The sequence below is a fragment of the Zingiber officinale genome, chromosome 6B, assembly GCF_018446385.1.
Source record: "Zingiber officinale cultivar Zhangliang chromosome 6B, Zo_v1.1, whole genome shotgun sequence".
In the NCBI taxonomy this organism is placed as follows: domain Eukaryota; kingdom Viridiplantae; phylum Streptophyta; class Magnoliopsida; order Zingiberales; family Zingiberaceae; genus Zingiber; species Zingiber officinale.
Genome location: NC_055996.1, coordinates 45779704 through 45923882, shown reverse-complemented (window position 1 = coordinate 45923882; position 144179 = coordinate 45779704). Strand labels below are relative to the sequence as shown.

General features: G+C 38.3%; 1 protein-coding gene across 4 annotated transcripts; it reads left to right on the top strand.

Annotated features, from left to right (window-relative positions):
- The first annotated feature begins 52425 nt into the window (after positions 1 to 52425).
- Positions 52426 to 98369, top strand: LOC121992391 (probable polygalacturonase). Of its 4 annotated transcripts, none has more exons than XM_042546723.1 (7): positions 52426 to 52600; positions 52786 to 52833; positions 52964 to 53335; positions 53537 to 53657; positions 60819 to 60993; positions 97421 to 97491; positions 97592 to 98369. In XM_042546723.1, exons 3-7 carry the CDS (start codon positions 52991 to 52993, stop codon positions 98227 to 98229), a joined length of 1350 nt encoding a protein of 449 aa, XP_042402657.1. In that variant the 5' UTR covers positions 52426 to 52600; positions 52786 to 52833; positions 52964 to 52990; the 3' UTR covers positions 98230 to 98369. The 4 variants fall into 4 exon arrangements, with proteins under 4 accessions (XP_042402657.1, XP_042402654.1, XP_042402658.1 ...); XM_042546720.1 differs by having other exon boundaries at positions 52774 to 52833; XM_042546724.1 differs by lacking the exon at positions 52786 to 52833 and having other exon boundaries at positions 52426 to 52603.
- The last annotated feature ends 45810 nt before the right edge of the window (positions 98370 to 144179 follow it).

Here is a 144179-nt window from a genome sequence, read left to right as displayed (position 1 = left end):
TCGGCCAAAACATTGGTCTGCCCATCTTGACTTTGACTTCCATGTGTCGTTGACCACTGTACGGCCAGACCCCCTCTTTCACCACCGAATCACGTGCCTCCCCCTCAAGTCTAGTTGAAGGAGGCTAAAAGTCCGACTGATTGGACTACTAGTCTAGCGGTGTAGCGGACGCTCAGCCCCTGAGGTGGGTGCTTCTCTGTTCGGGCACCGTGGTGGCGCCATGCAACCGCTCGGCAGCCTACCTGCTGGGCCTTGGAAAGTTTTGCTTGCCGCTGATTACCTTGTCGACCCGAGGGCGATTAATGCTGACGTCTTCCGGATCTCCTCAGAATTCATGTAAATCCCCGCTATTAAGGTCGAGCACGCACCCACGCCCGTGTAATGGCATTCATTAAATGCCGCCCTTTAACCTGCCGCCACGTGGCGCCACCGCCGTCATCGTACGGCGAGGGCATCAGCTCCGATGGGACAGGCGGTGATTTGAATTCGACGGTCGGATGTCGACTTTGATCCTGATGACCTGAATCGGACGGCTAAGGTTGGTCGAGCCCTATGTTTATAAAGCACAGGCGCCGATAACTATTCCATTGTTGCTGCTTCTGCGTGTTTCATCGGCTTCCTCCACCTCCAGTGCTCCGACGATCTTTCCCCGCTCTCTCCTAGGTCTACTTTTGTAAGCTCCCTGATCCTTTCTTGTTTCCGCATTTTGCTTCCCCTTGCTTTCCTTGGCGTCGCCTCTCTCGTTGTTTTTTCCGTCGATCTTTCCGACGAAGCCTCTGCGTTTTCACTTTCCGATCATGGCCAATTCGTCCGCCCCCTCTCTCGGCCTTTGGTATCAATCCATGGAGAGTCGGTTTGACTCAGGAGATGCCTTTAAACTGATCAACGCATATGATATCCCTGCTGACCATAAACTCACCCTGGTTGAGTCGTCCGACAAACCTCATGACCCGCCGGCCGGCACTGTTACCTTCTTCCGCGACCAATTCGTAGGTGGCCTTAGGTTTCCAATCCACCCATTCATCATAGAAGTGTGCAACTACTTTCGCATTCCGCTCGGCCAGCTCGTGCCTAACTCCTTCAAGCTGCTGTGCGGCGTAGTTGTGCTCTTCTGAGTGCACAACATCCCCCTTAAGCCTCAGATTTTTTATTATTTTTACTATCCCAAGCAGTCCGAGCTAGTCACCTTCTTGTTTCAAGCTCAGATCGGCTTAGTTTTCTTTGATAAAATGCCTACCTCCAACAAGCATTGGAAGGATCATTTCTTCTTTTTGAGTTTTCCCGAGCCACCACCTTTCCGAACCCAATGGCAAACTTCACTGCCGCCTCCCCCCGACCTGAAAAGGTATAGGACCGAGCCCGCTTTTCTACACGCGGCTAGCCTGCTGGCCGGGCTGAAACTAGACATCCATAAGCTGCTGCCTGAAGGGATGCTGTATCTGTTTGGCTTAAGCCCGATCTGAATGCGGCTTCTGAACGACCCTGGTAAGACATAACTTTCTCTCCTTTTCTTTGAGTCTAACTGATTTCTTTTCTCTTTCTTGTAGCTGAGACCATGATGAAATTGGTGGTGTTCGGCATGCTGAAACACAAGGCCGCCGAGATAGAGGCTGCTACAGCGCAGGAGGCGGAGAGACTTGGCATCACCCTGATCGGCTCTCATGAAGGCGAGAGCGAAGAGGTGCAGATGGCGGGCGATGCGTCTACCGCTCGGACGGTCACTACTAATTCAGCTGGAGAGACCGCTCCATCAACTACACAACCGACCACTCGGCCTGAGGAAGCCGAGTCTTCTGATGATGAACTCCCTTTGGTTGGACGCAAACGCCGCCGAACGGGCACACCAACTCGCTCGACCACCTCAGTCGTTCACGTGTCCGAGCAGATGGACGATCCTCCTCCACTGGCTCCAGTGACTGTGGAAGCGTTGTCTTATGACCGGACCCTATCTCAAGGAGATTGGCTTTCCGACCCCGTCGTTGCTCGGCCCCTCAGCTCGCTCCCTCCGGCTCCACGGGTAATCAAGCGATTTCTTATTCACTCTTAGCCAATCGTACAATCTTCTGCCCCTTCCGCGTCCGCTCAGTCTACTCTGGACCGACACAGGACTATCAAGGCCTTACTCCATCTACCGACAGAGGAATATATGCAGGCGGCCGAATAGCCGACAAGCCCCGAACACTTAATAACCGTCCGGGGACCCCTCGCGAAAGTCTGGGAGGACGCCCGAGCGCGTGTGGGTCTGATGCCCCTTGGGCTACTCGGCAACAGCTATCTACAACAAACCACCAGGGTAATTTTTATCACAAACCTTCATTTCTTCTCCTCCGTTCGGTATTGGCTATTTTTCTTTTAACCGGGTTGCAGCATTGGGTGGAAAGTATAGCGGTATGCCACCGCTTAGCTTTCCTTAAAGAGGAGTTCAAAAAGCTCAAGGTCTCTGGTGGGGCTCCCCTTCAAGGCCCTTCTTATGCCGAGCTGAAGGCCGACCTGGATAAGACCAACAAACTGCTAGAGGCTGAGCGGCACAAATCTTCAGGCTTGTAAACTATGGTGGACCGGCTTGAGGCCCAGGTCAAAACATACGACAAGAAGATCACTTTGGCCATCAACAGGAAGAATCAGGCCATCACCGACCTGGAGACAAAGAATGTCAAGGCCCAGGCGCTTGAGCTGAAAGTCAACAAGTTGACCGACCTACTCACTGCAAAGAAGCATGGCCGTTCGGCGGAGGTGGCCGCTCTTCAGAGTGATATGAAGACCTTTCAAGACGCACTGTAGGCCTCCCGAGACGCCTTCAAAGAATATCAGGAGGCCGAATCTGGCCGAGTCACTATTATGCAGCAGAACTACATCCGCTCGGAGAAATTCGTAGAGAAAACCTGTGCTCGGCTCGTCCATGCGTTCGAGCTGGCCATCACCGCCACGGCTGACTATCTAAAGACAAAGGGCCGGCTTCCTGAGGATTTCACTATTCCCAACCGCGATCATGCTGATCTTATAACAATGATTCTGGATGAGATTTTTAATTATTTAGAGTGAAGTCGTGGATGTATATTGGCCGTTCGGCCTATTTCACTATGTGTACTTGCCGTTCGACTTATTTTAATCAATGAACCTTTTTCGGCCTTTCCTTGTCCGCTCGTCCAATTTCCATATGTATTCGAGCGAGCTGTCTGATTCATGCGAGCCTTCGCCTCTTGATCTTCGAGCTACCGCCCGGCAGTCGAGTACAAGACCATCACTCTTCCGTAAGTCCCATTAGGTTTACGCGGTGCCAAGGCTAAACCTTATGGTTGCCGCTCGACGGTCTACGAGCCGGTGGTTTACAGTCGCCGGTTCGACTCTAGAGTTTAACGTCGCCGCTCGACGGTCTTCGAGTCGGGGGGTTTATAGTCGCCGGTCAGACTCTAGAGTTTAATGTCATCGCTCGACGGTTTTCGGGCCGGGGGGTTTATAGTCACCGGTCCGACTCTAGAGTTTAACGTCGCCGCTCGACGGTTTTCGGGCCGGGGGATTTATAGTGGCTGGTCCGACTCTAGAGTTTAACGTTGTCGCTCGACAGTCTTCAGACCGGGGGGGGTTTATAGTCGCCGGTTTGACTCTAGAGTTTAACGTCGCCGTCGACGGTCTTCGGGCCGGGGGGTTTATAGTCGCCAGCCTGACTCTAGAGTTTAATGCCACCGCTCGACGGTCTTCGGGCCGGGAGGTTTATAGTCGCCGGTCCGACTATAGAGTTTAACATCGCCGCTCGACGGTCTTCGGGCCGGGGGTTTATAGTCGCCGGTCCGACTCTAGAGTTTAACATCACCGCTTGACGGTATTCGGGCCGGGGGGTTTATAGTCGCCGGTCCAACTCTAAAGTTTAACGTCATCCCTCGACGGTCCTCGGGCCGGGGGGTTTATAGTCGCCGGTTCGACTCTAGAGTTTAACATCGTCGCTCGACGGTTTTCAAGCCGGGGTTTTAATAGTCGTCGGTTCGACTCTAGAGTTTAACGTTGCCACTCGACGGTCTTCAAGCCGGGGTTTTTATAGCCGCCGGTTCGACTCTAGAGTTTAACGTCGCCGCTCGACGGTCTTCAAGCCGGGGGGTTTATAGTCGCCGGTTCGACTCTAGAGTTTAACGTCGCCGCTCAATGGTCTTTAAGCCGGGGTTTTTATAGTCGCCGGTTCGACTCTAGAGTTTAACGTCGCCACTCGACGGTCTTCAAGCCGGGGGGCTTATAGCCGCCGGTTTGACTCTAGAGTTTAACGTCGTCGCTCGACGGTCTTCAAGCCGGGGTTTTTATAGTCTTCAGTTCAACTCTAGAATTTAACATTGCCGCTCGACAGTCTTCAAGCCGAGGGGTTTATAGTCGCCAGTTCGACTCTAGAGTTTAATGTCGCCGCTCGACGGTCTTCAAGCCTGGATTTTATAGTCGCCGGTTCGACTCTAGAGTTTAACGTTGTCGCTTGACGGTCTTCAAGTCGGGGGGTTTATAGTCGCCGGTTCGACTCTAGAATTTAACGTCGCTGCTCAACGGTCTTCAAGCCGAGATTTTTATAGTCGTCAGTTCGAATCTAGAGTTTAACGTCGCCGCTCGACGGTCTTCAAGCCGGGGGGTTTATAGTCTCCGGTTCGACTCTAGAGTTTAACCTCACTGCTCGACGGTCTTCAAGCCAGGGGGTTTATAGTCGCCAGTTCAACTATAGAGTTTAACGACGCTACTCGACGGTCTTCAACAATGAGCTCGCAGCTCGGATAATATACGTCCGGCCAATCGGCACGAGGTCTTCAACATCGAGCCTGTGGCTCGGTTAATATACGCCCGACCGATCGTCACGGGGTCTTCGACATCGAGCCTGTGGCTCGGATAATATACGCCCGGTCGATCGGCACGAGGTCTTCGACATCGAGCCGGCTCAGATAATATACACGCCCGGTCGATCGGCACAGGGTCTTGGGCATCAAGCCGGTGGCTCGAATAATATACACGCCCGGCCGATCGGCTCAGGGGCCTTTGGTATCGAGCTGGTGGCTCGGATATGATGGAAACTCGGCCGATCGGCACGGGAGTCCTTGCTCGAGAAACTATGATAAATTCTATGACCGAAAGAGAATATAGCTGAAAAACTAACCTGCCGACCAGTAGAAGATTTGACTCAATTTCTCGACTCCCAAATACCCGTGGAGTGAGGAGGATACGATATACTCATCGAAACCCCTCAAGGCCATGAGGATGTCTGAAGTTTCCGAGTCGTCCGTCTTCACGTTCCAGACCAAGTGTGTTCCCATAGATGGCGCCAAATTGATCCTGTCCAAGAGTCGAGTAGACGGACGCTGGGGACGTGGCGCTCTCTACTGATTCCGTGTAGACTCTGGGCTGACGTGGACTCCGGTGAACCTGCAGCAAAACCGAGCCAGGGAGGGGATCCCGGTGACGGCCCTTTGACGCTCAAGTCAGGCGAGAATAAATTGAAACAGAATAACGAGGCAAAGAGCTACAGTAGATGATCATGCATACCTCCGTCGAAGTCTGGGGGTCCTTATATAGGATCCTGGGGGGTGCGTACACGCTTCCCGAGGTATGCACGCTCCTCAAAGCATACCTCAAAATGGACGTGTTAGAAAAGTGTGCATGACGCCATACCGCAACCGTCCGAGCATATCTCCGACATGACAGTGGAAACTTCCATCGTACAATCTTATGTCCGGTTTGGTCACCTACCATGCTGTCTGTCGGCGGCGCATGTCTCGAGAAGGATATTGTCAGCTGTCTATTTTATCCTCTTCTCTTGTCTGTTACTAGGCCGAGCGAGTGAGTCGCTCGGTCGCATACTCGGACGGGCATGCAGCCTTAGTCAGTCGGTAGATCAGCTCGAGCGGACTTGCCGTGATGCATCGCCTCTTTTATAAGAAACCCCCTGAGCGTCGGAAACCCGACCTGTGATCGAGTTGTCTTCACGCTGGCCTGGGCGCTATTAGGGTCGATCGGCGAGGTGACCTCCCCGCTCAGCCAAAACATTGGTCTGCCCATCTTGACTTTGACTTCCATGTGTCGTTGACCACTGTACAGTCGGGCCCCCTCTTTCACCACCGGATCAATGAGCATTTTCACAATCGTTGCTCAAATTCTTCAAACTAGACTAGTTCGATTACATCTTGCAAAAAATCGCCAAAACTATTACGGTAACCATGCAGGGGAAGGACGCTAGCAGTAAGGTAATACTAGCTGGCTATTTTTACCCTACTCTATAGGAAGATGGCAACTGGTCAGTAGCTACTTGTGTGTCTTCCCAAAGGCATCAAAATATATCTCATCGACCGACCAAGTCGTTGAAAACTTCAACAGTCTCTTGTCCTTTCGACCAGTGGGGGTAGATATTGTTGGTGCAATTTGTACTAATAGTTAAATCTAAGTTTTGATAAATGACAAATAGGTTAAAGTTTGATGTGTTACGATCTAACCTTGTTACCGAGTGTGTAAGGGTTGACTAACTCCAGTAAGGATATTTGATACCTAATTGGTTAAAGATCGAATGTGTGATTCTAATAAGTCAGGATGTTCGATTCCAGACAGGTTGAAGTCCAGATGTGGGATTTTGGCAAGGGTCAGGATGTGTGATTCCTAATTAGAAAAGACCGGATGTGCAATTCTATTAGGCCAGGATGTTTGATTCTCGATTAGAGAAGACCGGATGTGTGATTCTGATAGGTCAGGATGTTTGATTCTCAAAATCTGGATATGTGATTTCGGAGGTAACTCTACACCTGGTAAGTAGAGTTAAGTCACTGGAGAAGAGTGAATAAGTGAGAACACGTCCCCATTCAAAGGGACAATAGGCATCAGTCCAATTTAGGTCCATTTCGAAAAACTAAATTGAGACATTGACTAGATCATGGTCTCAGGGAGATAGGGTTTAATTACTACTCCTTATTATTACTGTACTAACATTGTCTTGTAAGTTATTGGACTAGCACTTTTTTTCAGGATAAAAGGAGTACAAAAGGTCTCGGGTGAACAGTGCTCGAGGCGCCTTTCATTCTATGGAAGACGCCTTTGTACTATTTATAGAAGGCACCTTCGATGCTATGGAAGGCACTTTCGGTGCTATGGAAGGCACCTTCGGTGCTTTGGAAGGCTCCTTTCGTAGGATAAAATTTAAACTTCATCGCAGATAAGGAGCAACAAGTTCAGGATCAGACTTTACAAGTTGGAGGCACCTTCAAGGTTATATAAGGTGCCTTACACGCCACGCCCTTTATAAGGATGTCTCGACCAAGCTTCAAGAATCATCACTTCTATGATCCTCTACGTATTCGTTTGAAGTTCTGATTACTCTGATTTCTTGCCGCTGCTTCATAGAAGTCTGTCTACCACCAAGCTACCTTTCCGAGTTATCCGATCATCTCCAACATATTGACAGCAACATACGAGTGCTCTCAAAATTGTTAGTAATATTTTATCAAGTGTTGCAATTTTTACTACTGCTCTAAAGGGAAGTGTAGTCTGTTACACTATCTCTATCCCTTCTATTCCATCACCTCTTTCGACGATTCCTAAAGAGGTATTTAGTGGATTACCTATCGATAGGTTTACGGGACCTAGGTCTTAGAGTAGGAGTCGTCGAAAGCTCTGAACTAAGTAAAACTGAACGCGTGTTCTTTTACTTATTTTTCTACTTTGCTTTCTTACTTAGTTTTCTGCCACACACTTTGATTTCAAAACCAAAAAATAAGTTCATTTTAAAACCATGTGATTCACCCCTCTCATGTCATCTCGATCCAACAGATATTGTGAGTCCATTCACCATTACCCCCTCTCAGAAAAAATTTCTCCTTGTAACAGTAGATTATTTTTCCAAGTAGATAGGAGCGGAAGCTTTAGCCAAAATTACTGAGTGAGCTATGATCAAGTTCTTATGGGTTAATATCTTGTGTCGATTTAGAGTTCCTCATAAGCTAGTTTCAGACAATGACCGACAATTCTAGAGGCGTAAAATTCAAGAGTGGTGCTGAGGATTTGGCATCACTCAGGCCTTCATATCTATGGTCTACCCTCAAGGAAATGATCAGTCCAAAGTCATCAATCGGGAGATCGTTAGGGAGTTCAAGGTCAAACTCGATCATGTAGGAGGCGATTGGGTCAAAGAGCTCCCTAATATCTTGTGAGATTACCGAACGACTCCTCGAGAAAGCACCATGCTCACCCCTTTTCACCTCATCTACGATAGTGACGCAGTAGTTCCTATGAAGGTTGACGAAGAGTCCACCTAGTGACTACTATATGACTAGGATAACTCTGACCGACATCTCCTCAAACTAGACTTTATTAGTAAGACTAGGAAAAGAACTGTCACCCAGCTAACAACTTATTGACAACAAATAAGGATGAATTATAATCGGCAAGTGATCCCCCATTTCTTCCAAGAGGGTGACCTAGTATGGAAGAGGATAAAGCTGATTGGAGACGTGACTAAAGTGACACCCCAATGGGAGGGGTCATAAAAATCATCAAAAAGCTCGTGTCCAACACTTACTATCTTCAAGACGTCGATGGTAAGAGGTTGGATGGCCCATGGAGCACGAATTACCTCCAACCTTACCACACTTAAGGAAGAATACTACTTGTGTATCAATCTTTATCTAATGAAAAGTGTTAGAATATATACTAAAAGCCTAGTTTTTTGTATAAACATTTTTATTTTGAAATAAGAATCACATTGGTCAAATGTCTGTGTTTATATAATAAATACAGTTGTCCATTTAATTTATATTGTAGATAACATGGTGTGTGGTGTCACACAGAAGATCATATTATCAGTTTCTTATAAATAATAAATAGTAGCTCACAACTAAGATGGAATGAGACAAACTATTGGAATGGTTGTAGTGTAATTTGGTATTAGTTTATCTTGACTATAAAATTACACTAGTACACTATGTGTGTATTGAGCAGGACCATTTGAGGTTGTTTCTTTTTATACTGACTACATAAAAGGATAAGGCCTCAGTTATTGTGCATGTGCATACTCTTAATCATGATATAATAACAAGCATGTATACTTAATATTTATTTCTTTAATTTATCAATGGGTGAGATTTAGTTTGTTAAATCAATAGGCCCGATAAGTTGGGAAATGATATTATTTATATGGTGTGTTGTTGATTATAGAATGAAACTGTGTCCTAGTGATCTAGGTTGATGATGTCCCCTTGAGGTGCTCATAAGGATTGTCATGTAAACCCTGTAGGTGGACTTAGTCTAACATGACAATAAGGTTAAGTGGTACTACTGTTGAAGCTAAATATTAATTAAGTGAGTTGTCAGTAACTCATTTAATTAGTGGGAATTCGATATCTTAAACACAGGGAGACTAATTCACTCATGATAAGAAGGAGCCCATATTATAATATGGGATTGGTGCAGTAGTGCAATAATAACTCTTTAGTGGTATGAGTTATTATTAATGAACTTGAGTTAGGTGTTCGGGGCGAACATGGGAAGCTCAAGCTCATCGGGAGACTAAAACCAATTCCTCCTCTCGGTCTCTGTTGTAGCCTCTTATTTATAAAGCTTTATATCTACCCAAAGCCCAGCTTCTTAACCAACCTTAAGGGCCGGCCACATTCTTACTTGGAGCCCAAGCAAGGGGCCGACTAAGCCAAGCTTGGAGCCCAAGCTAGGGCCGACCAAGCCTTACTTGGTGCCCAAGCAAGGGGTCGACCACACATGGAAAAGGAAGTTTTATTTTTTGTAAAATCTTTCCTTTTATAGATATTCATTAAAGGATTTAAAAGGATGATTTTAATTATAAAACTTTCCTTTTTTAGATCAGTCACAAAAGGAAATAAAAGGAAGTTTTTATTTTGTTAAAAACTTTCCTTTTATGATGCTTTCCACATGGTTTTAAAAGAGAGTTTTAAGTTTTAAAATCTTTTCTTTTATAGCTATCTACAAAGGATTAAAAGAGAGATTTGAAATCTTTCCTTATTTGTAGTTATCTATAATGTTTAAAAGAAAGATTATAATTTTAGATAAAACTTTCCCTTTTTGTAACCATGATTTAAAAAGAGTTTTATTTTAAAACTTTTCTTTTATAGATATCTACAAAAGGATTTAAAAGAGAAGATTTTAATATTATAAAACATGCCTTTTATAGCTAGTCACAAAAGGGATTTTAAAAGAGAGATTTTAATTTTTTATTTAAAATCTTTCCTTGTTTACAAGTGGTGGCCGACCATGTAAAGGAATAAAAGGAAGTTTTAATTTTTTGTTTTAAAACTTTCCTTTTTTGGATTCACCAAGGATTATAAAAGAGAGGGAGAGGGTGCCTCATTGAGAACAACCTAAGCCTTGCATCCTCTCTATTGTGGCCGAAACTCCTCTCCTCTATTCCCTTGGTGGTCGGTCCTCTTCTTTCTCTCTTCTCCTTTTGTTTTCTCTCTTGGAGGTCGGTGGCATCAAGTTTGGTTTTCTCTTGGTGGCCAGTTGCTTGAAGGAGAAGAAGAAGAGAAGGAAGCTCTCTTGTCTAGCATCCCTTGAAGGTTAGTTGGTGGCCGAAACTTGGAAGCAAAGGAAGAAGCTTGGGTGGATTTCATCTTGGTAGATCGTCGCCCACACGACGTCCAAGAGGAGGAGAGGAATACAACAGAAGATCAAGAGGTCTATAAGCTACTAAGAAAGGTATAACTAGTTATTTGTTTCTGCATCATAACTAGTTCATCTTCTTTGTATAGATCTTGAAAAACCAAACACAAGAAGCTATCAGTTTTAGGTTATCATTTTGTTATCGATTTTATTTTTTGATTTCATGTTTCGATATTGTGCTTCTATTAAGGTCTCTGTAATTAAACCTAGTTTACTATAAGAAGTTAAATATCTGATTTCTTAGAAAGACTTTGTCTAGGAAGTGGTGGATGATCCCATACCCAAGAAGGCCTAGTGCCTCGCCATGTTTAACCTAGAAGATGATCTTTGAAATAAATATTTAATCAACTTCTGTAATATGATTTAACTTAGGAAGATCACATCGGTCAAACTTGGAGTAAAAATGTTAAGTATCGTTTCCAATCCAAGTTTAACTTCTGAAGGACAATTTGGATTAATAATGTTAAACATCATTTGCAATCCAAATTTAACTTCAGTAGAGCACATGGGTAGCTAGGATAGTTCTATACTTGTACAAATTTTTGTACAGGGGAACTAGAATTGTATTCCGAGTAGCAACCAACAATTGGTATCAGAGCAAGGTTTATGCCTCTGTGTGTTTGATTTTTAGTTTAATTATGCACATGTCATACATATTTTAGGCATAAAAATAGTAGGATGTGCAAATAAATTAATTCTGTGGTTGTAGGCTTCAACTATTATGGCCTATTATGATTATGTGTGATTGGACCCTCGGACATATCGAGGGCATTTTATGTGTGTACATGATTGTATTTATTAAATACAGTAGGAGATATATTAGTTTTAGGATTTTACATTTTGTTCAATCTAGATTTTATGTACATTCCTTTGTGGAATATAGGATCGATATATGTAAAAAAAAAAAATTTATCGCGGATCGTATCCTTGCGAGGTGTGGTGCTATTTGAGGACCAGAGGCATAGCGGAAAAGGAAGCTCGATGGACGAGACGATATGAGCCCTAGGGCTGGCGGCTAGGTTTGATGACTGCTAGGGTTGGTGGCACACGGAGGACAGCTATGGATGAGGCCATAATAGTTGGAAAATTAGTTTTCATATTTATTTTTCTTTTATGTTGTGATGTGCTATCTTTGTGTGCTTGTGTGCATGTTAAAATTTCTGGTTTCTAAATAACTAAGTGGGAGAGGAATTAATTAAATTCCACGGTCTCCATTACTGGTTTATAAGTGATGCATTCAAACTTGCGCGTTGATTCTGAGTGCCTTCCTCCACATCGGATGAGTTTGTTTACGGATCACTAGACCAAACTTCCTTAATGGATGATTATAGGAAATTATTTAGGAGCGTGGGATCTTCTTCATCTGAAGGGGCACAATCCTATTTAATGGACTTAGTATCAAGTAATGATATACACTTAGGCGCATTTAATAGTATCCTCCCCATCGGAGTCACTGCTATTATTTGTGTGATCGAAGAAAAACCAACTATTAATTTGTTATAAAGGTAGGTAAAACCTCCTCTTACAAATGATTGAATTTGTATACGTCCACACTATCGTGACATACAAAATTCATTGTGTTTGAGGTAATTTTATTTGTCATAAAGTTAGGTTTGTTAGAGTGTATACTAAAAGCCTAGCTTTTTGTAAACATTTATATTTGAAATAAAAAGAATCACATTGGTCAATATCTACATTTATATGCTAAGTGTAGTTGTTCAATTTATTTATATTGTAGATAACATGGTGTGTGGTGTCACACACAGAAGATCGTGTTATCAGTTCTTTATAAATTATAAACAGTTGCTCACGACTAAGATGAAAGGAACAAACCATTGGAATAGTCATAGTGTAATTAGGTATTAGTTTATCTCGACTGATAAATTACACTAATACACTCTAAGTGTATTGAGTAGGACCATTTAAGGTAAGTTCTTTTATATTGACTTAATAAAAGAACAAGACCTTAGTTATTATGGAAATGTGTGCTCTTAATCCTAATATAATAACAAGCACATATATTTAGTATTTATTTCTTTGACTTATCAAAGGGTGGGATTTAGCTCGATAAATCAATAGGCCCAATAAGTTGGGAAATAATATTACTTATAGTGTGTGTTGTTGATTATAGAAGGAAACTGTGTCCTAGTCATCTAGGTTGAGAATGCCCCTAAGAGAAGCTCATAAGGATTGTCATGTTAAACCCTACAGGTGGACTTAGTCCGATATGACAATGAAGTTGAGTGGTACTACTCTTGGACTAAGACATTAATTAAAATGAGTTGTCAGTAACTCAATTAATTAGTGGACATTCGATATCTTAAACACAGGGAGACTAACACACTCATGATAAGAATGAGCCCATAATGTAATTTGGAATTGGTGCAGTAGTGCAATAATAACTCTCTAGTGGAATGAGTTATTATTGATGAACTTGAGTTGTGTGTTCGGGGCGAACACGAGATACTTAAGCTCGTCGGAAGGCCAAAACCAATTTCTCCTCTAGGTCCCTGTCGTAGCCTCATTAAAGCCTCAAGTCCATCCATATAAAAGCCCATCTTGGTGTCCAAGAAAGGGACTGGCCCAAGGCTTGGTGACCAAGCCAAGGGCCGACCACCATCTCCTCAAGAGGGTCGGCCCTATGCTTGGTGCCCAAGCAAAGGAGGGGTCTGCCACTATATTTCAAATTAAGAGGGGTGTTTTGAATTTTTAAAATCTTCTCTTTGTAGATAACTACAAGTTTAAAAGAAGGATTTTAAATTTACAAAACTTTCCTTATTTGAATTAGGCCACATGGTTTAAAAGAAAGTTTAAAAGTTTTAAAACTTTCCTTTTTTAACCATCCTCATGGTTGTTGGAAAAAAAGGAAGGGAGTTTTAAATTTGAAACTTTCTATTTTTGTAACCATGTTAAAAAAAGGAAATTTTAGAAGAGGAGTTTTAAATTTTAAAACTTGGTTTTAATTTTTAAAACTTTCCTTTTTTAACATCCACATTAAAAAATTAAAAGAGAGCTTGTAAAATTTTATAAGAGCTTTCCTTCTTTGCTTATAAAATTTTTACAAAGTTTTTATTCCTCTTTAAGTGGTCGGCCACCCTTGCTTGGTGCCCAAGCACGGGGCCGACCAATCAATTAATCAATCAAAGATTGATGATTGAATCAATCAAGAGGAAAGAAAAGGGAAAATAAAAGGGGAAAAAGAAAAATAAGAGGAAGATTTTAATTTTTTGTAAAAAGTCTTTCCTTATTTACCTTGGGCAAGTAATATAAAAGAAGGGGAGGAGAGGCCTCATGAATTAATTCTATTATTTTCTCTCTTCTCTTTAGTCTTCTCCTAAGGGCCGACCCTTGCTTCTCTTCATGCTATGGTCGGCCACATTTTGTGGATACTTTGTGTGGTCGGATACTAAGAGAAGGAGAAGAAGAAGAGAAGTAGGGATAGCATCTATTCTTATTCTATTTCTTGTGTGGCTGGATCTCTCCCCTTTCCTTTCCCCTTGCTCTCTTTAGTTCCTTGGTGGTGGTGGTGGCCGAATACTAGAGAAGGAGGAGAAGCTTTTTGGGTGGTGTTCATCTTGGAGGATCGTCGCCTACACGACGTTCAAGAGGAGGCGAGGAATACGACAAAAGATCTCGAGGTTATTAGCATACAAAGAAAAGGTATAACTAGTAATTATTTTCCGCATCATGCTAGTTATTTTTCTTTGTAAGAATTCCAAACACAAGAGGTATATGATTCTAGAGTTTCGGATTTGTTTCGAAGTTGTGTTTCTTTTGTTTTGTTTTTTGGATTTGTGATTCGATTGTTCTTTTCGGTTAAACCTAATGTTATTTTAGGAAATTAAATATTGAATTTCTATTAAAGGCTTTGTCGAGGCAGTGGTGGATGATCCCATACCTAAGAAGGCCTAGTGCCTCGCCATGTTTGACCTGGGAGCCGATTTTAGAAATAAATATTTAATCAACTTTATAACATAGGTGGATTTGGATCAATAGTGTTAAGTTCCGCTTGCGATCCAAATCTAAACCATTAAGAACAGATAAGTTAAATTTGGAATCAATAATATTAAGTTCCGTTTGTGATTCCTAATTTAATTTCTAAAGAACACAATAGGTTGTTTAGGAAAGGTTCGACACTTGTACAAAATTTTTGTACAGTGGAACCGGTACGATCTTCCTAGGACCAACCAACAAGGTTAACAAAATAAAATTAATGGGCAAAACCTCCTCTTACAAATGATTGAATTTGTATATGTCCACACTATCATGGCTGTTAGAGTGTATACTAAAAGTCTAGCTTTTATATAAACATTTATTTTGAAATAAGAATCACATTGGTCAAATATCTACATTTATGCTAAGTGTAGTTGTCGATTTAATTTATATTATAGATAACATGGTGTGAGGAGACACACAGAAGTTCATGTTATCAGTTCTTATAAATTATAAATAGTAGCTCACAACCAAGATAGAATGGGCAACCCATTGGAGTGGTTGTAGTGTAATTTGGTATTAATTTATCTTGACTATAAAATTACACTAGTACACTATGTATGTATTGAGCAGAACCATTTGAGGTTGTTTCTTTTTATACTGACTATATAAAAGAACAAAACCTCTGTTATTATGAAAGTCCGTACTCGTACTCTTAATCATGATATAATAACAAGCACGTATACTTAATATTTATTTCTTTAATTTATCAAAGGGTGTGATTTAGTTCGTTAATTCAATAGGCCCGATAAGTTGGGAAATGATATTATTTATATGGTGTGTTGTTGATTATAAAATGAAATTGTGTCCTAGTGATCTAGGTTGATGATGTCCCCTTGAGGAGTTCATAAGGATTGTTATGTAAACCCTGCAGGTGGACTTACTTCGACATGACAATGAGGTTGAGTGGTACTACTCTTAGAGCTAGATATTAATTAAGTGAGTTGTCAGTAACTCATTTAATTAGTGGGCATTCAATATCTTAAACAGAGAGAGACTAACGCACTCATGATAAAAAGGAGCCTATATTGTAATATGGGATTGGTGCGATAGTGCAATAATAACTCTTTAGTGGTATGAGTTATTATTGATGAACTTGAGTTGGGTGTTCAGGGCGAACACAGGAAGCTCAAGCTCATCGGGAGACCAAAACCAATTCCTCCTCTCGGTCCCTATTGTAGCCTCTTATTTATAAAGCCTTATATCCACTTAGAGCCAAACTTCTTACCCATCTCATTGTGGCCGACCAAGCCAAGCTTGGAGCCCAAGCTAGGGTCGGCCAAGCCAAAAGATGGAGCCAAGTGTATGGCCGACCAAGCTTGGAGCCCAAGCAAGGTGGCCGACCACATTAAAATAAAAGGGTGTTTTAATTTTTTAAATCTTTCCTTTTGTGGAAGTCATGGTTTTAAAAGGGAGTTTTAAAATTTTAAAATCTTTCCTTTTATAGCTTTCTACAAAGGATTAAGAGAAAAACTTGATATCTTTCCTTATTTGTAGTTAAAAGGAAGATTTTAATTTTTTATAAAACCTTCCTTTTTTGTAACCATCCATATGTTTTAAAAGAGAGATTTTAATTTATAAAATTTTTCTTTTATAACCAACAAGGGATTTAAAAGAGAACTTTTTTATTAAAAATTTATTACCGAAAATAAATAAGGAAGTTTTAATTTTATATTTAAAACTTTCCTTGTTTAGAGCACAAGTAGGTGGCCGACCATGACAAGTATAAAAGGAAGTTTAAATTTTATTTTTTTTGTTTTAAAACTTTCCTTTTTAGTCATTGGTAAGGAATATAAGGAAGTTTTAATTATGTTTAAAACTTTCCTTTTTTGCCAAGACCAAGGATTATAAAAGAGATGGAGGGGTGCCTCATGAGATACCACATCTTCTATTCCTCTCTTCCAATCCCTGGTGGTCGGCCCTTGTCCTTCTCTTTTCCCCTTTTATTTTCTCTCTTGGTGGCCGACGGCATCTTGTGTGGAGATCTCTTGGTGGCCGGTTGCTTGAAGGAGAAGAAGAAGAGAAGGAAGCTCTCTTGTCTAGCATCCCTTGAAGGATAGTTGGTGGCCGGATCATGGAAGCCTTCGAAGAAGCTTGAGTGGATTTCGTCTTGGAAGATCGTTGCCCACACGACATCCAACAGAAGGAGGGGAATACGATAGAAGATCAAGGGGTCTATAAGCTACAAGAGGTATAACTAGTTATTAGTTTCCGTATCATAACTAGTTCATCTTTTGTATAGATCTTGAAAAACCAAACACAAGAGGTTATCGGTTTTAAGTTATCGTTTTTGTTATCGATTTTATTTTTCGATTTCATGTTTCGATAATGTGTTTCTATTGAGGTCTCTATAGTTAAACCTAGTCTACTTTAAGAAGTTAAATATCTGATTTCTTTGAGAGGCTTTGTCTAGGAAGTGGTGGATGATCCCATACCCAAGAAGGCCTAGTGTCTCGCCATGTTTAACTTGGAAGCCAATCTTTGAAATAGATATTTGATAACTTCTGTAATATGGTTTAACTTAGGAAGATCACATCGGTTAAACTTGGAGTAAAAATGTTAAGTATCGTTTCCAATCCAAGTTTAACTTCTGAAGGACAATTTGGATTAATAATGTTAAGCATCATTTGTAATCCAAATTTAACTTCAGTAGAGCACATGGGTAGCTAGGATAGTTCTATGCTTATACAAATTTTTGTACATGGGAACTAGGACAGTATTCCGAGTAGCAACCAATAGTGGCATACAAAATTCATGGTGCTTGAGATAATAAAGTTAGGTTGACAAGATAATTAATGGGTAAATTCCTCCTCTTATAAATATTTGAATTTGTATACGTCCACACTATCGTGACATACAAAATTTACAGTGTTTGAGGTGTTGGTGAATTTAAATGATATTGTTTGAGGAATCAATATTATTTTAGATTATAAGGTTTTGACTAAATATTTGATCGAAGACAGACCAACTATTAATTTTATTTGTCATAAAAATAGGTGGACAAGATAATAAAATTAATGAGTAAAACCTCCTCTTACAAATGTTTGAATTTGTATACGTCCACACTATTGTGGCATACAAAATTCACGATGTTTTGAGGAGTTGGTGAATTTAAATGATATTGAGGAATCAATATTATTTTAAGGTCTTGACCAAATATTTTATGATTCTTAGGATTTCAAATGACTGTCAATCCCCTAGCTATTATATTAGAAGAAAACAAACTTACTATTACAATTATATTGATTAGAAACAAAAGGTAGACTGTCCTTGCAAAATTGAGAACAATAAATGTGTATCCTATTTATTAGTTGTTGAAACATGTTTAGTGGTGTTATCTACCGGTACCTAGTGTGTAGATACAAAGCCACTGATCATGTCTGTAATTCATTACAGGGGTTCCAGGAAACCCGACGACTACATGAAGGGGAAATCACCGTCTACATGGGAAATGCTACGAAAGTGATGACTATTGCAGTGGGAGATGTTTATTTATCTTTTGATAAGAATAAAACATTGATTTTGAGAAATTATCTTTACGTACCAAGTTTTAGAAAGAACTTGATTTCAGTTTCTAAACTATTTAAGGATGGATATACTGTCTCTTTTGATGACAAAGTTGTTATCTGTTCTGGTACGTTGGTTGGTAATTTATACTCTAAATCCAATAACTCCCACGATGCAACAAATGGAAATTAATAACACATCTTCTAATAAGAGAAAGCAACCTTCGGATATGAACCAAACATATCTTTGGCATCTAAGGCTAAGTCATATTAACTTAAGTATGATTCAAAGGTTAATAGCCGATGGACTTTTGGGTTCATTGGTGGTGGAAAACTTTCCAACCTGCGAATCTTGCTTGGAAGGTAAAATGACCAAGAGACCTTTTAAGGCCAAGGGGTATAAAGCAAAAGATGTGTTGGAATTGGTTCATTCTGATTTGTGTGGACCTATGACTATCCAGGCGAGAGGTGGTTTTGAATATTTTGTCTCTTTTATAGACGATTATTCGAGATACGGGTACATTTACTTGATGCGCTGCAAGTCTGAGTGCTTTGATAAGTTCAAAGAGTACAAGCTGATGTGGAGAAATGTCATGGTAAAAGTATCAAGACACTATGGTCTGATCGTGGTGGCGAGTACCTCTCAGGAGAGTTTAGGAATTACTTATCAGAGCCCGGGATTCAATCTCAATTGTCTGCACCTGGTACATCCCAACAGAATGGTGTGGCGGAGCGAAGGAATATGACTCTTATAGAAATGGTTAGATCGATGATGAGTTATTCTGAATTACCAAATTTGTTTTGGGGATATGCTCTGGAAATGACAGCGTACATTCTGAACTTAGTATCTTCTAAATCAGTATCCTTTACTCCCACAGAACTGTGGAATGGGTGTAAGCTTAGTCTAAGACATGTTCGGATTTGGGGAAGTCCAGCACATGTGCTGAAGGGAGACGCTGATAAGTTAGAATCACGTACAGAAGTCCGCTTATTTGTGGGATATCCTAAAGGAACGAAAGGTGTTTTGTTTTATAGTCCTAAAGATCAGAAGGTCTTTGTTAGTACCAATGCCCGTTTTTTAGAAAAGGACTATGTAATGAATCACAAACCATGAGTAAAATTGTTCTTGAAGAAGTAAGAGAGGACACGTCTAATCTAGTACAAACAGTACAAGATGAGATACCACAAGAAACTGCAACACGTATCACATATGCACAATTACAAGTAGTGTCACGTTGTAGTGGGAGGGTTGTTCGACAACCTGATATATTCATGTTTTTGGGAGAGTCTTCAGACTTAATCCTTGGTGAACATGAACCTGATCCCTGCACATATGATGAAGCACTCCAAGATAAAGATGCAACATCTTGGCAAAGAACAATGAACTCTAAAATAGAATCTATGTATTCTGATCAGGTCTGGGAGCTTGTAGAACCACCAAATGGTGTAAAATCTATTAGGTGTAAATGGGTCTATAAAAGAAGAAGAGGGATAGACAGGAAGGTGGAAAATTTCAAAGCAAGGCTTGTTGCAAAAAGGGTATACTCAGAAAGAGGGAACCAATTATGAGGAAACATTTTCACCGGTAGTCATACTTAAATCTATCTGGATTCTTTTATCTATTGCTGCTCATATGGATTATGAGATTTGGCAAATGGATGTCAAGACAGTTTTCCTTATTGGAAGTCTTGAAGAAAATATCCATATGAAGCAACCAGAGGGATTCATTGCGAAGGGCAAAGAGAATCTTGTATGTAAGCTCAATTTGTCTATGGACTAAAGCAAGTTTCGAGATCTTGAAACAATCGGTTTAATGAAGTTATCCAGTCTTTTGGATTCATTCAGTGTCCAGATGAGTCTTGTGTATATAAGAAGTGTGACGGAAATATGATGGTATTTCTTGTACTATACGTAGATGATACTTTGTTCATTGGCAACAATGTCAAAATGTTGTCAGAAGTAAGGGTATGGTTGTCCAAGTGTTTTGATATGAAGGACTTGGGAGAATGTGGACATATTCTTGAGATCAAAGTAATAAGGGATCGCAAGAAAAGGATATTCTCCTTATCCCAAGTTTCATACATCAATACTATCCTAGCTCGTTTTAGTATGCAAAACTCCAAGAAAGGTTTTCTACCTTTTTGGCAAGGAGTACCTTTATCTAAAGATATGTGTCCTAAGACATCTAAGGAGATAGAAGGCATGAAGGTAGTTCCTTATGCTTCAGTCGTAGAAAGCCTAATGTATGCAATGTTATGCACAAGATCGGATATCTGTTTTATTGAGGGCATGATTAGCAGATATCAAAGTAACCCAGGACAAGGACATTGGATTACCGTAAAGCATATATTGAAGTACCTGAGAAGGACTAGAGATTATATGCTGGTTTACCAGGCAGATGATTTGCTCCCTGTGGGTTACACGGATTCTAACTTCCAATCAAATAGGGGCAATAGTAAGTCTACCTCGAGGTATGTGTTTACTTTGGGAGATGAAGCCATAACATGGAAGAGTGTTAAGCAAAAATGCGTTTCGGACTCCACCATAGAAGCTGAGTATGTGGCAGCCTCTGAGGCAGCCAAAGAAGTTGTATGGCTCAGAAACTTCTTGATGGACTTAGATGTGATTCCTGGTTTATCCAAAATTATCATAATTTATTGTGATAATAATGGTGCAGTAGCAAACTCGAAAGAACCACGAGCCCATAAGGCAAGTAAACACATTGAGCGCAAGTACCACCCGATATAAGACATCGTAAAACAAAGATAAGTTGTTGTCGCTAAGATTCCATCAGATGATAACCTGGCAGGTCCTTTCACTAAGGTCATTCTGATGAGAGCTTTTGATGGGCATGTTGAGGGGATGTGAATCAGATATATGACAGTATATATGACAACATAGTCTTTTAGTATAAGTGGGAGATTGTTAGGATGTATACTAAAAGCTTAATTTTTTGTATAAATATTTTTATTTTGAAATAAGAATCACATTGGTCAAATGTCTGTGTTTATATAACAAATACAGTTGTCCATTTAATTTATATTGTAGATAACATAGTGTGTGGTGTCACACAGAAGATCATGTTATTAGTTTCTTATAAATAATAAATAGTAGCTCACAACTAAGATGGAATGGGGCAAACCATTGGAATGGTTGTAGTGTAATTTGGTATTAGTTTATCTTGACTATAAAATTACACTAGTACACTATGTGTGTATTGAGCAGGATCATTTGAGGTTGTTTCTTTTTATACTGACTACATAAAAGGATAAGGCCTCAGTTATTATGCATGTGCATACTCTTAATCATGATATAATAACAAGCATGTATACTTAATATTTATTTCTTTAATTTATCAATGGGTGATATTTAGTTTGTTAAATCAATAGGCCCGATAAGTTGGGAAATGATATTATTTATATGGTGTGTTGTTGATTATAGAATGAAACTGTGTCCTAGTGATCTAGGTTGATGATGTCCCCTTGAGGTGCTCATAAGGATTGTCATGTAAACCCTGTAGGTGGACTTAGTCTGACATGACAATAAGGTTAAGTGGTACTACTGTTGGAGCTAAATATTAATTAAGTGAGTTGTCAGTAACTCATTTAATTAGTGGGAATTCGATATCTTAAACACAGGGAGACTAATTCACTCATGATAAGAAGGAGCCCATATTATAATATGGGATTGGTGCAGTAGTGCAATAATAACTCTTTAGTGGTATGAGTTATTATTAATGAACTTGAGTTAGGTGTTCGGGGCGAACATGGGAAGCTCAAGCTCATCGAGAGACCAAAACCAATTCCTCTTCTCGGTCTCTGTTGTAGCCTCTTATTTATAAAGCTTTATATCTACCCAAAGCCCAGCTTCTTAACCAACCTTAAGGCCCGGCCACATTCTTGCATGGAGCCCAAGCAAGGGCTCGACCAAGCCAAGCTTGGAGCCCAAGCTAGGGCCGACCAAGCCTTGCTTGGTGGCCAAGCAAGGGGCCGACCACACATGGAAAAGGAAGTTTTATTTTTTGTAAAATCTTTCCTTTTATAGATATCCATTAAAAGGATTTAAAAAGATGATTTTAATTATAAAACTTTCCTTTTTTTAGATCGGTCACAAAAGGAAATAAAAGGGAATTTTTTATTTTGTTAAAAACTTTCCTTTTATGATGCTTTCCACATGGTTTTAAAAGAGAGTTTTAAGTTTTTAAATCTTTCCTTTTATAGCTATCTACAAAGGATTAAAAGAGATATTTGAAATCTTTCCTTATTTGTAGTTATCTATAATGTTTAAAAGAAAGATTTTAATTTTTGATAAAACTTTCCTTTTTTGTAACCATGATTTAAAGGGAGTTTTATTTTAAAACTTTTCTTTTATAGATATCCACAAAAGGATTTAAAAGAGAAGATTTTAATTTTATAAAACATGTCTTTTATAGCTAACCACAAAAGGGATTTTAAAAGATTTAAAAGAGAAGATTTTAATTTTATAAAACATGTCTTTTATAGCTAACTACAAAAGGGATTTTAAAAGAGAGATTTTAATTTTTTTTTGTTTAAAATCTTTCCTTGTTTGATACACAAGTGGTGGCCTGCCATGTGAAGGAATAAAAGGAAGTTTTAATTTTTTTTTATTTTAAAACTTTCCTTTTTTCGATTCACTAAGGATTATAAAAGAGAGAGAGAGGGTGCCTCATTGAGAACAACCTAAGCCTTGCATCCTCTCTATTGTGGCCGAAACTCCTCTCCTCTATTCCCTTGGTGATCGATCCTTTTCTTTCTCTCTTCTCCTTTTGTTTTCTCTCTTGGAGGCCGGCGACATCAAGTTTGGTTTTCTCTTGGTGGCTGGTTGCTTGAAGGAGAAGAAGAAGAGAAGGAAGCTCTCTTGTCTAGCATCCCTTGGAGGTTAGTTGGTGGCCGAAACTTGGAAGCAAAGGAAGAGGCTTGGGTGGATTTCATCTTGGTAGATTGTTGTCCACAAGGCGTCCAAGAGGAGGAGAGGAATATAACAGAAGATCAAAAGGTCTATAAGCTACTAAGAAAGGTATAACTAGTTATTTGTTTCCGTATCATAACTAGTTCATCTTCTTTATATAGATCTTGAAAAACCAAACACAAGAGGCTATCGGTTTTAGGTTATCATTTTGTTATCGATTTTATTTTTCGATTTCATATTTCGATATTGTGCTTCTATTGAGGTCTCTGTAATTAAACCTAGTTTACTTTAAGAAGTTAAATATCGGATTTCTTTGAAAGGCTTTGTCTAGGAAGTGGTGGATGATCTCATACCCAAGAAGGCCTAGTGTCTTGCCATGTTTAACCTGGATGCCGATCTTTGAAATAGATATTTAATCAACTTCTGTAATATGATTTAACTTATAAAGAACACATCGGTTAAACTTAGAGTAAAAATGTTAAGTATCATTTCCAATCCAAGTGTAACTTTTGAAGGACAATTTGGATTAATAATGTTAAGCGTCATTTGCAATCCAAATTTAACTTCAGTAGAGCATATGAGTAGTTAGGATAGTTCTATGCTTGTACAAATTTTTGTATAGGGAAACTAGAATGGTATTTCGAGTAGCAACCAACTCACTCTCCCCATAATCACCTGACAAGGGAGACCTGGTCGGGTCCCAGACTCTCATCTCCACGATGAGTTATAAGGGCGCATATCTCACACGCCCCATGATCACTCGTTTAGAGAAACCTGGTCAGGTCCTAGACTTTCATCTCTGCGATGAGTTATAAGCATTCACTACCCACGAGCCCAGTGATTAACCATCTAGGGAGATCTGGTCGGGTCTCAGACTCTCATCTTCGTAATAAGTTATAAGTGTACACAACTCATGCACCTTGTGATCACCCGGCTAGAGAGACCTGGTCAGGTCCTAGACTCTCATATCTGCGATGAGTTATAAGCGTTCACGATTCATGCGCCCAGTGATCACTCGGCCAGAGAAACCTAGTCAGGTCCTAGACTCTCATCTCCGCCATAATGAATTATAAGCATGCACGGCTCACACGCCAGTGATCACAAGACCGAAGACACACGGTCAGGTCTCAGACTCTTATCTCCGCAATGAGTTATAAGCATGCACGATTCACATGCCTAGTGATCACCCGGCCAGGGAGATCTGGTCAAGTCTCAGACTCTAATCTTCGCGATGAGTTATAAGCATGTATGACTCATGCACTCCGTGATCACCTGGCCAAGGAGACCTGGTTGGGTCCCAGACTCTCATCTCAACGATGAGTTATAAGCATACACGGCTCATGCATCCCATGATCACCCGACCAAGGAGACCTGGTCTGGTCTCAAACTCTCCTCCCAGTGTGAGTTATAAGCATGCATGGCTCACATGCCCAATGACCTCCTAGTCAGGTCCTAGACTCTCAACCCAGTGCTAAATATAAACGTACATGCCTCATGCACCTTCTAGATTCTCGCTCTAGTGCAAGTTATAAGTGTGCATGGCTCACACGCCTAACGACCTCCTGGTCGTGTCCCTGACTCTTGCCCCAGTGCAAGTTATAAGCGTGCATAGCTCACACGCCTCCTAGACTCTCGCCCCGATGTGAGTTATAAGAGTGCATGATTCACACGTCCAATGACCTCTTGGTCGGGTCCTAGACTCTCGTCTAGTGCGAGTTAAAGTGTACATGACTCACACACCCAATGACCTCCTGGTTGGATCCTAGACTCTTATCCCAATGTGAGATATAAGTGTGCATGGCTCACGCGCTTCCCAGACTCTCACCCTAGTATGAGTTATAAGTGTGCACGGCTCACATGTCCAATGACCTCTTGGTTAGGTCCCATATTCTCGTCCTACTGTGAGTTACAAGTGTGCATGGCTCACGTGCCTCCAAGATTCTCGTCAGAGTGCGAGTTATAAGTGTACATGGCTCATGCAGGTAACAACCTCCTGGTCAAGTCACAAACTCTCATCTTAGTGTGAGTTATAAGCATACATGGCTCACACGCTCAATGATCACCTGGTCGGGGAAACCCAGTCGGATCCCAGACTCCTGCCCCAAGATAGGTTACAAGCATGCTCGACTTATGAGCCCAGTCGCTAACCGGCCAAGCCTTGTACCCGGGCCGACACTCTTCCTAATTACCTGCTCAGCAGTACTCGTACCTCACCATGCTATCTGAATATAAAACATCCATAAGAATAACAAACAGTAAACACAAAACATAAAAGGGGCTAATATTTCACGGTCAAAAGGTATTAGCAATGTTGGAGTACAAAAGGATAATTACTTGAACTTTGAAAACACATCATCAGGCATTTCCTCTATAATTCTTTGGTGATCCAAGAAGTCCTCGAGGGGTTCAGCTGTCAGATAGCCCTCCTCCCTAAGCTGGTGGGTCACTCCTTGGGCCCCATAAGAGAGTGTCTGGGTGATGTGATTGCCAAACTGCAGCCCGAACTCACTTGAGTGGAGATATTATGGTGGAACCCCAATGTTATTTTGATGTGATCAAATAAGTTAAGTTAGACCCTGTTATGTTTTGATCCCTGTGCCTAAGTGTGCAGGAGCTTAGGAGCACAGGAAGTCGAGAGGAAAACATGGCTAGTGAGAAGGACGGCACGAAAGAGAGATGACGGTCAATGAGTCTGAGGGACGAGATGCTGTAGAAGAGTATGTCGGTGGATGAGAAGGATGTACACGACATTCGAGGGATGAGAAGCCGGAGTGAAAGCCTGCTCGAGGAGAAGGTCGAAAATTGGGTTCGGGTGAGCCCTTTTCGTTGGTCAAAATCATCTAGGCAATCAGAGCAGTGGAAGAGCTAGAGTGGAGCTATGGAGCTGCTAGAGGTGCCTTCGACAGGAGTTGAAGGGGCCTCCACGACCTTCAGGCAGAAGATGCCTTCAATGGCTGAAGGTTCCTTCAACCAGCCATGGAAGGCACCTTCCATAGCCATGGAAGGCGCCTTCGACTATGCAATCTGGCCGTTGGCGGAAAGGATAAAGTTTTATCCTTTGCCTCGCTGGAGGTGCCTTCCAGCTCTATGGAAGGCGCCTTCAACCTGAGAATAAGTTTTTCCAGGGGCTATAAAAAGACCTCTGGACCTAGGAAAGATGTAACAAGTTTTGTATTGATTTTTTAGTAATAGTCTGAGCTGTTAACGAGTGTAAGAGGCTTCTCCGCCTTCACCGAAGGAGATTCTTAAGAGATTTCATTTGGCTTGGATTAACAATCACCTAAGTTGTAACCAAGTAAATTCGGGTGCCTCTTTTCTTTTGTTTCTTATTGGTTCTATTTTATTTGCTATTGTTGCTAACCTGAGTTGAAAGATCGAGAAGGTGTTTAGCTTTTGTGTTTCAGGCAGCTTAACCCTCTCCAGCCGACCGACCTAGACCAACAAGTGGTATCACAGCCTAACACCTTCAGGAGGACTAACCATCAAACGAAGCACACGAGATGGCCGGTTCAGGCATCCACCCACCAAAGTTCGAGGGGGACTTCACCAACTAGAAAAAGAAGATGGAGGTATTTTTCAAGACTGATTTTGATTTATTTTTAATAATGGAGTTTAGTTTTGTAGCACCCAAAAGTAAAGATAAATACCACTGGACCAAAAAGGAGCAAACTGATTTCGTGACAAATGACAAAGCAGAGTTCCATCTGCTAAGCATTCTACCGCCACAAGAAGTCAGTCGGATCAGAGCCTATGAGTCTACGAAGGAGTTCTAGGAGAAGTTCTTGGAACTACACGAAGGAACCTCGGAGGTGAAACTCGCAAGACGGGATCTGCTAAGAAACTAGATCAGCAACATCAAGCTGGAACAAGTTGAAACCGTTGCACACCTTCATTCAAGGATCAAGGAGCTCATCACTGGACTCACAAATCTCGGAGAAAAGGTAAGTAATTGAGATTTTCTAAGGTACGCGCTTAACACATTCCTTAGAAATATTGAATGGGCATCATTAATAGATGCCTATTACATATCTAAGGATTTCCATTCAACTACATTAGAAGAATTATTTTCTACCTTTGAAGTTCACGAAACAAGATGTGCAGATCCGAAGGAGTCGAAGCACAATATTGCCTTTAGGGCAAAGATGAACGAACAAACTTCAGAATCCTCTCTCGACGATAACGAAACAGTAATCATGGTAAGACAATTTAAGAAATTATTTAAAATTCAAAAATCTAACCATTTGTAGGGCAGAAAGAAAAAGATAATCAGATGCTACCACTGCAATAAAGAAGGGCATGTTAAAGACAACTGCCCTAAGTTAAAGATCAACGAGAAGGACAAAGGCAAGAACAAGAAGTCCGTTCAAAAGAATAAATACAAGACCCTAAAAGTGACATGGGATGAAACGTCATCCGAATCGAAGGTCGAAGCCTTTTCCGGACTTGCGTTGATGGCAAGTCATCAAGAAGACGAACACGAAGAAAGCTCTTCCGAAATGAGCATCGAGAGTATCGATGAAGGGGGAACTACATCAGAAGAAATCAGCAGTTCAGGAGGAGCTACGGATGACGGGATCGATAAGATAAGTCAGGTACGATCTCTTCCACCTGATAAGTTATTTAAATTTGTTAAGTTCTTATCAAAAAATTGTTGTAAGTTAGAAAAAAAACATATATTTGAAAATATAATTGTCCAAAGCATGTCCACTAGATTTATATGATAATTTGAAAATAGAAAATGATAAATTGAAAATAGAGATAGAATATCTGAAAAATAGTGCATATAATAAAAATATTAGGAAATATAAAAATCTGAACTGGTATCTTCGATTTCATAGGGGTCAAATCAGAAAAATATCCAAAAATTACCCCCGAAATTTTTAATTAACCCAGTTGGAAGAAACCTATATTGGATTCTAATGATTTATCTAAATTAAAGTTTAATTAGACTTAGGGCTTTCAGAGAGTACATTAAATATTTGATTTCATTATGAGGCTTTGTCTAGAAGTGATTGATGATCCAATAACCAAGAAGGTCTAGTGCATTGCCACAACCTGGAAGTCGATTAATGAAATAAAATATTTAATTGACAAATTAATAAGCATGAAATAGTTAGTTAAAATAATGCTTTCAATGTTTGTCAATTTCATAACTAAGAAAATTTTTCAAAACTTAAAGTTTTCTAAATGATATCAAAATAATTTTCAAAAAAATTTCAAAATTTTCAAAAATTTGATAAGTTTTTTTTAGAAAGTTACCCTTAGCTTTTTTGTGTTATCCCATTTTTTATGTGATCAAAGGGGGAGAAGGGAATATTAAGTCTAGGGAGAGGTAGTTCTATTTGAAATTTGAAAATCTTTTTGCACTTTATTGCATACTTGTGATTTTATTGCTTTAACTTTAGATTTGTTTATCCTAACTTAACTTGGGTTGCTCACATTAAAAAATGGGGAGATTTTTGGAACCCCAAGGTTATTTTGACGTGATCAAACAAGTTAAGTTAGGTCCTGTTATGTTTTGATCCCTATGTCTAAGTGTGCAGCAGCTTAGGAGCACAGGAAGTCGAGCAGAAGATGTGGCTAGAGAGAAGGAGACATGGGAGAGAGCCAACGGGCTCGGTACGTCCGAGGGACGAGACACTGTGGAAGAGTACACGGTGGATGAGAAGGACGTACACGACATTCGAGGGATGAGAAGCCGGAGTGGAAGCCTGCTAGAGGAAAAGGTCAGAAATTGGGTTCGGGTGAGCCCTATTCCATTGGCCGAAATCACCCAGGTGATCGGAGCAGTGGAAGAGCTAGAGTAGAGCTACCGGAACTGCTAGAGGTGCCTTCAACAGGAGTTGAAGGCGCCTTCGCAACCTTCAGGAAGAAGACACCTTCAATGGCTGAAGGCGCCTTCAACCAACCATGGAATGCGTCTTCCATGGTCATGGAAGGCGCCTTCGACCAGGCAATCCGGTCGTTGGCGGAAGGGATAAAGTTTTATCTTTTGCCTCGTTGGAGGCGCCTTCCAGCCCTATGGAAGACGCCTTCAACCTGAGGATAAGTTTTTTCAAGGCCTATAAAAAGACCCCTGGACCTAGGAAAGATGTAACAAGTTTTGTATTGATTTCCTAGCAATAGTTTCAGCTGTTAACGAGTGTAAGAGGCTTCTCTACCTTCACCGAAGGAGATTCTTAAGAGATTTCATTTGGCTTGGATTAAAAATCACCTAGGTTGCAACCAAGTAAATTCTGGTGCCTCTTTTCTTTTGTTTCTTATTGGTTCTATTTTATTTGCTATTGTTGCTAACCTGAGTTGAAAGATTGAGAAGGTGTTTAGCTTTTGTGTTTCAGGCAACTCAGCCCTCTCCAGTCGGTCGACATGGACCAGCATATTATGCCCACCCAACCTCGAAGCTTTTATTTTCTCCCGCTTTGTAAGCCTCCAAGTCAGCCTTTGAGGTTGTCAGCCCAATTGAGTTTGTTCCAGCTCAACTTGTAGAGATTCTAATTCAGTAGACCTATAGTCGAGGAGTCCAAGTCCCTCTGCTGATCTATTATTACCATGTTCTTGGACTCAAGCTCCTTAGTCAGACAGGCTACCTAAGAAGCATGAAACGTTTTTAGGCTTTCTAGTGCAACCGTCTTCTATGCTAAGTTTGCTATAATTTTTTTCCTTTATGTAGGTCTCTTGCTCGATATTTAGACTTGGCATTGTTGGTTAGTCCTAGGAAAACGTACCGGTTCCACTATACAGAAATTTTTGTACAAGTGTCGAATCTTTCCTTAAATAACCTATTGTGTTCTTTAGAAGTTAAATTAGGAATCGCAGACGGAACTTAACATCATTGATTCCAAATTTAACTTATCTGTTCTTAATGGTTTAGATTTGAATCACAAGCGGAACTTAACCCTATTGATTCGAATCTACCTAGGTTATTAATTTCATAAATTTTAATTTCCAAAATTGGCTTCCAGGACTGCATAGCGAGGCACATGACCTTCTTGGATATGGGAGCAATCACCACCGCCTAGGCAAAGCCTTTTAAGGAAAGCAAATATTTATTTCCTTAAATAACTCTAGGTTAACCAAAAAGAACAATCGAATCACAAATTCGAAAAATAAAAGAAAAGAAACACAACCTCGAAACAAATCTGAAAACTCTAGAATCATATGCCTCTTGTGTTTGGTATTTCCAAAAATAACTATACAAAGAAAACTAGTATGATGCGGAAAACAATTACTAGTTATACCTTTCTTTGTAAGCAAAAATAACCTCTTGATCTTCTACCGTATTCCTCTTCTTATCTCGGACGTTGTGTGGGCAACGATCTTCCGAGACGAGAACCACCAAGCTCCTTCTTCTCCAAGCTAGATTCGACCACCATTAATTCTCCATGAGAAGTAAAGGTCCAGCCACCACCACCAAGCTCCAAGGGATGCTAGAAACGAAGCCTTCTTTCTCTCCTTCTTCTCCTAGCTAGAACCGGCCACTATGGACTTCCCTTAAGTTGATGTCGCCGGCTACAAAGGAGGAAGAGAAAAGAAGGAGAAGAGGAGACCCTAGGGCCGGCCACACCAAGGAGGAAAAGAGAGGAAGAAAAGAATAGAGTCGTTAGCTATTAAGACACCTCTACCCCCTCTTTTATAATCCTTAATCTTGGCAAATAAGGAAATTTTAATAAAAACTTCCTTAATTCTTTTGTCATGAAAAAGAAAAATTAATTAATTAAAAATCAATTTTCTTTTTCCAATTTTCTTGGCCGGCCACTTTCTCTCCAAAACAAGGAAAGTTTTAATTAAAACAAGAATTAAAACTTCCTAATTTGTTTTCTGAAATTTATAAAAAATTTCTCCAATAATTTTAATCCCTTCATGATTGGTTAGTAAAAAGGAAATTTTATAAATTAAAATCTTTCTTTTAAACATGTGGATAATTTCCAAAAAGGAAAGTTATCTCTAAAAATTAAAATATCTTTTCAATCTACAAATAAGGAAAGATATCAAATCTTTTCTTAATCTTTGGTAGAAACTAATAAAAGAGAATATTTAATTTTTAAACTTTATTTTAAATCATGAACATGGTTAAAAAAGGAAAGTTTTCTCAAAATTAAAATCTCCTTTCAATCTACAAATAAGGAAAGATTTCAAATCTTTTCTTAATCTTTTGTAGAAAGCTATAAAAGGAAATATTTAAATTTTAAACTCTCTTTTAAAATCATGATATCCACATAAGAAATAATTTTAATAAAAATTCCTTTTAATTTTCTAGTAGTCGGCCACCTAAGCTTGGGACCCAAGCTTTGGCCGGCCACCAACTTGGCTTATCCACTTGGTCTTGGCCGGCCCTAGCTTGGGTTCCAAGTTAGCTTGGCTGGCCCCATTAGGATGGGTAAGAAGGTGGGTATGTGGTGGGTATAAATCTCTATATACAAGAGGCTACGATAGGGACCGAGAGGAGGAATTGGTTTTGGTCTCCCGATGAAATTAAGCTTCCCGTGTTCGCCCTGAACACACAACTTAATTTCATCAATAATAATTCATACCACTAAAGAATTATTATTGAACTACCGCACCAATCCCAAATTACATTTTTGGGCTCCTTCTTATTATGAGTGTGTTAGTCTCCCTGTGTTTAAGATGTCGAATGTCCACTAATTAAGTAAGTTACTGATAACTCATTTAATTAATATCTTAGTCCAAGAGTAATACCACTCAACCTTATTGTCATGTCGGACTAAGTCCACCTGCAGGGTTTAACATGTCAATCTTTATGAGCTCCTCTTGGGGACATTATCAACCTAGATTACTAGGACACAATTTCCTTCTATAATCAACAAGTCACACTATAAGTAACATCATTTCCCAACTTATCGGACATTTTGATTTATCGAGCTAAATCTCACCCTTTGATAAGTCAAAGAAATAAATATTAAATATATGTGCTTGTTATTATATTAGGATTAAGAGCACACACTTCCATAATAACTAAGGTTTAGTTCTTTTATTAAATCAGTATAAAAAGAACTTACCTTAAATGGTCCTGCTCAATACACTTAGAGTGTACTAGTGTAATCTATTAGTCAAGATAAACTAATACCTAATTACACTACGACTATTCCAATGGTTTGTTCCTTTCCATCTTAGTCGTGAGCTACTGTTTATAATTTATAAAGAACCGATAACACGATCTTCTGTGTGTGACACCACACACTATGTTATCTACAATATAAATTAATTGAACATCTACATTTGGTATATATAAATGTAGACACTTGACCAATGTGATTCTTATAAATGTTTATACAAAAGCTAGACTTTAGTATACACTCCAACAATCTCCCACTTATACTAAAAGACTATGCTGCCATAAATGCTACCATATATCTGATTCTCATCCCTTCAATATGTCCATCAAAAGCTCTTGCCTTAAGGACCTTAGTGAAAAGATCTACAGGTTATCACTTGATGCAATATAGGCGGCAACAACTTCTCTTCGTTATATGATGTCTCGTATTGGGTGGTACTTGCGCTCTATTGTGTTCACTTGCCTTATGGACTCATGGTTTCTTCGAGTTTGCTACTGCACCATTATTATTACGATAAATTGTAATAATCTTTGGATAAACCAGAAATCATATCTAAGTCTATCTTGAGGTTACTGAGTCACTCAGCTTCTATGGCTGCCTCTGAGGCTGCCACATACTTAACTTCCATAGTGGAATCTGAAAAACACCTATGCTTAACACTCCTCTATAGTTATGGCTTTACCTCCTAAAGTAAACACAAAACCCCGAGGTTGACTTACTACTGTCCCTATCTAATTAGAAGTCAAAAATCCTTGTTACCCACAGGGATCAAATCATCTGCCTTATAAGCTAGCATATAATCTCTAGTGCCTCTAAGGTACTTCAATATATGCTTTGCCGCAAACCAATGCCCTTGTCCAGGGTTACTTTGATATCTGCTAACCATGCCCACGGTAAAACAGATATCTAGCATTGTATACAGCATTGCATACATTAGGCTTCCCACAGCCGAAGCATAAGGAACTGCTTTCATGTCCTTTATCTCCTTTAATGTTTTCGGAGACATCTCTTTAGATAAAGCTACTCCATGCCTAAAAGGTAAGAAACCTTTCTTGGAGTTCTGCATGCTAAACGAGCAAGGATTGTATGAAGTTTGGGATAAGCACAACATTCTTTTCTTGCGATCTCTTATGTCTTTGATCCCAAGAATGTGTGCATATTCTCCTAAGTTCTTCATATCGAATTGTTTGGACAACCATACCCTTACTTCCGACAACACTTTGATATTGTTTCCAACTACCAAAAATGTCATCTACGTATAGTACAAGAAATACCACCACGCTTCCATCACACTTCTTGTATACACAAGACTTATCTGGACACTGAATAAATCCATAGGTCTGAATTACTTCATTAGACCAGATGTCCAAGACCTTGAAGCTATGCTTCAGTCCATAGACTGATTGAGCTTGCACACAAGATGCTCTTTGCTCTTTGCAATGATCCCTTCTGGTTGCTATATATGGATGTTTTCTTCAAGACTTCCATTAAGGAAAGTTGTCTTGACATCCACTTGCTAAATCTCATAGTCTATATGAGAAGTAATAGATAAAAGAATCCGAATAGACTTGAGCATGACTACCGGTGGAAAAGTTTCCTTTTTCAACAAGTCTTGCTTTGAAAGTTTCTACCTTCCTATCTATCCCTCTTTTCCTATTGTAGACTAATTTTCACCCAATGACTTTTACACCATTTGGTGATTTTATAAGCTCCCAAACTCTATTAGAATACATATATTCTAATTTTATATTTATTGCTCTTTGCAAAGATGTTGTATCTTTATCTTGGAGTGCTTCGTCATATGTCTGGGGATCAGGTTCATGTCCACCAGGGATCGAGTCCAAAAACTCTCCCAAAACATGAATCTTTTAGGTTGTCTAACAACCCTCCCACTACGATGAGCCACTGTCTGTAATTGTGTATCATTTATGATACGTATTACAGTTTCTTGTGATATTTCATCTTGTACAGTTGGTACTAGATTAGACATGTCCTTTATTATTTCTTTAAGAACAAATTTACTTATGGGCTTGTGGTTTATTACATAGTCCTTTTCTAAAAATCGGTCATTGATACTAACAATGACCTTCTGATTTTTAAGACTATAAACTTACTTTCGTTTCTCTAGGATAACCCACAAACAAGTGAATTCCTGTCCAACTTATCATTGTTTCTCTTCAGCATATGTGCTGGACTACCCGAATCCGAATATGCTTCAAAATAGGGTTACGCCTATTCAGCAATTCTATATGAGTAGAGAGTTCTGACTTGGAAGGTACTATGTTCACTTTCGTTTTCAAAGTATATCCTTAAAACGAATTTGGTAATTTTCTGAATAGCTCATCATCAATCTACTCATTTCTATAAGAGTCCTATACCTTCTTTTTTCTACACCATTCTGTTGGGGTGTACCAGGTGCAGTTAGTTGGGATTGAGTCCCGTCTTCTGATAAGTGATTCCTAAACTCTCCTAAGAGGTTCTCGCCACTATGATCTAACTGTAGTGTCTTGATACTTTTACCTTGACATTACTCCACATCAGCCTAGTACTCTTTGAACTAATCAAAGCACTTAGACTTGCGGTGCGTCAAGTAAATGTATCCTTATCTCGAATAGTCGTCTATGAAAGAGACGAAATATTCAAAATAACCTCTTGCCTGGATAGTCAAAAGTCTATACAAATCAGAATGAACCAATTCCAACATATCTTTGGCTCCATACCCCTTAGACTTAAAAGTTTCTTGGTTATTTTTCCTTCTAAATAAGACTCGCAAGTTGGAAAGATTTCCACTACCAATGAACCCAAGAGTTCATTGATTATTATCCTTTGAATCCTACTCAAGTTAATATAACCTAGCCTTAGATGCCAAAAATATGATTGGGGTTTCCCCTAAATAGTACCTTCCAAGTCAGAACTCTTTATCTTAATATAACCTAACCCCGATGGAGATTATTCACTCACCATCGGGGTTTCCCCCAAATAGTAGAAAATGCTATAGATGTCCACTTAGTCCCCGTTTGTCCAGTTGAGTGAATAATCTCATTCGGATTTGCTTGAGGGTTTCTTACGTCGAAGAATTAATGGTGCATTCAAACCAAATGTCTCCGAGGTAGTTGGAGCTTGTGGATGGATGGGCTGAGGAGCTTGGGGAGCTCTCAGAGTGGAATGACAAGTGGGTGATGGAGCCTATGGAGTTCTCAAAAACTAAGTTTTTTACCCAGGGAAAGTGACATTTCTCCTAGGAGAGAACTCAGACCGAACATAACTAGGATTCCCTCTTGAAGCAGCTCAGAAATATCAAACTTCAAGCCTGTTAATCGGTTGGAGGTCTCGGTAAAAGCCGGCTCCATATGGAAGTTCCCTAGAGTAGGCACGGACGGGCAAAGTGATAGGCGTCTAATGTGCCAAGCCACGAGAGAAGGAAAGAGAGCAAAAAAAATACTTAGTTTTCTAATCCCTTCCCTGCATAGGCATCTTGTTAAAAAGAGCTAAGTTTAATCATGATTGTCGAAGGAAGAAGACGTAGAAACGCAGCTGAGACGAGGCGTAGTGTTGGCCCAGGTAGGTCGGAGGGAGGGGAGGTAAATTGGCTGTTAAGAAAAACCTTCCTCGACTTTTAACTCAGATTAGTAAAAAAAATAGAATAAATGAACAACAAAAAAAGACGAGGCCAAAAGAGTTACTTGGTTACAACCGGGAAGGTTATTAATCCAAGGCAAGTAAATGCACTAAAGATCTTATTCTTTGAAGGTGGAGAAGCCTCTTACACTCGTTGGAAGCTCAGAAAATAGCTAGGAAATGAATACAATAGTTGTTACCTATTTCCTGGGTCCAGGGATCTTTTTATATTCCCTGGAAAATCTTATCCGTGGCTGGAAGGGGCATTCCACAAAGTTGGAAGGCGCCTCCAGCGAGGCGCAGTGGATTAAAGTTTTTCCACTGCCAATGACAAAATATGCTTGGTCAAATGTGCCTTCCATGGTTGGTTGAAGGAGCCTTCAGCAGCTCTATAGCTTCATTTTAGCTCTTCCACTGCTCCGATCGCATGGGTGATTTCGGCTAACAGAAAATAGGGCTCACCCGAACCCAATTTTTGGCCTTCTCCTCGAGCAGGCTTTCGCTTCAGCTTCTTGTCCCTCGAACGTCATGCACGTCCTTCTCATCCACCGGTGTACTCTTCCGCAGTACCTCGTCCCTCGGATGCATCGAGCTCATTGGCTCCCTTCCCATGACGTCCTTCTCGCTAGCTGCGTCTTCCGCTCAACTTTTTATGTTCCTAAGCTCCTGTACACTTAGACACAACGGTTAAACACTAACAGGACCTAACCTAATTTGGTTGATCACAACAAAACTGCCACGGGATACCGACAATCTCCCCCTTTTTGATGTGATCAAACCCAAGTTAAGGTAGGGTAAACCATAAATAAAAAACAATTATAAAAATTTTACAAGTACAAAAATTTTACAAGTATAAAAATTAAAATATGTAATTTGTTGTACTACTCTTCCCCTAGACTTAATCTCTTACTACTTTCCCTTTAGATCACATTAAAAATGGGGTACTTTTAAAAGTCTAAGAGTAAAAAAGGGAAAAAAATTCTAACGGTTAAAAAGATAAGAATTAATTAAAAACATATTTAATTAATTTTTTAACAGAAAATTAAGGCATTTTAGATGCTTAACAATTAGTGAATTAAATACTTATTTCAATAATTAGCTTCCAAGCTAGGCGAGATACTAGACCTTCTTGAATATTAGAACAACAACTACTTTCTAGACAAAGTCTCTTAAAGAAATTCAATATTTAATTTTCTCTGAAAGTCTTAAGTCAAAAAGCAATTAATCTAAATATGATTTTGGAATCCAAAATAGATTCCTTCCAACTAGGATAATTAGGAATTTCTTCGATATGTATTTCTTTGGAATTTTTCTAATTTGGCCCTTATGGTATTTAAGGTACCAATTCAATCCACTATATTTTCTAATATGTTAAATTTTTGAGCATGTGTGATTTTTCAAAGTTTCTATCTCTTTTTGCAATTTTTCATTCTCAATTTTAACTTTATCAAAGTCTTCTAAGCGACAAGATTCAACAAGTATTGATTTTAATTCCTTAACTTATTTTTCTAATTTACAATAATTTTTTATTAATAATTTAATAAATTGAAATAGTTTGTCAGGAGGAAGAGATCGTGCCTGACTTACCTTGTCTATCCTGTGATCCGAAGCTCCCCCTGAGATACTACTTTCTTCCGATGTCGCTCCCCCTTCATCAATGCTTTCGATGCTCATTTTAGACGAGCTTGCTTCTTCTTCTTCTTCTTGGTGACTTGCCACTAGCACAAGTCCGGTGATGACTTCAATTTCTGATTCAGACGACGTTTCATCCCATGTCGCCTTCAGATTCTTGTACTTGTTTGGTTGGGTCGACTTCTTGTTCTTGCTCTTGTCCTTGTCTTTCAATTTAGGGCAATTATCTTTCACATGCCCTTCTTCATTCCAGTGGTAGCATCTTATCCTTCTTTTCCTACCCTGCACTTGATTATAACTTTTTAAATTTATACCATCAGTGTTATTTCAGTACTATCATCGAGAGAAGATTCTAAATCTTGTTTGTCCGTCTTTGCTTTTAAGGCAATATTATGCTCCTTCTTCGGACCTACACATCTCATTTTATGGACTTTCAAAGTTGAAAATAATTCTTCTAAAGTAGTTGAATTTAGATCCTTAGATATATAATAAGCATCTACTAATGATGCCCATTCAGTATTTATAGGGAATGCGTTAAGAGCATACCTTAGCGAATCTCGGTTACTTACATTTTCTCCAAGATTTGTGAGACCAGTGATGAGCTCCTTAATCGTTGAGTGAAGGTGTGCAACGGTTTCATCTTCTTCCAGTTTGATGTTGCTGATATGGTTTCTGAGCAAATCTCATCTTGCGAGTTTCACCTCCGAGGTTCATTCGTATAGTTCCAGGAATTTCTCCCAGAGCTCTTTTACAGACTCGTAGGCCCCGATCCGGTTGACTTCTTGTGGTGGTAAAACACTTATCAGATGGAACTCTGCTTTGCCGTTTTCCATGAAATTGGCCTGCTCCTTTTTGGTGCAATGGTATTTTTCTTTACCTTTGGGTGCTACAAAATCAAATTCCATTATTAAAAGCAAATCAAAATCAATTTTGAAAAATACCTCCATCTTCTTCTTTCAACTGACGAAATCCCCTTTGAATTTCGGTGGCTAGATGCTTGATCTGGCCATCTTATGTGCTTCATTCAGCGGTTAGTCCTCCTGAAGCGAACTTGGCTCTGATACCACTTATTGGCCAAGGTAGGCTGGAGGGAGGGGAGGTGAACTGATTGTTAAGAAAAACCTTCCTCGACTTTTAACTCAGATTAGTTAAAAAACAGAATAAATGAACAACAACAAAAGTGAGGCTAAAAGAGTTACTTGGTTAAAACCGAGGAGGTTGTTAATCCAAGACAAGTAAACACACTAAAAATCTCATTCTTTGAAGGTGAAGAAGCCTCTTACACTCGTTGGAAGCTCAGAAAGTAGCTAGGAAATGAATACAACAGTTGTTACCTATTTCCTAGGTCTAGAGGTCTTTTTATAGCCCCTGGAAAATTTTATCCGTAGTTGGAAGGTGCCTTCCATAGAGCTAGAAGGTGCTTCCAGCGAGGTGCAATGGATAAAAGTTTATCCACTATCAATGACAAAATCTGCCTGGTCGAAGGTGCCTTCCATGGGCTGGAAGGCTCCTTCAGCCCAGTTGAAGGCGCCTTTTGCCTGAAGGTCGTGGAGGCGCCTTCAACTCTTGTTGAAGGTGCCTCCAGCAGCTCCATAGTTCCATTTTAGCTCTTCCGCTGCTTCAATTACCTGGGTGATTTCTGTTGGAACCCTAAGGTTGTTTTGGTGTGATCAACAAATTAGGTTAGGTCCTGTGTGTTTCTAACCTTGTGTCTAAGTGTGCAGGAGCATAGGAACACAAGTAGTCGAGCGGAAGATGCAGCTAGAGAGAAGGACGGCAATCCGAGGGACGAGGTGCTGCGGAAGAGTGCCCCGGTGGGCGAGAATGAAGCGTGCGGTGGTTCTGAGGGACGAAAGCCGGAGCAGAAGATTGCTCGGGGAGCAAGAGACGCAGCTAGCGAGAAGGACGGCACGCGATGAGTCCGAGGGACGAAGACTACGGATGAGTACGCCGGCGGATGAGAAGGAAACACGCAACGATTCAGAGGGACGAGAAGCCGGAGGGAAGCCTGCTCGAGAAGACCGGAAGTTGGGTTCGGGTGAGCCCTATTCTTAATGGCAGAGATCACCCAAGCGAGCGGATCCGGAATAGAAGACCTGGACCGAGCCGAACCGAACCAGAGCAGTGGCCCCGAATGAAAAAGTCAACGCGGGTTGACTTTACTGGTCCGGGGCGCTCGGAACAGTCCGGGGCGCTAGGACCAGTCCGGGGCGCCCGGACCAACCCGGAGCGGTTCCGGGAACCCTTCCGGGCGCCCGGACCAGCCTTTTGACCAGGATCAAGTTTTGACTCGATCTGATCGTTGGGGGATAAAGTTTATCCCCCCAGGGAGCCTGGAACCCTTGCCAGGCACCCCGACCAAGGCTATAAATATAGCCTTGGTCCAGAAGCTTTTCAACAAACTCAGAATTGTAAATCTAACGCTTGTGCGCTTTAGAGTTTTAGTTGAACTTCTTTCTTTTTGTACTTCAACTCTGTGAGAGGCTTCTCCGTCTGAAGGAGATTGATATTGGGCTTAATCTTCCTTGGATTAACAACCACATCGGTTGTAACCAAGTAAATATTGTGCCTCATCTTTTTAATGTTTTATTTATCTGCTTTGTTTATTTTACAAGTGTTAGCTTAAAGAGTTCGAGGAAGGGTTGTTCATTTTTGATTTTGTAGGATATCCAACAACCCCCCTTCCAGTCGGCCGCAACGGTCCTACAAGTGGTATCAGAGTCGAGATACCTCAGAAGGACTAACCGTCGTCTGAAGCAACAAAACGATGGTCGGAGCTAGCAACTATCCACCAGCATTCGAGGGGGAGTTTACCGTTTGGAAACAAAAAATGGAGGTATATTTAAATTTATATTTTGGTATTTCTTTAATTTGGTTATGAAGAACCGAAGAACGCTTACGGAGAAGAAATCGATAAACGTCTCTGGACCCACATGCAACGTGAGGAGTTTATGGCAAACGCGCGAGCTAAATTTCACATTCTAACTGTAATACCAAATGAAGATATCAATAAAGTCGAAGAATACAAAAGCGCAAAAGAACTTTGGGAGAAGTTCTTAAAGCTCTATGAAGAGCCTTTGGAAGCCGACAACTCAATGGACATCAAGCCGCCGACAGAACAGTCCGAGAATGAAGAAACTGCCGAGAAAGCCGAACTCCATCCCGAAGCTACAGAAAGTTCATCCCAGATGAGCACCGATAAAGGGGGAGAGACTTTAGAAGAAAGCAATTCGATAGGGGGAGAATCAACTGCTGACAAGGTAAGTCAGGTATGGTCTCCACCTTCTGAACAAGTAATTAACTTATCGAAAGAATTCTTCGAATCGCAAAATGCTTTGACAAAAGATTCTTACGCATCACAAATTATTTTGTCAAAAGAATTTTGCAAATCAGAAATATTGTCGAAAACTTTCTTCGAATATTTTTTCGAATTACAAATTACTTTCTCGAAAAAGTTTTGCGAATTAGAAATTGAGTCATCAAAAAAGTTTTTCGGATTAATAAATCTGTTATTAATAGATTCCTGCAAATTAGAATTTTTGTTAAAAAATTCTTGCAAATTACAAAATATTTCTTCAAATGAATTTTGCACATTACCGAAAGAATTTTTACAAATTATATTGTCGAAAAATTTTATCAAGTTAGAATTTAAGTTATTGAAATATTTGTGTGAAGTAGAAAATAAAAAAATAACAGAAAATGACATGTTAAAAGATCGAATAAAATTTTTAGCATGTTTAATATTTGTTGCCTTAAATCTACAAAATTGTGATTTAAAAAGTTATGATAAATTAAAATGGAAATTTAAAACTTTCTGATAAAATCATGAGAATTAAAAATTAAATAAATGCATAGAATTTTTTTTATTTTTTCTAAATATTCTCAAAAATTGTTTTAAATTTTTCTTGCATAAAGTTTTCAGCTTAGAAAGTTTTTTCTTGAAAACGAATGCTTAGAAATTTTCAAAAGTTATTTTTTGACTTAGAAAATTTTCTTGACTTAGATATTTTCCAGAAAATCATTGAAATAGATTCTTATAAAATTTCTAAGTGTCAACCCTTAGATTTTTCTTACAACCCCAATTTTTTATGTGATCAAAGGGGAGGTAGAAAATTGAAAATTGCAAATTAAGTTAGTTTTATTTTACATCTATTTTGACCCTAGCTTAACTTGGGTTGATCACATCAAAAAGGGGGAGATTATTGGACCCCAAGGTTGTTTTGGTGTGATCAACAAGTTAAGTTAGGTCATGTGTGTTTCTAACCTTGTGTCTAAGTGTGCAGGAGCTTAGGAAGACAGGTAGTCGATTGGAAGACGCAACTAGCGAGAAGGACGGCAGTCCGAGGGACAAGGTGCTGCGGAAGAGTACCCAAGTGGACGAGAAAGAAGCATGCGGTGGTTCCGAGGGACGAAAGCCGGAGCAGAAGATTGCTCGGGGAGCAAGAGACGCAGCTAGCGAAAAGGATGGCACGCGGTGCGTCCGAGGGATGAAGACTGCGGATGAGTACGCTGGCTGACGAGAAGGAAACACGCAGTGATTCCGAGGGACGAAAAGCCGGAGGGAAGCCTACTTGAGAAGACCGGAAGTTGGGTTCGGGTGAGCCCTATTCCGGATGGCAGAGATCACCCAAGCGAGCGGATCGGGAGTAAAAGACCCGGACCGAGCCGAACCGAACCGAACCGAACCAGAGCAGTGGTCCTGGATGAAAAAGTCAACGCGAGTTGACTTTACTGGTCCGGGGCGCCCGGAACAGTCCGGGGTGCCCGGACCAGCCCTGGGCGCCTGGACCATCCTTTTGACCAGGATCGAGTTTTGACTCGATCTGATCGTTGGGGGATAAAGTTTATCCCCCCAAGGCGCCCGGAACCCCTTCCAGGCACCCCGACCAAGGCTATAAATATAGCCTTGGTCCAGAAGCTTTTCAACGAACTCAGAATTGTAAATCCAACGCTTGTGCGCTTTAGAGTTTTAGTTGAGCTTCTTTCTTTTTGTACTTCAACTCTGTAAGAGGCTTCTCCGCCTGAATGAAATTGATATTGGGCTTAATCTTCCTTGGATTAACAACCACATCGGTTGTAACCAAGTAAATCTTGTGCCTCGTCTTTTTAATATTTTATTTATCTGCTTTGTTTATTTTACAAGTGTTAGCTTAAAGAGTTCGAGGAAGGGTTGTTCGTTTTTGATTTTGCAGGATATCCAACAACCCCCCTTCCAGCCGACCGCAACGGTCCTACAATTTCGGCCAACTGAAATAGAGCTCACCTGAACCTAATTTCTGACCTTCTTCTCGAGCAGGTTCCACTTTGGCTTCTCATCCCTCGAACATCGTGCGCATCCTTCTCGTCCATCGGTATACTCTTCCGCAGCACCTCGTCCCTCGGATGCACCGAGCCCGTCGGCTCTCTTCCCGTGCCATCCTTCTCGCTAGCTGCATCTTCTATTCGACTTTTTGTGTTCTTAAGCTCCTGTACACTTAGACACAAGGGTTAAACACTAGCAGAACCTAACATGACTTGGTTGATCACATCAAAACTACCACGGGGTACCAACACGTAGGCGTGTGAGAAAAACCGCTAAGTCTTTTTAAAGGAGGATCTGGTGTGATAAACCATATGATCGCCTCGATAGACAAGCCAATCACTAACATCATCGGATGAACCATACAGACACATCAAAAGATGGGATGATTGCTAAGGCCATCAGATTAGAGGGTAGGTAGACCATCATTTATACAGAATGTCGCACGTCATCTTTCTTGTATGTAAAAAGTAAGCCTTATGGATGCACGACAATACAAGAAAGGAGATATTTATGACATCGATAAAAGACAAAAAATTTAGTGAGGCGCACCAACCCAGGGTCTTGTCTTGCATTTATGACGTTTACAGTTTGACTAATTCAATTGAGTTCAGGGTTCATCAACACTTTACAAGGTCTGTCAAAGCCCGGTATCTGGGGTCGAACAGGTCCTCGTAAGGGTAGAATGCCCCATCTAAGCCTCCAAGCTATAGATGATCATTCCCTCAGCCGAGTAGAAGTTCCTGATTTAAGCTCGAGCTGACCTGCAACCGTTCCACCACCTAGAGTGGGTCAATTAATAACAAGATTTACAGAGTACCCATTAGCCGACCGGCTACTTGCCGACCGACTATTACCCCAATTCAAGGTAAAGATCAACCAACCAAATTTATGTTTATCTGTTCTTGACCCACGCCGAGTAACACAGTGGTAGGCCGTATGATTTACTTCTCAAATGATAGTAATAATCCCGAAGAAATGCCTAAGTAGCACATAACACTACCCTTGAGGAGTAGCTAAAGCATTACTAGATAGACGCATAGGGGGATGGCCTTAACTCCATCCTCCGCGCCCTAGTACTCACATACAAAGGGGAAAAAGTAACACATAGATAGGCAAGGCAAATCAAAAGCACAGTTCACTACAGGCTAAGAAGGGTTTACATTCAATTTGAGGTTGTTAGGCAATACTTGGAAAATTATTCAAAGACAGGGAAGGCTTCCTCTAGGAGTTCATTTAGGATATGCTGGCGGTCTAGAAAATCTTCGGACGATTTCGACGCCAGCAAACCTGCTTTCTATAATTGGGTAAGGACTCCTTTGGCACCATAACAAAGCATCTGATTAATAGTGTTGCCGACTTGGGACCCAAATTCAGAGGGAGCCAAGTAAATCTTCTTCCTCGCTACAAAGCAATCATCCTCCCATGCTTGGTAATTTGCTAGCTCATCCTAGGACTTAAGCAGCTCAGAGTTCACCCTAGCTAGTTCCATCTTAGAGGTTGCAGCTTCAAACTTCACCGCCTCTAACTCAGTGCACACATATGTCAGGGCAGTCCTTTGGACATCCGGTTGTTGTTGGTGGTCAGCTTCCTGGGAGGTCTGGCAGCCAATTTAGTATCTTTTGTCACCAAGCTCACCAAGATTGAAGCATAAGCAACTTCTAGCTCCTTTAGCTTGGCGGAGAGGTCTTGGACTTCAAGGGTTTTTGTGGCAAGCTCAGCCACCACTTGGATCCTTTTCGCACTAGTTCCTTTAGCTTTAACTTGGTGGAGAGGTCTTCTCCTAGTTCCTGCGCTTTCTCTGTCTCAGCACTAGCTAACTCCCTAGATTCTTGCACTTTTTTCTCCAGTTCGCCTAATCGATCAGCTTGCATTGTGGCCTCCTGGGGAGAAGTTAGGTTAAAAACCTGACTCGCAGCTCTGGAAGACTACATCTCCCTAGCTTATTCTGCAGGGATTCATTTTCCACGTGCAAACCCCACAACGGCTTGGGATACACCCATCCTAGTCACACAAGTTTGTCAAAGGGTATAACTAATAGCATTCCATATACAAAGGTAGAGTAATCAAAACTTACTACAAATAGCTATTGGGAAAACCTGTCTTCTAAATCCAACATCGAGCAATCCAACACCTTGTCTGCCTCCTCTCTCCAGACCTCTGCTAGTAGGCCCTTTAGTCGCACATGCCGTAGACTGGTGGAGGATCTAAAACTGGAATGGGGGACAACACTTGGAGGGATGCCACATTGAGGGTAGAAGTAATAAGGAAGCTATTTTTAGCCGGGCAAGATGATGGACAAATAACCTCCGCAAGTGGGACGGCCAATGAGGTAGAAGGCCTGGGAAGCGCCAAAGAAGTGGGAGAGCCGAAGACCCGAGAGTTGTTTCCTTTGGCAACAAGCTAGGAGAAGAGGGGAGTGAAGTGACATGCCCAGGAGGGGCCAAAGTGCTCACCTCAATTGGAGTAGATACCCGAGCAAAAGGGTGGGTTGAAGATGACCGCTCAGGAGAAGATTACACCGAAGGGGTAACTCGACGTCGTTTACGTTGTAATCGGAGGGGTCGTTCAAGGTCCTCTATCGAAATCTTCTCGGGAGTGGTAGAGAGTCGAACAATTGCCCTCTCCTCATTGGTGGCCACCCCACTAACACCCGCCTGAGGACAAGAAGCATCTCCAAAAGAGTCGGTCGGCTGATTCTCTTGGCCGACTAAAATGATTTGCCCTCACCATTTTATTATGTCTTTCTTTAACTTCGAGGAGTTGAGGGTGAAGTTCTTAAACAGGATTTCCTCTGTGTAAAAAGAAAAAAATCTCAGTCGGTGAGGATGTAAGAGCTAAGTTACCTAGGTTTACGAAGAGATTAGGGAGTGATGCACTGACGGGACTCGGTCCAAATATATGAAGAAGGCTTTTACGTAGCAAGGAGGGGTGGAGAAACTACATGTGTATCAACTTCTCTGAAGCAGCAGCACAGGCAGGCTTGTGATGATGGTCCCCTAAAGTATGGGCGCAGGGGATTGAATAAAGAAGAAATGAGATTTTCATCCCTTATTAGAGGAGGACATGTTCTTAAAGAGCACTGATTTAGGTCGGGACTGGACCATGAAAACTCATGGTTCTAATTTTTTGAGATAATAAAAATAATGAAAGAGACGTGGGGATAAAGGGATATCGTATAAATGACATATGATTACTATTTCGCACATAGCGCATAAGGTATTGGGTGCAAACTAAGAGGGGGGAAAGTGGAAATATTGGCTTAGGTCAGAAAAAATGGAGGAATGGGAAATCATAGATCGACGTTAAGTTGACCCTTGAAGAAAGTGATAAAGCTAGGTGGAAGACGATGAAGGTGGTCTTGAGGGTCAGGAATGTGAAGGTAAAAGATTATGGGATCTTTAGGTTCAACCTAGCGGACGTGAGGTCATAACCATAAAAATCAGAACGGAAGATGGCGTACTAGGGGGCCAGCGTTTCTTGAGCCATTATCAAGGAGTAGAGAAGGGAGAAGGTCGAAGAAAAGAGTAGGCGGAGAAGGAGCACTTACAGGGAAGAGGATGCACAAGCAATCGTAGGGGCCGAAGGTTAGAGAAGACAAAGCATAAATGGGTTATTCTCCATAGCACTTAAGGTTTTAAAACTAGGATTCTGAGGATGCCCAGGAATATGAACCGTGCAATCGAAACAATCCTATTACGGGTAGCCATCAGATTAGAGAGGGGGAGTTATCATCAACCGTGCGGAAAGGCATACATCAACCACTACCTCAAAATAGAGTTGGTAGCACACGTGATGATCACCTATAAAACGACATTTATGATGGGAGAGATGAGCAAATTATTACCCTGATATGCTATCGCCAACATCCTACCTTGCATTAAAACAACGGAAGGACGTTTCTGCGAAAAAGGCACCACGTGAAATGGCTTCAAAGAAATGTCATTGGAGTTGATGCCCGGTCACACAATGGGACAACAATAGAACTCGAGTTTAGTTAGTCAACCATAAGCCTCCTTTGACTAGACTTGAAAGGGAGGCTTGTGATATGGTGTATAATGGAGGGGCCAGTACAATGAGAAAGTCAATAGTCAATATGACATAATGGTCAAAAGTAAAAGAGGGGTGGTGGTCAAGGGTGAAAAAATTCTGGCTGGTCCAAAAAAGGAAGTATAGTCAAGACCGAGAAATTCTTCTTGGACTTAGTTCTCTCACCTCATAGACACGACTCTCGATATATACCCGATCAACTTCTTAGTTGGTCAGGCCCCCAGGGCTTAGTCCCCTCATTTCCTCCTGGGCACCGCTCTAGTCTACACCCGGTCGGCTTCTTAGCTAGTCGAGCCCCCAGGGTTCAATCCCCTCATTTTCTCCTAAGCACCGCCCTAGTCTACACTCGGTCGACTTCTTAGTTGGCCGGACCCCAGGGCTTAGTTGCTCATTTTCTCCTGGGCACTGCCCCAATCTACACCTAGTTGACTTCTTACATGGTCGAGCTATTGTTGAGAGACAACATTGTCAGGAAATCATAACTACTTGTCAAAGAATAACTACTATCCATCAGAGAATATTCTGATACTTTGCCCCTGCATATCGTAAAACCTTCCTCTACCCAATGAGAGTTCGTCATACTTCAGCCATCACCCGACATGCCCTAACACCCAACATTCTCTGATGCTTCATCGTCACAGAGGTTATGAGAAATAGTATAAAAGGGGGATTTTCTCCGTTAGTCAGGTACGTGCACACATACACATCTACTATAGTACTACTGTTCATCTTCTTATTTCGACACTTTTCACTTTATGATGCTCTTAACTTGAGCGTCGGAGAGCCTGCGCTAGGGATTTGTACCCTGGTTCTTGCTCTAACCCCCCTGCGATTTCTCTGCATGTGCGCAGGTTCGTGGGTACCATCGGTAACCTTTCCTTCACCCCCACATCGCTCCGCTGTAAGGAGAAAGAGCTTGCAATGTCCCCACATGCCCTATATCTGGTCCTCTTTTCATCAACGTCCTTACCCTCATCACCGGCTCTCTCATCCGATTCAGCTTTCGGACGGGATCACATATCTTTAGGGAAAAATTATTTCTATCTTCTAGTCATTTGACGGTTGGGTATAAGCTGATCTCATGATTTATCTCTCTTTACATAACTGAGGACGGACTATGAGGGACGTCTGGATGAACGTAATCGCCTTTATACTATAATAAAATGAATGTGATGATATACCCCACAGACAAAGTCGAGTTAGTACTTAGATAGTAGAGCAGGAGTCGAATCTTTGGAGAATAATCTTTTGGTGAATAAAATCCCTCTCATTTAGAGATCACTTGGTTAACATGATTTACTCTTTTCATCTCGCAATGGGCTGATGATTTGGAATACTTGGAGTGAGCAAGACGCCCTTTGCCACATAGAATAAATATGATGAATGGTAGAGAAATTAGTGGGGACTGGGGGTGGATACTGGTTGTTCTTTAATTCACAGGTCTTATATATAACTTAGGAAGATTAACTTAATATAAAGTGTGCATCGCTTTTAATATCTCATGTATGACTTATCTTGATTTAATATAAGTTATGCATCGGAAATGAGAGAAGGAATAATACAAACGCTAACATCTTGGTTTAGAAACCTTCCTTCTTACTAAAGGACCATTAGATTCTCGCCTTCATAGTTTTCTTGAATTCAAATGTTTTGCAATATTACAAAAACTAAAGAATTAAGAGGAAGAGTGCGTAAGTGAGCTCAAATGATCAAAATAATATCTTAGGAATGCTAGCCTTCAAATGTTCCCCTTAGTCTAGACTTCAACCCTCTTCAACTTCAATTTACGGTTATATTGTGTCGGCATTGGTTAGTCGGCTTGATTCATTATCAGTCGATTACTTTTTCGATCATAACAACTCCTAATCTGTCACTGACTCTATCAATTGACTAATCCATTATAGCTATAAGGTCATCAAATCATTGATGTTCAAATTAAAGGCTATGACGTTTCTATCATATCATTAGTCGACTTTATATTCATCATCATCAGTCCAATAATATCAAATTAGTTGAATGTGTAGTCAACTCAAGCACGAACAAAAATATTCTATTCAATGTTTGATTCACTTGAGTTGACTATTTGATAACTCAATCACCAGTTGACTAATGATAATTTTTAGTCAATTGAATCGTCGTTCATGACTTAAGTTGAATATTACCCGTCTCGGCTCCTCCACTATAAGTTCACGAACGCCTTAACTTCTGTACCAATACCCGTGCAGATAAGTCCAATGGAAGTGTGGCAGTGGTCCTCTTAGCTCAAACCATGTGTGGCCCTACATGGCTTGTTATAACAGTACATAAAATCATGTATACTATATAGTATGGACCGTTTGCAAGTATTTTGTCATCTTCACTTATATTAGTTGTTACTCTGTATCCATCATTTGACAATAATTAGCTGGTATGTTACTATCAAACAGAGGCATAGTTTATGCTCTTTGGCAATAGTGAAATCAATGTACTAAACTTCAAGTTCCTAAACAACTGGTTGTAAATAATTTCCATATGCAAACAATGGTAAAGATCATTGGATTCTGTTATATATCATCTCTTTGTAGAGTTCATCTCATAAAGAATTGTTTGCCCCCTATACAAACTGTGTAATCTCTATCGTCTTCAAGTTGCTTTGTTATCCATTAAGATTCTTTCTTATCTATCTAGTTGCCCTTATACACAAAAGGGGACCCTAGTTGTCCTCTTGAACACAATGAACAACACAATTTCATTGACATAATTTGGTGGGACTGTCTGTATCTAGAAGCTTACTTAATTTGTCCAATTGAGTGATGAATTGTTGATTTATCTAACGCCATACTTTATCAAACAATTATAGTGAGAATTTCAAATATGTAAAACGTTTCAAATAGATTGAGGTGTAAATTGAGAAATCGTAGAAAATAAAAAATTCTATAAATAGAAATAAGCCGTAACCGTGAAAAATATTTTTAAAAAACTTCATATAAAGAAAAATATCATAAAAAACTTGACTAATAAAAAAAATTAACAACGGACCATTTTCATTTAATAGAGACTGCCCGAGTAGCATCTCATATATAGAAATAGCCCCCGAGCACCGCACCTGCGGTAAAACACATGACATAAATTCAAAAATGATGATTGAAAACTCAACCCAGAAAGTAAATTTCATGTGTGGTAGATTTACAGTAAGGGTGTAATCGAGTCAAGCTAAATTAAACTCTTGAATATTTAAATTTAATTTATTTATAATTGAACCGAGCTCGAATTTTACTTAACGAATATATTCATGGCTCACGAGCTTATTTAAACTTTTATCGAGACTAAACGAGTTTAATAAATATAAATTATAAATTTAAATACTCATTCAAAACTAAATTATATATTTAGAAAAATTATAATATTCTTATTAAAATTTATAATTTTATTTTAATAAATAAATTTAATATATTTTTCTATATGTGGCAAAAAGGCGATTCGCTCGCCCCTAGCGCCCCCCCGCCAACCCGTCCCTAGGCCAACATGGAGGAGGTAAATCACGGGTGGCTACTAGCCATTAGTGCAAATGGCCAAGACATAGAGTGTAAAATATATGAATTCAACATCAAATCTATTATTTTTTTATTTAAAAGTTGATTCATTAGCTTAACGAATATGTTCACGAGCTAACGAGTATGAAACTTGATCTTGGTTTGTTTATCTTAACCAGCCTCATTAAACGAGCTTTTATCGAATAGAGTTTCGAATAGCTCATGAGCGGCTTGGTTCATTTATACCCCTAGTTTTGGGATTGTGAAACTTGGACGCCATGGGCTTGGCACGAGCACTTGTCGAATTTACTTGGGAGGATATATGAATTTAGGGGTGTAATTGAATCGAGCTATATATATATATATATATATATATATATATATAATAACTTTTCTCTTTTTCTTTTTAAATAAATATAAAATTATCTCTTCTCTCTACTCTCTCCTGTAATTACATGTAACAATCACTGTGATGTTGATTTTTAAATTTGGTATAGCTGCTGCTACATGTTGGCTATAATATGTAGTAATTACTGTATAGTAGTTACTACAATATTGTAGCAGCTACTTGTAATTGTAGTATATAATAACTGCTGTCCCCTCGGGACGGTCTAGTGGCTAGCACATGAGGTGTTGCCACCCTGAGATCTAGGGTTCGAATCTTGGCAAAGCCGAGGTAAATGTCTCCCTTATGTGCTAGTTAGTATTCCAAAGGCAAGTAGCCGCCCGTGATTTACCTCTTCTGTGTTGGTCCTGGGACGGGTTGGCGGGGGTGCTGGAGGGAACGTATTCGCCTTTTGCCACCATACAATAACTACTACAATGTTGTAGCAGCTACTACATTGTAGCTTCTACGCGTTGTAGTAATTACATCACTTTTAAAAACTAGCGTCACAGTGATGGGTGCATGTAATCATAGGAGAGAGAAAAGAGATTTTTATTTTAATTTAAGAGGAAAAAGAGAAAAATTGTTACATGCAAATAAGAGAGAGATTTAAAAAATTAGGTTTTGGTCGCATCAGATCGTCTACGTCAGATGTCACTCACGGTCGCGTAGGAGACATCAAACATGATATTATTTATCTCTCTCTTTCTTTCTCTATATATAAAGCTTTGATATTTTAGGCGATGCACATGGGTGCCTCACTGTATGGGAGACACCTCCATTCACTAGAGGCACCTCCCCTATAGTGAGGCGCTCACACACGTTGCCCAGGCTAAAATTACTATATATATATATATATATATATATATACTATGAGGGCATTCAACGTAGACAATCTAACACAGTCAAAACCTAATTTTTATTTCTCTCTTTTACATGCAACAACTCTTCTCTCTCTTTTTATGCAAAAGGTGAAATTCGTTATGCTGGCGACCCCTTACGACTACCCACACTATTGTGAGAGAGTAAATCAAGAAATCGAATTAGCGATCATATAGCAGGGTAGTTCCTCGGTCTTTTACCAAGATTCAACCCTTGCTCAATTCTACAAATTTACCATATGATAACCAACTCGGCTACACCCTAAGCTCTCATTTGATTACATGTAAGGTAGTGCTAATTTCTACAAATCAGTATTAAGGTGGTGCTGTCATCATCGAACCAGTACCATCAAACTTTGGTGTTGGTTTGTAAAAACTAAAGTGATGCCCACGGTACAAACCAACATCATCTTGGTACTAATTTGTAAGATGGATAATGTTGATTTATAGAAATCAATAACATTCAATAAAAGAAAAAAAAAAGAAAATTGTTATATGCAGATGAGAGAGAAAAATACAAATTTGAATTTTTGATCACAGATGTCACTTACAATTACTCATGTAAAATTTATAAGGTATCTTTTTTTAATAACAAAGATGTTCACAAATTATGAAGATGAACTATGAGAGATATTTGAAATAACTAAAATCATCGTTTACTATAACAAACAGATTCACAAATCTCTAAATTAACATATTCTCACGGGTTCAAACTAAATACTATTAAACTCGAATATTTTTGAGCTCGGTTTAAATTTGACTCGTTAACTTATTAGAATTATCTGAATAGCGGGTGGCTTTGGATTAAAAAAAAAAACAGAAAAAACCTTACGAAACAAAACTGCCGCGGTTTCCATGTCCCGCAGAAACAGCCAGCTGCCGTTACAAGCGCACCAGCACTTGACGACAGGGGTCGAAGCCCCATTCCGCTGTCGGTCGTCTTCCTTTACCTTTAATACGACTTCCAGTTCCAATAGAGCTGCAAGAGCCGATTAGGAGCAACTCCGGAGAAAGCGCTGCGAGCTCGAAACACGCGCTCTCCGACAAAGCCCTTCTTTCTGCACTTCTTTAATTCCGGAGGAGGTCAAGGTGGTACATCTTCTGCGATTCTCGCTTTGGAATTTTCTCTCTCTTCTTTTTCTTCTTTGCGTTTGGATTGGTTCTCCACTTTGTGCCTTTTGGATTCTTCTTCCTCGTCCCCAGCCTCCTCGTAAAAGATCCATTAATGAATCTAAAAACAATGGCAAGATGTTTTTTTACAGAGAGTTTCGCAGGTTTGCTGGATCTATATCACTCTTGGATTTTTCCGATGTAGGATCTTGGTAGGTTCTTCCGTTCAGAGCTGGTTTTGTGGTTTCAGAAGCATGTCCGACCTTATTTTGTAATTTCTTTGTGCAAGTCGAACTCGAAGAAAGGGATGAAAACACCTTTTTCTTTTTGCTTTACTCTTAGATTTGAGAATCTCTTCGCTCGCAAAAAATGGCGGGGAGGCTGCTAATGGCGCGCCTGCTGTTGGCTATTCTACTGGCGCTGTTACAAGGCGGCGCCTTTGTGGCGGCGGAAGGGGATGAAACGTGCTCTGGGATCGTGCCGATGAAGAAACGGGGTGAGGTGGTGTCGATTACAGACTTTGGAGGGGTTGGAGATGGGCGCACTCTCAACACAGAGGCTTTCGTGAGCGCGGTCGCCTGGATTGAGCAAAGGAATGCACCAGGTGGAACCCTTCTTTACGTCCCTTCCGGTGTCTGGCTTACTGGGGCCTTCAACCTCACCAGCCACATGACGCTCTTCCTTGCCCAGGGTGCCGTCATCAGTGCCACACAGGTTATATTTCTATCTCCCTTTTTTACGTAACAATTTTATTTGTTCAAAGGACAATTATTTGATTCTGGAGTCGCAATCATGTGGTCTCAGTATTCTTTATTTTTCATTTCTATTAATTTTAGTGTGTGGTTTGGTCGTTGACTCAGTAATGGTTGGGTTGCTTGAATCCCCTTCTGCCATCCTGAATGATCCATTTTGCAGGATACATCAAGTTGGCCACTGATTGATCCTTTACCATCATATGGAAGAGGAAGAGAACTACCAGGTGGGAGATATATGAGTTTCATTCACGGCAATAAGCTTCATGATGTGATAATAACAGGTGTGCTTTTGCAGAAGTGATTTTGATATTTATTACTACTGTGGTGGTTGGCATATATACTTACACAATAGGTTTAGCTTATTCTGTGTCTGCTACTATTGGTTGCTACTTTCATTACACTGCAAACCATTATATCAGGAGATACCAGCAAAGCTACTTTGATTGGTTTGTAGCAATTTTAAAGAACTTTTGTTTGTCATGTTCTGCACCAAAGACTTAAAGCTGGCTAATTTTGTGTTTAGAAAAAAAAAAAAACCCTGTGCAAGATGAAAATGGCTTAGTTCCAGAGAGACACTAAGAAAGCCTTGGAAACACCTTAGGTTCAGGTTTCTCCTTAACTGAAATATTGGGATGCATATTTCCACATATACCCACACAACATATGAGAAATGGGTTCTACCATGTAACCCATGAGGCGAACCAACTTTTGACACAAAAGGCTTATGAAGTCTTTTCGCAATTTTGGATTATCATTCTATGAATTTGATGCATAACGAACAAATTGTGTCGCTAAAACACAAACTCTTGTTGAACGAAGAGGGAAAATTTGGTTAAATTGAAAGATAATTCTGTGCATGGGATTCTAACCCCTTATATTGATCGAGATTATGATCAGATCTTTGAAAAAACATGACTGAGCTATCTGAAACCCTAACAACGCCAAGCAACTCTTTTAAAAATTAAATAATTGAATTGATAAAACTCCTATTGACATTGAAAATCCTAAAAATCTCTAATGATTAATTAAAAAATACTATGTTATTCTTCCCTAGTAAGAAGAACTCAACTTTTTCTAGCAAGGTAGAAGTATGTTTCGTCAACTCTTCCACCCCCCACATAAGGGTGAAGTGTGCCTCTCTAGAAGATGGTTCTAGTTACTTTTGTTGAATCTCAACAAATAAATCCGAGTGCTATGTGTTGTAATTTCTTTTTTATGATTCATTCATCTTCTATGTCTATGAATCATTTTTAGTGGACTAAATATCTTTTAATGCTTCCATGAGGTGCTACTGTTTGAATATGAATCACATTCTTAGTAACATGGGATGACTATAGTGGGTGGGAAGAGTTGGCACCAAAGTAGTTAGAGTACTACTTATAGGCAAATCAACCAACAAAGAAAGGGGCTCGAATGCTCCTCACGATATTAGATCCTCTATACTGAAAAATGGACTAATGTTTACTTTAAGTGGTAAATCGATAATGTAAGCATTAGAAACTATTTTCCTCACAATAGGGAATGGGCCCATGGATTGACCATGAAGTTTTATATGTGTGTTTTCAGGGAATCACTCAGGACAAATGCAATTAACAACATATTCTCCTATATTGTATTCCTTTTGATTATGATGTGAATTTTATAGAGTTCACTATTCTGTGCAAGTTTTCTCCTACCATGAATATGTATCTTTCGGATACACTTAGAAATGCCCTCAGTTGGCTTAGAAAGGTGGTAGGTAGTTAAATGATTATAATGAAATAAAATTAACTAGATGATGAAGTGTAGAGCTATAGATGACCCTTAATGAGCTTTTACCCATAGAAAGATTTATGGATCTATTATAAACAAACTTGACAATGGGCAAGACAAAATCACATATCCTTGAGCTTAAAGTTTCCTACTAGGCATCTAAGTAGGATTTATAAGCAACAGTTAATAATTTGAGTTTGACCATCAATCTAGGGTGTCATACAAATGCGAATTTGAGTTGTGTTCCAAATAATCTTTAAATGATCTTTCAAAATAACTAACAAGCTTAACATCTGTATCTACCACTATTGATGTGGATAACTCATCTTATCTAACAACCTCTTCATAGAACAACGTAACTTAGATATAAGTTGCATCATTTGCTGCAATTTTAGAAGACCTATTTACAACAATTAAGATGCAATCATGACTTCGATTGGTTAGGGGAGCGCTTGTTGGAGTTAAGAAGATGAAAGGGCACCCCTTCCCCTTGATCTTCTAGCTCATTTAATTCTTCTATTAATAGAGGGAGAGGAAGAGTCATCTTCCTCTAATATATATGCGTCCAAGCCAATGAAGAAAAGGGGAGTTTTGCAGGATCTTGCTGTGTGCAAGGTTTGTGTAAAGTCAGGTTCGTCCCATATCTGAAAGGTCTCTGTGCAAGGTTTGTCTGTGTGCGCAAGATTGTAAGAGAAGAACATCCATTAGAGAGGGATTTGGCTTGTGGAATCTTGAAGAGTTTTTCGATTTGTTCGTGATCGTTCTTTCGACAGCAAGTTATTCTTCGATATTTTCTCCAATCTTCTTCTCCGAGCATCACTGTGAGTTTTTCGTTTTGTATGAAAAGCGAAGATTAAGATTTACTACGGGAGATCACTGTGAGTTTTATAGTTTTTGTATTTATGTATTTTTCATGCTTTAGAACTATCAACAATGGTATCAGAGCGTTGCCTTAGTTTTAAGAATGCATGATGGATCTTTTTGCTTGCATGATTTGTTACCGTGATAAGCCAAGATCACAAATATAGATTTGTGCATGTAGGTAGTATACACGTAGATCTGTTATATTAAACGCCTAAAATGATAAGCCAAGAGATCTGTGCAAATATACCTTTGTTCGAATGGTATGCACATGTTCATCGCTGAAGAAATCGCCGACGGAGCTATCATCAAAAGTGAAATCGCGATAGTGTCGCGATCTGCCACCATTGCCGGGTGCTGGGAAATACCAGTCGCCTCGCATGAAAAGAATCAGCGACTGCTGCCGACCACGTGTTTGTCACATAGAAACGGTTGTAAACACCGACGACCAAGTCGAGAGGATAACCATAGGTGTCCGACCGGCTAGCGCTAGAAACGACACTAGAAGATCGGCAATTGATTGTAGTAGTCGGCAACCTCGCCATTGCATGGGGTGACAGAAATGACATCGATGTGCTTGTGGGCATGGCTTCGGTAGAAGAAGCGGGCATGCTTCGGCGTTGGGCAGAAGACATGGTTTCATGAAAAACAAAATAACGTTTGTTATTAATGCATGTTAAATGCATATTAATAAAACGTAATTTGTTTTTTATTGCATTGCATGACATGTCAATTAATTAATTGAGACTAGATTTAATTAATTGGTTGAGTTTGACTTAAAACGAATCTGTTTCACTGAACCAAACTAAATTGGTTTGAACCACTTTAATTCAAATCAGACCCAGGTCTGGTTCAAACTATTAGTAGGTTTAACCAGACCAGATTGGTCTAATTAGACCCAGATTTGATTTAAATCATTGATTGATTTAATTAGACTATGATGGTTCAATTAGACATCGGTTTTGTTCAAACCATTATTTGGTTTAACCGAACTAGTTTGATCCAAACCAGAATCGATTTGGGTTGATTTAATAAGGCTTGGACCAGTCAAATTTGATCAAATAGATTAGATTTGTTCTAATGGGTCAGACTTAATCCAATAGACATTGGGTTGATCAAACGGACTTGAGTTTGATCAATAAGTCTGAGATTGGCTAAAATGGACTTTGATTAAATAATAACAGAACATAGGTACAGAAAATCCCTGTCCAATTAGATTAGTTCTAACGAGGAGATTGGATTGAGCTCAGGACTTGGATTCCTAATCGACCGATCAAATGGGTCAATCAATTTAGACTCCTGAAAATCAAGAAGATTTATTTTTCTTGATTAATAATATTGGTTCTATGTCTGTATAAATTGAATTAAGCCGGTTTTGTACTGGTTAGTTGATTTTGTACTGACTTATTTAATTTTAATTTATAGATGACACAGATAATTACCAGTCCTGGAAACTCGAACAAGAAAAGTTTCCAAGCTTGGATAATTATAGGATCTGGACATTCATTTGTTCACTGTCGGAGAATCCAAAGGTGGTAGCACACCAAATATGGAGGCTCTCCAATGGGAGAATCTTATATGCATAGTTGTGTGTGGAACTACTTCACCATGAGTTCCTAGAGGAAGATCCTGAAGAATTTGAGAAGGATCTAGAGGAGGATCCTGAAGAATCTGAGGAGGATTCTGAAGAAGTTTCGATGATAGATCAAATTGAAAATCTTGAAGTTGGTCTATCTGAAATTACCTCAAATGAATCCAAGTTTAAGGGGATTATGTTGGTCACTGCACTAGTGTCTGTTCTAGTGGAAGTGGTGTTAGCCTATCTAGTTTGTTAGAGTTTTGTTATTATTATTATTACTGTCATTATATATGAACAATATTAGTCTATTTAGTTCACGTCAGTTTGTTATATGTTAACAATATGCAGCATGTTCATGTGAATGATATGTTCGTTTATATACTGATTAATCTACATGATACATGATAAATGATTAGTTTATTTTATTAAATGATTAGTTCATTTAATTAAACAAATCATGATAGAATAATGATTAGTTCATTTGTTGGGATGTATGCAATAGTATTGATGTTGAATTGATTGATCATACGAATGATGAGTGAAAATGTAGTTATTACTTGATTTTGTAAACCAACTCAAATTAACATTGAGTCAATCATAAATTGCAGCATATGAATTACACTGAATACTAAATAATATGTTTATTTATATTAGATCATGACAAATAAAAATATCATAGCTAAACTCAATAACAGAGAGAAATTATATGAGGATAACTACAAAATCTGACAGCTCAAGCTACAATATGTTCGTGAGGAAAAGAAGTTCTTGAGGCTATAAAACAAGTTATGTAAGAACCTGTAGATGATCCCACTACAGAACAGACGAGATCTTGATGCCTATAAGGCATGGAAGGAGAAGGACTCCACTGCTAAGGGAATATTGATTAATTCAATAATTGATGACCTAGTTTTTGAATACGAGTCGTATTTTACGGCTCATGCAGTCTGGGTAGCCCTTAAGGAGAAATATAGTGGAGTAAGTCTGAGCAAGTTTCGACAGCTGACGATTAAGTTTTGACAGCTATAAGAAGCATCCGAATCTTTCAATGTTCAACACCTGAGGGAGATTCGAACACATAAGGGCTCATGCTTGCCTATTTAGTTTAACACATTCTATAGGAATTATGCAGTAGTGTAGAGTACTTGGCAATTGGCAATTGTGTGATCTATGTAAAAGGTAAATTATAACTATATGCCAAGGTGTTAGTTTGTTAGGTAACTCCTTGTGAGTTACTTCCTGATACTCATCTAAGAACCTTCTTGAGGTGGCGGGGCCAACCTCAAGGTGTTGAGCAACTAAGGCTATTATCATTCCTAAGTCCTTTCATTCTTTTCAAATTAACACTATGGGAAGAGGTGAGGGGGCTGTCTTGAAGATTGAGCCGACTTAGATTTTGGTTTGACTGGTTAGATTTTGTCATAACAACTTGATGTTTTGTCATTGTATTTAAAGATATAAGTGTTTTCTCTCCCATGCTGGGTTATAGAGAGATCATAAAGCAAGAGTCTACTAAGAATGATATCGTAATGAATTTTATTAGTGTAAGGGTTCATCTCAGTATAACTTATTGCAAACTTATTGCAATATCTTATCTCTCCCATGCTGGGATAAATTCTATTTATATCCCTTTGCATAACTTATTGCAAACAACTTTATAATTAACCTTGTTACATGTGACATACTAAAACATACAACTCCTTATGTAGGGATGTAGTGACTCCAGGTCAAAAGACTATTTATACTAATAGTCATAATGAGAATATTTATGACACTCATATAATAATCCATGAAACATTCTCATGACGGTCAATTCAGTACATATTCTCTAATATATACCCATGTGTTAACTTGATATTTTATATGCATAACTTGTGAGATTAAGTCATGCTAGTCTCAATGCATTAATATTGCCCTTGTATATTAATACTTGACTAGGAACAATTGAGAGTGGTGTTCTATATATTCTCTCACAATCAATTCAACTAATTGATATGCTAACCTACCATTATAGGACATTATTATATTTATTCAAGCTTGCACAGATTTAAAGCAAATATAATAAACACAAAATGTTGTCTTTTATTTAAAATATGATACAATAATCTCATATCAATTATTTCATGATTGACTCTTAGGGCTGACACTAACACTTTGTTGAAGAGGTGATTTGATGTTAAAGATATTATTGGTAGTTGATCTATACTCAAAGTGATCATGTTCTCTATTAATTTCTTAAGTTTTGTTTTTCTTGCATGAGAGTAGTATGTCTTGTTTCCTTGTTATGTCTAGATTATGTTATGTCTTAATGTATTTTACAAGCTGGACCTATCTTGTGGATGAGTACTAAAGGTATTGCAGTTTATTAAGTATTACATGTAGTCAGTTTAGTTCTGTGTAATGATTATTTCATTGAGAAGCAATACAATAATTTCTTTCCCTAAATTCTACAAGTATAATACCACAGACTCTTTGCCAAACCACAGAGAAAGAGTAGAAAGTAGTTTCTACTCTTTCTTTGCCCAATGATGAAGCTCTAAAGAAACATTAAGAAAGCCTTGCAAACACCTTAGATTTGGGTAGGGCAATTCGGATCACCATCACACCAATTTACATACATATCTCCTCATTTCTGTAATTCTTGATTCATTTTCTATTTAGTTTTTGAAGTGATTACCAAGCAATAACAAGATTTCGCCTACATGATCTACTGTACAGAACGTTGTTGGTTTTGTTTACAGCTTAACAAGCTGCCTGCCTAGGTTAGCAACAAAAATTTTACTAAGATGAATCTTGCATGTTTTTTGGGAAAACATCTTATTTGTGTTACCAAATTGAAGATCTCATAACTATTTCACAAATTCAAGTAATGCAACTCTGGTTCACATGCACAACTTTGTACGGAATACAACTTCCAAGTACTGTGGAAAATATTTGAGGATTTTCATGCTTCAGGAAGACCATTAGGGGATTTGAAGTCAATTCTGTTGTCATTTTCTTGCCATCAATTATATAGTTTCCCTAAGTTTTTTTTTGTTTCATCAAGCCTTCATTCTAGTATTTTGTCTCGTCAATCTCATCACCCATGGCCAAGCCTTCATACCTTTAGTATTTTAGCCTCCTCAACCTCAATAGTCAAATTTATAGTTCTTTCATTGTTGTTTTTTTCTATTCTCATTATGCACTCCTTAACTTTCCATCAATTTACATACACAGCTACTGGTTTTGCACCTAACTGTAATTTCAACAGGTGAGAATGGGACAATTGATGGCCAAGGTGATTTGTGGTGGAATATGTGGAGACGGAGGAACTTGCGTTTTACTAGACCAAACCTTTTGGAGCTTATGCATTCTACAGATATCATCATCTCTAACGTGGTCTTCCTCAACTCACCCTTTTGGAACATTCACCCTGTTTACTGCAGGTGAGAATACTAATTATAATAATTATAATGGAAAAACAAACCTTGCTTGTCTTTTTTCCTTTGAGTATTTGAAACAATCTTGTTCTTTAAATAATGCCCTTCAGGACTATTTGACACTGCTTCTGTGCTATATTTGTTCTTGGTTCAAGCCATTTTGGAAATTGTTGGAGTTGAGACACCACTTGTTGGACTCCACGCTATTGAGAAATGTTTGGTAGAGTCATCCTCAATAAGGTAGATGCCCTAATTTATCACCTCTAGTCAGCCATTCAGGTCCATATGATGCGACTAGAATGTTTGGTAGAGTCATTGATTTTGTAGGATGTGAGTCATATGAAGTCCATGTGACCTCTTTGAGTGTACGTTTTGCAATTATTTCAACATTTTATAAATATTTTTCCTTTATCCTGGGACATTGATATGTCGCCTTCTTGTGCACGAAGGGATGCTTTAGAATGACAAGAGATTCGGTCTGCACTTGCTCAGTGGCTTGGGCAAGTCTGCTGTTCTCGACCATATCACTCAAGTCATTGAACTAGACCTGACATGGCAAAGTGCCTTATTTAGGTAAACACCAAATATGTTGTTTGAGAATGCATTCTCTGCCTTAACAAGTCATGACATAGCAAAGGGACTCATTTTGGGTTATTAGATGAACTCCAGATATGTTGCTCTAGCCATCTTGCCTACTATATTGGGGAGGGATCAGTCATGCATAAGGCATATGATGCGATAGTGCTGTGTGGAGGGATCAGTCTCACATCTGATAGTTTGTCTTTTTTGTTTTTTTTCCATTGTAATCTTGTAGTGAGCTTTTATCTAACGATAGCATATAGGAAGAATCGAATCATAAAGCTTGAGAATCGGGGAAAATTGACTTTCCTTGGCACCAATCATCCTAAAGCAGTCACACGGGCCTCTGGAAATAATATCCACATTACTGGTATCAGAATAGTTTGTGCTCAGGCCACTCTGGTTGCCACAATTCAGGCAACATCACTATGCTGGTGGTTGTTCTATGAGATCACTGTGGTGAGTAGTGACAGCAACACAAGGAAAGAAAGGTGAGTGTGATCACTGATTAGAGATGCGCAGTTGATCCAAGCTTTGGATGAAGTTGCAGCTGAGGGAGTAAGGAGATGTGGACCAACAAGAGCATGGTTTCATCTCGAGGGAAAGATGAACAAGAGGGACAAGAGTGTGGCTGCCAAGGTCGAGAACACACATGATAAGCTATAGGGGCAACAGGAGCAAATAAGCAACAGCGTGAGAATGTTAATTTAGTGTATATATGAACAAAGATTGCTGAGCTAAGTGTTAATTTCTTATCGCTTAGTTTGGAGTTCTTCCTGATTAGAGATGGCAGTGATTGTGCTCTCAACACACCTTAGCAACTTGCTAATGCATATATGTGAAGGATTTGGGGAACTTCTTGACATGAAGATATTTATAGAAGGAAAGGAACTCAAATGATAAAGCATAATCTTTTACTTATCTCTGATTGATTATAATTCAATGCAACCCTTCTCTTGATTGATTATGCAAACACAAGCGAAGGGTCAAGAGTGTCTTGCCTCGTCACAAGAGTAGGAATGCTGGCTGCAACTAGAGTTTGCTGGTTGCGCAAGCTTTTTGGGAAGAGGAAAAGTTGGTTTTATATATATATATATATGGTGGTAAAAGGCGAATATGTTTGCCCCCAGCGCCCCGTCAATCCTCTCAGGGTCAACACGGAGGAGGTAAATCACGGATGACTACTAGCCTTTGGAATAATGACTAACACATAAGGGAGGCATTTATCTCAGCTTTGCCGAGATTTGAACCCCAGACCTCATGGTGGCAACACCTCATGCGCTAGCCACTAGACCGTCCCGAGGGGACTATATATATATATATGGGTGCTCATTGTTGCTGGATAAGGGAAGCATAGTGGTGGTTGATATCTGCTATAAGAGGAGGAAGAGGGCTGCTTGGGCTCCTATAGAAGAGGGAACGAGGCTACTGTAGCCGAATCTTGCAATTGGAAGAGGGGGCATTGAAGCTTACAGCTAGGTGATAGAAGGTAGTGGAAGCCCTGGATTGGAGGGAAGGGATGGTGGAAAGCTTGGACCAAAGGAAAGTGCCAGTGTAGGGCCATCTCAAGACAAAGGTGGTGGGTGGTGGTTGATAGCTGTTACAAGAGGAGGAAGAGGGTTGCTTAGGCTCTTACAGAAGAGGAAACGAGGCTAAGACCTCCACACCAGCTTCCCTATCCAAAATGCATAATTTAGGGTAAAAAAGTTACTTTATTAAATTTAGATATCCACTTTTCAATACATCATATATCAGCTTCCCTATTTCTTCTCTCTCCTCTATAATGTTTAGGGAATGGAATCCATTTCCTAATTTAGAGAAGTACTGTCCATAAATGCATAATTTAGGGAATCGATAGGGTAGTTGATGTAAAGATTTTTTAATTACTCTATCTAAAATTTAAGGTAAAATTTTTGAATAGGGTATCTGATGTGGATGCTCTAATGCAGCCGAATCTTTGCAAGAGGAGGCGTCGAGGATTACAACTAGGTGATAGAAGGTAGTGGAGGCCTTGGATTGAAGGGAAGGGGCGGTGAAAAGCTTGGATTGGAGGAAAATGCCAGTGGAGGGCCATGAGATGCCGTGGCATCTCAAGAAAAAGGTGGTGTAGGGCAACACAACGATGTGGAGGCAATGCAAGGCGACATGGGGGTAGTCGGGTAGGGAACGCGGTGATCCCTCGACTATGTGGAAGGATGGGTGACTCCCCTTTGAGAGGGGCATGGTCACTGTTGCCTTACAAGGCTACAAATGTAAGGTTTTAAACACTATAAAAAAAAAAGAGCCTTTCACCTTTAGATCTTTTTGAATTGTGAAAAAGAATGTTTCTAGTGTATATGTTATTGACTAATTGTTAATTTGAATATTAGTTCGATTTTAACTGTTGTGGATTTATTATCATACCGAGAGAGAGGCAAACATTCAAGTGTTTCTCCCTTTATGTTGGTTTACCTATAGATCATGCTTTCACACAGTTTGGTTCTTGTGCTCTCATCCATGACACAACCCACTTAGATTTAGTGTATTGTGGATACTCAGGTAGTGGTAGCTCCTCATGAAAACATTTAAAGGTACTTAGTTGATTGGAAATTGGAGTTTGATGGTGCTTCGATTATTGAAGTTGAGCTTTGTCACCTTGCTGCTTAAACAAATGGAACAACAACATCTGATCTATTTATAAATGTCATGCAGTACCATGCATTTTGATTTAAAAGTCCCATCTCTCTATTCAACAGAGTTGAGTTCTTCTTGGTGAGGAGAAGGATGCGAAAAATAAAATTTAATTTGATAATATTTGAATTTTGAATTCCAATTTGAATGGTTTAATAATTAGTATATTTTGATTTATTATCTTTCATTCTGGGTAGTACATTAATAAGGATAATTAAATTTCTTGATTTGCTTATATTTCTTTCATGGTTTTTATTAGAATTAAGTCTATGAAAGTCTAGTCTCCATGTAATTCTCAGTTCCAACCAATGAAAATTTTCCACTTTCAATTGTTTGTGTAAGATTTCCTTGTGTGAGCCTTAGTTCCCGTGTTTGACCAAATGATGAAGCTGAGGGAGGGGATGTGAATAGCCTTCCTTAAAATTGCTTGCTTAGATATACAAAGATAAGTAATGCAGCAAAAACAACAAAACAAAAAATTAAAGACTAAGCAATGCTAAAAATTCTTTGACGTGATTCAGAATCTTGATTCCTACTTCACAGTCAATTACTCATCAGTGAGTTACTCTATGAGATCCGCTATCCTTTCTCCTTCATTGGATCCTTTTGGAGATAGAAAAACCTCCTACAATTTTCTTCTTATAAACATAAAAGTTGATTGCAAAGAAGACAATATAAAGTGTGGAGCTTAAATAAAGACTATGAGCACTAAAGAATTGAACTTAGGAGGTTAGGAATAAGGAGTTTCAGTTAATCTTTGCGAGTTCCACTTAGTGCATATTTATAGTCTTCCACTGTAGCCATGCTTTAGCATGAAATCTACTTTCCAATGGAATCTAATCGACTAATGATTTAAGCTAGTCGACTGTATCACTAATTGTGCTAGTATGTTGTTCCGCTATAGATACTGTAGTCATTTGATCAACTTCTAGTCAACTAAATCACTATATCACATAAGTAATCAGCTAATCATAGTCTTCCTTTCCAAATCAACTATGCTTGGTGGATTGAATCTAACCCAGTCAACTACCCAATTGACTTAGTCATGGACAAAAATATTTAGTTTGTTGGCTAATCAACTTTAATTGATTGTTTAGTCAACTTAGGCAACTAAATCACCTTCGGTCGACTAAATCCTCAGCTTAAACTTACTTAAGTTCAACTCTCCGCCTATGTGTAGTCCCACTGTTATGCTACCGTAAGTGCACGGTTACGTTATCAGAAATAAACATATCGATCCAGGGACTATTGATTAAGCACTAGTTGAATTCACATGACGAATTATCTAGACAATCGAAGGGTGGTTTTGTCACTAACGCTTGAGAGAGATTGAGAAAAGAGAGAGAGGAGGAAAGAGAGAGAAGAGAGAGGGAAAGAGTGTGAGCGCAAGTGAATAAAGAGGAGTTGGATGGTGGATGAATGATTTTAGGAGTTTGGTTTCACTATGACGCTAGTTAATGTCCTTGTGCATTGTTCATCTCCTTACCTCCATACCTACACTCTTGTAGAATTTCTAACTAAAGTTCAGCTCAATCCCGCAAAAATTGCATCGGAGAGTTTACCCAAGTTTTAATGCTATTAAGTAAAGAAGCAATTTTAGAAAGTCCGAGTAAAAGATTACCCTAAGACCTCTCGGTCATACAATTCTAGAGTTATCTGATTTACTTTTTAATGGTAGATTAATGCAACTAAGTAGAAGAGGTAACCTAGAAAGTCCGGTTAAAGGGTTACCCTCTTTTACAAACCCTCGGTCATATAAATTTAGATTACATAAGTCACTTCCTAACATTAATCCGGGAGAAACTCTCTACACTCTAATTAGCTTCCCTTGTAGGGAATTGTCCTCCCTTTCAAGGACGATACCCTAGAGAGTAAAGGATACCCTCTGTCACAGGGCCCCGGTTAAACAAACCAAAGTATCCCCTCTGCACGGTGACCAAAACTCTACATCTTAATGTATTGACCTCACACACATTTCGTCAAACACATACAAAGCATAACACATATAGAACATGATATGAACACTTCATTATACAAGGAAATGACATATACATAGTTCATACATCAATCAACCATCACAATTACTCCCTACATCCTAGATCTGGAGATCTACTCCATTGCATAGGAAATACAATCAAGAGACAAGAAATTAACCATCCTACAATCCAAAACATGAGATAGAGATGCGTCATTGGTTTCTTGGATGGAATCCTAGTTCTGGAGATGGACAGATCATTAAAATCAACTGGAGATAGAGGCTCTAGGGTTCCCCAAGTGGGAGAACCCTAGATTAGAACATAAGATGAGTCAAAAGGGGGAGAAGCCCCTTTTATACCATGCCCGGCCCGTGTCACAACCGTGCCCCTAGGCACAGCTAGGGCGTGTCTCCCTTGGATGGGGAGGCATACCCGTGCCTCAAAGCACGACTCCTGTCTGGTTCTTCTCTGGATCTTTGTCATGGCTGTGCCATTTGGTATAGCTTGGCCTTGGTTGGGCTCTGGAAGGAGGCACAACCGTGTGGTTTCACACAGCCACTCCCGGATAGCTACTGGAGGAGGCACGACTTGCCCCGGGTTTATCTCTGGAGAGGAAGTATGACCGTGTTGTTAGTTAGAGCCCTAGAGCCAATCATTTGATGATTGTTGTATGGACTCATTGTATCATATTCTTATATATATAAAGGCATTTGTTTATGGTTATTATGCTTACTTGTATTGGTGTCAAATAACTAAGCATAATAGCGTCCTTGAGTAGAAAGTTCTTACCTATATCAATCGATTGGTTGAATCGATAGTGAGATGATATAGGGAACACTACTCTTAATCATTCCTAGTCGAGTATTAACATTAAGGGACAATGTTAATGCGACGAGACTAGCATGTAGGTCAACTCGATGACTTGATCTCACAAGTCATGGATATAGAGATATCAAGTTGACACATGGGTATGCATTAGAGAATGTATACTAATAACCCGCCATGAGAAAGTATCATGAATCGTTATATGAGTGTCATATACTTTCTCATGTGGCTATTAGTATGACTACTAGTCCTTGGACCTGAAGTCACCATGGTTCCCTACATAAGGAGTTACGTACTTTGGTTTCGTCAAACGTCACCCGTAACTGGATGGACTATAAAGACGATTACGGGGTATGTAACGAATTATGCAGAGGGATGTGAGTGATGTAAATGAGATCTATCCCTCCTATATGACGGGAGTGACATCGATATTCTTGATAGAGTGAGACCACTAAGTGCATGGCCATGCCCAAATGAGTCAATATGAAATATTGAGCTCATTTGATTGAGTGAGTCTACTTGGGATTCAAGATTTAGATTGATTAGAGGATGACATGGTCTATGCCTCATATTGATCAATCTAGATGTCTAGGATAGAAGGACAATGTCATATATTGTGAGGAGTCACAATTAGTAGTCACAAGGTGATGTTGGATCTCAACATTCTTGTAACTTGGGTAGTAATGATGTGTTGCTAGATACCGCTCATTACTTATGCTTCTAAATGAGTTTAGGAGCATTGCCAACGTTACAAGAACCTATAGGGTCACACACAAAGGGCAATTAGATGGAGATTAGGTTTATTAGATGAACCTAAAGGATTAGGTTCATGTGATGAACCAAATTGGATTAAGAGTAATCCAAATTGAGCTAATTGAGTTGGACTCAATTTGGTTAATTAGTTAAGTGAGTCTAATTTGGACTTAGACTCATTTAATTAATTTAATTCAATGAATAGAGATTCATTAAATTAAAATTGACTTGAACCAATGGTTAGATTAGATCAACCAAGGGAGAGAAGTGGTCAAGTTTAACTTGACTTAAGTAGGAAGAATGAAGAGTCAAGTTTTGACTTGACTTTGACTTGACCAATGCCACATCATCAAGGCTTCTTCATTTGGTCAAGTTTGACTTGACCAAATGCCATCTCATGAAGGAGATCAAGAGACTTGACTCTTGATATTCCATGGGGGTTTAGCAAGGTTCTAAAATTCTCTAGGCGCTAGTCGGGCGGTAGACCAGTGCCTAGCGCCTAGGCCGCCTAGGCGGGGACTAGGCGCCGCTAGGCGGATTCCTCGGTATCCCTTGTTTCATGTGGACTGTGGACAATGTTATATGTAAATCTAAATGTTGTCTTAAACAATTTCATAGCAATAAAGATCTAACTATGTATGCTGAAATAAATACATATTTTCCAATACAAAAAAATGAACATGCAGTAAGTTATCATAATCATATAGTAAACAGTAGAACATTGGAAAATAGTAGCAATAGTTCAATTCAAGATTACAATGCATTGTGAACTAGTAACCACTAAGCAAAATATAATTGTTAAATAACATAAATCATGTCTTAACAAAATGAGTTCAAAATTGGGAAAACTAATAATATCTCATAGACTCATATTTATTCTTCTTCTTCTTCTCCATAATTTTCAATAACTTGTTCTTCATCGGACACAAACTCAATATCATTATTGTGATCCTCGTCTTCTTCTTCGGATTCAAAATCATCTTCATGGAGTTCTCTCACTCTGGAGCTTCTTCGGGGTTGTAGATTTTCATCTGCTCCACTTGCTTCATCAATCATTTGCCAAGTGAGCCCGGAACCTAGTTCAACTTCATCATCTTCCCCACCATCCACAATCCAACCTTGTGCATTTGAAGCATCTTTTGCAAGAAGGACATCAACATTTTTTTCTTTTTCTCTTTTTTGTTTGTTCAACAATCTAGCATTAAATTGGACAAATACTAGATTGTTCAACCTGTTGGCATCCAACCTATTTCTTTTCTTTGTGTGAATCTAAAAAAACAGAGAAAGTAAATACTATAGTTAGTACCTGAATATAGAATATAGACGTTAAAAATTATAACTAATTTAATTAAAGAGTAGATTGAAAGTTTAAAATTTACTCCTTCAAATGTACTCCAATTTCTTTCACACCCAGATGAACTTGTAGTTAATGAAAGTATCCTCAATGCCACCCTTAGCAAGTTAAGTGTGTGAGCACCGTATGTACTCCACCATGCACATGGATCAACTGTATCATCATTTTTTTCACATGCTTTTGCTGCCAATGTTTTTCCAAATAACCCAGTCTTATTTCTATATTTTGGAAATTCCTTGTTAATAATTGTATCTTGTAAATCTAACTCATTGGCATGCAAAGTTTCCATGCATTCAAAAATCCCCATCGCGACCTCCTCATAAAGAGCAATCGAACTATCTTTGTAGTAAAAATAAGGATTCAACAAAAATGCAGTGGTATGCAATGATGTATCAAGTCTATCCTTCATTTTTGACTCAATAATGACTATGATAGGCTGATAATTTGATTTCACGTTATTCAAAGCCACCTTGATATCTTCTTTAGCTTGAAGAAGCTTCCCATATAGAAACCCCATCGATGGCTTTCTATCTCCATCTACCAATCGAAGAACTCTTACCAAAGGAGCAAATATTTTCAAACAAAGTGTTACACCATTCCAAAAACTCATGCTCATCACTGTAGAGTAAGCCAATTTTCCTTTGTTTGTTTTTGACCATTTACATTTCTCCCACATATCACTTGTAAACATGACCTTTAAACTAGCTTTTTTTTCAATCAAACTTTGCAATGTGAGGAAATTTGATGCAAACCTGGTAAGTCCTGGTCGGACTATGCCTCTCTTCTTCGTGAAACTTCTCATCAATGATAAACTCTTATGGTGAGCATAGATGAAAATGGTAAAAGCTTTGGACTGCTCAATCACCTTTTTATATCGTGAAAGTTTGCCAATACTTTCAAGCATGAGATTAATAGTGTGAGTTGCACATGAACTCCAAAAGATCCCGGGTCGTTTTTCTCTCATCAATTTAGCTGCAGCCATATTGTTGGTGACATTGTCTGTAACAATCTGAACAATATTCTGAGCTCCTACTTGTTCAACACACTTGTCAACATACTCAAAAATAAGTTCAGCTGTATGTGCCTCCTCTGAAGACTCCTTAGACTCTAAAAATATAGTACCCTCCTTCCAATTAACACACAAATTTAAGATGCTTCTTCTTTTCTATCACTCCATGCATCTGTCATGATCGAGCATCCATTCTTTGCCCATTCTTCTTTATGTTTCTTCAGCAATTGTTTTGTTCTTTCAACTTCGGCTTTCAATAGTGGCTCCCTAAGTTGATATTGAGTTGGAGGCTTGAATCCTGATCCAAATTGACCCACTGCCTCCATTAGTTACTTGAAGCTATCATTATCAACAGCATTGAATGAGATTCCATTTTCATAAACCCATCTCCCAACATATTGTTGAACTTGTTGAGTTCTTTCTTTGAAAAGAGCCTCATTTATATTTTTTTGCCGAAGTACTTTACTTCCACTGGAGCCTGCATTTTCTGGAGCAATTGCCGATGCATATCTATCCATGGGGCCAAGTGGAAGAGGTTTTTTAACTCCATCTATCCCTTCAATTTCAAGACCTTCTTCTTCATCTACGGAAATAGCCACCTCTGCTCTACAACTTTGTTCTTCCATTATTTTGTTCTTCTTTCTGTTCCTCCCTTCTAAAATAGCCTGTTTGCACTTATTTTTGTCTTCTTGAGATGCTTTTCGACAACCCGATACATTTCCAGGTATATTACCAATGTGCTCCTTTATCCTATACACTCCTCCTGACATTGCTTTTCCACATAACTTATATTTAATTTTGTCGAGGTTCTTAGGATCAATCAATATCCCAAACTCCCATCCGATGTCATTTGTTTTCTTCTAAGAATTCCGGATTCGGGTTGAGTGACAGATGCTGTCGAAGATGGATTGCTTGCCATTGATAACAGATAATTTGAAGGAAAAAAAATTTATATATAACAAAATATAATATGATAATAAAATTTAATTATACCATACAAATATACAATACAAAATAATGAAAATATGAAATATAACATTAAGTCATTAATAAGTCTGAGAATATTTTTTTATATATCTTATTCTAATTAATAAAATTTATTAGATATTTGTTTAAATAAATTTAATTTTAAATATATTTTTTATATTATTAAATCTGTTATATACTTATATATAAATTAATAATATTTATTAGAATTTTTAAAATTTTAATTTAATTTTCATATTTTTAAAACTGATTTATATAAATTAATAATATTTATTAGAATTTTAAAAATTTTAATATAATTTTAATAATTAATATTTATAAATCCGATTAATATACATTTATAATATATAAAATTTATAAATATGATTTATATAAATTAATAATATTTATTAAAAATTTTAAAATTTTAATATAATTTTAATATGTATAAATCCGATTAATATAAATTTATAATATATAAAATTTATAATTTATAAATAATTAAATATGATTTATTAATTTATTAATATGTATTATATGTTTTTTAATTTTAAATATTTTTATATTTTTAAATCTGATAAAGTGATAAATGATAATATTTATTATAATTTTTTTAATATGTTAATATATAAATTAATATTTAATATTATTTATTTAAAAAAATTAAATATATTATTTATATATTTAAATATGATTATATAAATTAATAATGGTTATTAGAATTTTATATATTTAAATTTTTTTTATATAAATTAATAATATTTATTATAAAAAAGATAAATTTTAAATATATTTAATTGGGATCTTAATTTTATTAGGGTTTATGAACTCAACCTTATTATTAAAATTATCCCCGTTAGGAGTTAGGAATTGTTTTAATTTATTAAATCTAAAAAAAAAATTAAAAAAGAAAAAAAAAACGCTAAAAACGTGTCTCTGTCGCGAGTCTCGCGACTTGCGCGACGGCGCGGATGGCGGACGCCACGGGCCGCCACCGGCGGCTCGCGGGAGGGCTCCGGCGCTGCCGGAAGCTTCGCCGGATGAGTCCGGCGAAGTCCGACGTTGCTTCCAGCGGCACCGGTAGCGTCGTGCGGAAAGCTTTTGGCACAGCCAGAAGCATCGCGACTCTATCTGTAACGCCCGCCCTCCCTGCTGTCAACAAGGGACGGGGCTACGATACTCTACGTACATATTACAGCGGAAGATTTAAAATTATTTTTCTTAACTTAATTAAAACCGAACTACACTAACATAGTTTTATAACATGATAACAAAATAAATAAAAACTCAACATCAAGTCACCCATATTGTATTACATTTCACAAAACCAAAGCATAGTTCTTAAAAGTTTTAAAGCAGGTTCTTAATTAGTTGCCTAGCCACCGCCACACACATCTTCGTTGCTCCTCCTGCTGCTCCTTTAACTCATCCAACTTTTTCCTTTATCTGTGGCACAAGGAAAGTAAGCTATGAGCACTCATGGCTCAGTAAGTTCCTTTCCTACTCACTAAAACCAACAATCAACACATAATCAAATAATGTCTCAACTTAACATGATCTCAACTAGTCATGGCATAACATATCATACTCTTTAAGCTTATCATGCAACATAACTAACATTGTAACTAGTCATGGCATATCATCTCTTAAAACATAGCATGAAACATAACATAATCATATCATGGCATATCATCTCTTAAAACATAGCATGAAACATAACATAATCATATCATGGCATATCTTAAATCATAGCCTCAACACAACATAATCATAGATCATATGCATCATGATTTTAAAAACATGTATCCGAAAAACATGTGTATGTCTCATGATCTTTTAAAACCATTTTCTTCTTACATATATATACTTGAACATAATATCAACATAATTAGGGCCCCGGCTTGTACCATACATACATAACATAGATGCGCGCGTCCTAAGTATATCCAAGGTAGCAAGTCTTGAATCATACTAGGAACTAGGTCAAGATCACAAAGCATGGCCTAGGGGCGTACTTGAAGAGTCCATCCCTTATTAGCCTAGATCACAAAGCAAGGCTTAGCCTAGATCACAAAGCAAGGCCTAGGGGTGTACTAAGGAGCCCATCCCTTATTAGCCTAGATCACAAAGCAAGGCTTAGCCTAGATCACAAAGCAAGGCTTAGAGACTGATTAGGAGTCCACCCTTGGTACAAGCCTTACAAAGTAAAATAGCATGTATAAAAATGCATCATTTAGTCACATAGCATAGCATAGCATATCATAAAAGCATGCATATTCTAAGCATATAGCATATCATCAAGCATGCATATCTCTAACCACATATATCATAAAAACATGCATATTCTAAACACATATCATATCATAAAAACATGCATATTCTAAACACATATCATATCATAGAAAGTATAAATCACAAGCATACATGTTTAAGCATAAGGGTGTATCATGTGATTATACTATCATAAGAAACATGGTAACATAGTTAACTTGGGTTCTAAGCTTCCTAAACCCTTGGGTTCCTATCATGGCCGAACCCCCTTAGGTCTCAATTTAGGTAAAAACAACCTCCAAGCATGTGAAACCTAAATCATCATCACATAAATTTTATAGGAAGCATTATAAGCATGATTAACTTGGTTTCTAAGTTCTCCAAGTCCTTAAACTCATGTGGCCGAACCCTATCAGTATATAAACAAGGTCCCAAATGTCATGAAAGCATGGAAACCTTAAACCATATTTATAGCATTTTTTCAAATAGCATAGTAAGCATATTGAGCTAGTTCTTAAGTCCTTCAAGCCCTTAACGTATATCTTGGTCAAACTTTTAACAAGTGTTCATTAGGGTTAAAAACAAACATACAAGCATGTGAACTTGAACTAACATCATGTATAAATTCATAACAAGACATCATACAATAGGTATGGCCGAAACTTACCCTAGCCTCATTTAGGTCACTAAACAACATATAGTATGAGAACTTTGGTTTTCTACTTATCATAATTCATGTAGAGTGACATAAGCATATTTAATTCTTGTTCTAGGGTTTCTAGGGCATCTATTCCTTCATGGCCGAAACACACAATGATCCATTTAGGTCATGGAAAAATTATACAAATATGTGACACAATCAACACCTTATCATATTTTCATAAGAAGCACTTTTAACACATTTGGTTTCATTTCTAAGGCCTCTAGGTCTTTTAAACCCTACTTGGCCGAAACTCAGAATATAAACTTGCTTCAAATAGCCTAAAAGCATGAGAAATTATACAAGTTTCATAGCATGTGTAAGGACAAGCATAATAAACATACATGTGAATTGTGTTTTAGGCTTCCTAGGTTTCTTTCCTTTTTTTTTCTTTTATTTCTCCTTATGGCCGAAACCTACCAATCTCTAAACTAAGTTTTAAGTGGCCTAAAGCATGGAAAACCTAAGTAAGTTTCATGGCAAAAAATTACTAAGAACATCATATATAAAGTTGGTTCATAAACAAGCTAGGACCCTTATGATCTTACATGTCATATATCATGTAACTAATTTTCTATACTCAATTTAAACATAAGAGCATTAAACAACTTTCATATCATAATATCACAGAGGTCTTGAGCATATTAGAATTTTGTTTAAGTTTTTCTTAACTATCCATCTTATCATGGTCGAAAATCTAAAATAAGAGTTCATGAATTTCTAGGAATGTACAACATGCAATTCTTTAAGAGAACTCTATATTCTATCATACAAACATGGTTATTTAAATTTAAAGGTCTTCCTAACCCTAAGCCCTTTTCTTGGCCGAAACATATAAATGGATTTCTTTGGTTTCAAGTAACTTTCAAGCAAGAAAACCAATAAAAACCCTTAGTAGTTCATGGGAGAAATTTTGTACTAGTTTAGTTAAACAATATTTTTCCCTAACCTCCTTAACATATTTTTGGCCGAAATTCTAGGGTTAGGTACTCCTCTGATCAAGCATCATTTAAGTATAAAAACATGAAGAAAATTCTTCCTACATAGCATAGAAAGAATATCATGAAATAAGGACTTGTTCAAATCATCCTAGATTTGAAAACCCTTTCTTTAGCCGAATTTTCTTAAATTCTTTCCTAGATTTTCTAATCCTTATAGAATCCGAAAATCACATAAAAGCCTTGTACCACAGGTGAGGGGAAGCTTACATCCTTTTCGCTTGTGGATCTAAGGTATGGTGGAGAAGAAATAGCCTCTTCTTCTAGTTCCTTTTCCCTTGATTCCCTTGCTTAGTCCTCCTTGTATCTTAGGCTTTCTAGGAGAAAACCTTGGCTTTGGGGCCGAAGGTGGAGGAGAGGGGACTGAGGTGTTCTCGATGAGGGAGAGGATGAATGAGAGAAAAATAATTTTCTCTTTTCTTGCTCTCTTTTATGTTAAGGGGGAAGAGGTAGCAAAATTGATTTTGCTTTCCTTCTCCCTTAACCCATTTTCTATTTTTCTTACATTTATTTTATTTTCTATTTATTCTCACCATTCATGATAAAATAAGGGGGAATGAATCCCCTTAATTCCTCTTTAAGTTTTCGGCAAAAATCAAAGAGGAAGAGGGAGAGAAAGGGAGGAAGGCAAGTTGCCCTTCTCTTGCTCTTTTCTTATTTTCTTTTGGCTAGCTTTTACTCTTACCTTTATCATGAGTTTCCCTCCTTTGCTATCAATATCTTCTCTCTATCCCAATTGGTTTCTACTAATTAATTCTATGAAATATAATATAAGAGGTTTATGGTTCAATCCTTGACCTCCTCTTCTTTTTATTTCATTTTATTTCTTTTTGCTTCAACTCACTTCCTATTATTTTTCTAAGGAAAAATCCCACATTCATATATTTATCTTACAAGTTTAGTGGGTATTACACTATCGGCGTTGCTCGAAGCAACGCCGGACTTCGCCGGACGCGTACGACGAGTTCGGCGAAGCTTCCGACAGCGTCTGACACCTGCGATGCGTCCGGTGTTGCCGCGACGAAGATTTGAGAAACAAATAAAGTGCGATGAAACAAAAATGAACAAAAACAAAAACTTACCGGAAGCAAGCGATCAGGGAGCGATCAGGGAGTGATCAGGGAAGACGAACAGTCGGGGCGATGAAACAAACGAATGCCTGGCAAATACCTAAAAATCGGGTTTAACATGCCTTAAAAAGCTTGGCCCGCCAAGCCCGCCGAACCTGCCGAAGCCCGCCGAAACCCGCGGAGGACCGCGGAGGACTGCCTAGGCGGCCCAGCCGCCTAGGGCTTCCGCCTCGCTGGTTTCCGGCGCGGCATCTTGCCGCACAACGCCTAGGCGGCCGCCTAGGGCGCAATTTCGAACACTGGGGTTTAGAAGCCAAAGGTGGCCGACCACTTTTATGATTGAGTGGAGTTTCATTTTTTGTCTTGTAACTCCCATCTTCTTCCTCAAGCTCTCATCTTCTCTCCCTCTCCTCCACCATTGCTGATCCTCTAAGGTTGCTAGCACAACTTTAGAGGTTCTCTCCATCTCTTATTGTTCGTGTGGATACACATAGAGGGTTGTACACTTGACAACCTCGAGATCCGGCATCACTTGGACGAGCGGGATACGCGAAGGGCTTCGCATCAAGGGTAACCTTTTTTCCTTGTAGATCTAGTGTAGATCTAGGTTAGAGAAACTCGTTCATGAAGTTTTACGAAATTTTTACTTCGCACGGATCCGGTGGCATGGGGTTTCGGTGTTTTCGCAACGCAAAAAGCGGTTTTTGCGACCCGAAAATTCCAACACGTGTGTGCTAGTGTAATCTGCTACTGGGAAGACACACGGCCGTGTCTCATGGCCCTAGTGAAAGACATGACCGTGTCTCATGGCCCTAGTAAAAGACATGACCATGTCTCATGGCCTTAGTGAAGTAGACATGACCCTAATAAAGAACATGGCCGTGTCTCATGGCCTTGTGAAGTATACATAACCCTGGCATGACCCTACCTCATGGCCCTAGGAAGTAGATATGACTTGACATGTCCTTGCCTCATGACCCTGGGAAGTAGACATGACCATGCTTTGCTAAATTCTCTCCCAAACTTGCTCCAATTCTCCATCTTTGCTCCGAAATACGTTTTTTTAATGAAAATAAGGAAAGAGCAGATCTCCGAACAAATAGAATGGAAGTATAATATAATAATGAGATAGAGTACAATAAATATAGATTATACTCATGAAATATAAGTAGACGTGCGTCAAAGAATGCCTAAAAACATATATAACCTACGCACATCACACCCCAGACTTAAACCTTTACTTGTCCTCAAGCAAAAATTGCAATATAAATTCATGTGGTTAAATAGTGCATCGTAATCTCCAATGAATCAATCTAATCCTATCAAATGATTTTATTGGTGAGCAAGATACAAAAATAGTTTGAATATGGTTTAAGAAATAGTTCTCCGTGCTCAGTGTAATAAGTGATCTAAATTTTTCAAGTTTCAATCCCTAAACTTAATTAAGTCGTCATAGGACCGTGTTCCTTATGCTTCCGGTGATAGACACTTACTTGTCACACGCATGGTTCATATCTCTTAAACTACACAAGGTCTTAAATGATTACTCGAAATTAAAAGATATCTAACATTTATTTCTCTAGTAACCTAACTCGGTCTCAAAGGGGTAAATTGTTCATTTCCATTCATGATAACTATTTTCTATCCCTTATTCAAATGATTTTTTTATTTATTTTATGTTTTATAGGTGAAGCACTAACACATATGCAAATATACAAATACGAATGTAGAGATTTTGATTTTTCCAAATGAGTTGCCATCATCCAGTAACCAAAATGTAATTAAGAGGTCACCTTAGAAACACAAGTATTAGTACAATTCTATGAATCATGACTATTTTCAGAGTTATCTACCTTCAAAATTAGACAAAGTGTAAAGCGATACTAAAATAAGATCAACACTCAAACTCTTTGTAAAAATTATTGGTGCAATATCCCCTAGGTCAAGGTTGACAAGGTTAACTAAGCTTGAGTTGGCTCAAGCTGAAATCTTGATGTGTGGGTTTCGATGTTTGACAATATATGGAGATTGCAGATGCAATCGTCCGATTGAGAAGATTGTTGGTGCAATTCTCCGCTGATCAAGGGATGACCAGTTTGATGTGAAGAAGAGTCAAGTAGGTCAAGGTTGATCGGATACTTGATTAGGAAAGTCCTAACTGGAAGTTAAGCAGTTGGGAAAATCCTAGTGAGTGAAGTTAGGTGAAAGTCCTGGTGAGTGAAGCCGGGCAGTGTGAAAATCTTGGTGAGCGAAGCCAGGTGAAAATCCTAGTGAGTGAAGCTAGGTGAAAGTCCCGATGAGTGAAGCCGAGCATATGGAAAGTCCTAGTGAGTGAAGTTAGGCAGATGGAAAGTCATGGTGAGTGAAGCCAGGCAGATGGAAAATCCTATTGAGTGAAGCTAGGTGAAAGTCCTGGTGAGTGAAGTCAGACACGTGGAAATCCAGGTGGATCAAGGTTAACCGAACACCTAGTGTTGGGAAGTCCAAGTAGGTCAAAGGAGTGACCGGATACTTGGCATAAGGAAATCCAGATGGGTCAAGGGTGACCGAACATATAGTGGAGAAAAGTCCAAATGGGTCATGGAGGACCGGACACTTGGCACGAGACGGTAAGTCCAAGTAGGTCAAGGCTGACTGGACACTTGACACGAAGAGAAAAAAGTCCAAATGGGTCAAAGGATTGACCGGACACTTGGTGAAGGAGTCCCAACAGGTCAAGGTTGACTGGATGTTGGATTTGGAGTCTTAGACTTGACTCGGGCGAGCTAGGGTTGGTCAATTTGATCAAGTGATTAAATTAGACCAAGCCTAATCGATCAGCTGATCGATTGGGCACAATGCTGCAACAAACAACAACCCAATCGATCGACCGATCAATTGGGAAGCGATACTGCGAGCACAGAGCGGTCCCCAATCGATCGGTCGATCAATTGGGCACCGCTAATCGATCGGTCGATCGATTAGGGGCTGGTTTTCTCGCGAGGACGCGAGGAAGCCTGAATCGATCCGTCGATCGATTCAGGTGGTTTCCAGTAGAGCACAGAGGCGCTCTGAATCGATCATCCGATCGATTCAAGCATCTCCAATCGATTGGTCAATCGATTGGGATATGACCGTTGTGCAGGAAGCGAGAGATGGACGGCTGCGATTACGTGGATGTGACGTGACAATCGATTGGGAGTAAGCCCAATCGATTGGGAGCTCTAGAAGCGCAGAGTATAAAGCCGTAACGAGTTTCTTCTTCGGCTCGCTCTTGACACAACGTTCTTCCAATCTTCACACGACTTCTCCGACTACTCTCCGCCAGTTCTTGGAAGCTCTTGGAGACAAGTGTTGTTGCACTTCCAAGGTTTAAGAAGCATCTACAAGCAACAAGAGAGTAAGAAGAAGGTTTTTCATTTATATTCTTTGTATTTTTCTTCTTGCGTTGAGTTGTATGCTTGTGTGAGTATTGTAAGAGGTTTCTCCACCTCTGGTAGTATGGAGAAGGAGTTTCTTTCTTAGCGGAGAGTGCTTATGTGTGTGGATCCTTAGATTAGTCACCTCTTCTTGAGGTGGATACCAAGTAAATCTTTCGTGTTAGCGTTGTAAGAGTGTTTCGTGTTTCATTCCACTGCATATTATCATCACGAAGCAAGACAACGAGCGCTACGAGCTATTCACCCCGCTCTAGTTACAAATCGATCATATCAAGAGGTATCAGAGCGAGGTCGCTCTTCACCGGAATCATCGTCAGAAAGGGCAACAAGCTAGAGGGAGAAGAAGTTGAAGCAAATTTCAATAAGTCAAAGACTTCATCAAAGGCTCAACTTCAAATGGAATTCCGAGATGGACTCGGATTCGACACGAGGGTGCCTCCACCATTCACATCAATGAGCTTTGATTCTTGGAAATCAAGGATTGAAAATTTTCTTATAATGGACATAAAGCAATGGTTTGTTCTAATGGAAGGTTTCCAAGCTCCAACAAATAGCAAAGGCAAAATTCTGAAGAAGAGCAAGTGGAGCCAAGAGCATATTCAAAGATGTGAGGCCAATGATAAAGTGACCAAGCTATTGGTCAATCTATTGTCTAGCAACATCTTGAAGCAAGTGGGAGAATTTGAAGATGCCAAGGAGCTATGGAGGAAATTGGCTAAAATCCATGAGGTCTCCTCCACTGCACCAAACCAAGAAAAATCCAAAAAGGGCGACTCATTGGATCAAGACCAAGAGGAAGAGGACTCCGAAGTTGAGAGATGCTCAATTTCCGAAGAAGAAGTCCAAGAAGCGTCATCCTCAAAGGAGTGCAACCAAAAGAGCAAAGAAGGAGCATACTTTTGCTTCACATGCAAGAGGATGAAGACAAAGATGTCTCCACCTCTAGGATTGAGGGGGAGCGTCATTCACTGACACTGGATTAAGAAGAGGCTTCCACCTCCGGGTCAAATGAAGAAGAAGAAGATGGTGCCACCTTCACAAATCAAGAAAAATCAAATGGAGGATCATGTGCCACCCCTACAAGCAAAGAAGGTATAACTATTTCAATTTTAAATAATAAAAGTCACATTATATGCTTTGAGTGTAGGGGAAAAGGGCACTACAAGAATAAGTGTCCTAAATTGGCCACCTAAGGGCAAGAAGAAGCTCAAGGAGGCCGTCCCGTGACAAAGAAGAGCAAGGAGTACATAGTGTGTTTCTCTTGCAATCAAAAATGACATTACCGGAGTCAATGTTATAAGGGGAAGAATTTGACCAAGCTAAAGGAGAAAGCTCAAGTCAAGGGGGAGCTCTCAAGAGTAAACCCAAGGTATCATTTATTGAGCATATTCCTTTAAGTAATGATAAAAAGCATGCTAGGAATAGTTTATATCATTTCAATGCTATTTATCATGAAAATATGAAGCATGATAGGGTTAAGGAAAATTATGTAGCTTATCATGCTAAAACCACTCAGTCTAAGGACAGAAAAATAGATAACAAATTAGACAATAATTCTAAGGATTTTAGATATAGGAGTAAAAATAGAAATGCTTAAAGGAATCAAGAAAAATCAAAATCTAAGAATTTAAAGTTGGAAAATCAAGCCTTGAGAGTAAGACTTGAAAAATTAGAAAAGATCCTAAAAAGAATGGAAAATTTCTTTAAGGGGTAAAATGAGCATAACCAAGACTTAGGAACACAAAAGTTATCAAATGATCGTAGAGGTTTGGGATATAAACCTAAGGCTAAGAAGGATGTGGCTTCGTACCATAGGATTCCATATAGTTATGGAACCAACCCTAGGTATAGGGGTCAAGTCAAAGATATAAGGAAAACTATCCCTAGAAGTATTTTTGCCGAGATCGACTAAGACTTTTAAGAAGTCAAAGAAAGTCACCAAGAATGTCACAAGCTAGAGTTGACCTAGAGAAAGTGATCAAGGCTTCTAAGAAGCCTAGAAAGGTCATTAGGAAGGTAGCTAGGGAAGTTATCCCTAGTGAGTGCCTAGAACATCCAAGGAGCACCAATAGATTTTGGGTTCCAAGGAGCATATTCTCTGCACCCTAGATGAGTTTAGAAAGTGTCAATTCTAAATGGGTAGGGTGGTTAACCCAACCTTGATAAAGTTGACACTTGGAGGCATTTTCAAGGTTTTTGTTAATCTTTGAAAATGAAAAGGATTAATTGATTACTCTTTGGAAGAGTAAAATGTGCCAAACTTTGAGGAAGTTGACTTAATTTTAATTGGCACAAGTAGGAAGAGCAAAAGAAATGCCAAGTTAGATTTTGACATTTTCTTGAGAAAATGAGGGCAATCTAGGATCAATTTTAGTTTAGCTAAGGATTTAAGATACTTAGATAGATTATCTAGGTATATTATATATATACTAATTGCCATGATTGTTTGCCATCATATTCATGACATCATATTTTGCATTCATGCTTATTATGAAAAACAAACAAAAATATCATGTCATACATACATCAAGTAGCTATAGTATGTTTTCTTTTGAAAATTGCTTATTTTGATGTTTGCCATAAATCATCATGCATTATTTTAATTTCCTTGTAATTAAAGACAACGACATTTACTAACAAGTGACATCCCAGGTGGATGTTTATAATTCCTAAAATGCCTAGATAGGTATGCATGATTCCTAGTTTAGGGCAAAACCAAAATCTATATCTCACAAAGATTATAAGACATTTAGTTAGTGCACATCAGATACAAGTGAGATGTTAGGATAATGAACAAAACTCAAGGTGTTAATTTAGTACATTTATTTGAGTTTTGATTTCATCAAAACATATATTTATGTATACTTCAATCATTGGGAAAGCTAATGTACAAATCATGTGCATTGAGCCCAAAGAACATGCTTGGAAATTGGTTTTGGAAAACATTTTAAATATACTTTGGAAAACCTTGGTGAAGGCTATTTTTTGATAGTAATCATCATTGAAAAGTTAGACACAAACTAGAAGAAAATATTGAAGTTTTTAAATTTGTGTCAATCTTTGAAATTAGGAAGATTTTCTTAGAAAATTATTTTTTCATGATAGTATATACCCTAAATAATGTCTACAGGAATTTTCACGATTTTTAGAATTTTGTAGAATTTTTAGGGCATTTTTGAATTTAAGCTGAAATTCATTTTCAGGAAATTAGAAATCCAATCAATTAACCAATCGATTGGGCAGTTTTAATCGATCAGTCGATCGATTGAAATTGAGTTTCTCATGAGCAGAGGCTCGCGGAATCGATTAGCAGATCGATTCAACTTTGCTGAATCGATCAGTCGATTGATTCAAGCGATTTCTCTGTGAATAGAAGCTCGCGGAATCGATTGAAATGGTGCCAATCGATTGAGTCCCAACCCTAATCGATTGAGAAGGCTGATTTTGGCTGGGAAAGTTTGATTTCAACACTTTAAGTCATTTTTAGTCTCTTTAACCACTTCTAATCCCTTGGAATATATTTATATACATTTAAGGGTAGTTGTCATGATGAAAACAAGGAGAAATGGTTAAGGAACACTAGGTTGATGTTTAGGATGAGGTTGGTTTCAATATTAAATCTTTTAAACATCAAAACTTCAAGTTTTGGGTTTCCTAAAGGTTTAGGGATTCCAAGTCATTGTTGGTGCAATGACAGAAGTCTGGAGGATGTCTTTAGGGGGAGCCACTCTTTAAGGACAAGAAAATTATTTTTCAAAACACTATGGAAGGTGGTTAACTTTCGTTAGAGTAAATGCTCAAGGTTAAGCATTTAAAAATAATGGAGAGTGGATATCTTCATTATTGAGTTGTAAATACTCTTGGATGAGCATTGTGAGGTGGTTTAATGTTCAAGGGTGAGCATTGGATACAATGAAAGGTACGAGACCTTCATTGTAGTGTTGTGAACAACGAGTAAAGTTGTGAATAACGTATGAGTAACTCTTCAGGGGGAGAGTTTTTGATGTGTGCCAGAGGGGGATAATGTAGGGTTTAAGTTAGACCTTCATTATCTAAAGACATAGTTTGCCCTCTAGGAAAGGGGGAGAATGAAGGAAACCCTCATTCATGCTTTGGCATGAAGAGAAGTTAAGGCTATAGGATTAGCCTAACTTAAAGATATTGTCAAACATCAAAAGGGGGAAATTGTTGGTACAATATCCCCTAAGTCAAGGTTGACCAGGTTGACTAAGTTTGAGTTGGCTCAAGCTAGAGTCTTGATGTTTCGGTTTCGATGTTTGACAATATATGGAGATTGCAGATACAATCGTTCGATTGGGGAGATTGTTGGTGCAATTCTCCTATGGTCAAGGGATGACCAGTTTGATGTGAAGAAGAGTCAAGTAGGTCAAAGTTGATCGGATATTTGACTGGGAAAGTCCTAACTGAAGGTTAGACAGTTGGGAAAATCCTAGTGAGTGAAACTAGGTGAAAGTCTCAATGAGTGAAGCCGGGCAGTGTGAAAATTTTGGTGAGTGAAGCCAGGTGAAAATCCTAGTGAGTGAAGCTAGATGAAAGTCCTAGTGCAGGTGAAAGTCCCGGTGAGTGAAGCCAGGCAGATGGAAAGTCCTAGTGAGTGAAGTTAGGCAGATAGAAAGTCCTTGTGAGTGAAACTAGGCAGATGAAAAATTCTAGTGAGTGAGTGAAGCCAGCACATGGAAATCCAGGTGGGTCAAGGTTAACCGGACACCCGGTGTTGGGAAGTCCAAGTAGGTCAAAGGAGTGACCGGATATTTGGCACAAGGAAATCCAGATGGGTCAAGGGTGACCAGACATATGATGGAGAAAAGTCCAAGTGGGTCATGGAGGACTGGACACTTGGCACGAGACGGTAAGTCCAAGTGGGTTAAGGCTGACTGAACACTTGGCACGAGGAGAAAAGTCCAAGTGGGTCAAAGGATTGACCGGACACTTGGTGAAGGAGCCCCAACAGGTCAAGGTTGACCGGATGTTGGGTTTGGGAGCTCTAGACTTCACTCAGGCGAGCTACGAGCACAGAACGGTCCCCAATCAATCAGCCGATCGATTGGGCACCGCCAATCGATTGGTCGATCGATTGGGGGCTGGTTTTCTCGTGAGGACACGAGGAAGCCTGAATCTATCTGTCGATCGGTTCAAGTCGTTTCTAGCAGAGTACAGAGGTTCTCTGAATCGATCATCCAATCGATTCAAGCCTCCCTAATCGATTGGGATATGATCGTTGTGCAGGAAGCGAGTGATGGATGGTTGCGATTGCGTAGATGTGATGTGGCAATCGATTGGGAGTAAGCCCAATTGATTGGGAGCCTTAGAAGCGCAGAGTATAAAGCCGTGGCGAGTTTCTTCTTAGTCTCGCTCTTGACACAACGTTCTTCCAATCTTCACACAACTTCTCCGACTACTCTCCGCCAGTTCTTGGAAGCTCTTGGAGACAAGTGCTGTTGCACTTCCAAGGTTCAAGGGGCATCTACAAGCAACAAGAGAGCAAGAAGAAGGTTTTTCATTTATATTCTTTGTGTTTTTCTTCTTGCGTTGAGTTGTATGCTTGTGTGAGTGTTGTAAGAGGTTTCTTCACTTCTGGTAGTACGGAGGAGTTTCTTTCTTAGCGGAAAGTGCTCGTGTGTGTAGATCCTTGGATTAGTCACCTCTTCTTGAGGTGGATACCAAGTAAATCTTTCGCGTTAGCATTGTAAGAGTATTTCGTGTTTCATTCTACTGCATATCATCATCACGAAGCAGGACAACGAGAGCGACGAGCTATTCACCCCCCCTCTATCTACAAATCGACCCTATAAAAAATATTGCTCACTTTATGCTAAAATGGATAGGAAAAGATAGATTACTAAATATGCTAGCACCATAAGTCAACAATAAACCACATGAAATCTAGAATAAACATGCTAGTATTTTTATATTAAGGGCAAACAATCATGATATGATGTATGATGCAACTAGGTAAATTTTATTATACAAAAAGAAATATGATGAAAACTAATCTAAATCCAATATATTTCCAGACTTAAACTTTTCATTGTCTCAATAAAAACTAGAAATATAATATGGAGGAGGTTTTAAAGTATGAGAATTTACCAAGTGATGAGTTTACAATTGTTGAGACATTCATATGCTTAAAAATACTCCTTTATCTGATATCCACACACCTCCACAACATTGAATCTTACAAAATGGAGACAGACAAGAAAAACTAAGTAGAGAATCTGGGTTATTACGAAGAAAGAAAAGTAACTAAAAAGAAACTTAAAACTTAAATAAAAACAAGAAAGAAGAACTTGGGTTACCTCCCAAGAAGTACTTATTTTAGGCCATTAGCTCAATCCCTTATTTGGTTCACTTAAATCGTGATCTTTCTAGAGTGAGATACCTCTGGACTTTTCGGCTCATGGTCCAAAATGCAGAGGGAGCTTTCATCGTGGGAAACATATCGTGAGAAATTGCTCTCTCTTCTTCTCCTTAAAAAATCTCTCTAGAGTTTGGAGAAGGTGAAGTTAAAATGTCTAAGACAAGAGCGCGGTTATTACTGTTGATGTTGAGGCCTTGTTTAGAAGAAAGTGAGATATAGGAAAAACTGAGAGTGTCCAACCTTGGGGTCTCCGGCTATCCACCACTTCCCACTCGGAGGGTTGCATACTAATATCAACATCTGCCTCAATTATGATCCCATCATTAATCAAGCATGTATTAACAGGAGTTGTAACAAGAACAAGGCTGGTTGAATATGCAGCACAAGTCCTTTCATTGTCTGGAGTATCGTTGAATATGCTATCTTTATGAAAAATAATAGAGTTCTGTAGGGTTGTAAAATCATGAACACAATCACCATCAGCTTTACAATCCGTCCCCTCCAAAACGTCATTTAGCTGAGACTCCAAAGTTGGACTTAACACATCAACTTGTTGTAGGAATCGGAGAAACAAGATCCCTTATTGCACTAGGAGCTCTTTTAAATCTTGAAATGTGGTCTTCGTCTGATTGGGAGCAGGATCATCTGAGTCTTCAGTCAGTTTGCTCATCCAGTTGCAACTAATGTGGTCTACCTAATAGTGAATGATCTTGAAATTTTGATTGACTCTGATTTGCTTGAGAAGATTGCTTAATACTTTATATGCAGTTATAATCAAAATTTTGATGATACATCCAATCTTAATTGTAGTATTGAGGTGAGTCAAGGATATGCTGCTGCGGTAGTAATTGCTCATTCTCCTTAGAAATGTGCTGAAGTTGAAAGTTCTGAGTTTGATGATCTTCCCAGTCATAGCTAGAAATATTAGGAACTGAATTACATATATCTTGATGTTCAGGTTAGAATAGATGCTAAAGTTTCGTGAGAGATATAACAACCTTTTGGAAGAAGTGACATAAAGCAGCTGGATATGATGAGTTGTAACAAATCTTGCAGATGCTATCAATTGGTCCAGTGGAAGGGCTAGCTTCATTTTGGAAGAGGTGGCATATGGTAGTTGGGTGGGTTAAGCTACCACATAGTCTGCAGATATTCAACATTTGCTCGTCAATTAAATTATACTTTGCATTTAAGCCTCGAGGTTGCTAAGAATACCAATCTATGACTAAAGAAAATTTCTAGTCTCACCTGAAACAATAACAATAAAATCACAAAACACATGGAGTAGTCATAAAATTACATATGGATATAGAAGATCTAAAGTAATCATGACACTCAATCAATGTTTGTATTAATTTAAAAAAAATAAATACAAAATTTAAAAATAAAAAGAAAAATATCTAGAGTAACTCATATGTTAATAAAACAGTTTCCGGCAATGACGCTAAAAACTTGTTAAGCTACCGTAAGTGCAAAGTTACGTCGTCAATAATAAAAATATCGATCCAACAGAGATTATTGATTAAGCACTAATTGAATTCGTACGGTGAAATATCTAGACAATTGAAGGGTGGTTTTGTCACTAACACTGGAGAGAGATTGAGAAGAGATAGAGAGGAGAAAAGAGAGAGAAGAGAGGGAAAGAGTGTGAGCGCAAGTGAACAAAGAGGAGTTGGATGGTGGATAAATGATTCTAGGAGTTTGGTTTCACTATGACGCTAGTTAATGTCCTTGTCCATTGTTTATTTCCTTACCTCCATACCTATATTTTTGTAGGGTTTCTAACTTGTACCCTCAGGACGGATAGTTGGCTAGTGCATGGTGGTGTTGCCACCATGAGATCTGGGTTCAAATCCCAGCTAGTAGCCGTGCTTGCCCTTCCCCATGCGCTATTCAACTGCTCAAGACTAGTAGCTATCTGTGATTTACCTCTTCCGTGTTGGCTGGGGACTGGTTGACAGAGGAGCTGGGGCGAGCGAATTGCCTTTTGCCACCATTGTAGGGTTTCTAACTAAACTTCGGCTTAACCGGGAAGATCGGGCCGGAGAGTTTACCCAAGTTCTAGCGCTATTAAGTAAAGAAGCAATTCTAGAAAGTCCGGTTAAAGGGTTACCCTAAGGCCCCCCGGTTATACAATTCTAGAGTTATCTGATTTACTTCCTAACAGTAGATTAATGCAACTAAGTAAAAGAGGTAACATAGAAAGTTCGGTTAAAGGGTTATCCTTTGTCACAGGGCTCCCGGTCACACAAATCTAGATTACATAAGTCACTTCCTAATATTAATTTGGGAGAAACCCTCTAAACTTTAATTAGCTTCCCTGGTAGGGAATTACCCTCCGTTTCAAGGACGATACCCTAGATAGTAAGGGATACCCAATGTCACAGGGTCCCGGTTAAACAAACCAAAGTATCCCCTCTACACGATGACCAAAACCCTACGTATAAATATATTGACCTCACACACATTTCATCAAACATATATAAGCCACAACTCACATAGAACATGACATAAACACTTCATTGAATAAAGAAATGACATACACAGTTCATACATCAATCAAAACATCACAATTATTCCCTACATCTTAAATCTGGAGATTTACTCCATTGTGTAAGAAATACAATCAAGAGACAAGAAATTAAACATCCTATAATCTAAAACACGAGATAGAGAAGAGAGAAACGCTTATCTATGTGTCACTGGTCTTCTTGGATGGTATCCTAGCTCTAGAGGTGGGTGGATCGTTGAAATCAACTGGAGATGGAGGCTCTAGGGTTCCCTAAGGGGGAGAACCCTAGATTAGAACATACGATGAGTCAAAAGGGGGAGAAAGCTTCTTTTATAGGCGAGGGCATGACCCTGCCTGGCCCATGTCATAGCCGTGCCCCTAGATATGATCAGGGCATGTGTCGCCCCTAGATGGGGAGGCGACCCCTGTCTGGTTCTTCTCTGGATCTTTGGCATGACTTGTCCATGGTTGGGCTCTAGAAGGAGACACGATCGTGTGGTTTTACATGGCCACCTCCTAGACAACTGCTGGTGGAGGCACGACTTGCCCCTGGTTCTTCTTTGGAGAGGAGACACGACCATGTGTGCTGGTATAGTCTGCTCCTGGGAAGACACACGATCGTGTCTCATGGCCCTGGTGAAAGATATGGCTATGTCTCATGGCCCTGGTAAAAGACATGACTATGTCTTATGACCTTGGTGAAGTAGACATGGTCCTAGTCAAAGATATGGCCGTGTCTTATGGCCTTGTTAAGTAGACATGGCCTTGGCATGACCCTATCTCATGACCCTGGGAAGTAGACATGACCATGCTTTGCTGAATTCTCTTTCAAATTTGCTCTAATGCTCCATCTTTGCTCTGAAATGCATCCTGTCAATGAAAACAAGGAAAGAGCAGATCTCTAAATAAATATAATGAAAGTATAACATAATAATGAAATATGGTGCAATAAACATAGATTATACTTATGAAATACAAATAGTTATGTGTCAAAGAATGCCTAAAAACATATATAACTTACGTACATCACCCACCTATAACCTAAATTACAAGTGCACTCAATTCTCAGCCCACTAAGAGTTACTAGCCAAGAGGTCGTGCCTTTGGTTGTGCCTTTGGACGCGCCAAGATGCTTATTCTGAGTCTTTTGTGCAAATAGGCCTCGCCTCAAGGTCTTCCTTTTTTGTAGGTCTCCAATTATCCTTGATCCACTAAGACTTTTGGTCATTAAACATCACACTTGATCAACTTGGACTTCCACTTATCAAGTATTTGGTCTTTTTTGACCTACTTTAGTTGCCAAGTATTCAATCAATTTTAACCCACTTGAACTTCAACCATTGCACCTGCAACAATGTCAAGAAACCTCCACCTTAACAAACTATATTAATAATCACAATGCATGTCTAATTTAAACCTTTGACCACTTTAAAACTTTATAACTTCATGATCAATGGCATGATTGCACCAACATTTTGTTCATGCTACGTCACTTGGCCTTGTGAATGAAGTCATGTCTCATCAGGAAGAAGCTTCTGTGACTCAAAACCCTCAACCTCTTGGAAGATGTCTCATTACAAGTAAAAGATTTCAACTTCACGTTTTTGTAAAAATTGCAAGGTTATCACTGCATAAAACTTAATTATCTAACATAAGTTAGTAGTGCTAGATATACGCCTCAAACATAATATTAATAGACGAAAGATGTGCATTGCTCGTAAAATCGAGTGGTGGAAATTAAAGGATGATAAACAAAATATATTTAAAGAGAGAGTGTGTGCACAACTATTAGGAAAAATTGTGATTCGAAATTTTAAAATGGTGCCCAAGAGTGTACTTCGTGAGTCAAAAGAGTGTGCAACGGACAACCTATAAGTTATTATTCACTTGTAAGAATGAAACAAAAAATTAAAAAAAATATATAGTAGTCGAGAAAGAGACCAAGAAAGCGACGAGCAAAGCTAAGAATGAAACTTTTGATATAAGTAGATTAAAAGAAGGGGAAAAAGACATCTATAAAATAGCTAAAGCAAGAAAAAAACAAGAGATCTTACCCAAATAAGATGTATTAAATATGAATATGTTGGACCCCGTGGGTGTTTTGATGTGATCAACATAGTTGGTTAGGTCCTGCTTTGTGTTTGATCCCTGTGTCTGAGTGTGCAGGAGTTTAGGAGCACAGGAAGTTGAGCGGAAGACGCAGCTAGCGAGAAGGACGGCACGGGAAGGGAGCCGACGGGCTCGGTGCGTCCAAAGGACGAGAGAGCTGCGGAAGAGTACACCGGTGGGCGAGAAGAACGTGCGTGGCGTTCGAGGGACGTTAAGCCGGGGAGGAAGGCTGCTCGAGGAAAAGGCTGGAAATTAGGTTCGGGTGAACCCTATTTCGGTTGGCCGCAATCACCCAATCAATCGGAGCTTCGGAAGGAGAAAGGAAGCCAAAATGAGCTGAAGAAGCTAGCCAGAGGCGCCTCAGACCAATGCTGAAGGCGCCTCAGCTGCCTCCACTGTCTGAGGCGCCTCAGATAGCTTGGAGGCGCCTCAGACCCAGTCCGAGGCGCCTCCAAGGTTGTTTAAGGCGCCTCGGACCCAGCTAAAAGTGTCGTTTGCAATCGGATAGAGTTTTATTTGGTCAAACCTTATGGAGGCGCCTTGAACCCTCTTGGAGGCGCCTTCAACACTCGGGATAGAGTTTCCAGGAGCTATATAAAGGCTCCTGAAGGTAGGAAATATTTATGCAACTCAGTATTAGATTTCCTAGCAACTGTTGAGATTTCGAAGTGTGTAAAAGGCTTCTCTGTCTTCAGAGAAGGAGTTTTCTTACTGCGTTTTTCATCGCTTTGGATTAACAACCGTCTTGGTTGTAATCAAGTTAATTCCGGGTCTTCTCTATTTCTTTTTTCTTAATTGTTTTATTTTAGTGTTGCTATTTTTGAGTTGAAAGTTTGAGGAGGGTATAATTTTTATTTGCAGGCAATTCACCCCCCTCTTGTCGGCCTCCGCTGTACCTACATTTGGTATCAGAGCCAGACCGCCTCAGAAGGACTAACCGCCGACTGAAGCACAACGATCAAGACGATGACCGGAGCAAATATTCATCCTCCAAAGTTCAACGGAGATTTCGCTACATGGAAGCGAAAAATGGAGGTATTTTTTAAAACTGAATTTGATATACTTTTAATAATGAAATATGGATATACAGCGCCGAAAGATAAAGAAGAAAACATGTGGAGCAAGAAGGAGCAAGCCGATTTTGTCGCCAACGGAAAGGCTGAGTTCCACTTGCTCAGCGTTCTGCCACCTCAGGAGGTAAATAAGATCGGAAGCTACGACTCCGCGAAAGATCTCTGGGAAAAATTCCTGGAGCTTCACGAAGGTACCTCCGAAGCGAAGCTAGCAAGGCGCGATATCCTCCGGACCAGTTGACGAACCTCCGGATGAACCAAGGCGAGAAGGTAGCGCAACTCCAAGCGAGGATTAAAGAGCTGATCACGCAATTAGGCAACCTTGGAGAAGAAGTAAAGAACCGGGACTCGATCTGATACGCGCTCAACGCCTTCCCCAGAACTCCAGAGTGGGCATCCTTAGTAGATGCGTACTACATCTCTAAGGACTTCGAGGTAAGTACTCTAGAACAATTGTTTTCTACTTTTGAACTTCACGAATATCGAGTTGCAGAGCCCAATGGAGTAGAGAAGACTAGTCAGAACATTGCCTTAAAGGCAAGAATAAATGGTTCTGTCTCCGAAGCCTCAGTCGACGAATCCGAAGTGGCACTACTGGTAAGACGCTTCTATAAATTTTTTAAATCTAATAAATTTAGATCGCAGACAAAGAGGCATCAGCAAAGAAAAAGGACGGTTCGTTGCTACAACTGCAACGAAGAAGGGCACATCAAAGATGATTGCCCGGACTTGAAGAAAAAGGGGAAGGAGAAGGAAAAGACAAAGTACAAGAAACCAGAATCATCCAAGCACAAGAACCTGAAGGTCACTTGGTCAGATTCGTCTTCTTCCGAATCAGACGTCAAAGCCTTCTCCGGGTTAGCGATGATGGCTAACCATCTTCCCGAAGATGACTCAAGCTCCGAGATGAGCATAGATGAAGGGGGAGGAACATCAGAAGAAGAAAGCTGTAGTGAAGGGGGAGCATCACCAAGTCAGGTAAGTAAGGTGCGTAATCTAACCCCTACTCAGTCATTTCTATTTATCAAGTCTCTTTCTAAAGAGTTAGATCAATTAGAAAAAGAAAATGAACATTTGAAATTAGAGAATGCAAAATTGAAAAATGAAATTGAAAAATTGAAATCTGCTACATGTTCAAATGTTTTTCAAAAATCTAAATTAAAAATTTTTGGTAAATTAAACTGGTATATTAGAAAGCATCAAGGTCAACTTAGGAAAATTCCTAAAACTTATGTACCCCCTAGATTTTTAATTAACCCAGTAGGAAGGAATCTATACTGGATTCCAAAGTCTTTGATAAATTAGAATTATTGAAGTTAGAGCTTACAGCGAGTAAATTAAACAATGAATTTCTTTACGAAGCTTTGTCTAAGGAAGTGGTTGTTGCTCCAATAACCAAGAAGGCTTAGTGCCTCGTCACGACCTGGAAGCCGAAATATCGAAATAAAATATTTAATCAACTTTCTGGTAAAAGCATTAAAAGTTAAAAATTAAATAATACTTTGAAAGTTTTTCAAACTTTTTCTTGAAAACTCTAAAAAAAATTCATTTTTTATTATGGAAATTTTTTTAAAAATTCAGGTTACTTAGAATTTTTTTAATTTCTAAAAATTCATTTTTTATTATGGAATTTTTTTTTAAAATTCAGGTTACTTAGAATTTTTTTAATTTCTAAAAATTCATTTTTACCTAGAATTTTTACATAGAAATTCTTTCTGAAAATTCTAAAAATTCATTTTTAACTTAGAATTTTTTCTGGAAAATTCAAAAAAAAAATATATTCATTTTTACTAAGAAATTCTTTCTGTTTTAAACTTATAAATTAAAAAAAATAAAAAAATAAAAATTAAGTTTACTTGAAATTTTAAAAAAATTCAGTTTACCCCGTTTTTGCTGTGATCAAAGGGGGAGAAATAGGTACAAGTTTAGGGGGGAGTTAGGAATATTTAAGAATTTCAAAATTCTTTTAGTATTGCAAATTTTTGCAATTTTTATGCTTAAACGGTTAGTTAGTACTTTCTTTAAAATTACTATTTGTTTTTATACCCTAACTTGAACTTGGGTTGATGCACATCAAAAAGGGGGAGATTGTTGGACCCCGTTGGTGTTTTGATGTGATCAACTAAGTTGGTTAGGTCATGCTTTGTATTTGATCCCTGTGTCTGAGTGTGCAGTAGCTTAGGAGCACAGGAAGTTGAGCGGAAGACGCAGCTAGCGAGAAGGACAGCACGGGAAGGGAGCCGACGGGCTCGGTGCGTCTGAAGGACGAGAGAGCTGCGGAAGAGTACACCGGTGGGCGAGAAGAACGTGCGCGGCGTTCGAGGGACGTTAAGCCGGGGAGGAAGGCTGCTCGAGGAAAATGCCGGAAATTGGGTTCGGGTGAGCCCTATTTCGGTTGGCCGTAATCACCCAATCAACCGGAGCTTCGGAAGGAGAAAGGAAGCCAAAATGAGTTGAAGAAGCTAGCTAGAGGCGCCTCAGACCAATGTTGAAGGCGCCTCAGCTGCCTCCACTGTCTGAGGCGCCTCAGACAGCTTGGAGGCGCCTCAGACCCAATCCGAGGCACCTCCAAGGTTGTTTAAGGCGCCTCGGAACCAGCCAAAAGTGCCGTTTGCAACCGGATAGAGTTTTATCCGGTCAAATCTTATGGAGGCGCCTTGAACCCTCTTGGAGGCGCCTTCAACACTCGGGATAGAGTTTCCAGGAGCTATATAAAGGCTCCTGAAGGTAGGAAATATTTATGCAACTCAGTATTAGATTTCCTAGCAACTGTTGATCTTTCTAAGTGTGTAAAAGGCTTCTCTGCCTTCGGAGAAGGAGTTTTCTTACTGCGCTTTTCATCGCCTTGGATTAACAACCGTCTTGGTTGTAACCAAGTTAATTCCGGGTCTTCTCTATTTCTTTTTTCTTAATTGTTTTATTTTAGTGTTGCTATTTTTGAGTTGAAAGTTTGAGGAGGGTATAATTTTTATTTGCAGGCAATTCACCCCCCTCTTCTCAGCCTCCGTTGTACCTACAGAATATAATAGGGTACTAGTGAATGATGAGAAAATAAAATAGCAAGTGATATTTTCATCAACTTTTTAATAAAGGTTTATGCGATCAATTTAACTTAGGCAATTTAAGTAGGTTAGAGGGGTATAAAATTTATATTTTTATCGTAAAATTCAAACTTTATAAGTAAAATAAACTTTAATTGGGATGCAAAATAGAAAAGTGGTTGGATTAGATATTCTAATAGAAGAATGGCTTAGGGAAGCAGGATTTGAATGACTTACAAAATTATTCAATATAATATTAAAAATAAAAAATATTGAATTAATAGAGGGTGAGCACTCTAAATCTCTTGTATAAAAATAAAATAGACATATAAAATTGTACAAATTATAGGAGCATTAAGTAAATGAGTCATACCATTTAATTTTAGGAAAGAGTGATAGAAAAAAAATACTAAGGAAGGAGACTACGATAATCAAAAATGATTTTAGATTCATATATGAAAGGTTGACAATATAAACTATACATCTTCGCAAACAACTAATTGAAGTATATCTGGAAAAGAAGAACAACTTAAGTATGATATTCGTCTACCTAGAAAAAACTTATGACAGAGTTCAAGGGATATTATATGGAGAATTCTAGAAAAGAAAAGTATTAGAATCTTGTATATTGAAATGATTAAAAATATGTATGAGAATGCAATGACAAAGTGAAGATCCTAGGCAATTAACCAAAAACTTTCCATGGATGAACTCATTGGACACACTAAGACATTCTACTATGATGCTTGTTGTTTGCAGATAATATTATTTTGATAGATGAGACACTATTGCTAAACTTGAATCTTGATAGGATTTATTAGAGATGAAAGAATTTAGGCTTAATAGAATAAAGGCTGAATATATAGAATTTGAATTTAGTGATATTAGATCCGACAATTGTTAAGATAAGAGACGACGAGTTACCTGCACTCTAGATCTTAAATAATATCATATTGAATAATTTTCAATATTGCTACTATTTTTTTTATTTTCAATATTATATTGAATAATTTTGTAAGTCATTCAAATTCTGCTTCCCTAGGTCATTATTCTATCAGAATATCACTAACAATTGCAAAGTATTTTTTGTGATCGTAAAGTATCTTTAAAACTTAAAAGGAGGTTCTACAAAATGGTAGTTACACTTGCTATATTATATAGAGTTGAATGTTAGGTATGCAGAATAACTTAAGTATGCAAGCAGGAAATGAGAGTTACAAGGATGAAAATGTTAATGCGGATGTTTAAATATACGATGATAGACAGTATATGAAATACAAATATTAGATTGAAAGTTGAGGGTTACGTCTATTGAGGAAAAACTATGAGAGATGTGTTTAAGATGCCAATAAATGCTCCAGTTAAATAATGTGAACTATTACAAATACACACATTAAATGAAGATGACCAAAGAAGGCTTGGTTTACAACGATAAAGTAAGATAAAATTTATTTAAATATAGATGATATAGTAAAGGATACAACCCAATGATATTGGAGGAATTATATAACCAACTCCAGCTAGTGGGGATAATGCTTGGTTGTTGTTGTGTTTGGAACCCTAGCTTTGTGGAAAATATGTCTTGTTGAAAGGAAGAACACTTTGATTCCACATTCCATTGAACCATTAGCCTCATGGAAGAAGATGCATCTTGCGAAGGAAGAAAATGTATCTCATAGGATAAGCCTTTTCAATGTTTCACTTTGCTCATTTGTTTCACTTGGCTCATTTATTTCTAGGCGTCCATTTTGCCACTCAAGCTTAATGTGCATGTTGCCTAGTGGTTTAAGGATGTTTGTGGATGCTATAGGCCTTTTGTAACCTATTAGTTAGATTGGCTTTCCACATGCTGCCTTCTAAACTCCATCAATTGTTATATAATGGCACCCGTTTGAATGTAACTAGCACAATGAAATCAAAATTTTCTACAACTTTGAGACTAGTAGCATCTGCTGTAGATGCAGTGTGCCATCTCAAACCCTGGACGCTGCCATCGAATAATATCCCATAATCAAAGCCTTGGTCATGCTCAATGAACAGTTGAACCACTCTCTTTAGGCACCAATATGCTCGATTCAAAATTCTAATTGCAGATGCACACTTTTTCATTTGAGATGACAAAAGCAACATATAAATCTTATCTATCTGCGCTTACCTTGAGATGTGTTCTTTCCTTACGGCAGTTTCTTTTACAGTGACTATATGCTTTAGATCTGAGCATTAGGCATCCGTGAGATTACCATTAAGAATACTATCAGGATTTCCTCTTTTAATTGGAAATGTGACAAAGAAATTCTTGAATAATGTAGCAAAAGGCGATTCGCTCGCCCCAACGCATCCGCCAATTCGTCCCTAGACCAACACGGAAGAGGTAAATCACGGGTGATTACTAGCCATTAGTGCAAGTGGCAAGGTATGTGAGAGGACATGCTTGGACGCGCTGAGTTTCAACCCCAAGATCTCATGTGATAACACCCCATGTCTTAACTACCGCACCGCCCCGAGGGGACAAGAAATTCTTGAATAATGCACATACTTTCCAAGTTTAGTGACCTTGAACATGAAGATACCAGCTACTTGTGCTTATAATTGATGTTAGCGATCTCCCGTTGCAGTTTACTTCAATAGCTAAGCATTTTCTTTGCATGTAGAAACATGATGTCTATCCATTCTTATTTAAAATATTAAAGGTGGGTTCTCCATCACATTGTGCATTCTTGTCTTTGCAGCAATGTTGTTGTGAGAAATGTAACTATTTTAGCTCCTCATGATTCTCCCAACACTGATGGAGTTGATCCAGGTAATTATGTTGGTTCATTTTTACTAATGTGATAATCCAACTACATCACATATTTTTAAAACTGGTATCACTTTATCCTAAGAATCATCATATTTTGCAGATTCGAGTTTAAATGTCTGTATCGAAGATTCCTACATTTCAACAGGGGATGATTTGATTGCCATAAAGAGTGGTTGGGATGAGTATGGCATGGCTTACGCTCATCCGAGCTCTGGAATTACTGTTCGTCGAATAACAGGATCTGGCCCATTTGCCGGCTTTGCTATAGGGAGTGAAACTTCTGGTGGAATAGCAAATGTTCTAGCTGAGAACCTAAACATATTCAATACTGGAATTGGGATCCATATTAAGACTAATTCTGGAAGGGGAGGCTTCATACTGAACATTACTGTCTCTGATGTGAATCTGTGGAATGTTCGGAAGGGATTGCGGATTGCCGGAAATGCAGGAGACCACCCCGATGACCGCTACAACACTAATGCTCTTCCAGTTGTTGATAAATTGACAATAAAAAATGTGTGGGGAGTGAGAGTCCTGCAGCCGGGTTCGATTCAGGGTATCAAGAAGTCCCCATTCACACAAATTTGTCTTTCGAACATAAAACTCGACATTGCTGCAGTGAAGGCAGTTCCGTGGATTTGTTCCGATGTGAGCGGTGGTGCTCTCGAGGTGCAGCCGGCAGCTTGCACTAACCTGACCAGCACAAATGGCATGAATTTCTGTACGGGTGCTCTTTAAAAAAAAAAAAAACTCGTTTGTTTCTTCTTGCTCCCAATCTTCTGGATGAGGTATTGCTGTCGAAATTGAACACTGATTTAAGCGGAAAGATGAAGCTGACAATTATGGAGCATAATGAAATGATATTCACTGTTTTCGACTGTCAGAGTGCAAGGACTAACATCTCAAGTTGATGAATTTTAGACCTTTACCAGTGGCAAATGGAAGAAGGAAACAGAGTAAGAAAAATATAAAAATGTTATATTTGCTGAAATTGTATTATTTCCTATTATTTTTTTTCTAAGAAAAAAATTCAAAAATGTTATATTTGCTGAAATTTTCTTATTCGCTATTCTCTTAACTCCCATTGCTTGTGAAGTAAAAGAAGCCTTGGTATTTCTTTAAGGAATAGTAGGGGAAGGGTTTCTCACTTGGGTATTTATATTTAGTATTGTAATTTTAACTCTTTGTTATGGGGTATTTACAATTAATAGTACTTCCCTTTAAGTTTTCATTAAATATAATATAAAATTAAGTTTTTATTAAATATAGTAATTTTACACTTGTTATTAATAGTACTTGGTCCACTTGGGTCACTCATCAGACTCACTCGGGGCACTCGGCAGCCACTCGATAGCTTGATTCTACTTGGGTCACTCAATAGTTCTAGTAATTTGGCTTTCTTGCCAACTCGGTCTTCTTTGGCAGAATCTAGTGGCTCGGCTTAACTAGCCGAGCTTGATAGTTTGATCTGCTTGGCTTATTCAACATCTAAGGTTTGTTGGATTTAATCTGTATTAGGTGAGTCAACATGTTAATCGTTAACACACGAATTATGGTATTTAGAACAAATCCATTAAAATGATCTAATTTGTCTTGATTGTGGTTTGTATATTATTGAATGTGGACTCATATGTGTACAACCCATTAGGCTATTACCATTAGCATTGATGGGTAGCTAATGAGTTTGGACCCATTATATTTAGATAGGTGTGATCCCTATAAGAGAGGGGTGTGGTGGTCTAACCCTGACGCTATCTCATTTTCCTCATCAGATTGAGAAGTCATCACCCTTGCACCTGTGGAAGAACATGCCTTGTAGCTAATTAGTGTTTTGATCTTCAGAATCTTCCAGAGATAATAAGGAAGTATCTAATTGGATTTAATGAGTTATCTCTAATTCTGTGTTAATAAGTGTTAGTGTGTTCTTATGATTTATAACCGAGGGGCCCTAGTGATAAGGATATCCCATTTTCAGACTTCATAGGAATCATTTTCACTTAGTGGCATCAAACACCATTAGGAGTAGCACTTCAACATGATTACCGTGGGGTAGTGTCGGTATTTAGTTAGACTTTCTACATGTGCATAAGAATGGAGGTAAGGAAATGAATAATGCATAGGGATATTAACCAGCATCATAGTGAAACTGAAATCCTAGAATTGCTTTCTAAATCATTTCTCACATCCTCTTAAACTCAACCTCTCTCAAGAACAATTCTCTCTAAACCTCCTCTTCCTCTCTTCAACCACTTTCGTTAGTTTGCAAGTGTCAAAGCTAACTTTCGACTATTTAGATAACTTACTTTGCGACATCTCTAGTGCTTAATCAATAGTTCTCGTGGGATCGATATCTTTTATCACTTGATGACACTCGTGCACTTGTTGGCACGCATCAATTCTTAACTCTGTTATATCAATGTCCACATTATGGAATCGAGGATTAGTTACTTATTCACATATTTTATGTAGGGATATCTTTCCTGAATAAGACTCAGTTAGATTCAGCTATGGGAGGTTAGCTGATGAACAAAAGTTTGAATGAAGGATGTGAATTGATCGATCAGGTAGTAATGAATCTGAACGAATGGTTAGGAGAAAATCTAATGACTCCCTCATTTAGAACTCCAGAGGTAAAAAGCTTGGAAGCAAAATTAAATATGAAAGGAGATTCATGTCAAGAGAAGGGTGAATCCCCAAACTCTTTAGAGAAAGAAATTTATTTTTGGCATGAAGGCCTTGAGAAATTGGCTCCTTGGTGCAGTGACACTCTAACATGGATGCTGGATGATATGATCTCTCCCAAGGGAAATAATTATGGCCAAGAATTGCATGAAATCTTTATGCAAAGATAGGAATAATCTTGGATATTTACTCCTATCAACATTAGAAGATCCCTTAGAGGAAAGTCAAAATTGTGGGGAAATGGCATAGTTAGGGCAAGATTTGGTGAAATTCTTGGATTGACACTAGCGTATGAGTAAATCAAGATGCTTAAGCAAAGTTCAACTATACCTAAAATTCTACCACCTCAAGTAGAACTCAAACTTTTGCCTTCTAATCTTAGATATGAATTTTTTAGGCTAAATTCCATATTTCTTGTGATAATTAATGTAAATCTAATTAAATTGGAGACCGAAAAGTTAATCAGAGATTTGAGCTTGCACAGAAAAGAAATTGGGTACACCATTAATAACATCAAAGGAATTAGTCATTCTTTATGCATGCATAGAATTTTACTTGAAAATGATCACAAATATTCAGTTGAACATTAGAAAAGGCTAAATCCTATTATAAAAGAGGTTGTCAGAAAAAAATTACTCAAGCTACTGGATGCAAGGATCGTTTATCCTATTTCTAATAGTGAGTGAATAAGTTCAGTACATGTAGTTCCAAAAAAGGAGGAATGACAGTGATCAAGAATTAGAGCAATAAATTGATTCCAACTAGAACAATTATCAGATGATGAATGTGTATTGACTACCGAAAGTTAGACAAAGAAACTAGGAAGGATAATTTCCCTCTCCCTTTATTAATCAAATGCTTGAAAGACTTGTTAAGCACTCTTATTTCTGTTACTTGGATGGGTATTCTGGATTTTATCAAATTCCAATACATCCTCACGATTAGGAGAAAATTACTTTTACTTGCCCATATGGAACTTTTCCATATCAATGAATGCCTTTTGGGTTGTGTAACGCCCCTACCACTTTTCAATGTTATATGATGACAATATTTTTTGATTTAATAAAAGATATTATGGAAGTTTTTATGGATGATTTCTCAATGTATGGAACCAATTTTGATGCATGTCTATCTAATTTGTTAAGAATTCTCCAGATATGTGAAGAAGTAAATTTAGTTCTTAATTAGGAAAAGTGTCACTTCATGGTAACAAAATGAATTGTTTTGGGATATAAAATTTCCAAACGTAGAATTGAGGTTGACCAAGCAAAGGTAGAAGCAATTGAGAAACTTCCACCAACAATTAATGTGAAGGAAATAAGAAGCTTCTTGGGACACGCCAAGTTTTACCGAAGATTTATAAAGGACTTATCGAAACATTCCAAACCACTGACTAACCTTCTAGTTAAATATGCAGAATTCTACTTTAATAAAGATTGCTTAGAAGCCTTTGAGAAAATCAAAAGTGCTCTCGTCACTACTCCAATAATCTAAGCACTAAATTGGGAACTCCTATTCGAAATTATGTATGATGCTAGTAATTTTGTTATAGGAGCAGTATTAGGGCAAAGAAAGGACAAGAAACTACATACCATCTACTATGCCAGCAACACCTTAGATGAAGCTCAGATCAACTATGCTACTATAGAAAAAGAGTTATTAGTAGTGGTCTTTGCATTTGATAAATTTAGAACATACTTGGTGGATTCAAAAGTGATAGTTTACATGGATCATGCAGCGCCACAGTAATTACATAGTAAGAAGGATGTGAAACTGTGGCTTATGAGATGGATATTGCTTCTTCAAGAATTTGACTTGGAAATCTAGGACAAGAAAGGATCAGAGAACTTCGTAGCAGACCACTTATCACAAATACGTCAAAATGAAGTAGGAAAAACAAGAGATAAGTTACCAATTGATGATTCTTTTCCGGATGAGCATCACCTATCTATTTATTGTAAGAACATACCATGGTACGTTGATATTGTGAACTATCTTGTTAGCAGGATTCTTCCATCAAAATTTACCTGCCAATAGAGAAAGAAATTTCTCAATGGCGTTAAGTATTATGCACGAGATAAACCATTGATGTACAAAAAATGTGGTGATGCAATTTATTAGAGAAGCATGCCTGAAGATGAGGCCAAGGAAATTTTATATCATTGTTATTCATCAACTTATGGGGGACACATGGGCATCTCAAAAATAGCCGCTAAAATTTTGTAAGTCGGATTCTTTTGGCCCCACCTATTTAAGGATGTACAGGATTATGTACAATCATGTGATCGGTGTCAAAAGATCAAAAACATACCAAGTGACATAAAATATCATTTAACTATATTATGGAAGTCAAGTTATTTGATATTTAGGAAATTGACTTTATGGGGTCATTTCCATCATCCTATGGCAATAACTACATCATTGTTGCTATTGACTATATGTTTAAATGGGTTAAAGTCATCGCATCTCCCACTTAGTGATGCCAAGACGGTGATCAAAATATTCAAGAAAATAATATTCTCTCAGTTTAGAGTTCCTTGAGCAATCATAAGTGACAAACGGTCTCACTTCATTGAGAGAAATTTGTGACCTTACTGAAAAAGTATGGGATAAGCCATAAAGTTATAACACCATATCAGTGAATAAGTTGAAATTTCAAATAGAGAAATTAAGGGGATATTAGAAAAAATAATGTCAACATCAAAGAAAGAATGAACCTTTAAGTTGGATGAAGATTTGTGGGCTTATCGAACCGTCTACAAGAATGACACCTTTTCTATTAGTGTATGGAAAGCCCTGCAACCTTCTAGTGGAGTTAGAGCACAAGGTCTATGTTAGTATTAGCCCTAGCACTAATTATGAGATGATTGACAAGAACACTTTTTGTATCATATTTCACTAATTAATAAAAGGCAAAGTTGATTATTATATTTGTTAGGGCCGATTTGTAGCTAGAGGGGGGTGAATAGCTCGTCACATTCGTTGTCTTGATGTTTCTTGATGATGTGTAGCGGAAAAGAACTCGAGGCAAACACTCACAACGCTAACAAGAGGATTTACTTGGTATCCACCTCAAGAAGAGGTGACTAATCCAAGGATCCACACACGACACTCACTCCACTAATAAAACTCTCATTCTCGGTAACAACCGGAGGAGGAGAAACCTCATATAACACTCACACATACAACAACTTAATGCAAGAAGAAAAATACAATGAATACAAATGAAAAGCTCTCTTCTTCTCACTTGTTGCTTGTAGTTGCCTCTTGAACCTTGAAAGTGCACCAACACTTGCCCCTAAGAGCTTCCAAGAACTGGCAAGAAGTGTTGGAGAAGATCGCGTGAAGATTGGGAAGAAGGATTTTTGCATTTAAACGCTTCGTCACCTTTATATCTGCGCTTCTAGGACTTCCAATTGATTGAGTCTCCTCCCAATCAATTGCCACATCAGATCCCAGCGATCTGGGCCGTCCAAAACTTGCATCCTGTGCAACGATCGTATCCCAATCTATTGACCAATCGATTGGGGAGGCTTGAATCGATCGGTTGATCGATTCAGAGCGCCTCTGTGCTCTTTGTTAGAAAAGCCTGATCGATTGACCGATCGATTCAGCTTTCTCGCATCACACGTGATTTCCAGTCCCCAATCGATCAGCTGATCGATTGGTTGTACCCAATCGATCGGCTGATCAATTGAGGAGGCTTCTGTTTGCGCGATAAACACCCCCAATCGATCGACTGATCGATTGGGATGTTGTTTATCATAGCATTCTCCCAATTGATCGGCTGATCGATTGTGCTTTGGTCCAATCGATTGACCACCCTTGACTTACTTAACTCAAGCTCAAGGGTCCCCAAATCCAACATTCGGTCAACCATGACCTGTTGGAACTCCTCGTGCCTAGTATCTGGTCAACCTTGACCTGCTAAGAGTTCTTCACCAAGTGTTTGGTAAATCCTTTGACCCACTTGGACTTTTCTCCTTGTGCCAAGTGTTCGGTCAACCTTGACCCACTTGGACTTACCGTCTCGTGCCAAGTGTCCAGTCCTCCATGACCCACTTGGACTTCCACCAAATGTCCAGTCACCCTTGACCCATCTAGATTTCTTAGTGCTAAGTATCCGGTCAATTCTTTGACCTACTTGGGCTTCCCAACACCAGGTGTCCGATCAACTTTGACCCACCTGGATCTCCACATGTTTGGCTTCACTCACTAGGTCTTTCCATTTGCCTAGCTTCACTCACAAGGACTTTTCATCTTCCTGGCTTCACTTATTTGGACTTTCCATCTGCCTAGCTTCACTCACCAGGGCTTTCACTTAGCTTCACTCACTAGGATTTTTCCACTGCCCGACTTCACTCACTTGAACTTTCACTTGCCTATCTTCACTCACTAGGTCTTTCATCTGACTTCACTCACCAGGATTTTTAACTGCCTAGCTTCACTCACTAGGTCTTTCACCTGGCTTCACTCACCAGGATTTCCAACTGCCTGGCTTCACTCACCAGGTCTTGCCTTTGCCTAACCTTCAGTTAGGGCTTTACCAGTCAAGTACCCGGTCAACCTTGACCTACTTGACTCTTCTTTACATCAAACTGGTCAAACCTTGACCAGAGGAGAATTGCACCAACAATCTCCCCAATCAGATGATTGCACCTGCAATCTTCACATATTGTCAAACATTAAAATCAAAACATCAAGACTCAAGCTTGAGCCAACTCAAGCTTAGTCAACCTGGTCAACCTGATCCAGAGGATATTGCACCAACAATCTCCCTTTTTTTGATGTTTGACAATACCTTTAAGTTAGGCTAATCCCATAACCTCAACTTTTTCTTCATGTCAATGCATGAATGCGGATTTCCTTCATTCTCTCCCTTTCCTAGAGAGCATTCTCCCCCATACTTTCCTAGAGGGGCAATGAAGGCCTAACTTAAACCCTACATTCTCCCCCTATTGGTACATATAAAAAATTCTCCCCTGAAGAGTTACTTAATGTTGTTCACAACCTACCATGTTGGTCACAACACCGCATTGAAGGTCTCATACCCTTCATTGTAGCTAATGCTCACCCTTGATCATTAATCCACTTCATAATGCTCATCCTTGAGCATTCACAACTTAAAAACGAAGATATTCACTCTCTATTATTTTTCAATGCTCAATCTTGAGCATTTACTCTAAAGAAGGTTAACCACCTTCCAGGGTGTTTGAAAAAAAATAATTTTCATGTCCTTAAAGAGTAACTCTCCCTAAAGATATGCTCCAAACTTCTATCATTGCACTAACAATGACTTGGAGTTCCTAAATCTTTAGGAACCCCAAAAACTTGAAGTTTTGAGGTTTAAGTATCAATATTTGAATGCAAATCTCAACCTAACTTCAATCTAGTGGTCCTTAACCATTTCTCCTTGTTTTCATCATAAACACTACCCTTAAATGTATATAAATATATTCCAAGGGGTTTAGGAGTGGTTAAAGGGACTAAAATTAGCTTAAAGTGTTGAACTCAGGCTTTCCCAACCAAAATCAGTCTTTTTAATCAATTGGGTTAGGACTCAATCGATTGACACCATTTCAATCGATCCATTGATCAATTCTGCGAGCTTCTGTTCGCTGAGAAAATACTTGAATTGATCCACTGATCGATCCAAGCAAACATGAATTGATCGGCTGATCGATTTAGTGAGCTTCTGCTCACGGGAAACCCATCTCAATTGATCGGTTGATTGATTGAGCATACCTAATCGATCGACTGATCGATTGAGTTTCTGGAATCCAATTTCAAGCAAAATTCAGAAATACCTTAAAAATTCTACAAAATTCTAAAAATCATGAAAAATTCTTGTAGACATTATTTAGGGTATATACTATCAAGGAAAAATAATTTTCTAAGAAAATACTTCATATTTTCAAAGATTGACACAAACTTGAAATCTTGTAAAAACTTCAATATTTCTTCCAAGTTTATGTCTAACTTTTCAATGATGATTACTATCAAAAGATAGCCTTCACCAAGATTTTCCAAAATACATTTAAAATGATTTTCAAAACCAATTTCCAACCATATTCTTTGGGCTCAATACACATGGCTTATACATTAGCTTTCCCAATGATTGGAGTACACATTAACTATGTGTTTTTATGAAATCAAAACTCAAATAGATGCACTAAATCAACATCTTGAGTCTTGTTCATCATCTTAGAATCTCACTTGTATCTAATGTGTATTAAAACACATACAAGTCACCTTATAGTCTTTGTGAGATGTAGATTTTGATTTTCCCCTAAACTAGGGATCATGCATATCTATCTAGGTATTTTAGGAATTATGAACATCCACTTAGGATGTTACTTGTTAGTAAATGTCATTGTCCTTAATTACAAGAAAACTAAAACGATGCATGATGACTTATGACATACATAAAAAAAAAAGATTTTTAAAAGAAAATATACTAATGCTACATGATGTATGTATGACATGACATGATATTTTTGTTTAATTTTCATAATAACCATGAATGAAACATATGATGTCATGGCATATGATGGGTAAACAAAGCATGACAATTAGCATAAATAAAATATACCTAGATAATCTATATAAGTATCCTTAATTCCTTAACTAAATTTAAATTGATTCTAGATTTGCCCTCATTTTCTCAAGAAAATGTCAAAACACAACTTCACATTTCTTTTGGTTTTCCTCATTTGTGCCACTTAAAATTAAGTCCAATTCCTTAAATTTGGGCACATTTTACTCTTCCAAAGAGTAAACACTTAATCATTTTCATTTTCAAAGGTTAATAAAAACCTTGAAAATACTTCCAAGCGTTAACTTTATCAAGGTTGGGTTAACCACCCTACCCATTTAGAGTTGTCACTCTCTAACCCATCTAGGGCGTAGAGAATATACTCCTAGGAACCCAAAGCCTATTGGTGCTCCTTGGATACTCTAGGTACTCACTAAGAATAACTTCCCTAGATACCTTCCTAATGACCTTTCTAAGCTTCTTAGGAGCCTTGGTCACTTTCTCTAGGTCAACTCTATGGATAGCTTCCCTTGTGATATTCTTGGTGACTTTCTTTGACTTCTTAGAAGTCTTAGTCACATTTATTGTCGCAAAGATACTCCTATGGATAACTTCTCTTGTATCCTTGACTTAACCTAGACCTAGGATTAGTTCCATAGGTATATCGAATCTTATGATATGAAGCTACATCCTTCTTAGCCTTAGGTTTGTATCCCAAACCTCTATGGCCATTGGATGACTTTTGGTTTCCTAAACCTAGGTTATGTTTTTTTTGTTGGTGCGGTTAGCACTAATGGTCTAACTCAAGTTTTGATGAATGACAAAATAGGTTAAGTTAGTTTCATTGTTATCTAACACTCTGGCTTAGTGTGCAGGAGAAGCCCAGACAAGTCGATGGGCTGACCTGATGTCTGGCACGAGGCCCAACTATGTCGACGGGCCGACCGGATAGTTGACACGAAGTCCAAATGGGTCGATGGGCTGACCGGACGTTTGGCACGAAGTCTAGCTAGGTCGACAGGCTGACCGGATAGCTGGCACGAAGTCCAGACGGGTCGACGGGCTGACTGGACGTCTGGCAGGTAAGTGAAGGTAAGTCACTGGAGGGGAGTGACTGTGAGGACGCGTTCCTGAGAAGGGAACATTAGGTGTCGATCCGACTTAGATCCATTTTGGATATCTAAGTTGAGATTGTGACTAGATTCCGGTCTCGAGGAGACGAAATCTAATTACTATCCTTCCTTTATCATAAATTGTGCTAACACTCTATTTTGCAGGATATTTTGCATTTATGTTTCAGACTAACATTTTCTTGCACGGAAATGAAATTGCTTGAAAATGGAGTCCGGGCGCCCGGGAGGGATCCGAGCGCCCAGAATGCAAAATCTATCCTCAACGTCACCTCGCCACGTAGAGATCCCTGGTTAGCTCGGCTACGTCATATTCAGGGCGCCCGAAATGATCCATGCACCCCGAACCTCCTATATAAGGAGGGTAAAGGCTGGAGTAACAACAAAACAACTCAAAAACTGCTCTCCTGTGCTCTTGCAACGCTGCGAAGACTCTCGGACAAGTTTTATTTTTCTGTCTTTTTAATTATTGTCGGTTTTTCATTTATAATAATTCCTGTACTTCATTTTGTAACATCCTTACGAATTATTAGTGATTGCCCAACGAAAGCACTCAACGAGTGCGGACCTTGGAGTAGGAGTCGCCGAAGTCTCCGAACCAAGTAAATCAACTTGTGTTAGCGTTGCCCTTTCTTTTCGTTTATTCTTTTTCCGCTGCGTACTTTGGATAAAATTTTAAATCGCTATTCACCCCCCCTCTAGCGAAACTCATGATCCAACAAGTGGTATCAGAGCAGGTACCGTTATGATTTTGTGCAACCACCAATTAGACAAGGGGGTGAAAACCTTTTTTATTTGTTTCGGTTTTCAATTTTTTTGTTATATTCCAAATTGGTATTGTTACCTTTTTGGAAATATTTTTCGTTACAAGTTATCTGAATTGGTGCAACACCAATTCATCTTTTATATTATTTTTATTTCTTCCCGCACTACTAATCCAAGACCAAGTCTTGAGGTTTTCCTTGTTTATTTCTTTACTTGTGTGCAGGTTAAAGAATGTCTCAAATTAAAGGTTTTAGCACAGTACGTCCTCCCCTATTCAACAGGAATGATTTTCCGTACTGGAAGAAGCGGATAGAAGTCTACCTGAAGACAGACTTCGACCAATGGTTCAGTGTCACCAGAGGCTACAAGGTGCCGGTCGAAACTCCGGAATTCCACTGGACCCGGAACAGTGGATTTCGGACATGAAGAAAAAGTTGTCAATAGACTTCAATGCCCTCAACACCCTACAATGCGGACTGACAAAGGAAGAGTTGAACCGGGTAGGGCCGCATCAAAACGCGAAAGAGCTATGGGACAAATTGATCGAGCTACACGAAGGAACTAGCGACGCTAAGGTAACAAAACATGACCTCCTCTTAAATAAGTTATTTAATATTAAAATACAAAAAGGAGAAACAACGAGTCAGCTTTATGCGAGGATCAAGGACATCCTCAACGGACTCCACACGATAGGCCATCAAATGGAGAACTGTGATTTAATAAGGTATGCGTTAAATGCCTTTCCATGTAACACCTTGTGGGCATCCATCGTGGATGCCTACAAGATTTCAAAAAATTTATTGAAATTAAAATTAGACAAATTGTTTTGCGAATTAGAATTACACGAGCAAACTAACATCGAGACCGAGAAAGGTGTAGCCTTGTTTGCAGGTTCATCCATGGAAAGAACAAAGACCAAGCCTGAGGTTGAAGATGAGTCTGACTAGGACTCTGAAGACGAAGAATACCTGGTGAACCTGGTAAGGAAAATGTTCACCAGGAGGAAGAAGAGCTTCATCAAGAAGGACCTGCAAAAGATCAACCCCCCAACCAAACCGAGGAATGTGACATGCTTCTGATGCAACAAGAAGGGTCACTACAAGAACGAGTGCCCGAAACTGAAGAGCGACAAGACAAAGCTATCCAAGAAGAAGGCTCTCAAAGCGACTTGGGATGACTCTTCCTCAGACGAATCGAAGGCCAAAGACCAGAAGCACCAGAGTCACCTCGCATTGATGGCCCTCGAAGCAGAGTCAGAGGACGAATCAGAAGATGGGTCCGAACCCGAATCAAGCCACGAGTCCGTACTCATTTTCGAAGGTTCTGAAGAGGTAAACTTTAATTTGAATAGAAAGTTTTTCAAAATTATTGCATGTTTAAATAATAAATTAATTACATTAGAAAAAGAAAACAAATTGCTCCTTAAGGAAAATCAAAATCTCAAGGAACAAATCATAAATCCTAATCCAAGTCAAGACCTAACACTTGAGGAGGAAAATTTATCACTAAAAGTAGAAATTAATAAATTAAAAGATCTCTTAGAAAAATTTATAACAAGATCTAAGAGTTTAGATCTAATTTTAAATAACCAAAAAGTAACTTACAACAAAATCGGACTTGGCTACAAGTCAAGTTCAAATAAAACATTTAAATCGTTAATAACCCAACACAAACAATCATGTAAAGCTTGGGTTTCGAAAGCATGCTTAACCACACAAGTAACACTTAACCAATACTACATACCTAAAGAAAAAAATATATTATGTAAAATCAAATAAATCAAATCAAAAACCAAAATACAAATCTAGACTAACAAATTCAAAATATAAATATTTTAAACCCCACCGAGACTTAGAATATCATCAAGTCAATTATAATTATAAAAAGAACATACATAAACCAAGAACTAAAAATAAAAAATAAAGGCCAATAATTCAAGGGAAGGCTCCAGAATAGCTGGCACCTTCGAAATTAACCTACCCGATAGGGTAATCCAAACTAACCTATCCGGCAGGGTAATTAGGACTAATTAGAAAGGGGCCTAGTTTAACTTGACCTATGGTACTAGTGAAATTTTGGATGATAGTACGTTAGGGAAGCTTAGTCTATGCATGTCTAGGAAGATATGACTTAGACCTGGTGCATTTGGCTAAGTGGAACTAACCGAAACTACCCTTTATGGATCCTAACTAGTTTGACCAAGGTTTTGTATTAAGTTCAGTGGATAGAACTATTTGGAAAACCTCGAAGGCATGGCTACTCTAATGATGTCCAGATGACTCGCCATAGCCCAGAAGTTTATCTAGAGAATGTCTATTTGTTGAGCCCAAAGTTAAACCTGAATCTAACACAAAGTTAAACCAAATCCTAAAACTGAACCTAATTCATCTCACAAAATTATAGAATTCCCTGATTGAAAACATAGATTGGGTGAGATGACTAAGGACTCAATTAAATAAAATTTAATTATTAAATTAAATTAAATTAAAATTAAATTAAAATTAAATTAAAATTTTAAAAAACATATTTGAAAAATTCTTTTAAACTTTAAAAATTATTTGAAAAATTCTTTTATTTTTTTTAAAAAAACTATTTTAAAAATTCTTTTAAAATTCATTTAAAAATTTTAAAAACTATTTTAAAAATTCTTTAAAAATTCTTTTAAAAATAAAAAAAAACTATTTTAAAAAATTCTTTTAAAATTTGTTTAAAAATGTTAAAAACTATTTTAAAAATTATTTTAAAAATTTTAAAAACCATTTTAAAAATTCTTTTAAAAATTTTAAAAACTATTTTAAAAACTCTTTTAAAAATATTTTTAAAACTTTATTTTAAAATTCTTTTAAAAATTAAAAAAAAACTTTTTAAATTCTTTTAAAAATTTTAAAAACTATTTTAAAAATTCTTTTAAAAATTTTTAAAAACTATTTTAAAATTCTTTTAAAAATTTTTAAAATTCTTTTAAAAACTTTAAAAACTATTTTAAAATTTATTTTAAAAAACTTTAAAAATTCTTTAAAAAAAATAAGAAAATAATAGAAACAAAATGGGTGTTTAGTAATAAATTAAGCGAAATTGGGGAAATTACCAGAAATAAAGCTAGGCTAGTCGCTAAGAGGTTTAGTCAAGTTGAAGGACTTAACTATGATGAAACTTATGCCCCAGTAGCTAGATTAGAGTTCATTAGAATGTTACTCAGTTATGCAGCCCATAAAGGGTTCAGACTGTATCAAATGTGTAGGATTGCGGTGGCCGGCTAGAAGGGGGGTTGAATAGCCTGAAAAATAAAAACACGAAAACCCTTCTCGACTTTTCTTAAACTAACACTTGCATAAAATATATAAGCAGAAAGTAAAAGAAGAGGCTCACAAAGATTTGACTTGGTTACAACCGGGAAGGTTGTTAATCCAAGGAAAATATCGCACTAGTACTCCTTCAGGCGGAGAAGCCTCTTACAGCAATAACGCACAAGGAAATAGAAGTTAAACTACAACTGAAAGCACACTTGATGTTGGAATACACAATTTCTAAGTTGATTAAAAGCTTCTGGACCAAGGCTGTATTTATAACCTTGGTCAGGGCGCCCCGAAGGGGTTCCGGGTGCCCTGGGGGATAAAACTTTATCCCCAACGCATAGATCTCGGTTTGACCAAGATCTGGATATATTTTTGGTCCGAGCGCCCAGAGGGGTTCCGGGCACCCCGGCTGAGAAAGTCAACCTCGTTGACTTTTTTCAGCCCAGGTCTTCTGATCAGGCTCCGTTCGCCTCAGACCGAGTCTTTCGCTCGCTTGGGTGATCTTTGCCATCAGGAATAGGGCTCACTCGAACCCAACTTCCAGTCTTCTCGAGCAGGCTTCCGCTCTGGTTTCTCTCCCTCGGAACCGTCGCGTGCTTCCCTCTCGTCCGCCAGCGTACTCATCCGCAGTCTTCATCCTTGGTCGCACCCTGTGTCGATCTTCTCGCTAGTTACGTCTCTTTCTCCTCGAGCAGTCTTCCGCTCCGGCTTTTCGTCCCTTGAAACTACCGCACGTTTCCTTCTCGTCCATCGGTGTACTCTTCCGCAGCGTCTCGTCCCTCGGACGTACCGCGTGCCATCCTTCTCGCTAACTGTGTCTTCTACTCGACTACCTGTGCTCCTAAGCTCTTGTACACTTAGACACAAAGTTAAAAACACATAGGACCTAACTTAACTTGTTGATCACACCAAAATAACCTTGGGGTTCCAACAAAATGAACGTCAAATCTGCCTTTCTAAATGGGATGATCAAAGAGAAAGTCTATGTAGGTCAACCACCCGGGTTTGAATGTCTAGAGCATCCTGACTATGTCTTTAAATTAAAGAAAGCCTTATACGGACTTAAGCAAGCACCCAGGGCCTGGTATGAAAGGTTAACCTCTTACCTAATATCAAAAGAGTTTAACCAGAGTCAAATTGACCCAACCCTATTCGTTAAATTAATAAGAGAGGACATATTTATAGCCCAAATCTATGTAGATGATATAATTTTTGGCTCAACTAATTCAGAATTTTTATAAGAATTCACAAACTTAATAGAACAAGAATTTGAAATGAGTTTAGTAGGAAAATTAACCTACTTTTTAGGATTGCAAATCAAACAAAAAAATGAAGGAAATTATATTTATCAACAAAAATATACCAAAGAATTACTTAAAAAATTCGGGATGGAAAATACTAAAGAAATAAAAACACCTATGGCAGTTAATACCATTCTAGACGACGACCCAAATGGAAAACCAATCAACTTAAAATACTATAGGAGTGCCATAGGTAGCCTATTGTACTTAACTGTAAGTCGACCCGATATTTTATTTACAGTGAGTATGTGTGCTAGATACCAAACCTGTGCTAAAGAATATCATTTGACTCAAGTCAAAAGAATCTTTAGATACCTTAAAGGAACAACAAATGTAGGAATTTGGTATCCTAGAACCAACAATTTTGAATTAATAGGATATTCTGACTCAGATTATGCTGAGTGCAAATTAGATCGCAAGAGCACAAGTGATGGATGCCAACTACTAGGTCCATCACTTGTCAGCTGGTTTAGTAGAAAGCAACACTATGTTGCTCTGTCTACAACTGAGTCAGAATATATAGCCATAGGAGAATGTGTTGCCCAACTATTATGGATGATGCACACTTTAAACGACTTTAACTTAAATCTTACAAATGTAAAAGTATTAATTGGCAATATTAGTTTAATTAATTTAACAAAAAATCCTATGCATCATTCCAGAACCAAACACATTGAAATTAGGTACCACTTTATCAGGGATCATGTCACTAAAGGAAATATTGAACTCAAGTATATTGAGTTCAAATCTAATTTAGCTGACATATTTACCAAACTCCTCCCTGAAAGTGAATTTATCAATCTAAGTAGAAAATTAGGGATGTGTTTAATAGACTAGGATACTAAAATTGCAAAAATTATTTTTTAAAAAAATAATATTTTCAAATTCTAGGATAAAATCTTTATGTTTTTTTTTAAATCTTCCATTTCTAGAATTTTAAATCAGTTTTAGCCTTAGATTAGAATAATTCCTTAGAAAGCATGTTCCCCTAGGGCTAGTACTTGAGCATCTCACCAACACCCTAGAATTCCCTTGTTTGTGATTGCCGAACATAGAAAGGGGTGAGATGCATAGACAAATTGCCTGGATTTAAGATGCTTATTTCAGTGCATCGACATAAGTCTGGGCGTTAAATACCAAACAGACATTAATCAGGTTCAGTCATTCAGTTTAGTCAAATACTAACTGATTACAATTAGACTTAACCTGACTAACCAAGTGAAAGCTGTTATCTTCTAATAGTCAGTAAGTAGCTAACTGGTTAGACATATCTTCTAATTTCAGGTTCAGGGGGAGGAATAATCATTTTTATACTTATTTTAAATTAATTTTTGAAAAATATCTCTTTTTAAGTTTGGATTTTTCAAACTTGGTTTTGAAAGTTAGAATTGTTAAAACTTAGATTTGAAAATTAGTTTTATTTTCAAACTCTAAAAATTTTCAAAATTTAATTTTGAAATTTATATTCATTTAAACTTAGTTTGAAATTTGAAAAATAAACTTTATTCGGGTATGTAACTTAGATACTGAAAATTATATTTTAAAAATATATTTTTGGAAATTTATTTAAAAGGTTACAAACTCAGGTTTGAAAATAAATTTTACTTAGTTAGGTTTTACAAACTAAAACTTGAGAAATAAAATTTTACTTAGTTTCAAAAACTTGACTTGAAAATTGAACTTAACCCTAATATTTTTTTTTGTAAAAATGCTATATTTGCAAATTATGTTTTTTGCAAAACTCTTTTCGAAAGATTAAGTTAAAATTACAGTTATCTTTCTAAAGTTAACTATGTTTTTAAACGTAGCTATTTTTTGAAAAAGATAAAAGTTAAAAGCTTAAAACAGAAGTTATCTTTCTATATTTCTAGCTTAAACTCCCCCAAAATAATCTGACTTACACTTCTAGACTTTTCTAGACTTCCTTGCATGTTTAATTTTTTCTGTGTTAATTTTTCATGAATGTCAAAGGGGGAGGGTTAGGTGGTTAAGTTAGTTAAACAAACAACAAAAACAACAAAATTTAAAAGCTAACTTAACAACTTTTTTACTTGCATATTTTTCACTAACTTTACCAGGTTGTCATTGCATCAAAAGGGAGAGATTGTTGGTGTGGTTAGCACTAACAGTCTAACTCAAGTTTTGATGAATGACAAAATAGGTTAAGTTAGTTTCATTGTTATCTAACACTCTGACTGAGTGTGCAGGAGAAGCCCAGACAAGTCGATGGGCTGACCTGATGTCTGGCACGAAACCTAGCTATGTCGACGGGCCGACCGGATAGTTGGCACGAAGTCCAAACGTGCCGATGGGTTGACCGGACGTTTGGCACGAAGTCTAGCTAGGTCGATGGGCTGACCGACACTACAACAAAAATGACTTTCCGCAGCGCATCATCAACAGCGTGCAATTAAAGCATGCCGTTAATAATAGTTTTTACGGCGTGCCTAATTATGTGTGATGCAGATAATATAATATTTATACAAATGACAGCGTGCAGAAAAAGTATGCTGTTAATACACCTTTCTACGGCGTGCAAACTGCGCTGTTAAAACATAATATTAACAGCGCACGGAGCGCGCTGTTAATAATTATTATATATATAAATAATGGCGTACAAAAAAGTATGCTGTGAATAGATATTATTTACGATGTTAATAAACTTTTTCTACGACGCGCAAAGTGCGCTGTTAAAACTTAATATTAACAGCGCGCGGAGCGCGCTATTAATAATTATTATAAATATTATAAAATATTAGCAGCATGCAACATGCGCTGTTAATAATCTTCAAAATTTTCTAAATATTTAACCAAAATTTTATCTCTGAAACAAACCTCCCGCGAATATTTTTCCGCGCATCCTCATCTGCCCGCAAAACATCTCCTCACGCCCGAAACATAATCTCACGCTCGAACTGCCTAAAAAGCCTAAAATCGTGACCGTCTCCTCACTCGTTCGTCGGAACCTCCTTGCCGCAGCTCCTCTCAGCCAACATCTTCGCCCATCTTCTCTTCGTTGAAGCCCTCTCCGGCTAAATCCTCTCCAGCGAAGCCCTCCTCCTCAACCGAAACCCTAGCCGAAGCCCTCCTCCTCAGTCGAAGCCCTCCTCCTCAACCAAAGCCCTAGCCGAAGCCCTCCATCCCAGCCGAAGCCCTCCTCCTCAGCCGAAGCCCTCCTCCTCAACCGAAGCCCTAGCCGAAGCCCTCCTCCTCAGCTGAAGCCCTCTTCCTCACGCGAACTCTCTCCGCCAAAACCTCTCTGCCGCAACCCTAACTCCTCTCTACCGAACATCTCCGCCCATCTTCTCTCAGACGAAGAGCTCTCCGGCGAAGCCCTCTCATCCGAAGCCCTTTCGTCCGAAGCTCTCCACTGAAGTGAACATCTTCTTCAATCCTTCCGTTTCTCAGGTTGAAATTTCTTTTTGTTTTTCTTGTTTTATGTTGAACATCTACAACTCTTTCTTGTATTTACTTTCCTTCCTCTTCCTGGCATTCTCCATCTTAGTAATGAGACTCTAATTGATTTAGTTGCTTTGGCTTTCATTGGCTTTAGTTGTAGAAGATAAATAACATTACCTTCTTGTACTCTTTTGTTGAAACAACATGAACATGAAGGTTCTGTGCATCTATTTTAGAATAGAATGAAGTTGATCCTTTCTATATTTTCCATTATCAAATATAGATGCACAGAACTTTCATGTTCACTTTGCTTCAACAAAAGAGTACAAGAAGGTAATGTTATTCTAACAAAGGATCTTGATGCACAGAACCTTTGATAATGAATCTTGACCCACTTTCCATTATCAAATATAGATGCACAGAACCGTAGCATCTTGATGAACCACACTTTGCAAAGTAACAAAGTTTTACCTTGGCGAACTAGTTGCTGGTACTTGTCTTATGTTAATGTCTATCTGTTGTCTCCCTTCCAACCTAAACCAACCAAAAACCCCTCAGGTCTCCACTTTCATCCACTTGATCAGTTGAGCCTTCTCTATCGATCATTCACTCCGTTCCTTGGAATACAATTTAGAATTTAAACCCTCCCTCCCTGGCCTGTAATACGTGACCCACTTAGTTGCAATTTAGAATTTGACCCACTTAGTTGGTATATGTCTTACCTTGGCGAATGACCCACTTAATATGCCTTTTTTCACCTTCAATATTGCAATTTGCACTCTCCCCATTTTGTTTTCTTTCAACTTTCATTTTCATTTATGTATATTAAATAAATATATAAATCTTATTTTGTATTAAACATGAAATATTTGTATGTTAGGGTTTGGGTCATTTACGAAATGGATAAGGAATGGATACATTTGCCTTCAAGGCTTGTACCTGAGTATGAAGAAGGTGTACAAAAATTTCTTACACAAGCTAAGAAATATGCCAAAACATGTGAAGTAATCTTATGCCCTTGCAAGCATTGTAAAAACAAAAAGTATATGAAATTTGACTAAGTGTACGATCACTTAATTATTAAGGGGTTTGATCCTTCTTACACTATTTGGGTCTTCCATGGAGAAACTTATAACCGACAATATCAAGGTGAAGGTAGTTCAGGAGAATTTCAGAAAGATGATGAAAGTAGAGAGACATATCACTTATATAAGGATGCCTTTGTGCCAGAAGAAGAGGTTGGATACACTATGTCTGAGGCAAAAGATAACGACTTTGCTAGTTTATTAGAAGATGCAGAAACTCCCCTCTTCCCTGGTTGCATAGCTTACACAAAGTTATCAGCAGTCGTCACATTATACAATTACAAGTCTACTAATGGTCACACAGACAATAGTTTTAATGAGCTCCTTAAGATCTTAGGTGACATGCTTCCAGAAAAAAACACACTTCCAGAAACTATTTACTCGATGAGAAAATTGTTAAAACCATTTGATTTAGGATATGAGAAGATTCATGCTTGCCCAAATGATTGTTGTCTATTTCGAAAGGAGCTTAAAAATCTGGATACGTGTCCAAAGTGTGGTTCATCAAGATGGAAGGTGGACAAAGTCACCACCAAAGTTTTTAAAGGGGTTCCTGAAAAGGTGCTACGGTATTTTCCAATGATACCAAGATTTAAAAGGATGTTTAAATCAAAAGAAAAAGCTGAAGAATTGATTTGGCACTCCAACCACAAAAGTCAAGATCACATGATGCGTCATCCAGTTGATTCAGTAGCTTGGGATACAATAAATCATAAATGGCGAGATTTTGCATCAAATCCTAGAAATCTGCGCCTTGGCCTTGAAACCGATGGATTCAACCCTTTTGGCGACCTTAGTTCTAGATATAGTTGTTGGCCCGTTATTTTGGTAAATTATAACCTTCCTCCATTGATGTGTATGATGAAAGAAAATCTTATGTTGACATTACTAATTCCAGGTCCAAAGCAACCGGGAAATGATATAGATGTATACTTGGAACCCCTTATAGAGGATTTAAAGGAGTTGTGGGAGACAGGTGTAGAGACATATGATGCATTCAGCAAGTCAATGTTCAATCTAAAGGCTATTTTGATGTGGACAATCAATGATTTTCCAGCTTATGGAAACCTAGCTGGATGTGCCACAAAAGGGAAACTTGGTTGCCCAATATGTGGGGAAGACGTATGTTCTATGTGGCTTAAGTATAGCAGAAAGTTTGCATATATGGGCCACAGAAGATTTCTTTCTCCTAATCACCCATTTCGTCAGAAAAAGAAGTGGTTTAATGGAAAAAAAGAAAGAAAAGGGAAACCTAGACCTTTGAATGGGTTAGAAATTCTCAATGCAATGATGGATATTGAAAAGGACTGGGGTAAAAAGAAAAAGGATGTGAATGTCAATACTTCGGGGAAAAAGAGGAAGAAACAAGATAGTTCAAAAGAAATGCAAAAATCTGTTCAACAGTGGAAGAAAAAGTCAATTTTTTTCAATTTACCATATTGGAGTGTAAGTTATTTTGCACTCTATTCATTAGTTTTTGTCCACAAATTGTTTTAAATTTCCATAACTAACATTATGAAACATGTTGATGGTTACTTGTAGGGGCTCCTGTTACGCCATAACTTAGATGTGATGCATGTTGAAAAGAACGTTTGCGAGAATATCATAGGCACATTATTAAATCTAAAGAAAAAAATCCAAAGATGGTGTGAATGCTCGCAAAGATTTGATGCACTTAAACATTAGAAAAGAATTACATCCTCAAGAAAAAGGAGAAAATAAATATCACTTGCCTGCTGCACCGTACATGTTGTCTAAAAAAGAAATGGATGTATTTTGCTCTAGGTTGAAGAAAATAAAATTACCCGATGGCTATAGCTCAAATATTGGTAACTGTATTTCCTTAGAAGAGCGTAAGCTTAATGGGCTGAAATCTCATGATTATCATGTTCTAATGCAACAATTGCTATCAGTAGCATTGAGAAATCTTCTACCGAAAGGTCCACGTAATGCTATCTTTCTGCTTGGTTCATTTTTCAATGAATTATGTCAAAGAGTGTTAGACAGGAATCATTTAGAAGCACTAGAGGAGAATATTGCTGAAACTTTATGCATGTTGGAAAGATATTTTCCACCTGCCTTCTTTACCATCTCGGTTCATTTGACAATTCATTTAGCAAGAGAAGCTCGCTTGTGTGGACCAGTCCAATTCCGTTGGATGTATCCATTTGAAAGGTAATAAATAATAATTTAGTTTTGTTATCAATTGTTCTTTCATGTAATTTTTTTTTATGATTTAGATTTATGAAAACACTAAAAGGGTATGTGAAGAATCGAGCAAGGCCAGAAGGTTGTATAGCTGAGTGTTACCTCGCAGAAGAACGAATGATGTTTTGTAGCGCTTATATAAAAAAGGCTTCTAATATTGGTGTCCGTTCAAATTGGAATGATGATTTGGAAAATGGATTAGTGGAGGGTCGTCCAATTTCTCAAGGAAAAGAAAATATTTTAGAAGATGACATGCTGCAAATTGCACATCGATACGTGTTGTTTAATACTGCAGAAGTTGAACCTTACTTACAGTGAGTGTAATTAATTGCATACTATATTAGTCTTGATGTATTACGTATCTTGTATATCCTAATATCTACATTCAATGATTTTCAATAGGATGCACATTGAGGAGCTTAAACAAACAGATAGTCGTTTCTTAAGTAATGAAACATTGTTACAAAAGCAACATATGGAAACATTTGCTGAATGGTTATCAAAACATGTTCCTTTTAACTCTTCAGGCCGAATTCAATGGCTTGCATATGGCCCAAGAAAGCATGTTACATCTTATACGGGTTATATTATAAATGGACATCGGTTCCACACAATTGATATTGGAAGGTCGACACAAGATAGTGGAGTTTCGATTGAAGCCGATACTGTTTGTCAATCTAATGCTAATGATTATTCACATACAGTAGAAAGACTATCATACTATGGAGTTATACGGGACATTATTTTACTAGACTACTATTCTTTCAAAGTACCTATTTTTAGGTGCGATTGGGCCAATCATGGAAATTGTATCAAAATGGAGGATGGCTTTACACTGGTTAACTTACACCAAGGACTAAAATTTTTTGAAAATGATCCTTTCATTTTAGCATCACAAGCCAAGCAAGTATTCTATTCTAGGGACAATGATGAATCAAATTGGTATGTGTTGCTAAAAGCACCGCCTCGAGGTATTCATAACATGAATGTGGTTGAAGTAGATGCCTATACATCATCAACACCTCTTGACGTGCCCCAACTTGAAATTAACATTACCGAGAAAGAACCATATGCAAGGAATGAGTGTGAGGGAATTGATGTGATTGAGACATGACTGAAATTTTGAAATGTAGATTTTAAAGTTATTTATTTCAATTGGTAAATGTTTTTTTTTCATAGTTATATAACTCTCTATTACTGTTGCAATATATTTGTCTACATAATTATTGTGTTTGTTTATATTCATTATGTCATATTATATGTTTGCTCAATTCATTACATAACATTCAAAAAGATGGGCAAAAAGAGCAAAAAGCATAGCTTAGCATCTCCAAATGAAATTCAGGTGATATTTTACTCTTTCAAAAATCTTAGTTTTAGTAAATAAACTACACTTGTACATTTCAATATATATTTTTGTTATTTTACAGGAAACTATAGCATCACATGATTTGCATGGTGAAGAACAAATTAATGATGACAAACCTCATAAGAAAAAGGGAAGGGGTGCGTCCAAACTGAAAATGGTTAGTGGCCAAGACAAGTGCAAAGAGCTGGAGCGTAACGAGTTAGGACAACCGATTGGAGATAATTCGGTAAAGTATGCTTCTTTTCTAGGGTGCATGATTAAGGAATTTGTTCCATATACATTGGATGGATGGAATGAAATAGGTGAAGAAGTAAAGGATAGGATGTGGAGTTGTCTTCAGGTAATATCTTCAGACACTACATTTTTCATTTCCATTTCTATAACAAAATGTATATAGATTTTTATGTTTATTAATGTACAGCTGAATTATAAAGTTGAAGATTGGGAAAAGAAAGTAATTTTTCAAAAGTTAGCTAAATTGTGGCGTGATAGAAAATCCAAATTGCAAATACTTGTACGAGAAGTTAATACAGGTCGAGCGGCTTCACGAGATCTCAATCTTTTGAAGCCTGAATTTATGGAGCAAAATCAATGGGACTTGTTTGTGAAGAAGACACTATCAACTACCTTTCAAGTAAGTATTTATTCACTTTAAATAGTTTTTGAAGGAGATGTATAAGCTAAGCTTAAATCTGGATCTTGGTTGTCCATGCTCATGTAAGAGAAGCTTAAATCTAAATTTCATACCTTTGTCATCTCATCAGTAGGCCTAGTGTTATATCATTATATTAGTATGTCTAATTCATATTTCATTCATCATTGTTTTTCACTTTTGGTTGCTCTGTGTTTCATTCATCATTGTTTTTCACTTTTGGTTTCATACATGCTGTGTTTTTAAAACTAGACTAGACATTGAACAGGTGAAACTGTTGGTTTATTGGTTTTCTGGTCAAACTGGAAGATTTAAAAATAATAATATAAATATTCTAATCCTTTCTTTTATAAGTATAAACATTAACTCTTAATATGTACTTGTATTTTTACTTCACTCTTAAGATATATATTGGTTTTCTGGTCAAACTGGAAGATTTAAAAATAGTAATATAAATATTCTAATCCTTTCTTTTTACTTCACTCTTAAACTATTGGCGTGTGCTTGAACAGGTGACACCAACATATGACTTATACTTCACTCTTAATATGTATTTGTATTTTTTCGGTATATATCATCATTAATTAAAGTTTTTAATACATATAACATTAATATAATATATGATTAATTAATATATTAATATGATATATCATAAATCATTATTTTACCAGTTAAATAGTTAGATCAGTCAATTGTTTTTGTAGAAAAGTTTGAAAATTAGAAAAGAAATTGTAATTGCAGCTGGGGTTTTAACTACCGTCACCTATTAATAAGAAATCACATACAACTGAGATAAGAATTCTGTTTGTCTTAAGCATTTGTTGGTTTCAGTTTTATACTGGTTGAGTTTGTTTTTACTAATTTGCTTAACACCTAATTTTTCAGTCAAACTGGTCTAAAATTTTCACTGGCATCCTATATAATCAGTTAAACCAGCTGGCTCGGATGGGTTTTAAAGAACTGCTATTATGTTTACAGCAGTTTCCCCTTGCATGGTTCAAATATTGGAATATGTCCAGTCTAGTTTCCTAAAGAACAGCTATTACGTTTACTGCTATTGTATCGAAACATCACTAGACTATACAATTTTTCAAATATTGGAATATGTCCAGTCTAGTTTCCCCTTGCATGGTTTCAGGAATATGTCCAATATTGGAATTTTTCAAATATCGAAACATCATTTCCCCTTGCATGGTTCCAGGAATATGTCCAATATTGCAGCACAACCATGATGGGCTATTCTTTTGGACCATGTTAGTGTTGAAGATTGTATATCTTGTTATAATAGGAGGTTTTCTCTTTTTGAGTTCATTTCTGGTTTGCCAGGTTGATTTATGGTTCATTTCAAATTTGGAACAGAACAATATGTTAAATGTTCTAGAGTGATACTATGATTTATGATGACCAAAATTACTTGTAATAAATGTCTTATTAATGCTAAATGTAAAATAAATGTCTTGATTTGTTTGGTAAATGTCAGGAAAAGAGTGCGAGATTTAGAGCAATGCGAGAAAAACAAGACCACATTCACACGATGAGCCGGAGAGGTTATGCTCGTTTAGCTCACATTATGGTAAATATTATTTTTTATACTTCTAAATTAATTATTGAATATTGTTTCTAACTTTTTTTTTTCTAATATTTCTATATCTAAGGAAAAAACAAGTCCGCCAGATACACAAATTACAAGATCACAAGTTTGGATTGAAGGTCACAAGAAAAAAAATGGGGAACCTAGTACTCAATCAGTTGGAGAGAAAATGATAATAAAATTATGTCTTTTTTATTTGAAGAAGCTCATAAGAAAAAAGTTGGGTAACTTAAATTTGTTATTTTTTTAAAATTTAACTTTTTTATTTGCAGAAAGAAATACAAGAATGTCCACCAGAATCTCAAAAGACTACTAACATGGTTGATGATGCAATTAGCATTGTGTTTGGCAAGGAAACAAGAGGTAGAGTGCGTGGATTGGGCTTTGGAGTTACACCATCAAAAGTTGGAGCTTCTGTGCAACAAAATCAAACGGTTAAACAACTCCAAGCTATGGTACATAACCTTCAACAAGAAATGCAAGAAATGAAGTCTATGTTTTTACAAAGTATGAGGCAACAGAATCAACAAGAACAGGTTAGTAATTAAACAACATACATAAAATAAGTTAATTTGGAATCTACACTTATATGTTGCCATTGTTTGACACAATTTATTTGTAAAATTAGGTTGGCAGTGGTGGCATTGGTAGTGGTATTGGGAACGAAGTTGGTAGCAATTGTGATATCAATGATGCTGCAAAAAAATTTTGGTGATTTTCATAATGTTAATAAACATTTAGCTACTGCTCAGGTAAATATCTTCACAATATGCATTTTTAAACCAAAAAATTATTACAAAAATTGGCATGATAGAATTAATAACTTTTATTGTTTTTTTTACAGTCAAATTTGAAGAATGTGAGTCGTGGAGATATCCGTGCTAACACTAAATGCAAGTTGCTTCATTGGTGTGTTGATGGATTATTTGTTGCAGAAGGTCGAATTGCGTCCACAGATCCAAACACAAAAGTGCATCATGTTGTTCTTGGTGGATCTTGTTGGAAAGTTTGGGTTGACAAGATTTTGGTGGAGAAGGTTGATCTAATTCGACCAAATGAGGAAATGCAGTTTCTCGATGATGCAATAGGAAGCACAGTCGCATGGTTATCTAAATTTATAGTCTTGTGTGATTGATATAGATTATACTGAATTATGGATTGAAAGTTTTTAGCTAGTTTGTGAGAGATTATGCATCTTGTTTTTGTATTGAATCTTTCTGTTTGGATTATAAAAACTAGTGACTTTTATTTTGTTTTATCTTTAGCCATTTATTTCTATTTAGTTTTATTTTTTAATTTCACATTTTGGGTTTGGGTTTATTTTGTTGAAGTATTTGTTAAATTGGAATTCAATATTATTTGATATGGAGCTGTAACAATTTTCAATAGCGTGCAACACATGCTATTGATGATTGTTTTCGCGGCGTGCATTGCACGCTGTGGATACATGTTTCAACATCGTGCATTGCATGCTGTGAATAGTTGTTTTATTAGTTTTCGCAGCGTGCATTGCTTGCTATGGATAATTGTGTTTGATAGTTTTCGCAGCGTGCATTGCTTGTTGTGGATAGTTGTTTTTGATAGTTTTCACAGCGTGCATTGCATGCTGTAGATAATTATTTTTGATAATATTTGCAGCGTGCATTGCTTGCTGTGGATATTTGGTTTTCACGGCGTGCAAGGCATGCTGTCGATAGTTATTTCCGCAGCGTACATAGTACACTGTCGATAGTTATTTCCGCGACGTGCAATGCACGCCGTCAATACTAATGACTTTCAACCGCTTTAAACTATGCAGCGTGCATTGCGCGCCGCGAAAGGTGATTTTGCACGCTGCGAAAAGTCATTTTTGTTGTAGTGCGGATAGCTAGCACGAAGTCCAGACGGGTCGACGGGCTTACCGGGCGTCTAGCAGGTAAGTGAAGGTAAGTCACTGGAGGGGAGTGAGATTGAGGACACGTTCCCGGGAAGGGTACATTAGGCATTGATCTGACTTAGATCCATTTTGGATATCTAAGTCGAGATCGTGACTAGATTCTGGTCTCGAGGAGACGGAATCTAATCACTATCCTTCCTTTATCATAAACTGTGCTAATACTCTGTTTTGCAGGATATTTTGCATTTATGTTTCGGACTAACATTTTCTTGCAGGGAAATGAAATTGCTGGAAAATGGAATCCGGGCGCCCGGGAGGGATCCGAGCGCCCGGGAGGGATTCAGGCGCCCGGAATGCAAAATCTATCCTCAACGTCGCTTCACCACGTGGAGATCCTTGGTTGGCTTGCTTACGTCATATTTAGGGTGCCCGAAAGGATCCAGGCACCTCGAACCTCCTATATAAGGAGGGTAAAGGCTGGAGTAACAACGAAACAACTCAAAAACTGCTCTCCTGTGCTCCTGCAACACTGCGAAGACTCTCCAACAAGTTTTATTTTTCTAATTATTTTTGATTTTTCATTTATAATAATTCCTGTACTTCATTTTGTAACATCCTTACGAATTATTTGTGATTACCCAACGAAGATACTCAACGAGTGCGGGCCTTGGAGTAGGAGTCGCTGAAGGCTCTGAAATAAGTAAATCAACTTGTGTTAGCGTTGCCCTTTATTTTCATTTATTCTTTTTCCGCTGCGTACTTTCAATAAAATTTTAAATCGCTATTCACCCCCCCTCTAGGGAAACTCACGATCGAACACTTTTTGCCTCTTATGGATACTTTCCATCATTTTTAGGGTCTTTTTAATTTTATCAAGCCTTGACCTCAAGACTTGATTTTCTTTCCATAAATCCCTAGATTTTGATTTATCATTAAATCCTTGAGCATTTCTATTTTTAGGCTTATAACTAAGGTTCTTAGTGTTCTTGCCTAGTTTATTTACCTTCCTAATCTTAGGTGAGGTAGTCTTGGCATGAAGAGCTACATATTTTTCTTTAATTCTATCATGCCTTCTATTTTTATGATAAATAGCATTAAAATGATATAAAGTTGAACTAGCATGCTTTTTACCATGACTTAAAGAAATTGGATCAACAAATGATACCTTGGGGTTGCTCTTACAAGCTCCCCCTTGACTCTTGCTTCCTTCTTTGAGCTTGGTTGATTTCTTCCCTTTTGGACATTAACTTCGATAATGTCCATTTTTCTTGTACAAGAAACACACAATGTATTCCTTGCTCTTCCTTATCACGGGGCCAACCTTCTTAGGATTCTCCTTAGCCTTTGGTGCCACTTGACCCTTCTTCTTGGTCAATTTGGGGCACTTACTCTTGTAGTGCCCATGTTCCCTACACTCAAAGCAAATAATATGATTTTTATTATTAATTGAACTACTTATACCTTTACGTGTAGGGATGACACTTGATCCTCCATTTGATGTCTCTTGATTTTTGGAGGATGCCCCATCTTCTTCTTCTTCATTTGACTCGGGAGTAGAAGCTTCTCCTTCTTCTTGGTCCGGAGTCAACGAATGTCGCTCCCCCTCAATCCTAAAGGTGGAGACTTCTTCATCTTCATCTTGTACATGGAACAAAGAGTATGCTCCCTCTTTGCCCTTTTCATTGCATTCTGTTGAGGATGAAGCCTCTTCTTCTTCCTCCGATATTGAGCATCTCTCAACTTCGGACTCCTCTCCTTTTTAATCCAACGAGTTGCCCTCTTTGAATTTTTCTTGAATTTGTACAGTGGAAGATTCCTCATGAACTTTAGCTAATTTGCTCCATAGCTCCTTGGTATCCTTGTATTCTCCAATTTAAGTCAAAATATTGTTTGACAATAAATTAACCAATATCTTGATTACTTTATTATTGGTCTCACATCTTTGAATTTGCTATTGACTCCATTTGTTCTTCTTGAGGAGCTTGCCCTTTGAATTTGTTGGAGTTTCAAAGCCTTCCATTAGAGCAAACCATTGCTCTATCTCCATCATGAAGAAGTTTTCGATTCTTGATTTCCATGAATCGAAGCTTGTCGATATGTATTGTGGAGGCACCCTTGTGTCGAATCCAAGTCCATCTTGGAATAAGTTGAGTCTTTTGATGAAGTCTTTGACTTTTGAAATTTGCTTCAACTTCTTCTCCCTCTAGCTCGTTGCCCTTTTCGGTAGTGATTCCGGTGAAGAGCGATCTTGCTCTGATACCACTTGTTAGGGTCGATTTGTAGCTAGAAGTGGGGTGAATAGTTCGTCGTGTTCATTGCCTTGATGCTTCGTGATGATGTGGAGCGAAAAAGAACTCGAAGAAAACACTCACAACGCTAACAAGAGGATTTACTTGGTATCCACCTCAAGAAGAGGTGACTAATCCAAGGATGCACACACGACACTCACTCCACTAATAAAACTCTCATTCTCGGTAACTACCAGAGGTGGAGAAACCTCATACAACACTCACACATACAACAACTCAACGCAAGAAGAAAAATACAATGAGTACAAATGAAAAACTCTCTTATTGCTTACTTGTTGCTTGTAGTTGCCTCTTGAACCTTGGAAGTAACCAACACTTGCCCCCAAGAGATTCCAAGAACTGACGAGAAGTGTCAGAGAAGACCGCGTGAAGATCAGGAAGAAGGATTTTTACGTTTGAATGCTTCGTCGCCTTTATATCTGTGCTTCTAAGGCTTCCAATCGATTGGGGTTCCTCCCAATCGATTGCAACGTCAGATCCCAGCAATCTCGACCGTCCAAAATCTGCATCCTGTGCAATGATCATATTCCAATCAATTAACCAATCGATTGGGGAGGCTTGAATCGATCGACTAATCGATTCAGAGTGCCTCTGTACTCTTTGCTGGAAAAGTCTGAATTGATCAACCAATCGATTCAACTTTCTCGCGTCACAAGCGATTTTCAGCCCCCAATCGATCGGATGATCGATTGGGTAGGCTTTTGTTTGCGCGATAAACACCCTCAATCGAACGACCGATCGATTGGGCTACTATTTATCGCAGCATTCTCCCAATCAATCGGCTGATCAATTGGGCTTTGGTTTAATCGATCGGCTGATCGATTGACCACCCTTGACTTTCTTAACTCAAGCTCAAGGACCCCCAAATCTAACATTCAATCAACCGTGACCTATTGGAACTCCTTGTGCTTAGCATCCGGTCAATCTTGACCTACTTGACTCTTCTTTACATCAAACTGGTCAAACCTTGATCAGAGGGGAATTGCACCAATAATCTCCTCAATCGGACGATTGCACCTGTAATCTCCACATATTGTCAAACATCAAAACTTAAACATCAAGACTCAAGCTTGAGCTAACTCAAGCTTAGTCAACCTGACCCAGAGAATATTGCACCAAAAATCTCCCTTTTTTTATGTTTGACAATACCTTTAAGTTAGGCTAATCTCATAGTTTCAACTTTTTCTTCATGCTAATGCATAAATGCGAGTTTCCTTCATTCTCTCCCTTTCCTAGAGAGTATTCTCCCCCAAACTTTCCTAGAGGGACAATGAAGGTCTAACTTAAACCCTACAATATTTACTTCAATTCAGTGTCGAATGAATAAGTATAATAATATCCTAGAGTAATAGACTCTAGTCTACAATATATCAATTGATTAAATTGATAGTGGGATATTGTAGATATATAGAATGTTACTCTTAACTATTCCTACTCAAGCATTAATATGCAAAGACAATATTAATGCATTGAGACTAGCATATAGGTCAATTGATGACTTAATCCCATAAGTCATGGATATCAAATATCATTTAACACATGAGTATATATTAGAGAATATATACTGAATGACTCCTTATGAGAATATTTCATGGATTATTATATGAGTGTCATAAATATTCTCATAGTGATTATTAGTATGAATAGTCTTTAGACCTGAAGTCACTATGGTTCCCTACATAAGGAGTTATGTACTTTGGTATCAATAAACGTCACTTGTAACAAGGCAGAATATAAAGTCGATCACTAGATATGTAATAAGTTATATGGAGGGATATAAGTGATGTAGATGGGATATATCCCTTTCATATGACATAAGCAATATTTGTGTGCCCCTTGATTAGTAGGATACAAAAATGCATGGCCATGCTCAAATTAGTTAATATGAGATATTGAGCTTGTTGGATAGAATGAGTGCGATAGAAGGGGGATGAATATCGCGCTTTTAAAACTTTCTTTTACTCGTTAAAAATAAAGTCGTGTAGCGGAAAAATAAAGAACATTTCGGTTACTTGGTTCCTCGAAGCCTAGGTCGACTCCTACTCCAAGGTCCGCGATCCTTGACTGCACCGATGGGCAATCCACTAATACTCTTCTTTCTGAAAATCTCGGAAAGAAGCAGTGCGTACAATATGCAAGATAGTAACACCCTACTATCTTGTAAGAATTCAAGTACAATGCAAGCTTTTCTAAAATAAAATATACCGACAATAATTGATGACAAAGCTTGGTCGACACTTCTGGATGGAGCAACTTGCGAGTCGTAGAGCAGTAGCAGAGGCTTGCACAGAGATGATTTTCGAAGCAGAACAGAGTTGTATTCAGCCTCGGACCTCGAGCTCTCTTTTATAAGAATCGTCGATGTTCGATCGATCGATCCCTGGGTTTGGTTGATCGAACCAGCTCCCTTCCATCTTCGCTGAGATCCAATGCTGATTCGATCTTCGACATTAACTGATAATTAAGGGTTCGGTCGACCGATCCTCCTTTTCGATCGACCGAACATGATCCTTCCCTATTCGTTGAGCTTTGCCGAGATTCACATTTACTGTTGCATTTATGAAGTGATCATTCGGTAGACCGATCTACGGTTCGGTCGATCGATCAACGTAGCTTCCTTCCCTGCTTCTGACCAATCTAAACTATGCTGAAGCATCAAGGTTCGGTCGACCGATCTTGCTTCGATCGGAGTGTGCTCTGCTTTAGTCTGAACTGAACTCTGATCTAAGTCAAGATGGTTCGATCGAATGATCCCTACGTTCGGTTGATCGATCCAACCAAACCTGCAATACAGAGTTAAACAAAGTATCCCTGTAACACAAAGGTTAGCACAGTAATATATAATGCATGAGTAATATTAGATAGTAGAACTGTCTTGATCTCAACTTGGAAATCTTCCTGGTTTCTTCAGTTGGATCAGCGACCTTAAGTTGTTCCTTTCAGGAACACGACTTCACTATCACTCCTCCAGTTGCTTACCTCAGCTTACCTGCCAAACATTGGTCCTCCAGACTTGTTTGGACTTTCTCTGCTCAGTGTCTGATCACCTGATCCACTAAGACCATACCTGTAATATTACATTAGCCAGCAGCAATAATAGTAATACAGAATGATATGGTAAAACTAAACTTAAAATCACCAAGATCTGCTGGTTCGGTCGACCGCGCGTGATCGACCGGAAACCATCCGATCAACCTTGCTTGGAGTTTACTTCTTAAAAACTTCTCGCTACCTAAGGTTATCTCCCCTTAGGATTTTCACATCTGGCTTCGCTCACCAGAACTTAAGGTTACCACCCCCTAGGGTTTTCTCCACCTGGCTTCACTTACCAAGATTCAGTATTCGGCTACCCAGACATCAGGTCCTTTAAACCTATCCACATGGTTTCCACAATCTACCAAGATTTCACTTCCCTAGCCTACAACTAGGACTCAGTATTCAACTACCCAGGGATCAGGTCCTCCAGACATATCGATCCACCTAGTTTCCATGATCTACCGAGATTTCCTTTGCCTAACCTATAACTAGGACGTTCCTTGCCTAACCGCAGTTAAGACTAGTCACTCGGTTGACTTCCCACCCTTGCCTAGTCACGACTAGGACTTCCCATAATCAAGCTCCATTAAACTTACTTAAACATATTTGTCGGACATTAAAACCTTGGAGGTCGATTGTACCAACAGAGCTTATTTGATTGAGTGTGTCTACTTAGAGATTAAGCAATATAAAGATTGATAAGAGGATGACATGGTATATACCTCATTAATCAATCTAGATATCAAGGATAGAAGGATTAAGTGTTACAAGATAATAGACGCGGAAACATTAAGTCAGATCTCGACATTCTCGTCACTTGGGTAACAATGATGCCTTGTTATATGTCATTCATTGTCTATGTATCTAAAATAGTTTTAGAGACATTATCAATATTATGAGAACCTATTAAGTTACACACAAAGGACAAGTTGATTTGGAGATGGGTTTATGTGATGAATCATTGGATTAAGTCTAATCCGAATTAGACTCATTGAGTTAAAATCAATTGGATTCAACTATTGGATTTAGTCCAATTCGAATTAGACTCATGGAGTCAGTTCAGATCAATGAGGATCAATGAGTTGGACTCATTGGGTGAACTCGAATTCACCAAGGAAGAGAAAAGATCAAGACTTAATTTGATTAATGGAGAATTAATGTCAATTAAAGCAATTAATGCCAATTAAGACTCATTGGGTGAATTAATACAAAAGCGGGTTTTGATTCATTTAGTAGAAAAAAAACACTTGTGTTCTTCATCTTCTTCTTCTCTTTTCTTCCTCTTTGGCCAAAATCTTCCTTGTAGTTGCTAGCATAACCTTGGTTGATTTTTCCTTCTCCATTTCATTAATTCGTGAGTCGGACGGAAGACTTGTTCGTATATATACCAAAAGAGGCATGAACACGTGATCGTGCTGAGATCCTTGCTGTCAGGAGTTCGTGTTTACGCAATAAAGGTATAACTCCCTTTTAACAAACTTAGTATATATTTTTCTCCTTCGTATGGATTTTTTTGAAAGGATTTAGTTAGTTTTTCTACTACGCTTTCTACGTGTTTAGCGCTCTAGATCCTCACAGTGGTATCAGATCCAATTGCGAAGGCATATACTAAGTTATAGCTGGATTTTTATATGTGATATAGAAACTGCATGAGATGTTTACTATGATTTGCATGATTATGAATTTTTATTTTGTTGAAAATGAAATAGTTTGTGTTGAACAAACTAACTGATATTGTATCTTCATACATGTTATGAACACGTACTATAGCTGATTTCATTTGATAAAAATATACTCCTAAGGTCTCGGCTAAAGGTGGTCTCGGCTAAAGGTGCTGTGAACAACAAAGTCTCAACCAAAGGTGTTGTGAACAGTAAGATCTCAGCTAAACTGTTGTAACAACAAGGTCTTGGCTAAATTGTTGTGAACAGTAAGGTCTTAGTTTTTGTTAGTAGAAGGGCTGCCATGGCATTACAGCTCATAATTCTTTATTGAAATTATAGTAGATTTTATGTTATAAAGATATTATGAATGTTATATGGCATAGTGCATGGTTATGACCCTTAACCCGAATATGATTCGATGTGTATATATGTTATAATTCATAATATGGTCTGCTTATCGTGCCTTTATCTTTTTCATTTTTATTGTAAATTTAGACTACCCTCGAATGTAACTCGAGATTTCTTTAGGTTTTGTAATGTACAAATTTGGAAAAGAACTAGCCTACTGGACAATGATAAAAAGGGGAGAAAAACAATAACACATGATGACCAAGGAAGCACTTAGAAAAGATGCTTTTACCTAGGTTGATCTTTCAATCTTCCCAGTAGCTTGAGAAGATCGTAGTTGATAGGGTCATAACCATGTCATGTTTTATTTAGCATATATGTTGATGTGTAAAATACCGAAAAATGATGAATAATGATAAGGAAATTTTCTGGAATTTCTGAGAATTTTTCTAGAATTTTTCGGAGATCGTATGGACGAGTTTACGGGGATAAAATAGGGCCTGGGAAAGCCTGTTTAGGCTACCCATTTAAGCGAGGAAATGTTTATATTTATATTTCCTTTTCTTTTATTTCTTCGTTTCCTTTCTCCCCAGCCGAAGCTCTCTTGTGCCGAACCTTTTCTATTTCCAACTCGACGGTTTCTCTCCTCAAACCGCCAATGCCCACTCCTCCTATTTCTTCCCCTGCCGTGCCCTAGCCATCTTCTCTTCCGTGCGCTCAAGGTCTTCTCTCCATCTCCCTGCTCAAGTCGAGATCATGGCAACGAGACGAGGTCAAGCTTGCCGGCGTTGCCCACCTTCGATCCCCTCGCCTGGAGAGGAAATTGCGCCGATTTACCCGTGCCCTAATCACTGCCGCCGACGCCTTCCTCCTCACCCTCTGCCCTGTGTGTCGTTGCCCTTGTTGGCGTTGTGCCCTAGATCGCCGGAGGCCGAGAGCTGGAGAAAGTGACAGCGAGCAGAAGCAATTCGGCGGTGTGATTGAAGGTAAGGGCTTAGGGTTTGGTTTCCGAGTTTGTGCCATGTTTCTTGTCCTACCGTGAGCAACACTTGTATAGGGTGGAGGTTATGTTAACTAGGGATGGTGGTCTCTAATTGTAGATTCATTGTGCTGGTGGTGTTTCAAGTTTCCAGCAGCAGCTACTTCTTCTGGCAGCAACCTCCTCTAACAGTAAGGTAAGAGTTTTGGTGTATGGACTGAGTTGGCACGCTCTTGATACATGCTATAGATCGTGGTTTTGATTCGATTATTTTAGATAGTTGTTCATGTGTAGATTGATGTAGGCTTAGCTTTGATATCTAATGGGTTGATTAGGGATTAGGAAAACTAACCCTAATTAACCGTTGGATTTAACTAAGGCAGATTGAGGTTTATGGATTAGGGTTTTACCCTAATTTAGTGTAAGAGATTTTATTTAGCTATTTATAGGAATGTAGCTAAATAAAATATATTTATGTTGGTGATACAGGACTGTGATTCGAGATGGGCATCTCGACATCGGATTGGTTCGATTTGATCTATATTGGAGGCGGGCACCTCTTGACTTATCTTTTATGAAATTGTCAATTGGATATGTATAGTATTTTATAGCTACAAGCAATGATCATGTTTGTCTTTGGTATGTCACGGTTTGATACCCATAGCATGTTCTGTTTTGTCGCTTGTTATGTATCCATGTTTATACCTCGTGATTATTGCCATGAGTACCTTAGTTCCTAGAGTAAGTGACATACCATGCTTTATTGAGTTTAGGACTAGATTCTGGATTCTTATTATCTGGCATGTGTATCTATATTTTTATATCATATCTGATCTGTGTACCTAGACCCTTTTGCTTTGATCCATGTATATTGTTGGTACATATTTTATGGAGGTGGATATGTTCACATATTGTTATACCATAGAGGACCTGTATACCCTAGATCTGTGGATTTGACTTACTGGTACTAGGGTTCACATTTTTATATATATATGGATTGGTTCAAGATATTGTCATGCTTAGTGTCATGAACCATTCGCATGATTGCATGCTGCGTGATAGGCTACTCCATTATTGTAGAGCATATCACCAGTTTCATCATTGTTCGGTGCTTCACTAGGACGCTCATGGGTAGCGAGACGCAGCGTGGTAGCACATCAATTTGCTCGGTGGTGCTCCGTTGGTCCGCTCATGGGTAGTGTGACGCATCGTGATAGCACGTCGGGATCCCTCCCCGTCATGGCGTATCGGGAGATGAGAGCATTGCGCTCCCCCATTTATGATTTGGGGTAGGAGTATGTGTGTACTCCGACAGCATCCCGTCCTTTCGGTCACTCATCAGGAGCAGTGACGTCAGAGTGCACGGTTGTCACCGCCCTACCCGCTCAGTCTCACCATTGTGTGTGAGATGACTGACTGGCGTCAGGGGTGACCATGTCATTGACATCATATGTATTTATTGCATTTATTTGCTTGTGTTTGCTGCACTTATATACTGCATTTTGGTGGATGCATTTGTTTGATATGCATACAGGAGGCATATTGTGTATCTGGTTTGACGACCCTTTTGTTCTGGATAGGAGTTCCTTGTGAGTACAGCTTCCTCAGTTACCTTTCAGTTTTGCATATTTCCTATATATGATTAGGAAGCTGTATTCCATGTTTATAGCTATTAGATATATCTTACTAGGCATGTCTATTGGTATTCGCTGAGTTGTTGAACTCACCCCCGTGGACACTATCTTTTTCAGGTACCAGGTTGTTTATGATGTCGCTTGGAGTATCCTGTCTGCTGGTCCCCACGTCACCTCAGAAGATCTATAGGTTTCATTTATGTTTTGTTTGTTTTATGCGTCAGTGTGTTTAGTTTGTTCTCCGGTTTTGTTTCTGGAGTTTTGAAGTTGTTATGTGGTATTTTGTATTGGTTGTTGGTTGTGTAAGTCTAGCCGGCTAGTAGATTTGTGTTTTGGTTTGTATTTGGTTTCTGTCATTTTCCATTGTGTTTTGGTTTTGGTATAGCCGAGTGGGCTGCTTTACATATAACTGCATGGTTGTGTGTATATTCCAGCCGTCTGTGGCTGATGTATATTATGTCTGTAGAAATGCTTCAGATTGTCACCCGTACAGGGGAGGTGCTGCCGAAATTTCTTCGGACAGAGACTCCCCCGGGGCGTGACATGATGTATGCCATAATATGCCATGATTGTATACGATGCATGTTTAGTTTAATCGTAATTAGTTTTTTTTATATGTCTACTAAAGTTTGGTACTCACTACTATCTTGATCAATTGTAGTCAGGTTTTGTCAAAGTAAAGTGACTCAATTTATCTTGGTAGAGTGCAACAGCATAATTGTGATGTCCAACTATTAAACTTTGGGTGTGACTTAACTAAGTTACCTCAATTGGATTGAGAACTTAGAGGCATATCACATACGATGTAATTCAAATTATGCTAGTTTTGGGCGATTAACCAAAGTTAACTAAGATGAGTTATAATATGAATTTCATAAGATGAAAAAATGAACAAACAGTCTTGTTCATCCAATGATACAGGAGTTACATATGATGTAATTGGTAAATATTGTCTACCTAAGTTATACCAAGTCTTGGGTGATTAGCCAAAGCTAACTCAATATGAGATATAATATAGATCTTGTCCTACATGAATGTCATCACGATTGGATTTAGAGCTATTAGTGTAGGTAAAACCACATCCATGACTTGCTCCCACCAAGATTTACAATTCATTGGGAGAATTATTTAATTAAAGTACTAATTAAATGATGTAAATATGATACTTATTTCTATATTTTATTGTTGTAGATCACCATGTCATCAAATATATCGAAGACACTATCTCTGTGATCTTTCCTTGATAAGGACAAGCTCAATGAAGCTAATTTCCTAGATTAGTACAGAAACTTGAGAATAGTTCTCAAGCAGGAAAGAAAACTATACATCTTAGAGTAGCCCATTCCTGAAACACCCTCCACTATTGCCACTAGAGCTGATAAGGATGCTTATAAGAAGTATCAAGATAATGCATTAGATGTATCATGCTTTATGCTTACCACTATAAACTCTGAGTTTCAAAAGAAACATGAGAACATGGATGCTTATGATATAGTTTAATATCTTAGACAACTATATCAAGGACAGACAAGATATGAGAATTTTGAGATCTCTAAGACTCTATTTCAATGCAAGATGAAAGAAAGAAATCCCATAGTGCCTTATGTGCTCAAAATGATTAGGTATGTAGAGAACCTACAAAGATTGAGATTTCCAATGGACCAAGAATTGGTCACTAACCTTATTCTATAGTTGTTGCATGAGAGCTACAGTCAATTTTTCATGAACTATAACATATATGAATTTAATAAGTCATTACCTGAGATGTTAAGCATGTTGAGAACTGTTGAAGTCAACCTTAAGAAGGTAAAACCTAGTACCATTTTGATGGTGCCAAAGGGTAAAGATACATGGAAGCCCAAAGGTAAGGGCAAGACTAAGCCAACGGCATGGGAAAGTCTCATGCATTAAAACTCAAAGGTGGGGTGGCTAAAGAAGGAGCCTGCTTCACTATAGTGACATTGGACACTGGAAGAGGAACTGCAAATCGTACTTGGAGGAAGTTAAAAGGAAGAGAAGTGAGACTTCTGTCTCAGGTATATATGTTATAGAAGTCAATCTATCTATTTCTTTTTCATGATTATTAGATATTAGATATGCATCTCACATTTGTACTAATGTACAAGGGCTGAGAAATAGTAAATCATTAACAAAGGGTGAAGTGGACTAATGCGCGTAGATTATATATGTTATTTTATAATATTTGATGCACATCTACTTATATTTCATGTTTATAATATGTGTTTTGTACCCTTTTCTATCATATTTCAGTATAATTACTACTTTACATTCAGAGATTTGCTTGGTGCTTGTTTTAGCTTTCAAAAGCAGTTTAGAGCAGAAAAGAATGCTAAAGATGCAAATGAAGATCAATGGAAGCAAGGATTAGAGTGCCAAAGTCATTTCCAAATCAAAATAGACCTACCCATTCTTTAAACCACAGCCAAGAGAAGCTCAAGGAGTTGGTCGTGCCAAATGGCACGGTTAAGGAACAAAAAAAGACACTAGTCGTGCCAAATGTCACGGCCAGGTAGTAGACTCAGCAGTTTTGAAGACTAGGTCGTGCCTCAGACCATGGCCAGAAGCTTTCCATGCCATCATCCAGAGTCAAATTGGGCTTGGTCATGCCTTGAGGCACAACTATACACTTGAACCAGTAGTTTTGAAGAGTTGGTCGTGCCAATTAGCACAGTCCAGAAGAAGTAAAGTAGAGTTGCTCTGCTTTGGTCGTGCTAAACGGCACGTCCTGGCCGTGTGGACAGAGCCAAACTGAGTCTAGCCGTGCCTTAAGGCACGACCAAGAAGCCAGTAGTAGTAAACGTGCTATGTCATTTGGCATAGCCAAGTAATTGTGGCCGACATAAATAAGCTCTGGTTGTGTCATATGGCATGGCCAAATGCCTGAGCCTTGTTCAGGTCATGCCTAGAGGCACGGCTACCCTGTGATTCACCTTTATTTAAGGGGCACTCCATCTCCTAGCTTGTGAGGAAGATCCAAGGGCGAAATAGAACCATCTAGGTCAAATTCTCATATTCGGGAACATCATTTGGACGATCCAAGGATGTTCCACTGCTCCATCCTCGTCAACATTCCAAGATCTGCATCCAAGCCCTTTACTCGACGTCAAAGGATAAATTTCTACTCCCTTTCCTTAGGGTTTTGAAAATTTCTATGTTTCTGAGTGCTTGGGTTGTATTTCTTCATATTATGGAGTAGATTCTTATTGTTCTAGGACGTAGAAAGTAATTATAATGTGTGGATGAAGTAAACTCTATGGAATTGCTAATTTCCTAATTTAATGAAGCTTGTATGCACTTGTTCTATTTGATGAAATGCTTTCATAGAGGCTTTCCTTTATGATCATAAATTTGTCTATCTAGATTGCATATCTATATACATAGGTCTTATTTCTGAGTAGATACATTATTGCGTGTCTAAATTGAGACTATGCATGAACCTGAATTTTCGTTGATCAAATGCATAATTTGTCATCTCTTTTGAGTGTGTGTTCTGATATAGCTCGGCATGGCCTTAGGATACTTGTCTGAAGTTGAGTATCTAAGGTAACTATTCTTCTATATGGAACGTAACCTCCTAAAAGAGAATGATTCTATGTATGGATAAGTCTATCACTTAACTTAGTTGGCTTCTCCTAATCATATGTTACGCAAGTGACCTATGTAATCTAGAGACGTATACCCGGGGGAGACTTTGTGATAGGAGATATTCTACTTAAACTCGAACTCTCTAAGTTACTTCTTCACTTGATAACATACTGGGTTACTGACAGGAGAAGTACTCCAATACATCATCACGGGGTGGAATTCGATAAATGTTTAGGCTATCCTACAAACATATAAGCAGAGAACTAAGAATGAGCTAATTCATAACACAACATCAACCATTACAATGAAACCTTCGGCCTAGAACATTTTCTGAATTAAAGACTTCCTCAACTATTTATTACTTTTCTTTTCACATTTTAGTTGAAAACCTCATAACAACCCATTATCGATTTTGTCTAGTTAAATTTGAAATATAGAATCAACTAACATTTAATCTTCAATCCTCATGGCATCAACTTTTATAAATTTTATTATTTGACGACAATCGTGTGCTTGCAGTCACGACATCAAGTTTTTGACGCCGTTACCGGAGATTGAGTATTTTAAATCAAGTTAGTTTACATTAGAGTTTATCTAGACAATTATTTGAATCTTTAATTCTTTCCTTCTTTATTCTTTATTCTTTATCTTTCATTACTGTATTTTCTTTTTTGTTTTTAATTCTACATTTCTATATTTTCTCATAATTTTTTTTAGACACTATGAGCACTGACATGTCAAGCGGGCCCTTAAGAGAATTTGTTGCACCCATCTCTGCAAGATTTTTATCTCCAGAAAGTGCCCAAAGGCTACAAGTACCTTTCCCTCAATGGTTGTTCACACCATCAATAGACAAACAAGTTAAACCTTTGCCACAAGCTCAAAGGGAATTTTGGAAAAAGATTAATCATTCCTTTTCAGGACCTCCATTAATAATTCCTTTTCCATAAGGCTAGTGAGAGCCAATGAAAACAAAGACTTTGGCAAATTCTGTGATATTAATAGGGTTGAGTGTAGATTTCTTGATGTGCATAAAGATAAAGACTCTTCAGATGAGGAATGTAATGATAATACAATAGTCAACAAGTTTTTAGATCTACCTCCTAGATTTACAGGGCATTGTAGTGGAATAGAATTTTCAGATGATGATTGTGATGAGGTAGATCAATTCAAGACTTCAAGTGATGTTGTTGATTCTCCTATAGATGATATTGATCTTGGTGCATTGTTCAGCAATGTATGTGATGATGTTAATGACATGGAAGGAAGTGTAGGGAACTATGTTTTGGAAGTAGCATCTCAAGAATCACCTCCTTTGTCCACATAACCCTTTGAGTTTATGAGAGTTGTAAAAATTGAACATGTTGTGGATTAATGTGTAGGGACTTATGCTGAGATGGCAAAGTCTCAAGAATCACCAACTTTAGTTACAATACTACCTGAGCTAGAGCTAGAACCATCAATTGATTCAAAAAAAGTCGCATCCACTTGTTTAGCACTTTCAGGTACCTCTCAGCAATATAAGGTTAGTATTTCTAGTGATCTTTTAGAAAATTTCATAGAAGTACCTATAATCGATTCTGTAGGATGTAATTCATTTTTTCATTCATGCTTTGTCAAATTTAATATGATTTTAGTTCTTTCTTATATCGTATGCTTGTGGGAGGTATGTTTTTATTTTGCATGTACAAATTTCTCTTGGGTCGAAATTTAAAAGCTCATTCTGAACCGTCTTCGACCACTTGAAAGAACTTTTAAGAAGACGAAGAAGGAGAGAACAATACTTCACTTTTTATCTCCTGTCATAAAAGCTCTCCATAATAAGAGCCCTTGGTAGGAGGCTGTTGAAATATTTTTCCCCTTCAAGAGCAAGATTTCGATGAGTCTATTGAGGTGGTCGAGCTAATAACCTTAAACAAGCACTTTTTAGGAGGCAACCCAAGTTTCTTTCTTGTTATTATTTCAGTTTATTTTATTTTCTCTTTTCTTAACTCAAATCCTCTAATTAAATTTTGTTGTATATCTTCTTTTTATATATTTAAAGTTGTGGAGGAATGTGAGAATTAGATAGAGGAGTATCTTAAAGAATATGAATGTCAACCGTTTGAAACTCATCACTTGGTAACTTCTCTAGCTTCAAAAACCTCTTCCATATTTTATTTCTAGTTTTCATTGGGAAAATAAATAGTTTAAGTCTAGGGAGATGCATACTTAGATGCATATATGTTAGGTTATAGTTTATATTTTGATAATAAAATTCAGATTTTGCTCTAGTTTGAATTTATAGCAGTTTGCTTTTGAAATTTGCTTTCTTAGTAAGATTGTGGCTTAAGTTACATTATCCACACTATTACTGCTGACTTGTCCAAGAGTAAACTTCTAGTACGTTTATTATCTAGAGGTCATGAGTTATGCTTTTTGGTGCTAGTATATTTAGTTATTTATTTTTTCTATCTCTAGTGGAACAAACTGAGCATAGTAATTGTTTGATAATAAATTTTTTTGCACATTTATTGTTTAGATTCATGTGGATAGGTCATGAGTGCTAGTATATTTGGTGATCTACTTTTCTCTATCATCATTAGCAAGACATGAGCATTATTTTTCGTTGAAAAGATTTGATTCTAGTCTAGCTTGAGGATCTCTACACACCATGCCTTATTTTGATAGTTGAAAGTTCTGAAATTAGTCATGATTCATTAGACTTGATGAGTACTTGAATTCCCATGGTGTTTTCTTAACTACATCTCGATTATTAGATTGATGCTCGAAACATGAAAGCTCATTTGGAAAAATGAAAATCCCACAAATTTGCATCATTACAAATGTGCAAATGAAAAAAAAGAGCAATATGAAATAAGAGATTGAAAAAAAAATTTATCGTGAGTGGAAACTTGTTGTTTGCCCCTATGAGATCGAGTTAGGTTACTGGAGAAACGAACACTAGATTTTTCTTGTTATCGAGCACATTCTTTAGATCTTGGATAGATCTAAGATAGATGAACCAAGCAGTAGTTGCTGCTGGGAATAAAAGGAAAAGATGGTTTAATGACGACTTGACTAAGACTAGGAATTGAAACTTGAGAAATTTAGACCACGATTAGCACTGAGCACGAACAACTCATTCTTAGGCAAATTGAATCCATTTATGATCATGCTCATTATTGAAATTGTTTGATAGAATTAAATTAATTCACCAAAGATTATGATATACTTACTCCTACACATGTTTCTAGATTGTAAAAATTTTATTTTGTAACAATTGAGTGTTTTATTGTTGATCCTTCTTGATTATACTCATTAGTTTCACTAGTTTGATAGAACTAAGTAGAATCACTATGGATACTCATTATTAGCTCATGAATATAGATTGCAGAGTTTGCTTAAGGACAAGCAAAGATTTAAGTCTGGGGTGCGATGTGGGTAGATTATATATGTTATTTTGCACTATTTGATGCACATTTACTTATATTTCATGTTTATGATCTATATATTTGGTACCCTTTTCTATCATATTTCAGCATGATTACTACTTTACGTCCAGAGATCTGCTCGATGCTTGTTTTAACTTTTAGGAGCAGTTTAGAGCGGAAAAGAACACTAAAGATGCAAATGGAGATCAATAGAAGCAAGGATTGGAGTGTCAAAGTCATTTCAAAACCAAAATACACCTGGCCATGCTTTAAACCACGGTCAAGAGAAGCTCAAGGGGTTGATCGTGCTAAATGGCACGGCTAAGGAACAAGAAAAGGCACTAGCCGTGCCAAATGTCACGACCAGATAGTGGACTCAGTAGTTTTGAAGACTAGGTCATGCCTCAGAGCACGACTAGAAGCTTTCCATGCCATCATCCCGAGTCAAATTGGGCTTGGTCATGCCTTGAGGCACGACCATACACTTGAACCAACAATTTTGAAGAGCTGGCCATGCCAATTAGCACGACCCAAAAGAAGCAGAGCAGAGTGCTTTGGTCATGCCAAACGACATGGCTTGGCCATGTTGACAGAGCCAAACTGGCTCTAGCTATGCCTTAAAGCACAACTAAGAAGCCCGCAGCAGTGAAAAGGATGTGACATTTGGCACAACCAAGTAATTGTGCCCGAAACAAATTGTCTCTGGTCGTGCCAAATGGCACGGCCAGATGCCTGAGCCTTGTTCAGGTCGTGCCTAGAGGCACGGCTACCCCATGCTTCACCTTTATTTATGGGGCACTCCATCTCCTAGCTTGTGAGGAAGATCCAAGGGCGAAAGAGGACCATCTAGGTTGAATTCTCAAATTCGGGGATGCCATTTAGATGATCTAAGGTCATTCCACTGCTCCATCCTCGTCATCATTCCAAGATCTACATCCAAGCCCTTCACTCGGCATCAAAGGATAAGTTTCTACTCCCTTTCCTTAGGGTTTTGGAAATTTTTATGTTTCTGAGTGTTCGGGTTGTATTTCTTCCTATTATAGAGTAGATTTTTATTATTCTAGGATGTAGGAAATAATTGTAACGTGTGGATGAAGTAAACTCTATGAAATTGCTAATTTCCTAGTTTGATGAGGCTTGTATGCACTTGTTCAATTTGATAAAATGCTTCCATAGAGGTTTTCCCTTATGATCATGAATTTGTCTATCTAGATTGCATATCTATATGCATAGGTCTTATTTTTGAGTAGATGCATTACTGTGTGTCTAAATTGGGACTATGCGTGAACCTGAATTTTCATTGATCAGATGCATAAATTGTTGTCTCTTTTGAGTGTGTGTTCCGATATAGCTCGGCATGACCTTAGAATACTTATTTGAAGTTGAGTATCTAAGATAACTATCCTTCTATATGGAACATACCCTCCTAAGGGAGGATGATTCTATGTATGTATAAGTCTATCACTTGACCTAATTGGCTTTTCCTAATTATATGCTATCAAGTGACCTACGTAATCGAGAGACGTATACCCGAAGGAGACCTTATGACAGGAGGTACTCAACTAAAACTCGAACTCTCTAAATTACTTCTTCACTTGATGACATACTTAGTTACTGGCAGTGGAAGTACTCTGATACACCATTGTGGGGTGGAATTCGGTAAATGTTTAGGCTATCTTACAAACATATAAGCAGAGAACTAGGAATGAGCCAATTCATAGCACAACATCCACCATTATAATGAAACCTTCAGCCTAAAAAATTTTCTGAATTAAGGACTTACTCAACTATTTCTTACTTTTATTTTCAC

What these genes read in the sequence shown, in the direction of transcription:
- LOC121992391 (XM_042546723.1), top strand. Translation starts at nt 52,991, where the DNA reads ATGGCGGGGAGGCTGCTAATGGCGCGCCTGCTGTTGGCTATTCTACTG. An exon ending in ATTCACCCTGTTTACTGCAG is followed by an intron (nt 60,994 to 97,420) that starts GTGAGAATACTA and finishes TTGTCTTTGCAG; the next exon opens with CAATGTTGTTGTGAGAAATG. An exon ending in CACTGATGGAGTTGATCCAG is followed by an intron (nt 97,492 to 97,591) that starts GTAATTATGTTG and finishes CATATTTTGCAG; the next exon opens with ATTCGAGTTTAAATGTCTGT.